General features: G+C 41.2%; 4 protein-coding genes and 2 pseudogenes across 6 annotated transcripts; 4 read left to right on the top strand and 2 right to left on the bottom strand.

The window, feature by feature from the left end:
* The first annotated feature begins 28585 nt into the window (after window positions 1–28585).
* Window positions 28586–93592, top strand: PPP3R1 (protein phosphatase 3 regulatory subunit B, alpha). Of its 2 annotated transcripts, none has more exons than XM_070429368.1 (6): window positions 28586–29029; window positions 65555–65594; window positions 83421–83597; window positions 84443–84502; window positions 86287–86471; window positions 87592–87681. In XM_070429368.1, exons 1-6 carry the CDS (start codon window positions 29027–29029, stop codon window positions 87664–87666), a joined length of 540 nt encoding a protein of 179 aa, XP_070285469.1. In that variant the 5' UTR covers window positions 28586–29026; the 3' UTR covers window positions 87667–87681. The 2 variants fall into 2 exon arrangements, with proteins under 2 accessions (XP_070285469.1, XP_070285471.1); XM_070429370.1 differs by lacking the exon at window positions 87592–87681 and adding an exon at window positions 91465–93592 and having other exon boundaries at window positions 28590–29029.
* LOC139019574 (small ribosomal subunit protein uS10-like) lies at window positions 66429–66786 on the bottom strand (annotated as a pseudogene).
* On the top strand, window positions 72197–83404 carry LOC139019961 (ninjurin-1 pseudogene; annotated as a pseudogene).
* A 1961-nt stretch (window positions 93593–95553) lies between the features above and the next one.
* On the bottom strand, window positions 95554–106726 carry PNO1 (partner of NOB1 homolog). Of its 2 annotated transcripts, XM_070429367.1 has the most exons (7): window positions 106479–106726; window positions 106110–106259; window positions 103511–103594; window positions 103270–103330; window positions 102928–103045; window positions 96822–96892; window positions 95554–96147 (listed from the first exon to the last, which is right to left on the bottom strand). In XM_070429367.1, exons 1-7 carry the CDS (start codon window positions 106683–106685, stop codon window positions 96080–96082), a joined length of 759 nt encoding a protein of 252 aa, XP_070285468.1. In that variant the 5' UTR covers window positions 106686–106726; the 3' UTR covers window positions 95554–96079. The 2 variants fall into 2 exon arrangements, with proteins under 2 accessions (XP_070285468.1, XP_070285467.1); XM_070429366.1 differs by lacking the exons at window positions 95554–96147; window positions 96822–96892 and adding an exon at window positions 97567–98651.
* LOC139019573 (STE20-related kinase adapter protein beta) lies at window positions 98737–100246 on the top strand (the record flags this gene model as incomplete). Its single annotated transcript, XM_070428565.1, has 1 exon — window positions 98737–100246. A coding segment is annotated over one exon (942 nt), but the record flags the coding sequence as incomplete, so codon positions are not given.
* A 92-nt stretch (window positions 106727–106818) lies between the features above and the next one.
* On the top strand, window positions 106819–132561 carry DNAAF10 (dynein axonemal assembly factor 10). Its single transcript, XM_070429365.1, has 8 exons — window positions 106819–107377; window positions 117026–117126; window positions 120944–121074; window positions 123453–123554; window positions 125462–125577; window positions 126480–126614; window positions 129408–129505; window positions 131998–132561. Exons 1-8 carry the CDS (start codon window positions 107195–107197, stop codon window positions 132203–132205), a joined length of 1074 nt encoding a protein of 357 aa, XP_070285466.1. The 5' UTR covers window positions 106819–107194; the 3' UTR covers window positions 132206–132561.
* Window positions 132562–144179: the final 11618 nt, after the last annotated feature.

Here is a 144179-nt window from a genome sequence, read left to right as displayed (position 1 = left end):
TGACAACTCTGTGAGGTAAGCAGCACATGTCAGATCTTCGTTTTACAGAGGGGAAAACGTCTCAGAAGTTTAAACATAAGGCTCAAGTTTAAACTGCTACTTTAATAAGAAATCACCTCATTTGATCTGCAGTTGTCTCATTTATGAAATGATGATGATGATATTATCCAATTCACAAAGTGCATTAGAATTAACTAATACACCCCACCCATCACCTTCCTCCTGACACACGTCATTGCAAATGACTTCATTCTGTGCCCATATTCCTGCAGCGTTTGTTTGTTTAACACATTAATGAAGGTAGGTTTGCCTTCATTTGCTTGCAGCCTAGTGGATCGGTTGCTTTTCCCAAGGAAACTTACTATGGATCTATTAAAAACATATATGCAACTTAAATTATTGTCAATGACTAGAAGTATTCAATTTTTAGAAACTCGGTGTTCAGTATGGAAACCCTACACAGCAAATGACTTGTAGATGACCGTTTCTTTTTGAAATAACTGCTGTTACAGCACTAGATAAGATGAATTAAATGTTTTCTTTAGTATGTTTAGGATTCCATTCCCCATTTGCTAACCAATGAAAATTGCAACAACATTTTTAGTTCTTCTGCCCTCGTGCTTTAAGAGTAATCCCGTCAGGCACTCTAGACGCTGGCCACGGAGCGAGTGTGATTCTCCTCAGACGCAGCAGCGAGCCAGAACAGTTTCCTCCCACCGCACAGCCTGTTCCCTGGGCTTGGAATGCCCGGCTCCGTTTTCTACCTGGCACATGCCTTCAAGGGCCAGCTGAAATGTCACCCCAGCTATGAAGGCTTTCCTGACTCCTCTAAAATGTCAAGTCAAGAATAATTGTGAAATATCGTGGACTCAAATATGTTATTGTTATACCCCCTTTCTGAAAAGCGTCATCAGCCTCCATCTAACTTCTGCTTTTTCTTAAGTTCTCTGGACGGCGTCCACCTATTCTTACTGATGGTGAAAATGAGCTGACTCAATAAAAAGGTGATGAGATTCTAGAAAGAGCTGGCTGGCTGGCGGGCTGGCTGGATGACTGGAAAACCAGCCATCGAGAAGTGTGGAATATATTAGCCTTGAGCGGCTGAGTGCTGTTCCCTTTAAAGGAGACCAAAAGAAGGCGAGTCCATGAGAGAGGAAAAGCTTCTGGGTTCTCCTGCTGACCTCGCCTTAAGTGGCTCTGCCTTTTCAAGTTTGTATTATTAATGATGACGGTACTGAGGTCAGTTGTTCTTTTAAGTAGTTTATTTCTGTCAGGTTAATTACTGATGTTGCCCACCCAGTGTTTCCAGCCCTGCCCTTCCTACAACGTGATAGGACTCACATCCATGGCCTGGGGTAAGGCCCTGTGAGAGCATCTCTGGCCAAGGAGTTGTGAGCAGCAGTGACGGATGTCGCTTCCAGGCCGAAATATCTGGCTGTCTGTGCAATGCCAGCAGAGCGCTCTTTCCCTTTGCCATGACAACCAGCCACTTACGAGATGATCCATCACCCTGGGTCCTAGAGAGAGAAGATATAAAGCAGGACCCTAACCCACCTCTGTTAGACCTGTAGCAGAGGTGCAAAATAAACTTTTCTCCCCAACATTTTATTGTGACAAATGTTGAAATATGTGGGAAAATTGAAAGGCCCATACAGAAAACATTCACATATTCGTCACCTGGATTTCACAATTAACATTTTGCTGGTTTGCTGTGTCACTTATCTACCCATCCATCCATCCTTCTGTGCTATAGCAATCCAGCTTTTCTCTCCCCCTCCTCCTCCTCCCCCTCCTCCTCCCCCCCCCTTTTATTTTCTTTTCCAGATTTTAAGTTCTGGGATTCTGTCCTGAGGTTTGCATATTATTCAAAACATGTTCCCATGGCAGCTCTGAGACCTCCCCAAGTCCGCAGCCCGCATCTCCCACAAGACCCCATAAGACAGTGGTTCTCAACCTTCCTAATGCCGCGACCCTTTAATACAGTTCCTCATGTTGTGGTGACTCCCAACCATAAAATTATTTTCGTTGCTACTTCATAACTGTAACTTTGCTACTGTTATGAATCATAATGTAAATATCTGATATGCAGGATGTATTTTCATTGTTACAAATTGAACATAATTAAAGCATAGTGATTAATCACAAAAACAATATGTAATTATATGTGTTTTCCGATGGTCTTAGGCGACCCCTGTGAAAGGGTCATTCGACCCCCAAAGGGGTCGTGACCCACATGTTGAGAACCGCTGGTGTATGGGATGATGCTACAACCAACTGAGCCGCATGGCCAGGGCTCACAGTTTATTCTTTAGGCTTTTATTTTGTTGTGGAGTAGATACGGGCGCATGCATTTGGTATTTATTTCCCCAAATCGAGACCATCACATATTGAGATTAAATGACTATAACCACACTGAGAGTTTATTCTCAGAAGTTTTATGGTTACAGCCTAATGATTTCAGACTCATATTAGTGAAACTCAAATGAATGGGTATCATGAATGTAAGTTTAAATCAGGGGTCCTCAAACTATGGCCCGTGGGCCACATGCAAATACAAATATTGTATTTGTTCCCATTTTGTTTTTTTACTTCAAAATAAGATATGTGCAGTGTGCATAGGAATTTGTTCATAGGTTGTTTTTTTTTGAACTATAGTCCGGCCCTCCAATGGTCTGAGGGACAGTGAACTGGCCCCCTGTTTAAAAAGTTTGAGGACCCCTGGTTTAAATCATCAGGTTCCCATTCAGGACAAGGTTGTTTTTCCTGAGCGAGGTACCTCTTGCTTGCCTGGGTAGGAGGGAATAGCTCAGCCAACTAGCCTCGGAAGACAACCTAAGGATCCATTTAGGACTTGAGAGTGTAGGAACTAGTCCTCACCCTGTAGATGTAACCCAACAAGTTCCTTTAAATATTGATCACAGACAATCTTTCTTAACTTTTCTACAGAGGCTAGCCTTTCCCTGGTGATGTCTATGAGAGTAAGGCCTGGGTTGAAGCTCGGGTACACTCAAACGGGCTCTATGAGGAAGTTTCCTGGGGCCATAGACCTGTGCTGCCTCCTGACTGTGGAGGCGGCTGCATGAATCTATATATGTATTAAAACCCATAGAACTGTATGCACCACACTCACAGAGTTATCTCTTTTTTACTATATGTTTACATTTATAAAAAACCTGAAGATACTAATGCAAAGTGGCCCATGAGGCAAGAAATCAAGTTCACAGTTGCCAATCATCTGCACAAAGCGTCAGGGAATAATTTCAGAGGGGCACACCCTGAACAGACTTCCCCAGAGGTAGCTGCCTGTGTGGTTCTCTCCTCTTTCCTTCACATATAGCCATCCTTCTGGGAAACTGACAATGGGAAAATGTTCCTCCTAAACCATCTGAGAAGAGTGCAATGTCTTCCCAGGTGATCTGCTTTGAATATAAGTGTGCTTGCTTTGGCCCTGTAGTGGTGTCTTCATTGAGTCGGGAGTCATGATGCTGGAGTGGGAATGCTAAAAGGACTGTAATTGAGAAGGAAAAAAACCTAGAAAGTATGGAGTCAGCCCAGATGGCGTGGCTCAGTGGTTAAGCATTGACCTATGAACCAGGAGGTCACAGTTCGATTTCTAGTCAGGGCACATGCTCGGGTTGCGGGCTCCATCCATAGTGTGGGGCATGCAGGAGGCAGCCGATCAATGATTCTCTCTCATCATTGTTGTTTCTATCTCTCTGTTCCGCTCCCTTCCTCTCTGAAATCAATAAAAACATGAAAAATAATAATAATAAAGAAAGTTATGGAGTCAGAGAAGTACCTAAATCGAAACTGGGTTAATTCAACTGGGTTAACCTCTTTAGATGTGAGGAAATCTGAGTGGGTAAAGCTGAGGGGGCTTCACCAGAAGGAAAACAACAGGAATAAGGAGTCAGGTCAAGTCTAGGCAGATCATGTGGCTGAGGTCGGAGCCCCTGGACCTCGGGGAGAACTGGTGCTCTGAACCTGGTGGGCATCTGCTGCCTAAGGGCTCTGCCTTCTGAACCAGAGCCTCCCTAACCCATGCTCTCCACTGTCTCTGCTAGCTCCGGGCGGCGAGCTGTATGGAGTCTTCACTTAGCGCAATGTGGTCCTTGGCCGTCCTGCCTTGTCTAGAACCTGTGCATCTTTTCAGTTTATCTCTCTTGGAAGGAAAATTGTGCAAGCAGATTTGAAGGCAGGGGTGGGAGCCACCTGCTGAAGACACCAGTGAGCATTTGGCAGGGTGGGTGGGGAAAATGAGACAGCGCAGAGGGGAGGGGGCTGGGAATTCTCCCACTCTCCCCCTCCCGCCTACATCTGGTGCCCTGGAGCTGTTCTTGAGCAATGCCTCTCTAACGAGTTGAGTTGGCGTGACCTAGTGCGTGTTCCTCCTTCAGGGAACGAGGGAAGACAGGCTTAAAGTTGCTAACACGCTTGGAGAGCATCCAACGAGAAGCTTGACACAAATGCAACATATTAATGAAAACAGCTTGGGCCTGGCTAAATAATGACTATTCTAACAAAACAAACACATGGGGGTTGACAACAATTGTTCTGAAAAAGAAACAGTTCAGCCCTTGTATGTAGAGCTTGATGCTTCTTTGGAGTCTTCATGGAATTCACTGCACTGTGGCCTTCTCTATTCCACGTGGGCTGGCATCTATTTATTCTCAGGGGTGCCAAGAACAACCAACCTCACGGATCTTTTATTGGCATAATAAGCACATTCTCCAATGTATGCCAGCGTGAGGAACAAATGTGTTCTTTGCTTTTTTTCAGATCATTTGCTTTTCATTCTAGGAGAGAATGACCTGGGATGCTTGTTAAAATGTAGGTTCCTGCACTCCACCTTTTCAGACCTGCCAAAGACTTGAACTCTGAGAGCAAATCCAAAATATCTGCATTTTAATAAGCACCTTAGATGATCCTTATCATAGTGAAGTTTGGAAATCACTGCCTTAAGGTCTGTTCACTGCAGTGCTTCTCTTTAATATTTATTTACTCATTCAGAACACATTCATGTGCCAGCTACTCTGTGGTGAGGGTACTACCATAAGTATTCAGGTTGCTTATTGCCAAATAATTACAATACAGTGTGGTAGATGCTACAAATAGAAGGGGATATAAAATACAGGAGAGGATAGAGGAGGAGGCTGCTGGAGTTGGAGCCAGCTTCATGGATGATATTTCAGCTGCATCTTGACAAATGAGTCAAATCTAATCAGGAGAACAAAAGAGAAAGCATATTCTGGGCACAGAGAAGGTGTTGCAGGGTACTGGCCTAGGAAGGCGTACTGTCCACTCTGGAAGAAGGAATTCCGTGCAGCTGGAGTGTAGGGAGTTGTGAGGGAGGAGAGAGACATAGATCAGATTGGGAGGAGCTTTGCATACCTGCTGAGCAGTTTGGGCTGTTTGCTCCATAGGAAATGGGAGCTGGAGGGATTTTGTAAGCATAATGACCTGTGTGTTATAGAGTGGTTTCTCTGTTGGCAATGTGGAGGCAGGGAGAGGAGTATAGAAGCTTCTGCATTGGTGAGCCATGAGGAAGCTAAAGCCAGAGAACGGCACGTGAGGGCAGAGAGCTCTGCAGGGAGGAGTGTGAGAAGACAGGAGAGACAGAGGTGTGGACCTAGATGGCCCGTTGTCAGCTTAGGCCACAGGGTAGAGAGGAAGAGGGCCTGTTGCTCAGGGCAGGGAACAAGGAAGGGGCCGAATAGGCAGGGGAAGTGATAATAGCTATGGATAGTCTGAGGCAAGAACCGCATCCAAGAGAAGGCATTTTCAGTGCCCGCATAGCTCTTCTAGTCATATTTTGACAGCTGACATGGCATTTGAACTTGTGAGCAGAGTGTAACATCTGGGGCCACTGGAGATCGTTTCTGCTGTGCTAGGGTATAGGTTTACTAAAAACTATCACTCCATCATATGCAGTATGTTTTTTAAAAACTAAGTGCAGGGAGAGAGAGAGCTTGAGAGAGAGACATAGGTAGAGGCAGAGACCGAAAGGCAAAGAATAAAAGAGAGAGAGAGAGAGAGAGGTTGGTCCCTTGCCCCATCCCTCCCCTCCCCTCCGCTAATGCTTTACCATTAGCCTCCTCACTCCCAAGTGTCAAGGCCCTTCCCTTTACCTTTATAACTTGTTTCCTAAGCCCATTTCTGTTAGAAATTACTTTTTCTACCTCTATGATTTACCAAATAAGTGTTCTTTGAGAGAGAGAGAGAGAGAGAGAGAGAGATTGGGATTTGAGGAAATTCACAGCAAAGGCAGGTTGCTCTAAATAAGGAAGAGGACTGGGGTTGGGAGAGGGAATTGAAAGACCCTTGACAATTTACTCTGAATCCTTGTGGATTTTAAATTGTTTTTACCAATGAATTGTATTGACATATGTTTTTGTAACTTTTCAAAACCAATTTTTTTATAAGCTGCTTACACACCCTCCTGGATGCCACTAGGTGGCACTAGTGGCAGCACAGATGGGATGGCCTTGAAGTGTCCTGTGCTCATCTATGGCACCTGCATGTGGGTCTAACTTCTGACTTTAAAGAGTGAAACACATTAATTCACCACTTATTATTAGCATGTGTTCTCCGAGCTTAGAGCTCAAAGCCCTCTGACTTCCCTCTTATTTCACTTCAGATATGAGATACCGAATTTTTATTTAATTTATATCAAAACATTTTAAGTAAAAAGAATATTCTTTCGGCATCAATCTAAATTGTACACAGTTTGGTTCACCTACATTCAGGTTCATCTTAAGAGCCCACCTTACAATTATATTCCCAAGTCTAATCTTAATCAGATGCATAAAAATAATTTGACCTTTCTCCGTGATGGTACCCTTTACCCCAGGTTCCCTGATTCCAAGACCAGGCCTTTCCTTCCATCCACTTATCCTTAATCCTCTTGGATAGGCGTGTCTTCCATCACCTCGACTGATGCAAGCAGGAGGCAGAAATGTTATCGCTTGTCCTCTTTCTACCTCCCATAATAATGCAGCATTTGTGATTTCACTAAAAAGAGGGCTTTTCCCTGTTTTAGGGGGGCTTATCTCCTCTTCTATCAAGGAGTGGCCTGAACTAGCTAATGTGTTGTCCTTTGTTCTGAAACAAAACTTCATTCCAAACCCAGGGGCCTGAGATTCCTAACCCTAGACTTAGCGAAACCTCCCAGGACTCAGTGAAAACACGTGTGTGCTCTCTTGGGGATACCAGCGAGGCCAGCCTGGTGCACATAGCTCTTCTGTTCCAAAGGGTACAAAGCCAAGAGTGTCTGCACTGGTTCTGGCTTGGCTGAGGCCTGCCCCTGGTCTCGATCCTCACGGGACCTGAGTGATTCTTCACCTTCTTACCTCCCACTCCCACGCCCTCCAGTAGGAGCAGCGTGCTCAGTAAGCCTTTGGATCAAAACCAAGAAGAAAGTGACCAATGTGATAAGAGTTGTACATGACACTCCCTGTGTGGCCAGTTGAGCCACCCATAAATACCAGGAGGAGAGTCAGAAACTTCCCATGCAAAGGGTCCTAGACATTAAAGGGGTGTTAGCAACTGCCCGTCATTACTAAGACCACTGTTTCTTTGAGCTCTTGCTATTGGCCCAAACCTGTGCTAAGCACTTATTATATGGCACCTTACTTGATTTCCTCACCCTCCTTGTAAAGTGGCAGTATTGTTTCCATTCTCTTTCTAGGCTTGTTTTCAAAGTTTGTCTTGTTAATCCCTGTCCTGTTCTGAAGACAGTGAAGGGTTCTGATTTCTCAGGGACCTGCTGGCTGAGGGCGTGGGCTTTTCCTCCTCCTTAACCCCTTCGTCCACTCTCCTTTTCAAAGGTGAGAAAAAAGGTTCAGACAAGAAAGTGAATGTAAATTGATCCATGTGCTTTGTACGGATATCTAGGCTTAGTTATACATTTTTTTAAAAGGCAAGAACATGCTTTTCGGTTACTTTTTGCCTGTTTCTCAGCACCTCCCATCAGGTTCCACCCATAATGATTTCTGAACACTGTGTTCCTTCTGTGACTGCTGGCACCTTGCCCACATTTGGGGTCAAGAAGGTTAACGATGGGATATAACTCAAAGTCTGTGAGTTTCTGCGGGTCACAGTTATTTTTACCACCTTTCCCCCTTACCGTGAATCCTTAAAATTTAAATGTAAATTGGTTTCATTATTGAAACATTTAATGTAATTTTATATGGGTTTAATTCTATTATTTTTAAGAAAAACAAATTAAGCATGGTTGATTGAAAGTAGTAAATAAGAATAAATCCACCACACCTTCTTTCCTAGGAACTTGGAGCATGAGCCTGGTTTTCATGATGTAATTAGGTAGGGACTTCTGTGACTTAATTTAAAAGCCTGAATTATAATCACTTTTTTTTTTTCAAAACGTAAACCGATGAACAAAAACAGATCTAGAGACAGAGAAGCATCGATCAGATGCTCAAACCTCAGAGGGAAGGTAGGGGAGGGTGGGGGTTAGTGGGGAAGATCAACCAAAGGACTTGTATGCGTGCATATAAGCATAAGCAATGGACACAGACAACAGGGAGTGAGGGTGAGAGCAAGACTGGGGGGATGAGGGGACAATGAGGGGAGAAAGACACATTTGTAATACCTTAATCAATAAAAAATGAAAAACAAACAAACAAACAAAAACAGTTTTCTTCTTGGCTACCCCTGGATGAACCTGGCTCTGCTTTTCTAAATTCAATGATGTCAGGTCATCAGGGAGCAAATTTGAGACTGTACAATTCCCATCAGCTGTTAGCTGGGGAGATCTCTTATCCCCAAGGTCTAAGTTCAATTCTAAAGGGCATGTTTTCTTTTCAACGTCCGTGGTTATCCCTTATTAACAGTAATGGGTGTTTTGTGTGAACATGCAGAAGACGCCATGCCCTTAAGAGTTTCCCAAGCATGAATTTTATGAGGCCAAAGTCAACACGTTTTTGGCTCTTTGCCTCTGTTATCCTCCACGTTCAGATAAATGTTGACACCTGAATAAGAAGACTGTCGGTGATGGAACGCCAACATAGCTTCTGCATATGTCATCTAAAGGAGGTGGCTTTTAAAATGGGTTCCTTTCTTCTCTGTTTAGTTCTTGGCCTGGCCAGCCTTGTAACTCAGTGAGCAATTGTTTTCCTGCCCAGATGTCAGGCAATGCGTGCCAGTGAGGGGGACACACCGAGTACCACGGTAATGTCCTATTCTGAAATCGATTTGATCAGCATCAGATACTCTGATATCATCAAGTGAAAAACAGGCATGAAAAAAAAAGAGCGACTGGAATATGAATAAACAAACTGTTCAAGATGAGACAGACAGTTCTAGAGGGCTGGCTCCACTCACCTAAGGGGTGTGTAGCAGTGCCAAGCGAGCCAAAATAAGAGGCAACCTTGTTTGCATAGAACTTAATAGGCCCCAGAGGGGAAAGGGACGGCTCAGTGAAACAGTCTTGTCTCATTTTGCTCTTAGGTTCTTTACCCTCTATTTCTTGCGACTCGTGATTTAGAAAGGTCTCTAGAATGTGACGGTCGTAAGGACACCAATCTGCCAAGGCTCTTAAACTGTACATGAATGACTTTAATTTTGTTCCCTGCCTGTGTAGTTATCAGTAGCAACAGTGGCATTTAGCATGTACTTGAACTCAGTAATTTCTGCAGAGGAAGGTCTTTACGGAGGACATTTATAAAATTCTTTGCCAGAAAAAAGAGTAGAAATAATATGATTAAGAGTAATATCAAGACCCTTTCATTCCTTCTGAACTGATGTTTAAGAACATAAACAACTCACCCCCTTCATTGCGGGTATTAACCTACAAAACACAAAAAGTCAACTTGTGGTTATCTTTTCATGACTGTTGGCCTCAATTCCTGGCTCAGGAGATGAAATAAAGCAGCTCAACTGGTTTTGTCTTGTTTGAGAGACCATAATTAAAATTTCAGGAGTTATTTATTCTAACCCAGGAACAGGAAAGAACGTGATCTATCAGAAGTCATGAAGACAGTTTTCCAAACGTGTGGACCTTTTTAACGTAGTACCAATCTTCTTTTTAAAAGATTTTATAAATGTGTGTGTGTGTTGTTTTTAAATGTCTTTCTCAACTTGCAACTGGACACTTTAGGTTTTATTCTCGTCTTTCAGCTACTGGCATGTCATAATCTACTCCAGGGAATGACTGCCTAAATTACTATACCCATAAATATTCTAGTGGAAAACATTTGCAAGGCTCATTTTCAGAAAGACACTGCAGTACCTTGAAGCTGAAACCTATCTCATAAGACCAAATTCAATCCTATTTTTCTATATTACAGGCAACAATTTCAAGGTGTTATTTTAAATAACTTTAAATATCGCAGCTCCAAAAGTCTGACAGAAAAGAGTTATCTGGGTGTTATATAAACCAATATTGCAGTTTATTATGGTGCAAAAAACTAGTGAGTGATGGTGAATCCCATTTTTCATACTATCCAATACTGATAGTCAAGCAGCCTCTAGCATTTATTCTTAGCTAAGATAAGTGATTTTCTGGAAAATAAAATTTGGACAAATGTATGGTATGCTGGCTCTTGACACATTCAATTTCTTTCTGTTTTTTAAAAATCATAAACCAGACACTAGTCATCAAATTTGAAGAAGAAATAGCGCTAGGTGTTTACCAAATTTAACTAAATCACAGCGATTTCTGGCTCATTCCTGGGATTCTTCAATCACAAATTACTTGGCTAAATGAATAAAGTGCTATATTAACTGAATGTTTGAAAGGGTAAAATTGTTTATACATGGTGGTACCCATTATACAACATTCTATACTAGTCCCTGGTCAATGTGCAGGGTATTGTGTTTTAGCTAATAAATGCCCTCTATATGCTCAATGGTTGAGATAGAGGAAGAGATTACGAAATAATCTCTGAATTACCTTACAAATTACAGTGATTGAGACAAAAATCTAAAAATAAAACCACAATAAACAAGTAAATCACTTATTTGAAAAGGGGAAGGTCTTTTCTTTTCCTTATTGCTTTCGGTCTTCATGGTTCTTCCTAAATTCCATTCTTAGTCCACTTAGAGAGGAACAATTGGAAGCTCACTGAGTAAATTTAGGTCTCAAAGACTGAAGTGTTTGCATTACCAAAAATAATTTGTGATTGCAGGTCCTGGAAACAAATGGCTAACATTTGGGGAGTCTCAGTAGGACACACCAACCTCTCCCTCCATATGCACACACTCTATCAGTCTAAAGAGAAGCAGAAATCTTTTTATCCAGGAGGAATGAGTCTCTTCTTAAATTGTAAACAATTGGGCTCGAATGCCAACCTCCTGGGCTCGGTTTTCTGGCAGCTTCTTCCACACGTCCCCTGTCCCCCGTCCCCTGAGGGGAGCTGCTTGGTCTCCTGGAATCTTCCTCTCCCTGCCTGGCAAAGGGAGGAGGGATAATAATGCTTTCACCACAGGGGTGTCGGTAAAAATTAATTAGTATTAATAATGTGCTACATTAAGGTCCACAGGTAATTCATAACTTAGAATTTACATAGATCATTGCTTAAAGTTTTTAGAACAGTCCTTGGTTTTTCAACTCAGGCAAAAAAAAAAAAAATACAAATTTTTATACTTCAAACAGTAGGATTAAGTGTAGGGACGTTTTGGCGTTCCTAGGAACAATTATTTTCCTGAGGTGAAAACATTAGCATGTGACAAAAGCTTATTTCCTCAGCTTTAGACTATGAATAGAGTCACTTTTATTTATAGTTGATGAAAGCCAAAGGAAAAGGGACTCATAAAAACCATTTTAACAGGGTATTCTACCATCTTTGGTGATGTTTTCAACTACTCACTAGTGAAGGGGAATTGCTTCATTTGTTTTATAATTATTTAATTCTAGCACTTAAAAGAAACCCCTTTAAGTCATTTGGTTGATGTCCAGATGACATTAGGTCATTTGGTGGAGGTCCCCTGTGAGCATTAATAGTATTGAGCACCAACTCTGCAAAGCAACCTTTCTCAAATTATAGATGAGAAAGCTGAGCCTCAGTGAGTTTCAGTGATAGAGCAGAGATTTAAACCCCCACCATTGGACACAGTCCATTCTCATTCCGCCACCTCAAACAATGGCCTCCAAGAAGTGCACACAGGCATTTCTTCTCCTCTCTGTGCCTATCCTTTCTTTGAACTTAAATATTACACTAAGATATTGTAATGAAACTTCAGTCTCCTCCCCAGAGAGCTGAAGACCAACCCCACATCGTCAGTTAGAAGTTATTTTGTAGGATAGGTAGTTTAAAGTCACTTTAAAAAGACACTTCAAAAAAAATGTTATTGAAGAAACAAAAGCTACATATATCCTTTTTTGAGAATTGACTTAGTTCACTCTGTCTTAGTAAATATCTTACACCCAATTAAAGTGCATGTTGCTCTCTGAGCCTTTTAAACTTTGTATTAAAGTATAATATACTTGCCAAAACCGGTTTGGCTCAGTGGATAGAGCGTCGGCCTGCGGACTGAAGGGTCCCAGGTTCGATTCCAGTCAAGGGCATGTACCTTGGTTGCGGGCATATCCCCAGTAGGAGATGTGCAGGAGGCAGCTGATCGATGTTTCTCTCTCATCGATGTTTCTAACTCTCTATCTCTCTCCCTTCTTCTCTGTAGGAAATCAATAAAAATATTTTTTTTAAAAAAAATAAATAAAAATAAATAAATAAAGTATAATATACTTATAGAAATAAAGTATACTTAATTTTTGAAATGTCTAAGACAAGATGCCATTTCACATCTCAGAGCAATGTATATAAGTAATAATGAACTCTAATAATGCCTAAATTAGTTCATATACCTAGGAGTATTTTGAAAGGTTAAGCTCATTACTTTAATTAAGGTACTATTGTTAAAGTAGTATTATAATTATGATTACAATCTTAAATGATAATATATTTTCATATGCCTTTGAACAGCAGGCAAGATGAAATAAAGTTAATAAAATATTACAGGCATCTCTGCACACTATCACAATCTTTAAATAGTGAACAATAACCCATACAATATAAGAATATGTATAAAATTTTGTTCACACAATTTACCTGCACATAAATTACATAAATCATCATCATGGTCTATTATTGGAACAATGTGGCCTTAAAATCCAGAAGCACCTATGAATTTGAATAGCAATTAAGAGAAATCAGTCTTAGGCTGATATCCATCTTTAACTTTTCATTTTGACTCATTCACTCTGTTGAATATTCACTGACAATTAGATGGATGGAGAATCCTTATCAAACATACTAGAGGCCCGGTGCATGAAGATTCGTGCACTTGTGGGGGGAGTCCCTCAGCGTGGCCTGCCCCCCTCACAGTCCAGGAGCCCTCAGGGGATGTCCTACTGACTGGCCTCCCTCGGTGGGAGGTGACCAGGCTGATCAGGGGAAGGTGCTGCCTCCATCACCTGCTGTTGCTGCCACTTCCAGCCGCGGCTACTGCGAGGCCTGAGCCCCAGGACTCACAGCTGCCAGGGCTCACGGCTGCCTGAGCCCACGGCTGCCATGAGCCTGGGGCCTCGAAGCCACTGTGGCTTTGTCCAGATGGACATCCAGAAGACATCCACCCTAATTAGCATATTACCCTTTTATTAGTATAGATATCACTGCTCTAAGGTGAGAACATACATTATTGAAACATTACCAATGAACTTAGGTCTTTCATTGTACTGTAGTTGGTTGCACTTCTCTTATCTCTAGACTGTAAATCATCTCAGCCCTACCTTAAATCAGGTAAAAGGACAGAGGCCAACAAATACCTTTCTCTATGTTAAGATTCAAACAAAAATACAATAGCCGTTCCCCATACACCTTGAAAGATAGACATGGACTTAATCCCTATTATCAGCGTCTGTTGTGGCAGACAGGGGAGCTGAGCGGCCCTGGGTACCACATCTCAGGTGTGCAGCTCCCTCGGGGTATTGGGGCTGGGGCACCATTTACAGAAAGCATCCTGAGAAGGTCCCTGAGGGCAAGAATTCAGCTTTTGTCTGCCTGGTGAAAAACATTATTCTTCTCCAACAATTCCCCTAGGATTTTCTCTACTAGTAAGAGTAACTTATAACACTAAACTGACCCAGTTTGAAGAACAAGTTAGGTACATGAGAAAGAAAACAATGTCCCTTAAACTTATCAACTGAAACCTCAGTAATTTGAGTTTAACTTGCTATATGAGATTGATTAATTATATACTCTTATAGCACTAAGCTCTGTAAGATTTTATGAAAAAAATAATATTTTTAGGGAGTATAAAATATAAAGGCAGGTATTTAAAAGATCATAAAGACTTCCAAATTTAAGAGTTTCATTGAGAGCAGCTTAAGTTATTTATGAAATATATTATCAGCCAATATAATGACCTATTTAAATCATTTGGTTTTCTAACTTTTATTTTTTAGAGTTGAAATATTTATACTGTCTCAGATCCAAAAAAACATTTGTTTACATGGACATATTTTTAAAGCTCTTCATTTTATAAACATTATATGGTCCTAGAACTTAAACAAAAAAATAAAAATAAAACAAGTAACCAATAAAAAAACACATCATGGGGTGAGGGATGGGGGAATTAGAACTGAACCATTAGGCCTATTGGTGTGGCCCAGTGGTTGAGTGTCGACCTATGAACCAGGTGGTCATGGTTCGAATCCTGATCAGGGCACATGCCTGGGTTTGGGTTTGGTCCCCAGTGTAGGGCATGCAGGAGGCAGCCAATCAATGATTATCTCTCATCATTGATGTTTCTATCTCTCTCTCCCTCTCCCTTCCTCTCTCAAATCAATAAAAAATATATTTTTTAAAAAGGAACTGAGCCAAACCGGTTTGGCTCGGTGGATGGAGCGTTGGCCTGCGGACTGAAGGGTCCCAGGTTCGATTCCGGTCAGGGGCATGTGCCTTGGTTGCGGGCAGATCCCCGGTCAGGGGTGTGCAGGAGGCAGCTGGTCGATGTTTCTCTCTCATCGATGTTTCTAACTCTCTGTCCCTCTCCCTTCCTCTCTGTAAAAAATCAATAAAAAATATTTAAAAAAAAAAAAAAGGAACTGAACAATTGGACATACAGTAAGTACATTCTCCTGCTAAGTCTGACAGGAATTCTAGGCCAGCAGATAAAAAGCTATTCCAATTTCCCTTATAAATTTGCATGCTGATACTTCAACAACTCCCATGGTGAGAAAGTGTTGTCAGGTATCTAAAATCAATGATAAAGAATGAGGGGTCATTGTCTGCATAGAAACACTGTACTTTTGGAATAATAAATTCAAAAACTAAATTTGTAAAGCAACTAAAAATAAGCAAACAGAACATCTGCATGACTCCATTTCAGAGACAAAGTCTCTTGCCTAATTCAAAAAGTATCAGTTGTCCGGTTCAAACACTCACTTGATTTCCCTCATTTTTCTAGTTATGTAACTGGTTCTGTGACTTGTAAACAAACAGCCTATTGCTTGACAATTCTGGATCTGTGGGTTTGTACTGCTGTTTCCCTGTGGAGGTTGAGAGCTGCATAATGATTTATTCTTTCCCCGCCCCTGCCTTCTTTTCCTAGTTGGCTCCTTTTTTTCTTTTTAGCAAAGTAGGTTAAAAAGAAAAAAAATATCCAAGGAAACTACATGTGCAAACAAATCCTGGTGCGATAGGATTGAGGCCGCTAATTTAAACACCTAGGCACAAGAAATGCAAAAACTTGAGGATCTCATATTCCAATGAGCTCCTCACAGGGAGACCATAACATGAATTTTTCAGCAGCTCCTGGACTCAACCATATGTTTTGTATAAAGCAGCTTTGATTCCCGATTTCCCACGCATGAAACTCTCATAGCTTCAGAGAGAGAGCTCTGCATGCAAAAGATACATGGGGGTGTAATTTGGGAGAAGAATGGGCCCAGTAGGCAGAATGTGGGTGAATTAACATTAGAGTCTGTGCTTTCGTTCCAGTGCTACCTTTCATTGGGATACCCAAGTTATAACACTGACTGCTGGCAAGTTAGAGACTTTCTGTTTTGGTGATTAGGCCTAATCAATTACCTGGAATTAAAACACACCTAACTCCACCTTAGAGGACCTGGGTTCCAGGTTGATTCTTAGGTTGTGAATTCTATTTGTTTCCGACGGTGTAGTTTAAGTGCGGTTTATACTATGGGGTGTTGTGCCAGGCACTACTGGCACTTTGTGTTATTGATGGGACCTTCAGAAAACATTTTCATTACATAATAATATAATGCAGGTCAAATAAATCTAGAATAGATTAGGAGCCAGCAGTCCAGGATTGTGAGAGGGATGTCTGACTGCCGGTTTAGACCCAATCCCCGGCCTAAACCGGCAGTTGGACATCCCCCAAGGGGTCCCGGATTGGAGAGGGTGCAGGCTGGGCTGAGGGGACACCCCCCTCCCGTGCACAAATTTCATGCACCGGGCTTCTAGTCTCTATATAAGAAATCTACTCCTCCCCCCTTTAATAATTATTTTGTCATGGGGACTTTTTTATATTAGTGTATTCCTAGCTTTACGTTAAGAATTAATTTTCATGTGTACATTGTCAACAAGAATGTCCGATGTTCTCTGACCTTGATCCGTGTAATCCAGACACAGATTGCGATCTTGAGAGGCACACGTTCTATCACGCATGTTCTCGTCTCTAACATGAGGAATTGAGAAGAGATGAAGGCTAAGCATCACCCTTCCAGATCTAAAGGTCTGTGCTTCTGTTGTTTCTAATAGACTTTCTGAAACCTGCCAGAGCAAACCCCAGCAAGCTCCAACTGCAGCTCTGAGAGAACACAAAGGCTTCTCTTAATTCTTGGGCTCAGCAACTATTTCACTTCAGAATCTCATTTATGTCTTTGTGCTTTGAGAAATAGGTGGGTCTTTTCAGGCCCAAGACCATGCAATTCTGATGCTCAAAGGGTATGTGGTTAAGAATAAGGATTTATGGGGCTGAGATCAGGAGAGGAGTCTCAGAAGACAAATCAACCAGTGGTTGAAATGCACATGCTCTTGTGTCAGTGTAAATAGGCGCTGGACAGGCAGGGGCTGCAGAGGGTGGAGACGGTGGGGGGTGGAGAGAATTGGGCACTAGAAACACAAAGTTGAAGAACTTTGAACCCCAGCAAGTGCTCCAGTTGTAATGCTGGACCAGAGGCTCAGCTCTTTCACTCTTCACTGTTCTCCCATTGCTTTCTTCAAACTCCTTTTGTTCATTGGCTAACTGGGCTTATAAAGCGACTGATGTTGACACTGAGAAAGCATACAGGGCCTGCCAATTGTAAATGCTTTGAGTAAAAGAGAGTCAGTCTTCTCTGCTCAGAAGGAGTAATTAATGATTACGGTGTTGTCTTGGAACTAAAATGGGCAGCTAATTTGGAAAAATTTGAAAAGGTAATGGAGACTTGCCTAAATAGAATCACTATTGACAAAATTTGTGACTAAACTGGAATGGGCCCTGAAACGCAATTGCTTTTGGGCAAAAGTAATCTGCTTGTATAAAAATGTTTCTCTTCCTTCAGATTTGTCACTTAGAGTGGTGAAGGAAATAATATGATTTTATGATGACCCGAAAATGCTCTTGAAAATCACAGAACATATAGAATTCACTAAAGAAAATTTATTTACCAAACATTTTATTCTTACTAAAAAATATACAACTTTTAAAATATATATTTTTTTATTGATTTCTGAGTGGAAGGGAGAGGGAGAGAGAGATAGAAACATCAATGATGAGAGAGAATCATTGATCAGCTGCTTCCTGCATGGCCCCCACTGGGGATTAAGCCTGCAACCCAGGCATGTGCTGTGACTAGTAATCAAACCATGACCTCCTGGTTCATAGGTCAATGCTTATCCCCTGAGCCATGCCAGCCAGGCGAAAAAATGTACAACTTTAAAAAAAATTGTTTATTGCTAAAAGTATTACACATGTCCCATTTTTTCCCCATTGATCTCCTCCACTCCACCACCCCCCCAATACCTTCACCACACTATTGTCTGTGTCCATGGGTTATGCATATATGCATATAAGTTCTTTGGTTAATCTCTTCCCACCCACCCCACCTTCCCTCTGAGACTCAACCAACAACTGTTTAATTGAAATATTTTCTTAGAAATACAGTCAACTTCCCAATTCTGATAAAATGTATCTACACTGCAATTTCCAGCTGTGACCTTAATTTAACACTAGTGCAATTTGTAGAACTAACAAGTTCTATTCACAGTATTAAAAATTTTGTATATTTTATACACATTTATAAGTTCTTTTTATTTTTTTATTTTTTTAATATATTTTATTGATTTTTTACAGAGAGGAAGGGAGAGAGATAGAGAGTCAGAAACATCGATGAGAGAGAAACATCGATCAGCTTCCTCCTGCACATCTCCCACTAGACATGTGCCTGCAACCCAGGTACATGCCCTTGACCGGAATCGAACCCCGGACCCTTCAGTCCGCAGGCCAACGCTCTATCCACTGAGCCAAACCGGTTTCAGCTATAAGTTCTTTTTAAAGAGAAAATTATTTTTAAAAGCATACTGATTAATTTTGGTGATACAATTTTGAATATGCAGGCATGGCTCATTTATTGAATATTCACAATTTACAACATTATATTGTATATATTTATTTCCACAAGTAAAATACTTCAAAGTATGCCTTTTTGGTTATTCTTATATTTCCCAGATGAATATGGTGAGCTTATAGACAATATGCTAGTGAATATTTATATTTGGTTCCAACAACTTTGCTTTTTTAAAAAATTTTTTTTAAATTTTGTTTTCCCATATTTATTGAAAAGTCTGTCTTCCTGAGTGCTCTGAAGAGCTGCCTTTGTTATTAATCAAATGCCCACCTGTTCATGGTCCTGCTTCTGGGTTCTGTTGTATCTTGCATCACACCCAATATCCCTCTGTCTTAATTACTAGGATTTAATAATAGGTCTTTATCATTCATTTATTTATTATTGATTTCAGAGAGGAAGAGAAGGAGAGAGAGATAGAAACATCAATGATGAGAGAAACCATCAACATGCTCCCTACTAGGGATGGAGCCTGCAACCTGGACATGTGCCCTTGACTGGAATCGAACCTGGGACCCTTCAGTCTGTATGCCAACACTCTGACCACTGAGCCAACTGGATAGGGCTAATAATAGGTCTTTATAAAATAGTAAGTGTTAGGTTAGGTGGCTCAGGAGGTGGCGTAGGAAATAAAGAGAGTCAAGTCAATCAGAAAGGAAAGAAAAGGAAAGGTTTTATTCTGCGTCCCGGGCGACCCACGAACCCCAAAGACAGGGCCCATGGATTCAAGCCAACAGGGAGGGGGGCGCTTTTTTTATACTGTGGTTGGGTGAGGGGCGGGGACATGAACTGAGGAAGTTTCCGCCGCAGGGCGTCAGCAGGGTATTCAGGAAGGAGTCAGTATCTGTGTGGGGGTCATGTGGATTCCAGGGAGGGGCCAGTATCTGTGTCTGGCACGCTGATCTGTTAGAAATTCAGGGAGGGTCCATGATCTCATCACACATCTGCATGTATCCAAACCTGGGCTCTCTCCAACCTAACAGTAAGAAGCTAGGGAAATTCCAGGACAAGTGTAACAGGGAAACTAGCTCCAACAAGTTTGCTTAAAAAAAACAAATATCTATGATAATTTAAATCATTACAAGGAAAAGTGATATAACTATTCAATCCTCTTTTATTAATCCTCACCTGAGGATATTTTTTTCCATTGATTTTTTTAGAGAGTGAAAGGGAGGGGGGGAAGAGGAAAGATATATAGATACACACACACACACACACACACACACACACACACACACGAGGCCTGGTGCATGACATTCATGCACTGGTGGGGGTGTCCCTCAGCCTGGCCTGTGCCCTCTCACAGTCCGGGACCCCTTGGGGGATGTCCAACTGCCGGCTTAACCCGGGAGTTGGCCTAAGCCAGTAGTCAGACATCCCCAGAGAGGTCCTTAGGAGGTGGGAGAATCTCCTGTCACTGCCACTGCACTTGCCAGCCATCAGCCTAGCTTACCCTGTGGGAGTGCACTGACCACTAGGGGGCAGCTCCTGCATTGAGCATCTGCACCCTGGCAGTCAGTGCATGTCAGAGCGACCGGTCGTTCTGCCGTTCGGTCGATTTGCATATTAGGGTTTTATTATATAGGATATATATGTGTTTGTGTGTGTGTGTGTGTGTGTGTGTGTGTGTGTGTGTATAGAGATATATAGAGAGAAATATCGATGTGAGAGACACATGATTTGTTGCCTTCCACATGCACCCCAACTAGGGCCAGAGATTGAACCTGCAACCCAGGCATGTGCTCTAGACTGGGAATCAAACCCAAGACCCTTTGGTGCATGGGCCAATGCTCTAACCATTGAGAAACACCAGCCAGGGCTTTTTTAAAGGCATTTCTAATTTAGAATATTGCACAAGAAATAACCCATTCCAGTAGAAAAAGAGAACGAGAATTAACTATCCAGAATGGACCTCAGGCTTGTAATCCTATCTAATAATAGACAAACATGGTAATTAACCGTACCTCAGACACGCTTCCCATTGGCTAATCAGCGCGATATGCAAATTAACTGCCAACCAAGATGGCGGCCAGCAGCCAGGCAGCTGAAGTGAACAGGAGGCTTGCTTGCTCCAGTGATGGAGGAAGCCAAGGTTCCCCGCCTGCCGCTGCCGGCCTCTGAGCTGCACTCTAAGAAACAATGTTGCAATTATAGAAGCTAAACAAGCTCCAGAAACCTGCTTTCAGCCAGCCAGGCCTCAGAGCTGGAGCTGCAACAGTGTTTCAATTATAGAAACAAAACAAACCCAGATACCTGCTTTCAGCAGCTGAGGTCTCAGAGCTGGAGCCGAGCCTCAGAGCTAAAGCCGACTCTCAGTTCCAGTGACAGCCATAGAAGGTAAATAAATCCCAGAATAAAAAAAGAAAGAAAAAAAGGAGAGGTTCGGAGCTTCAGTCACCCACCAGCCTGAAAATGGCCCTCAGCCCCTCACCCAGACTGGCCAGGCACCCCAGTGGGGACCCTCACCCTGAAGGGGGTGTGACCAGCTGCAAACAGCCATCATCCCCTCATCCAGGCTGGCCAGGCACCCAAGCGGGACCCCACCCTGATCCGGGACACCCTTCAGGGCAAACCAGCTGGCCCCCACCCGTGCACCAGGCCTCTATCCTATATAGTAAAAGGGTAATATGCAAACTGACCCTAACAGCAGAATGACTGGGAATGACTGGTCACTATGACACACACTGACCACCAGGGGGCAGACGCTCAATGCAGGAGCTGCCCTCTGGTGGTCAGTGCGCTCCCACATGGGGGAGCTCTGCCCAGCCACAAGCCAGGCTGATGGCTGCCAGTACAGCGGCGGTGGTGGGAGCCTCTCCTTCCTCCTCAGCAGCGCTAGGAATGTCCGACTGCAGCTTAGGCCTGCTCCCCGCTGGCAAATGGACATCCTCTGAGGGCTGCTGGGCTGCCAGAGGGATGTCTGATTGCCATCTTAGGCCCAATCCTCTGAGGAGCAGGCCTAAGCCAGCAGGTGGTCATCCCCCAAGGAGTCCCAGACTGCAAGAGGGCACAGGCCTGGCTGAGGGACTCCCCGCCGAGTGCACAAATTTTTGTGCACCGGGCCTCTAGTAAAACCATAATATGCAAATCGACCAAATGGCAGAATGACCTGTAGCTCTGATGCACACTGACCACTAGGGGGCAGACACTCAATGCAGGAGCTACCCCCTGGTGGTCAGTGTGGGAGCACCACGCAGCCAGAAGCCAGGCTCATGGCTGGCGAGTGCAGCAGTGGTGGCGGGAGCCTCTCTCACCTCCGCTGCAGGCGGGCAGTAAGGAGCAGCAAGCCCTCCCTACCGCTCAGCAGCCTGGGGGGGATCGGGCCTAACCTAGCAGGTGGACATCTCCTGAGGGGGCCCATACTATGAGAGGGCACAGGGATCCCCCCAGTGCATGAGGCCTCTAGTTGAATATATAAAAATTAAAAATCGTATTCTTGACGAATATTTACAGATATGGGAAATATTTCTCAAATGTTAAGTTAAAAAAGTATGTTATAAAACAGTATGAACCAATTAAATTTTTTTCTGTGTATCTAATAGAAAAAAGATTGGATATACAGTACATCCAAATATAAACAATAATTATCTCTTGCTGGTATGATTACAGATGATTTTCCTTTCTTTGTAGTTTCCTGTATGTAGAACATTTTTATAATAACCACGTTGATTCAATGGTTTCCCCAAGGGTCCTTTAGAAGTTAGCTATTCCATTTATGTCACCAAACAACTATCCAGTGTCCAGTCTCGCAAAAGAAAGAACAGGTTTGCTCAAAAGTGGAAAGTTCAGAGTAGCTCCCTCTAGTGGAAATGATGAAAGTAACGGACAAGTTACTAATGTCCAATATTTAGCCTCAGTGTTCTTCCATCTAGAAAATGCAGTCTTACGCTATGCCCCAGTTATGGTTTATAACCACAACTTAATAGCATGGTAATGGCATTGCATTGCTTCCCTGCTCCCAAGAGAAGTCAGTGGGAATTTCTGAGGTCTGCCACCCAAAGCCAATTAATATCTAGTACCTGTGGGCTACAATCAGTAAACCTTGTTCCCTTTTCTAGGGGTCAGCTTGATCCTGGTGTGTATACCTTTTCAAGTATCAGATGAATTAGGTTAAGGTCTATGCCTAATCAACCTTCTTTTGCCAGTTTACTTATCTCTGTTCCCTTGGAAGTCAAGGTCTACCTTGAAAATTCCCTGAGAAAAACCCTGACAATTGAAAGAACTGGACTCGGTATGCTGCATGTTCAGTCGCGATTCAGCACTAAGGAATGTTATTTTTAGATAGAATACAAAACTGAAACCCTGACATTCTATTTGTTATAGATCTCTTAAAAATATCTGTAGGCCCAGGCTCAGTTCCTTAGAGCATCGTCCTGGATGCATCAAGGCTGTAGGTTCCATCCCCGGTCAGGACACGTACAAAAAACCAGTGAATGCATAAATAAATGGAACAACAAATCAATAGTTGTTGTTTTTTTCCTCTCTCCCCCTTCCTTTCTCTCTCTAAAAATCAATAAAAATTGAAAAAGAATCTTTGTAAGTGGACAGGGTTAATACTTGATCATTTATATATACTCTTTGCATTTTAAAAATTCTCTAGTGTCCTGATTGCGACTTGAAATCTGTATTAATACTGCGGGTAAAATGTAGAACTCAAATTATAATTTAAAAAATCATTAGTGAAAACAAATCAACTATTAATTCTGTCTATGAAGTTGCTAAAAATATTTTTATGAATTTAAATTTTTCTTATTTGTTGTAATATATTATTTTGAAAAAGCTATATGAAACATTTTAATATAGAAGATGTGTATTTTTCTCAGTAGAAGTACTGACAATATTGTTGTTTTTCAGTCTCTCTCTAATATAAACACACACTTTTTTTGACATTAGGATATTTCATTAGCACATTTGTTTAAATATACTTTTCTGGGCTTTTTGAGTGTCCATTATATGTTTGTTTAAATACTAAAAGCACCTAAGATAGGTTCAATTAACTTATTATGTTTGAAATTTGCATACCCGATAATAAACAAACATTATATTAGCGGTTGGTGATGAGTATTTTCAGGTAAAGGACTTAGATGAGTGATGTCCAATATAATAGTCACTAAGGAATATAGTTATGAAGCACTTGAAATATATGTAGCTCAGGAGACAGAAGAATTAAATTTTAATTTTCTTCAATTTTTATTCATTTAAATGTAAATAGTCACAAGTGGCTAGTGGCTACCATATTAGACTGTACAGACTTAGATTTGAATAATTACCCAGAATTCAGAAATGGACCGGAACTAGAGATGGATTAGAACTAGCGTCTCACTCCAATCTTACACATTATCTCTTGTGGAGCACATACAGATATTTGTGAACATGTAAGTATATTAGTGAGTTAGCAAGTATGACAAACAGGTCTTCTCTAATGTCACGTCTATTTTACATATAAATCATATTTTCTGTTATGTTGAGGTAAATACTGTTTAGGTAAATGCTATAAGGTAAACACTCTTAGCAAACTAGTAAAATGGAAATACTATCAAAGTCCAAATAAACGGCATTTTTTTGGTCTCACTTTTATGTGCAAGAGACCAAAGAAATAAGTGAGACTTGTAAATCAGAAAAACTATTTCAAGACATAATCTATGACATTTCAATGAATGAATATATACAGATGTAAACCAATTGCCTGCACGTTTCCATTTGTGTTGGTCCTCTTTGACCACACTGTCTTCTTCAGCTTCCTGGCCATCCTCACAGTCTCCCATCCTTCCTTCCAGGGGTCAGCAAACCGTGGCTCGCGAGCCACATGCGACTCTTTGGCCCCTTGAGTGTGGCTCTTCCACAAAATACCACGTGCGGGCGCGCACCTACAGTGCGATTGAAACTTCGTGGCCCATGCACAGAAGTCGGTTTTCGGAAAGGAGATAGACAAAACAAGTATACGAGTGTGGATGGGAGCGTTGGAAGGGGCCAAACTCAGCGAAATCTCAATCAGATTGAGGACGTTTTTAGCAAAGGCCAGCTTAGGAGTACCCTAATTAAGTTAGTAACAATGTACCTACCTATATAGTTTAAAAAATTTGGCTCTCCAAAGAAATTTCAATCATTGTACTGTTGATATTTGGCTCTGTTGACTAATGAGTTTGCTGACCACTGGCCTACTCCATTATCTTTTCTGTCACTTCTTTCTCTGTCCACTACTTAAATGTAGATGTTACCTTTGTTTTTGCCCTTCGTCTGGCCCTATTGCTTCTATGATTTCTGTCTTCTCATTGTTTCAACTCATTATGTTGATATAATTACCCAATTGAATGTACTTAGCATATGGAAAGGTAATCAACACAGAAAGAGAATAAAGTTCATCATTTGAAATGTTAATGGCCTTTAAAAACACTGTGGGTTTTTCCTCCAACATTTGGAATTCGATGTGGATTCAAGAGGTTTAGGAAGAAATCTTAGAAAGCCTTATTTTTCCCCCCTTTTTCTTTTTGGTCCAGTATTTAGTATAAAAATAATTTACATAACTGATTTATACATAATCTTTAAAAAATTTTCCCAATTAAAAAGTATTTATAAGCTGTCTTCATTTGAAAAGTAAATAATAGATTTTATTTTGAACACATTCAATATTAATTCCCTTATGAGAACTAGAAAAGTTGCATACAATCCAGACTTTTAAAAGTAGTTGTGCTTAAAATAAAAATCCATCCAGTATGTGGTATACATTTCCCCCAAACTCATTAATTCATAAACCTATATATTTTTATTTTCTATCTTTATTTTTATTTTCTATTTTTATTTTTATTATCTATCATTGTTTTCTACCATTGTCTTTTCAATAGCAAATATACAGAGTTTCAGCTACATTATAATTTAAGTAGGCTTTTGTTGGAGGGCCATTGTTTACATAACTCTTTGTAAAATGGTTTCTATGGAGAAATGAGTTTCCAAGATGAAATTTAGAATCCTTGGCTCATACTTCTGCTGCTTAGCAAGAAAGGAAGCAGCCACTACTCTACCATCTCAGGTATCAAGGAATCTTTTCTCAACCACACCCTGGAGCAGAGGGCTGGCTGGCATTCCTGCTTTCTCCTGGGTATCAAAAAAAAAGGATTCTGGGAAGAAAATTTATTCCCCATGCAACCTCACTACGCAATGAAAAAAGAATGCTGATGTGAAACTAGATGACAAAAAGATCTTAAATCTTCGATTCCTGAACTGGTACATATATATATGTTTATGTAGGAGGAGTGGTAGTTGTTTCCTCTAAATCCACATTAACAAAAAACAGAGACATTATTTTCAAGTGGTTTTAACTGACTCTCCGTTTTAATTGGCATTTTCTTCCTATGTATCAGAGTATAAAATTAAACACGGTTTCTAGTCGACATTAGTCAATGTAATTATGAACAAGAGTGGATATTTTGAGGTAATTCTGCACTGGAATACCTTAACCTACGGGAACGATAATTTGTTTCTTCTGCCATCCTTAAGTATTATATGTGAATAGATGACAGTGGTTAATCCTTCAAGAATAAGGCAGAGTTCTTGACATCACAATAATCTTGAAGATCTACACATGGTAAAATTTCCTGTGACATTTCTAACTTAAAGATAATTGCGGAGACATTAAAGCCCGAGGCTGCCTATAGTCCAATATGACTGCACACATTTCTCTTTCATAAAAATTTCTTGCCCTTTTCTTCCTACTTAGCAGCTTTATTATCATCCCTGAATTGTTTATTTTTCCTTACACTAAATACGGGAAAATTTGAACATTTCACTTTCAATCTTTGTTTGATTCCTCTCTTTTTAATGGAAATATTTTTCTTAGAAATACAATCCTTTCTTTAGAACCTGCACTTCCAGCTTCTACTTGGGTGCTTCCACTGGGGTAGCTCATCAGTAATTCAAACATACCAGGTGGGCGAAATGTGCATTTTAGATTCACCTCTCTCAACAGAGATGCAAACTGCTACATGCCTGTATTTTATGTAGTATAACACAAAGCTGAGAGAATGTAAGTGGCAAACTCTGGGAGATTTATAGGATGAGAAGGAGCAAGTGGACTGGTCTTCTGTCTCTTGCTTTTGGTCTGTAACAGAGGCTACAATGCCTCTTGATTTTCTGATTTAATCAAAATAGACATGTGTTGAATGATTATAGTCTGAACGGGTTCAAATTATGACAAAATTATGAGTTGCTGTAAATCCACTGCATTCCATACATCTCAAATTCCTTCTTAGTATTTAATCTTTAGCCAAAACGATTTGATTTGCACTGAACATGTTGGACACACATGAACTCAGTTACAGTGACCCTCTCTGAGAACTGGAGTTGAGGGAGAGGAAATTTTTCAAGTAGTACTTTTATAAAATGAAAGCATTTTATTTTACGGTGAAAAATAAATTTTTCATTTTACGGTGCTTTCATTTTACGGTGAAAACTAATTAAAAATAACATACCTAGAAATGTCACACACTTAGCTTAGGGACTTCCCCCTGTTTTGGAACACATCCGTATCTAAACAACACCGCATTTAAGTCAAGAAACTTAACTGGTGGAAGAGACTGTCATTTCTTGGCATTTCCTGGATACATTCACAATGTGATGTATCTTGTTATCCGTCTGAGTTACTTTTCTTATTCATCCTGGCACAAAAACAAAATAGTTCTTAAAGGGAGAGAGAGCGGCAACGAAGGGGGGCGACTAGGGCACGTCACTGAGCCTCTATCAAGAAAAACGAGTCCTTATCATAAGGAAAAAGAATTAGTACAGAAAAAGATGAAAACTCATGTAAGGAGCTCGAGCAGACTGCTTTAAAAACACTATGGCTTTTTATAAAACTATTCAAAGGAAGGACCTGTCAATGAGTCTCTGACCACAAAAAAAACCAAAACATTCGTTCCCTCTCTCCCACTTACACACACCGGGGACGATCAAGATTCGAAAAGGAACCACTGGTTAAAATGGTTGCGAAGTATTTTCTTCATCATCCTTCTCACACTCCTCCTGTCAGCTCTTTTATTTTCCCCGAATAACTTCCTGTTCCCCCTTCTGCTTTCCTGGACTCCATGCCCCATTGTAGTCTGAATTCTCTGGGCACGGCCACCGGCACCAAAGCGGACACAGCCTCACGAAAGCAACCAGGGGGCGTTTTCCGAAAGCAAACACGGCGGCGCCCTGCAGAAGGCAGCCGCGGGGTGGAGGGTGGGGGGAACGGGGGCCACGCCGCGCGGGGAGAGGACGCCTGGGCGGGAGTGGCCGCAGCCGGGGCTCGCCGTCCCGGGGCTCCCACGCCTCCAGCGGCGGCTCTCCGCCCGGCCAGCCCAGCCCAGCCCAGCCCCGCTGGGCCAACCGGCTCCTGCAGGGGCGGCGGCCTGCGAGCGCCGCAGCGGCGTGGGCGCGCCGAGCAGCGGGTCCCAGTCCGCACACCGATGGAAAGATACCGTCTTCAGGAGCAAACCGAGTCCCTCCAGCCCAAGGCTTGGTCTTTTTCCCCCTTTTTGGTGCGGCGTCTGGGTGGTTCTGACACGATAAGCCCCTCATCTGCTCCGCCCCCGCCCCCCACGAGCCTCCCACTCCCGAGCGCAAGCCCCCCTCCGCCCGGGGACCGCGCACCCCGAGCATTTCCTCCCTCCCAGGGAACCCTCGCATTTCCTCCTTCCCCGCTCCGCCCTGCCTCCCCCCGCCCCCCCCTCCTCCCCGGACACCCGCCTCCAGCCACCTGACAGGAAGGGCTTCGCCACGCAACGTCACCGACGTCCGCGATCCCGCCCCTGCCCTAGCCCCGCCCCGCACGCAGGGGCGGCGGCGGAGGGGCGAACGCGTCGGCGCGCTCCGCGCTCCCCAACCAGAGCTCGCAGAGCGCCGCGGCCACCGCCGCCGCCGAGCCGCGCGGGTGCCCGGATGTGCGGCGCTCGCGGAAGCCCCGCCCCCGCCGCCGGCTCCGCGCGCCCCCGCCCTCCGCCCCTCTGCGCGCTGCTTTCCCCTCCCTCTCCCGCCCTCCCCCTTTTTCGTGCCTGGAGGTTGCGGGTCAGCGCGAGCCACTGCAGTGAGTCCGTCACGGCTCCGGCGTGAGCTTGAGCGCGAAGCTGCAGCCCGGGAGCCGCCTGGCCCTCGCCTCCATCTCCCGCGCCTCTCCGCCTCGACCCCTGCTCGCCGCCTCTCCTCCCGCTCTTTCGGTTCCTGAATCTCGACCTTAATTTTTCTTCTCCCCCGCCCGCTCCCGCGTGCCCAGTCACCCCGTCGGCGCGGGCCCCGCGGCGCCGCCTCCCCTCCCCCAGCCCGCACCCCCTCCCCCGCGGGTGTCCCGAGGGCCGCAGCCGCCCCAGCCGAGCGCAGCTGGGCCGCCACCGCCGCCGCTTCCTGCAGGAGCCCGTCTGAGCGCCGACACTCTCCTCCGTCCGAGCCAGCCGCCGACCGCCCGCCAGCAAAATGGTGAGACCTTTGCTTCCCCCGTGCACCAGCCCTCCCCCGCGCGCCGCGTCCAGGGGCGGGGGCGGAGGCGAACCCCGACGCCCCCGGCGGGCTTCCCCCGCTGGAAAATTCGAGAGACCCGGCCGGGCTGCTGCCGCGGCGGGTCCGAGAGCCCTCGGCGGCCCCGGGGGCTTCGGGCCGGTGCTCCGCGGCGCCCCTGCCCTCCCGGCCGCCGGGTTCCGCCTCTGCCTCGACCCCCACCCCTTCCGGCCGTCGGCCTGGAGCCGCCCCCGGCCGCCCCGCAGGACTCGGGCGGCCCCTCCTCCAGGTGGAGCCCCCGGCCGCCCCCAGACTCTCCCCAGTCCGGGCTCTTCCGAAATCCGGCGGAAAGAAAATGTGACAAATGGCTCTTTATATAAGACCCGCTTTCTCCCCGGGCTGCGCCTGCTCCCACTCCCACTCCATTTTCGAGCAGGAGCCTCGGCAGCAACCCTGCCGCCCGCTTCCCCCTCTGCTGTCGGTGCGGGTTCCGCCGCCGGGAGCCGCCGTGCGGGGCTGCTCCCGCGGCGGCCGGTCTCCGCCTGGCGGGCCGGGAAGGGCCGACCAAGGTGCCGATTCACGGCCGCACACCCGGACTCCGTCTTGGCTAAATGGGGATGCTGTCTTTTTTATGCTTTCTTCCTGCCCAGGGTTTTTTGTTGTTGTTGTTGTTTTTCGTTTTCTTTGTTGCCTCGTCAAGTCTCTCCTTCTCGGTGGTTGTTTTTGAATCATGGCGATTTAAATTTGTCTTTCCTTACCCTCCCAGTCATCCCGAGGTAGAACTCCCTGCTGTAGTGTTTCCAGCCGACGCTAGGGGTGTGTCTCCCCGCCTCTGTCACCGCGGCCGAGAAATCAACGACGCCCTGTTAGCCCGTTACCGGTCCTCTGGCCCCGACCCGGGGCGGCCGGTGTCGTTGCCTTTTGTCATCAGGGATTTGTGTACCGGGCGGCCGAGGCTCGCCGTGCTCCCCCGGGTGCATCCGAGAGTCGAGCCTGTGATTTGGTTGGCGAATGCTTTTTCCAAAAGTCTCTCCCCAGTTTGGCAGAAGGTTTTCAGAAGGATGTGGGGTGGTAATGTCTTGCGCCTTTTCGTGGTCATTGCGTTTCACCCTGTGTGCAGAATTTAGGTAGCGTTTCAAAATAGAGTGTTGGGTTAGTGAAGACATTCTGTGGGTTGCAACGTGTAAACTCCATTTGGCGTGATTGGGTGAGAAGAAAGTGACGTTAGAATAGTCAAGTAAGTCAGCTTTTATTTAAAATACAGGTCAAGTGATTTAAGTACTTACTAGCTACCTTAAAATCCAACCTAGGAGCGGACTTAATACATGATCAGTGATGTTGATACGCATAAGCTTTTCCCTGCCAACTTGGGAGGCGTCTTAGGCAACTTTGGTCACAAGAATAACAAAAAATGTATGTAGGCTTTTCCAGGCTGTTACAGAAAACATCTTCGTTCAGTCATTCATATACAACTTCCTTATACATGTATTTTACTCAAAGGTCAGGATCTTGAAGATCTTTGGTGGATTGCAGGGAATATTTTTACCTGTATTTATAAACTAAATTTTCAGGAACAATCATCTAGCCTTTTGTTGTTTGTACATTATATAGCAAAATGATCTAGTCTGCAAGTATTTTTCTTTTCTTGTAGTGTATTCCCCTAACAACCCCCCCCACCTTTTTTTTTTTTTTTTTTTTTGAGATTTACCATACAATATTGTTTTCTTCCAGGTCATCATTTCCCTCTTCTTTCAGGTTTTCTTTTCAGTATTTATTTTCTGATTACTTGGCTCTTTTTTCTACCATTCTTTCAATATTATCTTAGGATCTACATTACTTGTTTTGACAGTGGCTTCCCAACTTTAGTATTATTTTGGTCAGTTGAACACAGCACTGGTTTCAGAGTGGCAAGGCCAAGTATCTATAGCTCATCTCTGCCATATGGGATATTGATTAACTCGAATGAATTGGGCTTTGGAGTGATCTGGTTCATTTTCCTAGCATACAATTTTGAAAATTTTCACTCCCTTAACTCTTACCGAGTATCATGAACATAGTTACATTTACATTTTTGTCAACATTTTAATTTATGAATTAATTTTTGAGTATCAGTGATTAAGTAAGGGGAAAGTAAAAGGCTTATTAGGTTAGATTGAAACAGTCAAGAATCTTGACATGTATTAATTTTAGTTGCTGTCTTAAAAGTACTTTTTCTTCTGAAAATTAAACCTCTAATTGAGTTTCATTTTTTTATTTTTTAAATCCTTACCTGAGGATATGTTGTGGTGTTTATTTTGTTTAATTTTAGAGAGAGAGGAAGAGAGAGAGAGAGAGAGAAAGAGAGAGAGAAAGAAACATCAAATGGTTGCCCTGACTGGGAATCAAACCTGCAACCTTTTTTTTCTTTGGTGTATGGGACTACACTCCAACCAGCTGAGCCACCCAGCCAGGGCTCTAGTTGAGTTTTAAACTGCTGAGCACTTGGGGAGGAATGGTGATTATGTATCTGACTACAAAACAATGAGTACTGACCTCCTGGGAATTTCCCCCAAATCACTAAGGGTCAGTTGCCTTTGATAAAATAAATAAATAAATAGATGTTATTGAAATAAACATATATCTTCACAATTCTCTAGGTAGGCATGTATAGTTTTAGAGTACTTAAATGTTACGTGTAAAGTAATGGAAAAAGAATAAAAATAATCAAATAGAAGAATGTTTAGGTCGCTGTGATTAAAAACAGTCTCTGAGTAATTTTTAAAGGAGTAAATTTTGTAGAGGCATTTTAAGAAACCTCCTTAACTTTTCACATATCAGAAATAGTTTTTACTATGTGCTTAGTATAATTTAGAAATATGACCAGGCTTTTTGTGTCTATTCTTATTAGACTGGGTAATATGAATTTTGTTTTGGATGAATATATGAACCTAGTGCATAAGTAATTTGCTACTTTAAATTTTGTTACCTAGAGCAACCTTGCATATAATAATCTTGTGACTTTGTGTTTTTTACCTTTTTGTTAAAATTATTGCCATGATACATAAATAGAATTTAAAACACATTTATTGCTGTTTACATTAACTGTACTTAGAATTGTACATCACATAGTCTATCTAGTTCAGATTCTCTGACAAAGAAAGAATAATCATAAAAAAATCAAACAACATGTCTTATGGCCAGCAGAATTAAAATTCACATCAGTCATGAGGAAAAAATTTCTCCACTCATGTTTAATTTTCTCATCATAGTGGATGAGAAAATTAAAAAGGCTCAGAGTTCAAGGTAAAGAAGCTGACTTAAGGGTAGGTCAGTAACCATGGGGGACAGACCACTGTTGGAGGACCAGGCATCTGTCATAGATAGTAAGGCAAGCAAAAGTACAAAGCCGTATAAGGAAGTCAGCTTGGGCCAGAAGGATTAAGCAAGTTAAACAGACTATGGGCCCAGAATCTGGGCAAGCATAAGGGATTCAGTCATCCTATATAATAAAAGGCTAATATGCAAATAGACTGTACAGCAAAATGATGTATCTGTATGATGCACACTGACCACCAGGGGGCAGACTGCTCAGCCAGAAGCCCTGCTCATGGCTGGCAAGAGCCTCTCCCACCTCCGCAGCAGTGCTAAGGACCCCTCGGGGAATATCTGCCTGCGGTCTTAGGGGAGTGAGAGGGTGCGGCCCGGGCTGAGGGACCCCTCCCCCCCAATGCACGAATGTCATGCACCGTGCCTCTAGTATTAACAAATATTTGCAGATTTTGTCTGTTGTTCACTGGTTATTGTGCTTGTGTGTAGAGAGTTGTAAATTGATTAAGGCAGGTTTCCTACCTTCATTTATGTAGAGAACATAAGGCAAATGTCAGTAGATGTGAAAAAAGTTAGCATGAGCGATCATACGAATAGTATACACAAAGCCCAATAGAAATTGAGGAAAAAGCAAGATCAGTTTCATCTGGGGTTAAGGAAAGTTTTATGAAGGAGGTGACAATTGAGCTGGGTCTGAAATGATTATTGGGATTGCAGTAGGCAGAGTTGGAGGCAGCTAGGAAAAGACTCTTAAAATCCTGGAGATAGGAACAGACAACATATTTGGAACACTGATCCTCAAAATGTGGCTCCTGGACCAACAGCATCAGCAGCATCTAGGAACTTGTTAGGCTCTGCACTAGAACAACTGAATCTAAAACTTGGAATGGTGCCAAGCAGTATAGATGTTAAAGATCTTTCAGGTAATCCTGATACATGCTAAATTTTGAGAGCCACTACTTAGAGGATAGCAAGGAATGTATTTATTTAAATTTTAGTTGAGTATCTTTTATGTTTGTACTGACTATGTAAACATAAGACATAATTGTAATTTCCAGAGAACTTAAGTAAATAAACTAAACATGGGTGCTGTAAAAGCACATGTCAGGGGAGAGACTTAATGTAAACTGGGGTTGGGATGGAGCAGGGAAGTGAATGTCACTCAAAGAAAGCTTCTCTGGAAGAGATGGTGTCTGAGCTGAGTTTTAAAATGATGATTATTTAGCCAGTGGGGAACTTGGCTCTAGATGAGAGTTTGATGTTTAAAGCCATGAAGGCTTAAGATATTCAAGCCTGTTGAGCATGGCTGGAGAGTAAGGGTTTAGGGTAGAAGGGAGAGAGAGGTTGTCAGGTAAATTGAGTCAAGATCTGGGGGAGAGGTTTGCATGTCCTATGAAGAAATTTACATTTTTCCCTTAAAGGCGGTGGGAAGCTATTATTTTTAAGCAGGAGAATGACATTATCACATTACAGTAGTTTCTCCCCTTTCCCCAGGGGGATACTGTACAAGATCCCTAGTGGATTCCTGAAACCACAGAGAGTACTGAACCCTATATACCTAAGTTATGTGAATGTGGTCTCTCTCACATACAACCAAGACTGCTACTAAGTGACTAATGGACCGGTAGCGTATAAAGTGTGGACACTCTGGGCAAAGGGATGATTCACATCCTAGGAGGGAGGGAGTAAGACTGAGCAGGGTGGTGTGGCATTTATCACCCTACTCAGTATGGCACCCAACTTAAAACTTATGAACTGTTTGTTTCTGGAATTTTACATTGAATGTTTTTAGACGTTGGTTCACCACAGGTAACTGAAATCAAGGAAAGAGAAATGTGGATGAGGGGAGACTACGGTACTTTTTTCGAGAGATCAGTTAGTTGGTCGTGTGGATAATAAAATAGGATAGATGAATCTGGACATGGGGATGATCAAGAAATTATGGTAATTCATGTGAGAAATCAGGACTTGAAAGGTAGTAACAGTGCATATGGAGTGGAGGTATGAGAGACTTTTAGGAGGTAGGAGATAGGACTTGGTGACTACTGGATTATGGGGAAGCAGAGGGGTGAATCCTGTTGTGGCTTCTGGCTTGGGTGATTGGATAGATGGTAGTGCCATGCATTCAGCAAATATTTATTGAGCATTTACTTCCATGGGAAGTGCTTTCCCATCCTCAAGAAACTTCCAGTGTGCTGTGATGACTGGATTCATCTCTTGTCTTTTCTTATATTTTGGTAATTAACATTTAGAATGCTAAACATTCTAAGTTCAATGGGACAAGGTGCTGTGAAATATTAACAGTTCCTGCTGCATAGATACAATGGCCCAGGAGATAGCAGAAGGAACCTGATAGTCTAGCCATAGGAAGGGGCAACATGTTTGAGCAGTGATTCTCAAAATGTTGATCCCGAGCTGTTGATGCAGCATTAGCAGCATCTGGGACTTGTTAGACATAACACTTTGTCTGCCTAGAAGATATAGGGCAATGAAATTTGGGAGAGTGATGATTTCTATTTTGGACATGTTGAATTTAAAGTAGTCATAGGACATCTGAGTAGATATGGCCAACAGGTAACTGGCTATCTCTGAAGCTAAGAAGAGAAATCTGGGCTTGGATTAAGGATTTGAGCATTGTCTTTGTATTTATATTAGGAAGTAGTTGAAGCCATGAAACTGGATGACATCCTATAAAGAATATAAAATGAGAAGAGTGCAAACCTAGAAGAACATTGCATTAAAGAGTCGGGATGAGAAACATGTGAAGGCTGTCTGAGAATAAATAGCTAGAGGGATAGTTGGATAATTAGCAGAGTGATGTCAGATCTGAAGGAGTCAGCAGTGTCTAGATATTGCAGAGATGAGGAAAGAGGAGAACTTAAAAGTGTCTTTAGGAGGGATCAGGTAACTTTGGGAACAGTACAAAAAACCCACACCATTTTGTACTGGTAGTAAGGAAAGCCAGGATGCCGTGAGTTGAGGAATGGGTGGTGACCAGACGTTGAGTATAAACTGTTCCTTGAAGCTTTGACTACTAGGAGAGAAGATGAAAGCTACAGAATTTAGGTTTGAGTAATAATTTATTTGGAGATTAAGGGAACAAGCCAGGAAAGAAGGTGCAGTTGAAGATTCAGAGGGATAAAGATGGAATTATTGATAGTTTGAGCAAAAAGGCAGGAAGGCATATAACTCTTTTTAGACAAGATTTTTCTCATCTGTTAATATGAGGGAAGGAGATAAAAATGAAAGCTATTACAGAGGACATAATCTTTAAGACAGTAACTCAGTTAAGTTTTGGGTAATGAAAATAAGATTTCAAGGGAATTTAAACAAAATGCAGAGGCCTTGTCTTTGTCTTTTCATTGCTATATTCCAAATACTTGTTATATTATAGATGGTAAGTAGTGTTTGAAGAAGGAATTGTGAATGAATAAATAGAATAAAAGAGTAAGTTCTAATGAGACAGTGGAGGCAATGAGTATTTTTTTTGAGACATTTGTGAAGAAAGGAATAAAGAAAAAGTGTTTTATAGTTGGAGTAAGTTTTTTTTTTCTTAGGATAGGCGATATAGGTATTTAAAATTAGAAGAGAAGCCAGGAGAGGGAGCTGTAAGAAATGATGATTAATAGAATGAGCCCTAGAAGTGGTAGAAAGAGGGATAAAAGGAAAGGAGGGACTTCAAAAGAGAGGGCGGAAATCAAGGTGAGGAGAGTAGGCCATGGCAACAAATACCCTATAAAATAAAGAGGTAATATGCAAATTGACCGCCTCACCATCACAAGATGGCTGTCTACAACCAGGCCAGCAGAGGGGTTAGTGAGGGACGACCAAATGACTGAACAAGCAGGCTGCGTGGGGCAACCAGGCCGGCATGGGAGTTAGTGGGGGACGACCAAACAACTGAATGAGCAGGCTGCGTGGGGCTACCAGGCCAGCGGGAGGGCTGTGAGGGGCGACAAGGCCAGCGGGGGGGGGGGGGGGTGGTGGTCAGTTGGGGGCGACCAGGCCAGCAGGGGAGTGCAGTTGGGGGCGACCTGGCTGGCAGGGGGGCATGCAGTTAGGGGCAATCAGGCCGGCATGCAGAGGCAATGAGGGGCGATCAGGCCGGCGGGGGGGCATTTAGGGGTGACCAGGCAGGCAGGCAGGTGAGTGATTAGGAGCCAGCGGTCCAGGGATGTCCTGGATTGAAGAGGGTGCAGGCTGGGCTAAGGGGGACCACCCCCCCCCCCCCCCCCAGCACGAATTTTTTGCACTGGGCCTCTAATGTTTTAATAATGGAGTTCATACCAGGTGGCCTAAATCACCTCAGTAACTTGAGATAGTTTAAGGCAAGATTAACTGCTAAAGTTGAGATTGAGGCAAATAGGGTGAGATTTAGTATGGAAAAAGAGTATAATATCAGTTGTGGGGGATTTGGTAGACAGGTAGCAGGGTATTAAGTAAATATTACTAAACTAGAGGCCTGGTGCATGAATTTGTGCATGGGTGGTGTCCGGCCTGCCCACTCTGATGGGGGCCCATGGGGCCGGGCTGGCGGGGGGAGGGGCCACGAGTGGTTGGCCGGCCCCACCCCCAATCCGGGCCCGGATCAGGCTGGTTGGCTGCCACAGTGCATGTCATAGGCACAGGTCATTCTGGTGGTCCCACTGTTTCGGTCGCTGGGCTTTTATATATTTAGACTAGTAGCCTGGTGCACGAAATTCGTGCACTGGAGTAGGGGTGGGGGGGAAGGGGCCCCTCAGTCTGGCCTTCACCCTCTCCAATCTGAGACCCCTCAGGGAATGTCCAACTACCTGTTTGTGCCCACACTTTTAACAGATAACAGCTCCATTGTTGTTTTTTTCTTTTGCTTAAAACCATTGGAATTAGTAGGTATTCAAAGTGTGTATACATCTTGGGGGGACACCCTGTATATCTCTAGTCAGTGGTGAAATAAACCAACAGCAGATTTGGAACCCCCAGACAGGGAACCTTGCTCACTCCCCACATGTCTCCCCACTTCACTTTCCACCTACGTGGGCAGTAGGAGAATCAACGTTTTCTCTCATTAATTCGGAAAAGCACGTCCTGTCACCCGCTGCCCAGCAGGAGTAAGCTAGGCCCCAAGCAAGCGAGACTCAGGGCAGCCTTTGCTCATGGGTGCTGGCCCCAGAGTGCACATTCCTCCTCTATAGTCGCCCCGACTATCCCACTGTTTCACTGAGAGGACGGAATTCCTCTCCGCCTCTGGGTTCTTGATCTTGAACGCTGACTGAAGGCACCTCAGCGAGTGCCGTCCGTGCCCACCAGGTGTGTCTATTTGCACCTGCTCCTGCCTCAGCACCTGCATTAACCCCCCAGAGGTGATCTCGTAGCTGCACTGGCCTCCGTGGGAACAGGGCATCACCACTCCACCCTCTCACTGTCATCTCACAGGCACCCACCCTCAGCACCCAGAATACCCAGACACTCTCCAAAGGACGTGAGCGCATCAGAGGGGATGTGTGCACATCCTGTGGGGGTGTTAGGCATGCCGGGTTGATGGAAGTGCGGTGGAGAGGCGGGGGGAACTTGTGCACGCCTTGGTTTGCAACTGTTGCAGGCCTGGGAGGGTGACAGTGTGCTGGGGGATGTTCGCACGCCAGGGGGGGATGTGCACACCAGAGGCCACTGGCTTTGCAGATCCGCAAACCCCCGTGGTGCGGCCAGGAGGATGTCAGTCTGGCCCGCCACCGTGGCTGTCCCTGTGATCCTGCACCTTCTGGGCCAGGAGGTGGATCTTGCGCAGCCACTCCTGGGCACTGATGGCCTGCAGGCGCTACTTCAGCTCAGCCTGCAGGCTCCGCTTGGCGCGCTCACAGCTGTCACCACCTCCATATGGGGAGTACAGGCCGCCCTCCGCCGGCCTGCCTCCCCTGTCCAGAGGCTCTCTGCACTGCTCACCTGCCCAGAGTGACTGGGGCTGGGCGGAAGCCAGGCATCCTGCCCTGCCCAACCCCGGCGGATCCGCCCCTGTGCGAGCTGCCGCCCCGCCGGGAAGGGTCACGGATCCCGGGACCGCGGACAGCCTCAAGCACTGCCCCTGCCCCCCGTCCGCCAGGTCACGGATCCGGGTCCCAGACCGCGGACAGCCTCAAGCGCTGCCCCCCGCCCGCCAGGTCATGGATCCAGGTCCCAGACCGCCGACAGCCTCAAGCGCTGCCCACCGCCTGGCAGAGTCACAGATCCGGGTCCTGGGACAGCAGACAGCCTCCCGCGCTGCCACCCGCCCGGCAGGGTTACAGATCCGGGTCCCGGGACCGCGGACAGCCTTACCCACTGCTGCCCGCCTTCAGTATGCAAATTAGCCGCCATCTTGTTGCTTCAGGGTGGGGGTCCCCACTGGGGTGCCTGGCCAGTCTGGGTGAGGGGATGATGGCTGGTTGCAGCTGGTCACACCTCCTTCAGGGTGGGGGTCCCCACTGGGGTGCCTGGCCAGTCTGGGTGAGGGGCTGAAGGCTGTTTTCAGGCTGGCGGGCGACTGAAGCTCCCAACCTCTCCTTTTTTTCTTTTATTCTGGGATTTATTTACCTTCTATGGCTGTCACTGGAGCTGAGAGCCGTCTTCAATTCTGAGGCTTGGCTGCAGCTCTGAGACCTCGGCTGCTGAAAGCAGGTACTGGGTTTGTTAGGGTTCTATAATTGAAACACTGTTGCGGTCCTGCTGGCTGAAGCCCTGCTGGCTGAAAGCAGGTTTCTGGAGTTTGTTTAGCTTCTATACTTGCAACATTTTTTCTTAGAGTGCAAGCTCAGAGGCCGGCAGCGGCAGGCGGGGAACCTTGGCTTCCTCCATCACTGGAGCAAGCAAGCCTCCTGTTCGCTTCAGCTGCCTGGCTGCCGGCCGCCATCTTGGTTGGCAGTTAATTTGCATAAGGATATGCTGATTAGCCAATGGGAAGGGTGTCGGGGTTATGGTCAATTTGCATGTTTCTCTTTTATTAGATAGGATAATAGGTGGACCAAGATGAGGACAGCAGCGGGTCAGTGACCTAGGAAATGAGTCTGGGAAACAGAAGTTTTAACAAGAAAAGAGCTTACTGCCCAGCCAGCATTGCTCTGTAGTTGAGTGTCAACCTGTGAGCAAGGAGGTTGCAATTCAATTCCCAGTCAGGGCATATGCCTGGTTTTGGGCTTGATCCCCAGTGTGGAGCGTGTAGGAGGCAGCCAATTGATGATTCTCTCTCATCATTGATATTTCTCTCTCTCTCTCTTTCCCTTCCTCTCTGAAATCAATAAAAGCATATTTTTAAAAAGAGCTTACTGCTTTGTCTTTGCTTTAGTAGCTTCTGAGCAAATTACATGGATCTAAAAGGAACCATTTTCTGAGTTCACGGGGAAACATACAATTGTAGATTGATATTGTTAAAAAAAATTTTAAAGTTCTTTAGGCACTATTCATTTGCTTTAAAAATTAAACCACATGCCCTAACCGGTTTGGCTCAGTGGATAGAGTGTCGGCCTGCGGACTGAAAGGTCCCAGGTTCGATTCCCGCTAAGGGTATGTACCTTGGTTGTGGGCACGTCCCCAGTGGGAGGTATGCAGGAGGCAGCTGATCGATGTTTCTCTCTCATCGATGTTTCTAACTCTCTATCCCTCTCCCTTCATCTCTGTGAAAAATCAATAAAATATATTTTTAAAAAAATTAAACCACATTGAAAAGTGTAAAATGGAAAGTAAATCTTACCTGGTCACCCACTTGCCCTTGTATTGATCACTGTTGTGTTTCTTGTATATTCTTTCCAAAAGGGAGTTGTTGTTTTTTCTCTCCATTTTCTTAAAACTTATCTCTGTGTGTGGATTTATTAACCTTTTTATAATTTAGTTTTTATTTAAAAAATTACAGAAGGTCAGACTTGCAGATTTTAATGATTCCATGCTCTAGTTTTCTCATTACAGTCAGTTTATTTCAAGGTTTTTAATTGTATTTCAAATGTAAGCATTAAGTCAAAAACAATTGAGCATAATTTTTCTAATCAGGTAACAGTTTCATAATGATTGAAGTTGGTACTTTAAAAAGGGTCTGTACTCTAACAGTATCCTTATGAAAATACTCATAAGGACAATAAGATTTTACTAAAACATTGTACTTTTTTCACTTATAACCTTACTAAGCATTAACTACATGGGTAACATTTTCTGAATATAAAAAGGAAACAACCTCAGAAGTGTAGTGGATAAAGCATCTATTTTATTTCAAGTTTGCCAGATTAAAGCTTCTTCCTCACTTTTAACCTTCCAGATAATTATTTTCTTCAAAAGCCTACAGCTACTCTCTCCCTTTCTGTGTTTTCTCCTTGGACTTTCTCTTTGTGGTCATGAGTTTGACAATATAATTAAAGCTAAAGTATACATCTGGCACAGGAATAAAGTTTTGAAATGAAATGTGACTGAAATATGTTTCTGTGTTTGTCTTTGGTTTTGATAAACATTTGAAGATTTCTATAGGAAATCCTTTAAAATTTAGCACTGATAATTCAACAAGTTATAGGTTTTTATGGGTTATTTCCTCAGAGGTTTTGTTTGTTAGTTACAGCCCTTTCTCAAGAGAATCATAAAGAGGGCCATGCTAATAGTCCTATTGCTATCCCAAAAACATTTCTGTAAATGAAATACCACTTTGACTTGTTTTTCTGGTAGCATTATTAAATTCATCTGTGCTCTAGCCAGGTCTCTTGTGTTTTGTAAACAATACAGAGTATTTATTTTTATTTGCATATTAGTTTTAGGCATATATTTTAACACCTGGCCACAAGAGAATGAAGCACAGCAACCCACAAAAGGATCAAACCTTTACCATTAGCCTTATTAGACCTATTAGCATTTAAAAAATATATTGTTAAAATTGATTTTTAGAGGTAGAGGGGGAGAGAAAAGTATCGACGTGAGAGTGAGGAATGGCTCGGCTGCCTCCTGGACATTCCCTACTGGGGAGTGAACCTAAAACCTGGCATGTGCCCTGACCAAGAATCAAACCAGTAACCTTTCAGTGCATAGGACAACACCGAACTAACTGAGTTATACTTCCCAGGGAATATTAGCATTTTTATCCTTTTTTAAAAACAAATATTATTTATTGACTTTTACAGAGAAGAAGGGAGAGGGATAGAGAAGTAGAAACATTAATGAGAGAGAAACATGGATCAGCTGCCTCCTGCATGCCCCCTACTAGGGATTGAGCCCATAACCAAGGTACATGCCCTTGACTGGAATCGAACTCAGGACCCTTCAGTCTGCCTAACATGAGGGACTTGAGAGGCACTCCAATATAGCCCTTGTAATAAGTGGATTAAAAAACTGGTACATCTACACAGTGGAATACTATGCTGTAGTAAAAAAAAAAAAAAAAAAAGGAATTCTTACCATTTGCTCTCACCCTCCTGGTGTCTGTGTCCATTGGTTAGGCTTATATGCATGCATACAAGTCCTTTGGTTGATCTCTCCCCCTGACCCCCACCCTCCCCTACTTTCCCTCTGAGGTTTGACGGTCTGATTGATGCTTCTCTGTCTCTGGATCTGTTTTTGTTAATCAGTTTATGTTGTTCATTATATTCCACAAATGAGTGAGATCATGTGATATTTATCTTTCTCTGACTGGCTTATTTCACTTAGCATAATGCTCTCCAGTTGCATCCATGCTGTTGCAAATGGTAAGAATTCCTTCTTTCTTACTGCAGCATAGTATTCCATTGTGTAGATGTGCCACAGTTTTTTAATCCACTCATTGCAAGGGCTATTTTGGAGTGCCTCACAAGTTCCTCATGTTAGGCCACTGTATGTGCCTTTTTATGTCTTTGTAGCACATGATTAATCAGTTTGTAGGTGTTTGGTTGTTATCTGTCTTCCCATGATTTAATGTGAGCTTGCTGAGAGTGGGCCTTAGTTGTATTGTTCTCTACTCTTACTCTAGAATATATCTCCTGCTGCCAGCATAGGCCTCTACATATAATAGTAATTGTTTGTTTATTCTCACAGTTTCATTACATCTTATGTAATGATGATTCATATTTTGAGCCCACATCATTCTATTCTGCTTCAGTCGATGGATCACATTTTTTACTGGATTTTTATCTAAATAAGGGTATCTGTAAGAAACCAAACTCAACATAACTAAAATTACATTCATTATTGTCTTCTTACTAGTGCTTCATCATTCTCTAGTTTTTCTTAATGGAAACCCTATCTATCCATTCACTCCTATCTGGGAACCTGGCATTCCTTTTTCTCCCCTTTACTACTACCTAAATCTTTTTTTTTTTTTTTAATATATTTTTATTGATTTCAGAGAGGAAGGGAGAGGGGGAGAGAGAGAGAGAAACATCAATGATGAGAGAGAATCATTGATTGGCTGCCTTCTACACACCCCACACTGGGCATGTGCCTTGAACAGGAATTGAACCATGACCTCCTGGTTCACAGGTCGATGCTTAACCACTGAGCCATGCTGGCCAGGCACTACTACCTAAGTTGTAAGCCAGTGATGGCGAACCTTTTGAGCTCGGCGTGTCAGCATTTTGAAAAACCCTAACTTTGGTGCCGTGTCACATATAGAAATTTTTTGATATTTGCAACCATAGTAAAACAAAGATTTATATTTTTGATATTTATTTTATATATTTAAATGCCATTTAACAAAGAAAAATCAACCAAAAAAATGAGTTCGCGTGTCATCTCTGACACGCATGTCATAGGTTCGCCATCACTGTTGTAAGCAGTCATTAGTTGCAGTCTGTACTAAAAGAGTAAAACATAGAAACATGGCCTGCCTGGTGTGGCGTTGGGAGGCTCAGTCATTTACTTGAGGGACTTTTGAGACATTACAGTCTGGCTCACATACTGTTGATGAAGAGGAAAATAAATGTATTTATAACGTTCCCAGCATCTTAGTGCTTCGTGCCATGAATTAGTGGCAGCTGAATCCAAAATATATTAACACAGTTGAAAGCAGTGAACTGAAGAATGCAGTACTGTATAATATCCATATAGCCTACATTTTTTCTCGTTACTCAATTTGGCCATGTATTAGTGTTAGAAAAATTAATTTCACAATTTCCTCAGATATTTGTGCATTTTTCCTTTGTTTTTATAACTTAACTTGAAATACACCATATTCTTTTTCCTGATACTTTGATTGGTACTTTAAAAAGTTCCATACTTAACATCTTTTTCCAATTATTTAGACACTAGAATTCTATATGCCTATTGCATTAGCTTTCTAAAGTCTTCAAAAACTTGACAGGTTTACTGAGACCTTTCCCCATACACAAGTCACCCCTAATACCACCCAGAAACTGCCAACTTCATATTTTAGTGCTTATCTTTCCACAGATTTTTAATTTTTAAAATCCTCTTTCTATAAATAAAAATTGGTTCAAACTGCAAAAAAAAAAAAAAGTTCCATACCTATTTAGTACATCTTTATGTTAATATGCTTATTAGGATTTTTGTTGATTTTGTTAGTACTCTGGTTACTGAGTTGCTTAGGTTTTGAGTGTCTGCTTCCATCTCTTTTCCTTAAGCCATGTTATTTTTAATGTTAAGAACATGAAGTTTTTTCAGGAAAATAAGTATCATGTTATAGCAAACATGTCCTCTCATTTAGATGCCAACTGCCTCTTGAATCAGCTTCTGGAGAGAGATTTTGTACCTTTAGGAATGAATCTTCTTAAATCCTTGTCTTTATTAATTGCTTACAGTGTATAAGCACGTTGTAAGATATCATTCTTAACCTTTTTGGACAACTAATCTGTCTTTTAAGAGTTTTCTTAAATGTTGGAAGCCTCATTCCTGGAAAAATTGTTGGTTGGCATAAAGAAGATGGTTAATTGGCAAATGGACTATGTATAAAGTTCATATACCAATTGTTTGGAACTCAAAACATTTTTTCAAAGAAATAACAAAGAGGGATAATAAAGAGTTACAAAAGCATACTTTGGAGATAATTCAAAATATTTTTTACATATAGTATATTGTTTATATATAATGTTTTCTATATATTATGCACTGAAGAATAGTGAAAAAAAAGTGCTCTTTGCTCTTATGGAGCTTACAGTGTAGTAAGGTAATCATAATGGGAAACTGATTCTTTAAAAGCAACTCCTCTTTGCTTTTAACTTAAGTCTAGTTAAGGTAGAATCTTGTTCCATCCACAGCCACATTAGTTGTGTGACTATTCAGAAAATATTTTTTTCTGACAGAGACCCAGAATAATTTGGTCCATCTTTGTGTGTTCATAAAATAAGGAAGTACTTACAACTGTGTGTTATAGTAAATCGGCAGCTGATTTTTAAAAATGCCATCCCTTAAAGTCATTTTAAAGATAGTTTTGTAGGGCTAGTGTTGGTAATTACTCTTACATTAGCAATATGCATAAGTTAGAGTTATTATTGATCAAATTAAAGTTATACTTTGCTTTTAATATTATTTAATAAAAAGAATAATTATTTTGTTCCTTTTGTGACTCTTAACTCCTTCCTACTTAAATTTTTTCTTACATGATTTCTAAAACTGTATAAGAATATGAACCATAATTGAACCAAAGTAATATGTTTCGTTATAGTATAAGAAAACTAAAAGAATAATATAGATTATGATAAATTCATAATAGAAGATTAAACTATTAGACTAGAACCATAGTCTACTGATTCTCTTCCAGTATTTAGTCATTCCTTTTTATTTGGTGAATTTCTCTTGTATTAGTTTTCTATTTTAATTTCATTTTCCATTTTTTATGAATTCTTCTTTGAGTGCTGATCATTTCCAAAGTCATTTTCTAACATGATCTTTTCTTTTTATTTATTTACTAGTGCTCCGGTGCACAGATTCGTGCAAATTGAAATGAAATTAATTAGAGGGTGGCCGGCGGGGTGGGACTGGGTGAGATGGGCCGGGCACACCTTGGAGCCAACCTCCCATGGTCCCTCCCCAGCCAGCTGGCTGCACCTGGGATGGCGCTGAGGCTCGAAGGGCATCTGCAGAGAGAGCGGGGTCCCTCTGGCAGGTGAGGTCCCTCAGCCTGGCCTGTGGGGATCGGGCTGAAACCAGCTCTCCGACATCCGCTGAGGGGTCCTGGATTGCAAGAGGGCAGTTCTCGGGTGACGCACCCTGGAATCAAGCTCCCTCCTCTCTGGTTCCGGGGTGTGCGTCACCCAAGAACTGCCACTGCTAAGTCACCACAGCTCTTGCTTTGAGCATCTGTCCCCTGGTGGTCATTGCGCATCATAGGTACTGGTTGGACGGTCACTTAGCCTTTTATATATATCAGTGATGGCGAACCTTTTGAGCTCGGCGTGTCAGCATTTTGAAAAACCCAAACTTAACTCTGGTGCCGTGTCACATACAGAAATTTTTTGATATTTGCAACCATAGTAAAACAAAGACTTATATTTTTGATATTTATTTTATATATTTAAATGCCAATTAACAAAGAAAAATCAACCAAAAAAATGAGTTCGCATGTCACCTCTGACACATGTGTCATAGGTTCGCCATCACTGATATATATACTAGAAGCTTGTTGCATGAAGATTCGCACAATAGGCCTTTCTTCCCCTGGCTGCTGGCACCGGTTTTCCTCCAGCACCCAGGACCCAGGCCTTTGGTCCACTGTGACCGCAGTGAGGCTTGGCTTCTCCGCTGCGGCTGCAGCGGAGAAGCCCAAGCCTCTTCAGTCTTCAGTCTTCAGTCTTCACTCCGTTCGGAGCCTTCAGTCTTCGCTCTGTGCCTGCGTATGCAAATTAACCGGCATCTTTGTAGGGTTAATTTGCATAGTCACTCTGATTGGCTGGTGGGCGTAGTGGAGTGACACCAGTTTGCATGTTTCTCTTTTATTAGTGTAGATAGATTTTTAAAAATAATTCTTTATTGTTTTTTTTTTCTCTTTTTTTTTAATTAAATCTTTATTGTTCAGATTATTACATTTGTTCCTCTTTTTTCCCCCCATAACTCCCCTCCTTCCAGCTCCCACCCCACCCTCCACCCTCACTCCCCACCCACTGTGTTCATCCATAGGTGCATGATTTTTGTCCAGTCACTTCCCGCATCTCCCACACCCCTTTTCCCCCCAAGAATAGTCAGTCTATTCCCTTTCTATGTCCCTGATTCTATTATAATCACCAGTTCATTCTGTACATCAGGTTATTTATTCACTTGATTCTTAGATTCATTTGTTGATAGATGCATGTTTGTTGTTCATAATTTGTATCTTTACCTTTTTCTTCTTCTTCCTCTTCTTAAAGGATACCTTTCAGCATTTCATATAATACTGGTTTGGCGGTGATGAACTCCTTTAGCTTTTCCTTATCTGTGAAGCTCTTTATCTGACCTTCAATTCTGAATGATAGCTTTGCTGGATAAAGTAATCTTGGTTGTAGGTTCTTGGTATTCAGCACTTTGAATATTTCTTGCCATTCCCTTCTGGCCTGCAAAGTTTCTGTTGAGAAATCAGCTGACAGTCGTATGGGTATTCCCTTGTAGGTAATTGAGCCTCTTTCTCTTGCTGCTTTTAAGATTTTCTCTTTGTCTTTTGCTCTTGGCATTTTAATGATGATGTGTCTTGGTGTGGTCCTCTTTGGATTCCTTTTGTTTGGGGTTCTCTGCGCTTCTTGGACCTGTAAGTCCATTTCTTTCTCCAGGTGGGGGAAGTTTTCTGCCATTATTTCTTGAAATAGGTTTTCAATATCTTGCTGTCTCTCATCTTCTGGCACTCCAATAATTCTGATATTAGTCCGCTTAAAGCTGTCCCAGAGGCTCCTTACACTATCTTCACACTTTCGGATTCTTTTTTCATTTGCTTTTCCAATTGGGTGTTTTTTGTCGAATCTTTGGTTTGATTATTGTACTCCTCTGGTCTGCTATTGGGTATAATATTCTTTATTTCAGTCCGTGTATGCTTACTTTCTAATTTCTTTATCGTAGCATCGAGGGTCTCATTAGTTTTCGTGAGGCTCTGCACAAATTTATGGCAAGCCCTCAAAATTGCGATTCTTAGCTCCATATCCTCCATTTCTGTCATGTTTTTTTGTCTCCGCATCTTTTATGCTTTCTTGGTGCACCCCCTTGTGGTCTCTGTGCGCAGTCTTGTTCTAGCCAAGCCTTAATTGTTGTAGTTAACACTAGAGGGATTTGACCCCCAGGCCGACTGGCTATAGGAATCAGCTGTATGGAGAATGTCTGCCTTCTGGGGAGGCGCTAATCCAGCCTTTGCCTGAGGCGATCGGCAAATGGCTGTGCGCAGGGTTTGGGCGGGGCGGGATCAACAGGGCGGGCGGAGGGAGCAGTTATGGCCACGCTCAGTCCCGTTCCCAGAGGCTCTGCTTCTCAGAACCCCGGCAGCCGCTGCAAACCTCGGAGAGAAAGCTGCCCTCAGGTTCCAACTGATGCCGGATAATCCCGCTTCTCCCGTTTGAGTCTGGGTCCCTAGAGACTCGCCCGGATCTGGAGCCCAGAGTCTGAGACTCACTCCTGACAGAAAACGACAACCTCGCCCTCAGCCACCAGCCCGCTTTGTGCGCGCACCTCGGTACCTTTGTATTTTCCACACTGCGCCGCCTCTGAGCCTCGATTTGCTGTTCTCTTTCCTTCTAGTTGTAGAGTCTCTCTTCAGCCAGCCTTCCTGTGGTTCTGGGTGATGTCCGTTCAGTCTTTTAGTTGTATTTTTGAAATGGTTGTTTGCGGCAGCGGTCTCCGGTGTTTACCTACGCCGCCATCTTGGTCTCCGAGTTGTAATATACTTTAAAAGGGAGTTATAGGAGTTGTGAAGTTTAAGCACAGGCTCTCGCTTCCGACAACAGTACGAGGCTGGGGGAAATGCGCTGCCAGTCGAGTCCGGGGGCGGAGGGTCGGGGTCACGGCGGGTGCCGCCGCCGCTGGATGCAGCTAATTCTTTATTGTTAACAGTATTACATATGTCCCCTTTTCCCCCCAATGACCTCTTCTGGCCCTCCCCCTCCCTACCCCAGGACTTCACCACACTATTGTCTGTGTCCATAGATAATGCATATATGTATATGAGGTCTTTGGTTGATTACCTTCCACCCACCCTCCCCTGCCTTCCCTCTGAGATTCTGTTCTCTGTTCCATGCTTCCATGTCTCTGGATTCACTCTGTTCATCAGTTTATTTTGTTACTTAGATTCCACATATGAGTGAGATCATGTGATACTTGTCTTTCTCTGACTGACTTATCTCACTTAGTATGATACTCTTCAGGGCCTCTGTGCTGTCTCAAAGGGTAAGAGAGTCTTCTTTGTTACTACTGTGTGGTATTCCATTGTATAAATTACCACACCTTTGTTATCCACTCATCTACTGATGGGCACTATGACCACCTGGATGCCCATGGCCCTCTACAGTTTCAAAACTATATGTTTGAGGAACCAGAGAATATGCAGTATTTATTACTTGTTTATGCATAGCATATTACAGTGCACACGGATGGGCATTTCCCCCTCTCCTTCTCACTAATGGTTCTGTAAAAGGGTATAAATAGTAGGTTCTTGCCCTCTTTACATGTAGAAAAAAACGTTTCAGAATATTAATAAGCAATATAAAGATACAAATTCATATAGTAAAAATTAACTCAGACAGCTCAGTAAAAATAAGCAGGTGTGCATGGAATTAGTCATAGTTTAAAATAAGAGATGATGAATTACATTAAAATTAAGAACTTTTCTTCATCAAGTGATACCACTAGCCCAGGGGTGGGCAACCCCTGGCACGCGTGCCTAACATAGCACGCCAGTAACTTTTGCTGGCACACGAAACCCTCTCTTATAATCTTCCATTTACAGTTTTTTCTTTTTAATATCAACTTTTTTATTTTTCAGATAAATTCAGTTTAGGTGCATCTTAGATAAATAAATAATTTTACATAACAAGTTATCTTAAAGACCATAGACATGGATTGACGAGAGAGGGGAAGAGCAATTTCTATGCCTCTGCCTTAACTCTCCCTGCCTTCCTAGATCCGACCAGTGTTTTGGTTTCATCCACATATGTTTGTGAATCTTTGTTTTCAGTGATGAATTTTGTTAAGTCTTGTAATAGGAGTAGCCTGACAGATGAAAGTAGTAGCTCGTGCATATCTCTGAAGGTCACGAAATATAAACCTGATGTAAAATCTCTGTCATCCGTGATGCAGCAGCAAAAGTCCCACTGATAATATCAAACGGAGTCATAAAGTTTTCTGTCGGATATCAGTGTATTTTTCATCATCATATACTGTGTTTTTGTCTCTCGAATGAATTTTATTATTTCTTCAAGGTTCTTCACATACGTACACCTTACGAGATATCAAGTAGGCGTAACATGTTCTCACAAAATTGGGGTTGGCACGCAGAAGAATTTTGAGTCAGATTTTGCTGGGTTTGGCATGCACTCACAAAAAGGTTGCCCACCCCTGCACTAGCCATTCTCAACTAAAAGGACCTAGGGCTCCTTGGAGAAATAGCTAATTTCAGGACTGGGGCAGAGAAAGCATAATGTCTGCTTGGAACATCTTGTGCCAGGACTAATGAGGGCCCAGAGAATGATGGGGACATGTTAAAAGGACACAGGAACCAGACTGAAGGGAAGGACTCACACTGGCCAAATGTGGGACAATGTATGCATCAAATTTGATGATAATAAAAGATTATAACCATTAAAATAAAGTCCATAAATCCACACTGTAATATATACAGAAATGAAGGAGAAAAGAAAGCCTTTCCCTACAGTAGAAAGCCAAATAATAAATGTTGAAGAAATGAAAGAATTAGAAATCTACCATATGGCAATTGTATGAGTTAATCTGTTGCTCCATAACAAATTACCCCAAAGTGTAGTGGCTTAGAATTACACACATTGGGGTGTGTATGAAGGTTTGGGGAAGGATCCACTTCCTCACTCATTGATTGTTGGCGGCATTCAGTTTCTTGTGGGCTGTTGACTGCAGGCCGCCCTCAGTTTCTTGCTGTGTTAGCTTTATTAAAACATGTAAGCTAGCAAAGCAACTCTTGGCAAAATAGAAGTCAGTCTTTTGAAACCCAATCACAGAAGTGATAATATTGTCATATTCAGTTGGTTAAAAGCAAGTTACACAAGGGAAGGGGATTGATTATACAAGGCTGTGAGTACCAGGAGATGGGGATCATGTTAGAGGCTGGTTATACCAGCAGTCATCATAATGTAATTAACTGAGACAAGAATCATCAATAGATGTTAAAATGAATGGGCAAAAGTTTTAGGAGTAACTTGGATATTTACATAGTCTAAAACTAACTTCTCATAGTATGCTTATTAAAAACAAAGGGGAAAATTAACTTTACAGTGGAGAAACCTGGCAGACCTTAATTAAGTAAAGTTAACATTACCAGTAATGTGAAAAATCAACATTATCTCCTTCCTGATATCAGGAAAGACCATACTACCACCTCTATGATATTTTACCTGAAGGGTATAATCTGAATCTAATCAGGAGGAAGTATTAGGCAAATCTATTGAGGGACAGTCTACAAAATAACTAGGCAATACTTTCTAAAAAAATCAAAGTCATGAAAGACATAAAACAGGCTGAGGAGTTAATTGTTCCAATTTACTATTTGGAATTAATGCCAAATAGAGACATGACAATTGACTACAATACATAATCTAGGGTTTTTATTTTTTTGCTATAAAGAATGCTATGGGGCATATTTATGTATTACAGAGTAATATAGAGTATTATTATGAAACCATAATAGAATATTATCACTATTAGAATAGATCCATAGTGTACTGGTTCTGTTGCTATATTGAATTGTTTTCTTTTTTTATTGGTGAACTTCTCTTCAAATTCTTTAAATGTCAATATTCCCTATTGGCAAAATTTAAATCAAGATCTTTAAATTGGATCAGCTGTTTTTCTCAGTAACACTAAAACATCATTTGTTTTGCTCACTGTGTTTACATTTGCACTGATGGTGCAAAACCAGTGGCTGGTAATACCAATGGTTGGCAACATGCTGAATTAGTAGTTCTTGAGTTCTTCACTGCCATGCAATTGCAGTTTTAAAAAACTCCAGCTTCATGTAAGAATATCCTTGGTAAAGCAGTAAAAAGTATGTTATTACATCTAATCATTGTGTATATATATCTTACTATTCCGAATGATAACATGATTTCTTTACAAAGCACCACTTCTGCATACTGAACTTAAGAGGATTATTTTGAGAAAAAACAAGTATGTGATTTTCAAGGTGAACTAGCTGCCTTTTTCATAGACCACCAAAACTTACTTGAGAACATCTGACAAAATCTGGTTATTCACATTTGAATATTGGCAGACATTATGAGCAGTGAGCCTGTCACTTCAATGAAAACAGTTGATAGACATGAAACATGAAAAAAATAGAAAATTTTAGCAAATAAATAGAAGATATAAAGAACTGAAAAATATAATAACTGATAGAGTGGCTCAGTGAATGGCAGAATAGAGCATCAAGAACAAAAGGAAATACCTAATCTGGACAACAGAAAGAAAATAGATTGCAAAGAATTATCCACAGAACTTCAGAGAACTGTAGGATTATAAAAAAGATTTAACGCTTGTGTCATTGGGTTCCCAGGAGAGAAAGAAAAAGGACAAGGTTGAAAAAGTACTTAAGGAAATAGTGGCTGAAGATTTCCCAGATTTGGCAAAAGATGTAAATCTGCAATTTAAGAAGCTGGTGAACATTAAACAAAATAAACCCATTGAAATTTAAACCACGATACTGCAAAGTTAGACTTCTGAAAACTAAAGACAAGTTAATGTTGAAATCAGCACAAGAGAAATGAGATTTTATATAGATAGGAGAAACAGTTCAGAATACAGATTTCTTATCAGAAACCAAAGGAGTCAGAAGGAAATGACACATTTCTCAAGTGCTAAAAGAAAAGAACCAGGACCTTTAGCCCCAAACCCTATATCTAGAGAAAACATTCTTCTGGAATGAAAGGGAAATCAAGACATTCTCAGATGAAAGAATTAAGGGGATATGTCTCTACCCTACTTAGCCTAAAAAATTGCTAAAAGAAGTTTTTAAAAAAAATGAAAGAAATGATAAATGGATCTTGGAGAGAATAATTCAAAGTGTAAAAGTTTGGCTGAGTACAATAGATTTTCTTTTGCGTTTTCTAAATTATGTTTGACAGTTAAGCAAAAATTATAACACTTATGATGTGGTTCTAATAGTATGTAGAGGAAATATTTAGGATAGCTATAAGTGGGGAGGGTAAAATGATGACAGTAGTATTCTGTGAAAAGTTTATATAATGTAATACATTGAGCAACCATTAAGAAAACTACATAAGGATATATACTTAAAAACACTAGGTAAGTCAGAAAGGGATTTCCAGAAATATTCAAGTAACCCACAGGAAAGCAGGATAAAGAAAACAAAGAACAAAAAGGAAACAAATGGCATATTAGCCCTAACATACTCATAACATTAAAAATAAATGGTCTAAATATACCAATTAAAATACAGATATTGCCCAAGTAGATTAAAAACATGATCCACCCCTGTGATGTCTACAAGAAACTTCAAACATAACGATATAAGCATATTTAAAGTACAAGGAAGGAAGAAGGTGTATCATGCAAACATTAATCCTAAGAAAGCAGGAATGACTATATTGATATCAGATAAAGTAGTCCTCAGAGCAAAGAAAATTACCCAAAACAGTAAATGGCCATTATATAATGACAAAAAGATAAATCCATCAAGAAGACATAGCAATCTTAAATGTGCTTGCATCAAACAATAAAGCTGCAAAATACCAGTATATGATGCAAAAACTGATAAAACTGATTGGAGAAAAAGAGACATGTCCAGAATTATAGTTGGAGACTTCAACACCTGTTTCTCAACGAATGATAGAACAATTAAGCAGAAAATCATCAAGAATATAGAAGTATTCAACAACAATCAACCATTAGTATATAATTGACACATATAGGACACTCCACCAAATTATGCTGTATACCACCTTTTCAAATGCCTACAGAACTATACCAATAAGCTATATACTGGGCCATAAAAACAAACCTCAACAAATATAAAAATTGAAATCATTCTGAATGTGTTCTCTGACCACAGCAGAATCAAATCAGTAATAGAAACATAACTGGAAAAATCTCTGAACAGAACAACTAAATAATCCATGGTTCAGAGGAAGTCTCAAGGGTAATAAAAATATTTTGAACTGAATGAAAATAAGAATGCATCCAATTGAAGTTTGTGGGACATGGCTAAAGCCATGGTAAGAGGGAAATTTATAGCACTAAATGCACATTTGAGAAAGAAAAATACTTGATTATCTAAGCTCCTACCTCAAGAACCTTAAAGCAAAAAGCAGCCTTGGCCAGCTAGCTCAGTTGTTCAGAGAGTCATCTCGATACGCAAAGGTTGCAGTTTCGTTCTCCGGTCAGGGCACATACAAGAATCAACTAATGAATGCAGATTGATGTCGGGCGCTCTCTCTCTTTCTCTTCCCCCTTCCCCTCTCACTTTCATATCAACAAATTAAAAAAAAAAAAAAACAAAGAAAAAAACAAAAAACAAAATTTACCCAAAGCAAAGAGGAGGAAGGAAATAAATGAAAGCAGAAATCAGTAACATTGAAAACAGAAAAAACAATGGAGAAAAATCAATGAAAAAAAGAGCCAGTTCTTCAAAAAGATCGAATTGACAAACCTCTAGCAAGATGGAGAGGAATAAAAGAAGTAAATTACCAGTATCAGGCAGGAGTGAAATGGAGGATATCACCATAGACCTTGCAGACATGAACACCAATAATAAGGAAATACTAAAAATAACTTTGTACAAATAAATTTAACAACTTTGATGTAGTGAACCAGTTCCTTGAAAAATACAAACTTCAAATGTACTACATCTCACCCAGTGTGAAATAGATCATTTGAATAGCCCCTATTGCTTTGATGGAAAGAAAAAAAAAAAAAAAAAAAAAGCATCTCCCCCCCCCCCCCCCCCCCCCCCCCCCCCCGTAGATTCGTATTCCCATATCATTACAGATGGGTAAATCCTTAACAAAACATAAGCAGATAGAACTAACCAATATGTAATTTTGCAGGGATGCAGGGCTGGTTCACTATTTTGAAATGCAATATAAATAATCTGCCATATTAGCATGCTAAAGAAGAAAAATCACATGATTGCATCAGTTGATGGAGAAAAAGAATCTGATAAAATTCAGTACCCATTAATGATTTTTAAAAAAACAAACATTAAAAAACATATATATACAAAAAGAAATAACTCACTTGGATAAGGAACATTTATAAATACCTACAGCTAATGTATACTTAATGGCAAAGACTGAATGCAGTAACAAGGCAAAAATAATATGCTCTCTCAAAGATAATATCACTCTTTAAACATAGTGCTAAAAGTCCTAAGCAGTTCAGTAAGGCACAAAAAGAATACAAAAGGTATATAGGTTGGAAAATAAGAAAAAATGTTCCTATTTGCAAATGACATGATTGCCCATATAAAAAATCCTGAGAAATCTACCCAAAAAAGCCCCCAGAATCCCACACACCTTAGAATAATGAGTTCAATAATATTTCAGCATACAAGATAAACATTCAAAAATCATAATATTGAGTAGTAGAGAAAAATAGGATTGGTTAGGTTATTGGTTATTTAATAGGTACGTTTTAAACTAAAGTTGAATAATAGGTATGATTATTTCAGGGCCCATTATGCAATAAGATCTTTAAAATAGTTAACATATATACCTTCAAACATCCGCTAGATGAGTTCAAGCAAGGGTGTAATTTCGGCAGCATTTATTAAGCTAGAAATTTTTAGTTTTTTCCCCCTTCTTAAAATCATGTGAAAAGTACAGTTTTTTACTTTTGTTTTATTGGAAAACTAGTCACCATTTTTAAAGTAATATACTGTTTTAATATTCCTGCCATACGACGAGCATCATAACTAATTCTTATAGAGTGTCCACAAAAAAACTACCTTTTGCCAGATTTGTTGCTCTAAGGTCATATTTGATTTATATTGCCGACAACTTGTGCTTCTGAGGTTTATTGTCTTTTCCTTTTTCACACTGATGTTTGTACTGCCTGTGAAAGAAAATAAAAAATAAAGTATACTCTACAGTATTTGGGAAACTTTTTGTCTCTTGGACCAACAGGGTCCTTTAAGGAGTTTCAGTGTTCTATCTTCCTCTGTCTTACTTTTCTTTCCATATTTAAATATGACTAGCATCTTCTTTAATAGTAAAACAGCTTAATACAGCTAGAAGGACCCCTTGTACTCATCTAGTCTAAGTTTCTTATTTCCTTCATGGAGAAGTCAGCGCCTAAAGAAATGGGTACTTGTGGACTCAAAGCTTGATAGAGAGACAGACTTGTCCACAGAATGCTATTGATATCAGCCATTTCTATTTTTTGTTTCTGCCCTTTGATCTTTTCACTTTCCCCCAATTTCACCTATCCAGTTTCATACTTTGTTTTCTAAGAACAAGGGATATCTGTTCTAGAACAGTTATTAAGGTGGTCATTGATTTTTACCATAGGAAAAAAATTGATTGATTTCATTATTATAATTCAATTAATTGGGAAGTTGGCAAGCTTTATCTTTCAGCAGATAAAGACATTTGGATATATTTAACTTTTTCTTCAAGTCAATATTCAGTATTTTAAAAATTTTATTAGGTTTGGTACACACTAAGTCAGTAAGAATAGAAAAGTATTTTCTAAAGAAAATTTCTGGCAAAGAAATGAAAATATTTTATCTTATTTTGTTTAGAGTTACTTTGATCTTAGAGTGTCAAGATATGAGAATAAAAATAAAATTTATAAGTGCATACTGTAAAGTTTAGAATATTTTCTAAGTCACGCTGTCAGAATATTTAGATATTTATCTTTATCGAGTAGACTTAAGAGATGACAACATTGTCTTATTTGGTTATAGGCTCTCCTTGTGAACTATAAATATTACTTCACTGTTAAGAGTACTGCTTATTTAAAGTGTATGTAGAACCAATGCTCAATAGATGCTCATTATGAAAAGTGAGCATCAAGGAAAGTGAAAATCTAAAGTTCTTTAGTAACTTGACTTTTAAGAATTTCTTGAATCTGGCAATAATGCCCTTAATTTAACCACGTTCTTTAACACATTGGTGCTTAAAATGCTAATTAAACCAAGTTCCTTAAGGTTATCTAGAGCAGTGACAGCGAACCTATGACATGTGTGTCAGAGGTGGTGACACGCGAACTCATTTTTTTAGTTGATTTTTTTTTTGTTAAATGGCATTTAAATATATAAAATAAATATCAAAACTATAAGTCTTTGTTTACTATGGTTGCAAATATCAAAAAGTTTCTGTATGTGACACGGCACCAGAGTTAAGTTAGGGTTTTTCAGAATGCTGACACGCCAAGCTCAAAAGGTTCGCCATCACTGATCTAGAGTTTTACATGCACCTACAAAATTCTTCCTTGAATAAATTTTAGGACATTGTTAAATCTGGCAGGGGATATCAAAAGATAAGACAACTGTTGTCTTCATAGAATTTAAAATCTGAGGAGGGGACTAACTAAAGGATGAAAGAATCATAGTGGTAAAGATTACTATTACTAAGTTTCTGGCTTCTCGTGGCGTGGTTCTGCAAGAGTAATCTGAAAAATATATATTTGCTGCCTTGAAATGTATAGGTATCTTATAAAAAACTATATTATTATTTTAAAGAAAATGATATTTTTATCGTTCTTAACTGAAGACTTTAAGTGTTATGAAACAATTCCATTATACTTGGACTCCTTGTTGAGTCTTTAAAAAATCAGCTTTATTGAGATATAGCTTACATATAATATATTTTAAGTGTACAGTTAACGTGTCTTAACATATGTATATCATTTTGTAAGCACCACCACAATTAAGATGTAGATAATTTCTTTTACCCTAAAATATTAACCCAGTACACCTTTGCATTGAACACACTCCCCTCCCACCTGTCACACACACAACCCCTGATATTTCAATAACTGTAGCTTGCCTTTTCTAGTATTTGTAAATGCAGTCATGTAGTATGTAACCTTTGTATCTGACTTTTTTCACTTAGCATATTGCTTTTGAGATTTATTTATGTCATTGTGTATATCAGTAGTCTTTTCTGTTCATTACTGAGTAGTACTCCATGTCTTAAGACACCACAGCTTGTTTGTCCATTTGACAGTTAATGGATATTTAGATTGTTTCTTGTTTGGGCTAGCCTTTGTAATAAAGAGGGAGTATGCTAATTGACCCTCACGCCATCGCAAAGATAGCGGCACCCACAGCCAATAAGTAAAGAATATGCTAATTGACTGCCCCACACCCAAAGATGGCGGCACCCACAGCCAATAAAGAGGGAATATGCTAATTAACTGTCCCGCACCCAAAGATGGTGGTGCCCAGTATCCTCAGCCCCGCCAGGGCGGCAGGCTTGTGGCAAGGCCAGGCCCATAGGCCCGGCCGCTCCACGTGCCTGCCTTCGGAGACCCCCAGGCCCCTCAGCTCCCCAGCTGCCCAGGGCCGGCCTGAAGTGCAGGCAAGCCTTGATGGTGGCTGCCCAGCCACCCAGGGCCACCCCAGGCTCAGGTAACCAGGGCTGGCCGATGCTTGCGCTGCTGGCAGTGGCAGCAGCAGAGGTGTGATATAGCGTCGCCTTCCTCTGATTGTCGGGTCACCTCCTTCCCCTGAGGGCTCCCGGACTGTGAGAGGGGGCAGGCCGGGCTGAGGGGCCCCCCTCCAGTGCATGAATTTTCATGCACTGGGCCTCTAGTTAACAATAAAGCTTCTATGAAAATGTGTGCATAAATCTTTGTTGAATGTTATGTTAAACTTAAGATCCACCAAACTTTTTTCAAAATGGCTGTACCATTTTGAGTTCCCACCAGCAATGTATAAAAATTTCACCAACACTTGGTATGTCAACATTTTTATTTTTAGCCACAAATACTATATGTCTGGGTGTTAATTTTCTGTTGCTGGGTAACACATTTTCATAAACTTATTTGCTTAAAACAATACCTATTATTTCATAGTTCTGTAGGTCCGAGTTCAGCACAGATTCTCTTCAGGGTATCACAAGGCCGAAATCCAGATGTCAGACTGAGTTCTCATCTAGAGGTTCTGGATAAAGTTCTGTTTCCAACCTCTTTTAGGTTATTGGCAGAATTCAGTTTCTTGCTCTTTTTGGATTATGTCTGTTTCCTTGTTCATTGTCAGCCGGAGACCACTCTCAGCAGCTCCTAGAGACCTTCCGCATTCAATGGCACATAGCCTACTTCATCTCCCTTATGTCGAATTTTCATATTTTGCATCTCTAATTTCGCTCTGTTTTTAAGACTCTTATGATTTCAACAGACCCACCTGAATAATCTTACCATAAGGTCACCTGATTTGGAACCTTAAGTACATATACAAAATTCCTTTGCAACAGTACCTAGGTTATTGTTTGAATAACTGGGAGAAGGTGTATACCAGGTGCTAGGAATTTCAGAAGGCCATCTTAGAATTCTGCCCAACACAAAACCATTTATTTGTTGTACGTTTTCAGCAATACTTCACATGTTGGCATTTTTTAGCCATATACATACTAGCTGCACATATCATGGTAGTTTTAATTTGGATTTCTCTCATGTTTAATGATGTTGAACATCTTTTCACGTTCTTATTTGCTGTGTATATATCTGTTGTTGTTAAATGTCCAGGTTTTTTGTCTCTTCTTTTTTTTTAAATATCCATTTGTTTTAGCATCATTTGTTGCAAAGATTGAATGTGGGTATGTGGATATGTGACTGTGTGTGGATAATTCTTTAAGTCAGATAGTGTAAGTTCTTCAACATAGTTGATTTTAAAAAATTTTGGCTTCTTAGTCCCTTGCATTTCCATATACAATTTCAAAATTGATTTACTGGCGTCTTTAAAATATTTTACTGGAATTTTGATTGGGATTATGTGTGTTTTTTTTTGTGTGTTTTTTTTTTAAATCAGTATGTGGAGAGCTGTCATCTTAACAGCTAGTCTTCTGATCTATGAACATGATATAGCTCTAAGTTTTTTAAGGTAATCTTTAATGTCTGTCAGCTGTGTTCAATAACCTTTATTGTACAATCATTACATATATTTTATTAACTTTATCACTAAATACTTTGTATTTTTGATGATTTTCTGAATGGAAGTGTTTTCTTAATTTCCTTTTCCTGTGCCAGAATTTCTTGCATCTTGTCTTATTGTACTGGTGCAAATATCTTTATGTATCTTGTTTCTGCTCTTAGATAGAAGACATTTAGTGTTTACCATATTAAGTATGATGTTAGCTGTAGGCTTTTTGTAGATAGCCTTTATAGATTGAGGAAGATCCTTAGTTTGCTGAGTTCTTATTTTACCATGAATGGGTGTTGGTATTTGGTAGATGCTCTTATTGTATCTGTTAAAATGACTATTAGTGGTTTTTTTAAATTTTGTAGTGAATTCCATTAATTTTGAATATTAAACCAACCTTGCATTGCTAAGTAATTCTGAGTTGGTCATGATGTTTTCTTTTAATATGTTTTTCTGGATTTAATTTGCTCAAATATTTTTAAGGATTTTTATATTCATGGTCATGAAGAAATATTGGAATATAGTTTATTGGGTTTTCTATGTTTGGAGTGTCATCTGATTTTGGTATCAGGATAATGATGTTCATAAAATGAGTTAAGAATTAGTCCTTTCTCTTTTACCTTCTGAAGGAATTAATGTAGGGTTGGTATGTTTTGGAAATACAAGTATATGATAGAATTGACCAGTGAAGCCATATGGGTGTAGTTTTTTTGAGGGAAGGTTTTTTAACTCAAATTCAGTTTAACAGCTATAGAGGTGTACAGTTTTTCTCTTTTTCCTTGACTTAGTTTCAAGAAACTCATCTATTTTAAGTTACAAAATTGATTTTTATATATTTAGAATATATTTAGAATATATTTTATATATTTAGAAAAACTTATATAAGTTTTTGGTTTTACTAATTTACCTTTCTGTTTGTTTACTTTCTATTTCATTAATTTATTTTTTCCCCTCTCTCTCCCCTTGTTTTGGGTTTAATTAATTAATTTTTACTATTATTTTAGTTTTCTAATGTGGGAACAGATCATTGTATTTTAGAATTTCTTTGTAAAATAGTATTTTCTTCAAAACACTGCTTATCCTGTATTCAAAATATTTTCTGATTTCTCATAATTAATTGCCTTTGTGACTTATAGCTTATTAGAATTTTGTTTTATTTCCAAATACTTCCATAATTCCAAATATCTTTCTACTTTAATTCCATTGTAATGAGAGAATATATTCTGTATACAGTGGGGCCTTGACTTACGAGTTTAATTCGTTCTGAGACCGAGCGTGTTAAGGAGCTCGTTAAAAAGCTCGTTAACTCAAATTACTCTATCAACTCAATGCAAAATATCAGCCGAGAGACAGCTGGTATCTCAAAAACTCGTTAGTTGGGACACTCGGTAAGTCAAGGCCCCACTGTATTTTAAACCTTTTAAGTTTATTGAGAGTTTTTTTGAGGCTCAGAATAATGTCGTCTTTGCCAGTGTTCCATGTGAACCGGAAAATAATATTCTTCTGTTTTAGGACCTGTTGATTGACAGTGTGCTCAGATCTTCTGTACCTTTACTGACTTTTTGGGGGGAGGGGGGGAGTGTCTACTTTTATCTGTCAGTTACTGTGAGAGAAATGTAAAAATCTAATGTGATTGTCTATTTTCCTTTCAGTTCTGTTTGCTTTTATTTATTTGAAGCCTTATTAAGCATATATATAAAAGGCTCTTGGGACCCAATTACTGTGTGTGTGTGTGTGTGTGTGTGTGTGTGTGTGTGTGGTTTTTTTCTCGCATATCACACAATTATGAGACATTAATTGGGTGCACTACAGTTTAACTCAATTCTGACACTCTACCTGGAAATCGCACCAAATTCCACAAGTTAAGGGGTCAGTCCTACAATACTACCCCCTTTTCGCCTCTTCAGATGCCAATTGCAAGTCCAGGTTGTTACCTGGGGTTCTAGATGTTCAACTGGCTATGGATTGGAGGTTTCAAGGACCTCTTCTTTGGGTTTAATTAATTTATTAAAGCAACTCACACAACTCAGAGAAACATTTTACTTACTAAATCACTGATTTATTTTAAAGGAGCTAACTCAGGAACAACTAAATGGAAGAGACACACAGAGCAAGGTACAAGGGAAGGGGTGAGGAACTTCCATGTTCTCTCTAGGTGTTCCACTCCCCCTACAGCTCCATGTGTTCACTAACTTGGAAGCTCTCAGAAAGCTGCCCTTTTGGGTTTTCATGGAGGCTTTATTACCTAGGTGTGATTGATTGGATCATTGGCCATTGGTGATTGACTCAAAATCCAGCCCTCATGCTCTACTTTTAAATAATGTTTTTCTCATAGTGTAAGATATTGACAATATATATCACATTTGTGCTGCCATTGTCAAAGAATTTACTTCTACACATTATATACCACATAATGCATTGTTAACATAAACACTATGTTTGTGTTAAATAGCTATGTTTTAAAAACCTTTAAAAATGAGGAAAATGTCTTTTATATTTACCTGGATAAAGCATTTTACCTTAATATTTGAAAGATATTTTTGCTTGGTATAAAATTAGACAGGTTGAGGTTGAAATAACCTTTTGGATATATGGATTTGAAGCCTAGGAGAGAGATGAAGCATTCAGTGATGGTAGAGACGTTCTGAGGAGTCCTGCTATTCCCTGGTCAGGCTATTCCTTGGCTCTTAGTGGATGCTGGCTAGCAGCGAGTGATATAAGATAGATGATACAATTTATAAAGAATTGATAACACTGTAAAGGTCAGGGGGCTAGAGAAATAAGGACCTGGTTTCGAAGTCTTCCCTGAAATTCATATAAGCCTTTTGTCATCACATATAAAACAATTATAGCATTAATTATTTTTTTAAAACTCCCAATGGTAATCCAAAGTATTATATTCTTCTTGGAGCCTTGAAAGAAACATAATTTTAGGTTGTGTGTAATAAGATTTTTTTAAAGGTGTATTTAAATATTTTAAGCACGGAAGAGTATGGTAAGAATTTCTTCCATCTTTAGTATATATTTTATATTTAAGGTGACCTAAAATTAAATTAATAGGTTCTGGAAAATTACAGTTACCCACTATAATTTTCAGTTATTGGCAAAATGATACAAATTGAAGATACTGATTTGCTGATATACTCTCATAGACCTTAAATTATGTAGAATAAGAGATACTTTTCAGAGTGCACAGGCTAGCCAGACAGATTAAATTGTTTTTTTCAGAAAGTATTCAATAACTTAGGGTATATAAGTATATACAGGGGTGGGCACAAGTAGGTTAATAATAATAAGTACAATAATTACTAAATAAATAATAAAAGAATAAACTCGTAACTGTAAACCTACTTGTGCCCACCCCTGTATTTATTTATTTTTATTTTTATTTTTTTTAAATTAAATCTTTATTGTTCAGATTATTACATTTGTTCCTCTTTTTTCCCCCCATAACTCCCCTCCTTCCAGCTCCCACCCCACCCTCCACCCTCACTCCCCACCCACTGTGTTCATCCATAGGTGCATGATTTTTGTCCAGTCACTTCCCGCATCTCCCACACCCCTTTTTCCCCCAAGAATAGTCAGTCTATTCCCTTTCTATGTCCCTGATTCTATTATAATCACCAGTTCATTCTGTACATCAGGTTATTTATTCACTTGATTCTTAGATTCATTTGTTGATAGATGCATGTTTGTTGTTCATAATTTGTATCTTTACCTTTTTCTTCTTCTTCCTCTTCTTAAAGGATACCTTTCAGCATTTCATATAATACTGGTTTGGCGGTGATGAACTCCTTTAGCTTTTCCTTATCTGTGAAGCTCTTTATCTGACCTTCAATTCTGAATGATAGCTTTGCTGGATAAAGTAATCTTGGTTGTAGGTTCTTGGTATTCAGCACTTTGAATATTTCTTGCCATTCCCTTCTGGCCTGCAAAGTTTCTGTTGAGAAATCAGCTGACAGTCGTATGGGTATTCCCTTGTAGGTAATTGAGCCTCTTTCTCTTGCTGCTTTTAAGATTTTCTCTTTGTCTTTTGCTCTTGGCATTTTAATGATGATGTGTCTTGGTGTGGTCCTCTTTGGATTCCTTTTGTTTGGGGTTCTCTGCGCTTCTTGGACCTGTAAGTCCATTTCTTTCTCCAGGTGGGGGAAGTTTTCTGCCATTATTTCTTGAAATAGGTTTTCAATATCTTGCTGTCTCTCATCTTCTGGCACTCCAATGACTCTGATATTAGACCGCTTAAAGCTGTCCCAGAGGCTCCTTACACTATCTTCACACTTTCGGATTCTTTTTTCATTTTGCTTTTCCAATTGGGTGTTTTTTGTCGAATCTTTGGTTTGATTATTGTACTCCTCTGGTCTGCTATTGGGTATAATATTCTTTATTTCAGTCCGTGTATGCTTACTTTCTAATTTCTTTATCGTAGCATCGAGGGTCTCATTAGTTTTCGTGAGGCTCTGCACAAATTTATGGCAAGCCCTCAAAATTGCGATTCTTAGCTCCATATCCTCCATTTCTGTCATGTTTTTTTGTCTCCGCATCTTTTATGCTTTCTTGGTGCACCCCCTTGTGGTCTCTGTGCGCAGTCTTGTTCTAGCCAAGCCTTAATTGTTGTAGTTTACACTAGAGGGATTTGACCCCCAGGCCGACTGGCTATAGGAATCAGCTGTATGGAAAACGTCTGCCTTCTGGGGAGGCGCTAATCCAACCTTTGCCTGAGGCGATCGGCAAATGGCTGTGCGCAGGGTTTGGGCGGGGCGGGATCAACAGGGCGGGCGGAGGGAGCAGTTATGGCCACGCTCAGTCCCGTTCCCAGAGGCTCTGCTTCTCAGAACCCCGGCAGCCGCTGCAAACCTCGGAGAGAAAGCTGCCCTCAGGTTCCAACTGATGCCGGATAATCCCGCTTCTCCCGTTTGAGTCTGGGTCCCTAGAGACTCGCCCGGATCTGGAGCCCAGAGTCTGAGACTCACTCCTGACAGAAAACGACAACCGCGCCCTCAGCCACCAGCCTGCTTTGCGTGCGCACCTCGGTACCTTTGTATTTTCCACACTGCGCCGCCTCTGAGCCTCGATTTGCTGTTCTCTTTCCTTCTAGTTGTAGAGTCTCTCTTCAGCCAGCCTTCCTGTGGTTCTGGGTGATGTCCGTTCAGTCTTTTAGTTGTATTTTTGAAATGGTTGTTTGCGGCAGCGGTCTCCGGTGTTTACCTACGCCGCCATCTTGGTCTCCCACCCCTGTATTTAAATGTTGATTCTATTGTACACTTAATGTCAGTATTAGATTGATGGAATATAGGATGCATGGTACACAGTTTTATCTCTGAACTTTAAAAACTTAATTTACATTACTTTAAATTCTGTGGTCTTTTTAAAAAAGATCTTAATGGCTTTAATTTTGTTTTTCCTCACCAAAGGATATGTTTTTGTAATGATTTTAGAGATATGGGAAGAGAGAGGGATATATAGAGAGAGGATGTATATAGATAGGTTGCTTCCCATAAATAAGCACCCTGGTCTGGGATCAAACCTGTAACCTGGATAATGTGTCCTGACTCAGAATTGAATCAGCAACCTTTTGGTGTGCGGGATGACGCTCTAATCAACAGCTACACTGACCAGAGTGATCTTAATGGTTTTTGCTTCATGTGAATGAATATATGATAGTTGGAATTTTGACCATTTCAGATTTAGAACTACTATTGGTTCCATTACTAATCAAATGGTTTAGTTATCAAGATATTTTCCAATGTAAGCATTGGCTCAGGTCTGTAGTTTTTCTAGAGCATTTTTTTTCCTAAATAAATTTCATATAGAATCCTAGTATAAAAAACAGATACTAGTGGTTTTATATTTCTTTATAAGTTAGGGATTCAGATAAATTGTATTAACTTAGACCCTAACCATTAGATAAGATGTCCCATAAAAAGAAAAATTGGAATTGGCTGTCTGACATTGGATCCACTTCCCTCCTAATATAGAAAATTATATTTCAATGTAAATATAAACTTTTTAAAGAAATTTACTAATGTTGTGTAACTAATAATTTTTTTTTTTTCCTTCAGGGAAATGAGGCAAGTTATCCTTTGGAAATGTGCTCACACTGTAAGTCAAATGTTCTTGTTAATTTGTTTTATACTTACATTTCTCTTTATATTTATATATCACATACTTCTATATGTTTGTGTAGCAATATTAGCACATGATTATTTAAAATGGGTAGTGAATTTGACTTATAGTCTTAATCAGAATAGAGAATTTTTTTTTTTACAGACTTTTTTATTATTGGGATCTGCAGTATGCTATAGTTACAAACCAAACCTCAAATATCAGTGGCTTAATTGAACAATTAACTTACTTATTTTGTGTTTACAAAGGCAAAACTTTGGTAGTCCAAGTAGCTATTGCAAAAAATCTTTTTGGGGGAGAATGAGGAATTTAAGCAGTGTGGGTGGGCTTGTTATTTCTGACTGTATTGGAGAATGTAAAAGCAGAACATGACACTGTTAGATGTCGATTCAAGGATCAGTCAAAAAAACCAAAAGGTTTTTTTGTGTGGAAGGCCATTGATAGGGGAAAGGAAGATCCTGAGAATTGGAATGGAGACATTTGGTAAATTTGGATGTCATGAGGAGGTCACAGAACGCCAAATCATTCTAAACCTTCCTTGCCCTTTTCATCCCTGTTTGATGGAGCTGCTCCTGCCTTGTTTGGAGACCTCTTACCTTGCAATGAGGTACCTCATCCTTTTTTCTTTCATTAAAACCATTTTTCTTGTTGTTCATTATGTTTCATTAGTTTGCTTTCTTTTCCCCAAACACTTGTCAATTTCTTTCATTCTCATCAACAACTTTGCTTGCTTCTGAGCTCTGGGTAGAATGCTCTTGTGTCAAGTTTTTGTTTTGTTTTAACAATTGATAATTTATTAAAAAGGTTGATTTAAGTATCTGCAATGGTGTCTTAAGCCTTGACTCCTGTATCAATATTATTGGAAATAATATATTTAACAAGCTCTAACAATCTCAGAAGGGCTATACAAGTTAATGAGTCGCTTGTGGATCCTCATCTGAAATGGATCCCAAGTCTTAGAACATTTCCCACAGGTAGTTTTTCTTGTAGTGATCCTTAGAGTCTTGGTGGACATCCAAACTGGTCTTTTCACTTTTCCTTTGCTCCTCTGATCAAGTCAGCACACACCTTCTCCAAAGACTACATTGCAGCTAGTTAGAGTAATTCTAATTCAGTGAATCGCCACCTCTGGTTCCATGGATATCTTTCCTGTATCTTTAAAAGCCATGGCTGTGGCATGGTTTCCTGATGGATTTATTCCTCCGTAAGAGCAAACAGTGGTGAGTCAGGAGCAGAAGCCAGTGGAACAGAGCTCTGCTGCAGCTTCAACCTTGTCTTCTTCAAAGAGTTATATCAAGTTCCTTACTTACTTGACTTCATTGTCTTTTAACTCTTAGGTAAATGTTATCTTTCCTCTCCTAAGAATCTATCATGGGTAGTAAGTACCCTGCTTATTTCCTTGTAGCAAAGAAATTACTTGTTTTTATTCATCCATTTTTATCTTCCATTTTGTAAGTTATATAATTTATTTTTAAATGAGTGATACTCTATGACCAATTACCCAGAATTCTGCCATTTGAACTACATACATTTTATTGTTTTTCTTCTCAGGCTTTCCTTTATAAATTTCTTACATAATTATGTTCACTTTCAAATGTATATTTTTATTTTAATACTAGAGGCCCAGTGCATGAATTCATGCACCCGTGGGGTCCCTTCAGCCTGGCCTGCACCCTCTTGCAATCCAGGACCCCTCGGGGAATGTCGGAGAGCTGGTTTCACCCTGATCCCCACAGGTTTCTGTGCACCAGGCCTCTAGTATGCATATAAGATCTTTGGTTAATCTCTTCCCACCCTCTCCTCTCCCCTCCCCTCTTCCCTCTGAGATTCATCAGTCTGTTCCATGTTTCCTTCCATGCCTGTGGTTTCCACTCCTGCATTGAGCGTCTGTCCCCTGGTGGTCAGTGCGCATCATAGCTACCAACCGGTCGCTTAGGCTTTTATATATATAGATAAAGATAAAATGTTGCACCTAGCATTTTGTAAAAATTGACCTAAACGAAACCTGATTGTGACTATACTACTGCCTATCGGCAGTTTTGTTAATAAAGTTTTATTGGAACACAGTCAAGCCCATTTGTTTACATATGGCTGTTTTTATGCTACAGTGGTAGAGTTGAGTAGTTGCAATGGAAACTATATGGTCCATAAAGCCTAAAATATTTACTATCTGGCCTCTTACAGAACAAGTTTGTTGGAACCCTATTATAGGGTTCCCAATTTGAGAAGTGTCACCTCTATCACTGCCTAACCTATCTGAACTATGATCAAACTAGAGTTTTTACAAGCTAATGCTTTAGGTGTTAGCTAGATTTAGAATTCTTATTTCTGGCAAAGTTAGTATGTCGGTATTATAGTTTCTTTAGAATCAAAAGGGTGTGCTCAAAATTGTACCTTGCTACTTTGAGTGTGTGACAGTTATTCTTGCTAAATGGGCAAGAAGGAGTTTTGGAAGTCTAATTAACTAGGCTTCATACTGCAAATGGAGTTTAGATTGAGTTTTGGAAGTATTGTACAACTCTGATTGGAATGAGGCACTAGGAAATTAGTTTTTGTTTCTTGGTCAAGGAACAGAGGTCCTAAGTATTTCCCAGGTTCTTCTCTTCGCTTCTTTTACCTGGTTGCAAAGAAAAATATATTAGGGCAAAAGGCAAGATGGATGGCCTTCCGCACATCCAGATGGCAAAATCCAAGTTGTTTTTTTTTTTAATGTGTGGTATATGAAATAAATGTCATACACTGTTAAAGCTCTTTTGGTTTTATCCTTAGAACTTAGTCTTCTTTCTTAAGACTTCATCTATGCTTAGTGAAACTGTTGAACCTTGTCAGGAAAGGTTTATACTTGTCAGCGAATATTCAACCAGCAATAAATCTATATGACTTATTCTGTTAGCCAGTATATAGTTTTTTTTCCCTCTCTGCTCCCTCCTTGGTTCATCAGAATACAGTGTACTTTTGTATATTTTATACATGATTTGGATTAATTTCTCCAAAATGAACTTGTTCACATTAAAACCAACACTTTTTCCTGCCATCCATACATTGTAAATTTTTTTTTCTTATTTACAAACCTCTTCATTATTGGAAGAGCTTAATGTTATCTATATATAAGATAAGAATGTTAAAACCAGTCTTTGAGGCACTTCAATATTTATACTTCCCTGTTTGGGTTAAACCCTGTCATGCCTTCTCATTCCTTTAAGACCCAGTTTGATTCTTTGTTCTCAGTGAGGCCTTATAATTGTCCCAGTTTTCATTGGTCCTTCCTGTTCTTCAAGTACTTATTGTCTGTTTTGTTCTTTTAGTATTTAATTGTGCTACTTTTTAAAAGGTAAGGTACTGTCTTCGGCCCATGACACAGATAAACACCCACAAGGTGCTATGGTCTAGCTACTGGGGAAAAGAGGAATGCATATATTATTATAGTGGAACTAAATCTTTATGAAAAACAAAAACAGGGGTCCCAGGGAGTGGAAATTATCCTTGGTTAAGGAAATTAAGAAAAGCTTCACAGAAGGACTGACTTTTGAAATTGTTTTTGAAAGCTGTATTAGTATTCAATACTGATTAATTCTTCACTTGTCTGGTCATTTGTCCCTTTCATTCTCCTTAAATTGCATCTAGATTTTCATCATTCTATCCAGACACCCTGCATAGTCATTCCCAATATCCTACTTTTACTCAATGATTTCTCTCCTAATTCTTAAGAAAATTGAGAACATTTTAAGTGTTAACCTCATATCTCCTTATCTCCAACTCCCCCTACTTTCCACTCCTCCCCACTGCACACAAACTTTCCCAATCACATGCTCATACCCCCTTATTCTAGGTAAGCCTCCTTGCTTGTGCTTTGGATCTCATCCACTCTCATCTACAGGACTGTGTTTTGTAAGGTTCTCCCTGTTTTTCAGCTGCTCCATCTCTCTTCAATTTATAGACAGGATTAACTTCCTTGATCCTGACCCTTCATGTACCTCCCAGTTTTTCTCCATTTTTTCTCATATTTGAGCTTCCTAGAAGAGCATATTCAGTTATCTCCATTTCAGTATTTCTGCTAATTTCATGGCCTGTAAACTGACTTTTATTCCCTACTATCTACTGAAACTTTAAGGTCACCTTCATTTTATTGCATAATTGCTAAATCTGATGGATTAAAAACCATGTACATAAAGCAGATGCTGAGTAAGTATCTCTTGACTGAATAAGCTAGTAAGAGCTCACAGCTGAACTAGCTGTGTTGCATAGACAACTAGTTGGGTAATTTTAAAGGCTGTACCTTTAGGAAAATTCCGTAGTTACCAATCATCACACTTATTATTTGTTTCATGAATAATAAAACAAATGTGCCAGGCACTATTCTAAGCATTTCACATACATCAATGTTTTTAATCTTCATGATAGTCTCATGAGAGGTATTATTACTTAATCCTTTGTACAGAAGAGAAAACAGGCAGAAAGATCTCAATCACACAGCCGCAGGTAAAGGAACAAAGCTATGATTTGATCTCAGGCAGTCATGCTCCAGAGTCATATGCTTAATCCCAATCCTATACAGCCTCCCTTATAATAAATGTTATAAGATTATGTTGTGTTTGTCTACACATGAATTACTTTAGGCAAACTGGACTTGTCTAAGACATAGAGGTATTCTCTGAACCCCCCACTTCTCAGTTCAGTGTTCACTTTTCATTGAGTTAAATTATTCTAGGCCATTGTGACTTTGTTTCTGTCTGTTAGCTAACCTGTCTGGACTATAGTGGAAATGTATACTCTGTTGGGGTAATTTGCTCAAAGTTGAGACCTTACTTGTAACTTGGCATGATGACTTGGAAAAGTGACTGTGTAAGATACTACTTTAGATAGTTTAAACAGAGAACTAGATTGGGGCACAGTTGAAAGTGTAAATTGAAAATCAGATTCAACTATTTATTACTGTTGATAAAACCAGTGTAATTCTGAATGGTTTTGATAAAATGAAGTACAGGGCCTATTTTGTAGACTAAATGTAGATGATGGACTGATAATAGTTTTTTATCTAAAAAGATTTCTCAATTTTCTTTGATTAGAAGGTGACCCAAGAAGAGCTGGCAGATTCTTAAGCAATGTTTTCTTTTGCATAATGAAGTATCTGTAGAAACCTTGAATACATCTTTAGCCATTAGGATAACTGCTCTAATTTTAAGTAAACAACCTCATATTCAAGCAATTTTTTTTTCTGATGTGAATATTTACAAGTGACTTGAAAATGTAGAGATAATTGACTTTGTGCTGTTAATTTCTGCTCTCAATCAGATTAGACTAGGGTTTTTCTTTGTTGTGAAAATAAAGCTTTTTCAGAGAAAAACTTAATCTGAACTTAATTTTATTTTTTCCTTCATATCTGCATTCCTTTGTTTCCTTTCTTAAATGGGACTAGAGTAACTCCAATTTTTAAGTAATGTGTGTTCTAATGACTAATATCAATAAAAATTCAGTTTGAATGTGAACAGATACAAATGTTCTTACACATTTTAAGCTAAAATGCCATTTGTTATTTACAAATTTTTGTCATTAACTTTGAAATTGATATGTGCTTTTGTCACTTTAGATTAAAAACCTTCATAAATGTGTCACACAGTTCATGCTTAAGCAATCTACTAACCTTGATTTATCATTTACTTAGTAATTTGATGATCCTAAATTCTAATTTCACTTAGTTCACTGAGAATTACTACTATTCTGCTTTCTTTCAGTAAAGCTTTAGAGCTGGAAAGAAGAGAGGGATGAATGGTTTTCTAAAGTTTAGTGCTTGAACTTGAACATCTAAGCTTTGAGTTGTTACCTTATTTTGCTCTTATAGGGCCTTTTATTAAATACCTGGTTTGTCTACTGTATTCTAAATATTTCAGATTTTTTGGTCCATACTGTCAAATTTTGATATTATGGCAGCACTTAACAATTTGTAGATTCAGCAGTGAGGTCTATGACATAGTATTTTGGTAGTCTGCTACAAATTTGAATAATTTTATATTTGTGATGTAGAAGTCAGTTTTTTTAGCTGGTAAAAGCCTAGCTAACCATTTAGCAAATGTATAAATTCTTGGCTCTCCTTCAGAATGTTAGAGCAAATAATATGGAAAAAAAATATAAGAAAGGAAGGACTTGGGACAAATAGAAAGAGTAATAGCATCTGTCTAAAAGAAATTTAAGGAAATATATTAGCTAAGATGAAAGCACAAATAATCAATGAAATAGTGGGTGAAAATTTCCTTCTCCTGAAAGTCAAATCTGATTGAAAGAGCATTCTGATAGTCAAGAAGGTTAGATGAAAAAGACCTACATTTAGTCTCAGCCTATTTTAAAATTCCAAGAGTAAGCCCTGGCTGGTGTGTTCAGTCCATGCTCCAAAAGGTCGAAAGTTTGATTCCTGGTCAAGGGCATGTACCTGGGCTGCAGGTTTGATCCCTGGCCCCGGTTGGGGTGTATATGGGAGGCAACCAATCAATGTCTCTTCCTCTCCTTCTCTCTTCTTCTTTCTCCCTCCCTCCTTTCCTCCCTCCCTCCCTCTCTTCCACTCTCTAAAAATCAATGGAAAAATATCCTCTGGTGAGGATTAATAAAAAACATAATAAGATAAAATAAAATTCCAAGAGTAAAAAGAGAACCCTAACCAAGGGGGGGAAATAAGCTGCCTGAAAAGAATAGGCGTCCACTGGCATTGGATTTCTTAGCAGCAGCAGTAGATAATAGAAAACATGTGCCTGACTGGGAATCAAACCGGGGACATCTGGGTTCATGAGTCCATCCTTAACCACTGAGCCCACTGTCCAGAGCAGAATTTATTCTTGTATTGTCTATAAATTATTGTATTATTTTCCACATAAGCAACTATAAACCTGCTTTTGCCCTATCCTGAATATAGATGATAGAAGAGATTCTTTATTTTACTACTTTGTATAATATAATTTAAATTGAATACAGAGGTATTTTCAACTATTAAAAAAGATAGTTCTCCCAAAGGTATCCTTACAAAAAGGAGACTAATAATATGTGTTTCAACTTGACAAAACTTATGAAAATGAGTATCTATCTGAGTCACAAGATGAGTCAAGAGGGTAGGGTTTGTTTTTATTCCCCTTGCCCATCTGTTTTAAAGGGAGGGAGTATGATACCAAGCAGTAGGAAAAATCTTTGATGAAATTTGATGACAGAAGTTGGCATTTGTTCTTTAATATTTAACTTGTACTAAGTGCAGATCTGAAACATTTAATGGTGCTGCCAAGATGGGTTTGATCTGTTTTAGAGATCTGTGCCTAATTTTTAGGAGATTGGTAAATGCTGATATTTCAAGACTTGAGACCTGCTTCATACTTTAGGATGTGTTTAGTTCTTTAATACATCTAGTCTGCAGTGCTGACAGGTGGGAGTGCTGATTGACTGCTTCTCTGGCAACAGTAACAGCCAAATAAGTCAGTCTGTTCCTTCCATTCCTAAAAGAGGTATTTTTACCATTTGTTTTTGAAAGCTAGCTTTCTTAGTCTTGGCTTTTAAAAATATTCATGGCGTTGCCTTCTAAACTAGCCACTTAAGAATATTTTAATTGTTTAGGTATAGATTCCTTCATTACTCAGCTAGTTCCAACTAGATAATAAGTACTGAGTAATGTAGGGTGTCTTACTTCATCATTGTAATCCAAGCAGGAAGGGATGGACAGAAAGGAGGGAATAAACGGGTGCCTTCTTAAAGCTCAAGGTGAATCTGGGCTGCGTGAGGTATGTGAGAATGATTAGATAGAGCTTGTTCCCTTCAAGTCATACTTCAGGGTCTTTTTAAAAAGCCAGTTATCGGGGCGGGTGCAGACACCCGCGGCAGCTGCTGAGTGGGCGGCCTCGGGCTCCGAACGAGGCGGTGGCGGTGGCAGCGGCGGCAATGGCGGTGGCCGGGGGCGCCATGGACTCGGACCCCAATGGGTACGAGCTCAACGGCAACCTGCGGCAGGACTCGGCTGCAGCGGCGTCAATGGCGGTGGCCGTGATCGCCGTGGACTCGGACCCCAAGGGGTACGAGCTCAACGAGCTCAACGGTAACCTGCAGCGGGACTCACCCAGCGCCCACACGGGCGCCCGGCCGAAAAGGCCCCTCAACTTGAACAGTTACGCTAACAAGAAGAGCGCAGCAGAGAGCATGCTGGACATGGCCCTGCTGATGGCCAACGCCTCGCAGCTGAAGGCCATCATCAGCGAGGGCCCCGATTTCCACTCCTATGTCCCCCTGGTGGTCCTTATCTCCATCTCCCTCGTGCTGCAGATCTGCGTGGGCGTGCTGCTCATCTTCCTTGTCAAGGCCGACCTCAACAACCCAGCCAAGCACGCCAAGATGAACTTCCTCAACAACCTGTCCACTAGCCTTGTCTTCATCATCGTCGTGGTTAACATCTTCATCACTGCCTTTGGCTTCTAGCACCTGTAGTGGACCTGGCGCCCCGGCAGTAGGGCTTAGATGCCCTGGATTGTGCCTGGTCACAGCCACACAGACCCCAGAAACTGCCTCAGCCTTGGGGCCCACCTGCCTCTGTGCTGCACTTCCTGAAAATGCCAGCGTCAAGACTAGACTGGAGAACAGTCAGACCAGTGTGAGTCCTGCTCCATCCTTGGCTCCTCCTCCCCCTGAAGCAGGGGCAGCAAGGCCCAGAGGCAGAGCTAGAGATCCCCAAGCAGGGCCATGGCCAACATAAGACATGCAGCAGGCCTGAGGAGGGGCAGTTAAGGACCAGGGCCAGCCTTAGTCTTGGGATATTTCTAGAAGGACAGGAGATGCCCCTCCTCAGCCAACACACCCGCTGGGGGACCCCTGGCCCCTGCCTTTCCTGACCTGGTATAATGAACCACCAGCTCCTGTGGCACCGCTGTGGCCGTGGACCATGCACACACCTTCCACCAGCCCCGCTTTTCTAAGCACAAATGACCAATAAAACGAATGCATCTCCCGTGTAGCTTCCAGCACTAGTCTCCTTCCTGAGCCTGGGCCCTGCACCTGCCCCAGGCCAGGCCTGTGTAGTGGTCTCTCCTCTGCTCAGGGCAGTCAGGGGGACATGGTTGACACCTCAGGTGCCTTCTCCAGGTTGGCATCTCCAGTCAGGTTTCCAGGTGGAGACCAGGGTCTTGGGTCTGCATTGCCCCAGTGTCTTTATTTTTACAGAATGATTTAAAGAGCTCCTGTAACCCTCGCTGGTTTGGCTCAGTGAATAGAGCCTGAGGACCAAAGGGTCCTGGGTTCGATTCCAGTCAAGGATACGTACCTTGGTTGCAGGTTCCTCCCCAGCCCGGGCCCTGGTTGGGGCTCCTGCAGGAGGCAACCAATTGATGTTTTTCTCTCACATCAATATTTCTCTCTGTCTTTCCCTCTCTCTTCCACTGTTTCTAAAAATCAATGGAAAAATATCCTTGGGTGAGGATTAAAAATATAAGTATGTATAAATAAATAATAATAAAAATAATAAGTAAATAAATAATAAAAGGAAATAAAGAGTTCCCATAGCCCCGGTCATCATTTGCTCTATTGGGAGCCTTCCCACAGGTGTTTCCCCCCCATCCAGTTGGGGCTTCAGTGAGTGATACGCACATACTGTGCTGTCAACAACTTTAGCTGTAGCCTGGACTGCAGCTCAGTTGGTAGGAGCGTAGTCCCGATATGCCAGAGTTGCAGATTGAATTTCCAGTCAGGGCACATACCCAGGTTGTAGATTCAATCTCCAGTGGGGCGAGTATGGGAGGCAACTGATTGATGTTTCTCTCTCTCCCTTCCTCTCTCTAAAAATCAATAAACACATATCCTCTGGTAAGGATTGAAAAAGTAAAAGAAACTTCAGTTGAGAAAAGAAGAAAAGTCAGTTGTTGCCCCACATGTGGCTCAGTGATTCAGCATCTACCTTTCAGGAGGTCATGGTTCAATTCCCAGTCAGGGCACATACATGCCAGGGTTTCAGTCCCCAGTAGGGGGCATGCATAAGGCAGCCAATCAGTGATTCTCATCATTGATGTTTCTCCCTCCCTCTCCTTTCCTCTCTGAAATCAATAAAAATATATATTAAAAAATAAAATAGCCCTAACTGGTTTCGCTCAGTGGATAGAGCGTCGGCCTGTAGACTGAAGGGTCCCGGGTTCGATTCCGGTCAAGAGCATGTACCTTGGTTGCGGGCACATCCCAGTAGGGGGCATGCAGGAGGTGGCTGATCGATGTTTCTCTCTCATCTATGTTTCTAACTCTATCCCTGCCCCTTCTTCTCTGTAAAAAAAAATCAATAAAATATATTTAAAAATAATAATAAAATAGTCAAATGGTTAAAAAAAAAAAAAGCCAGTTATTGTCAAGTTAAAGGATCGTCACTGTTATGTTGCTTTGCCTTTGAGAAAGGTTTAAACTACTCATCCAGAACAGGTATCAACAGTTTATAATGTTTCATAAGATAGTTAAAGCTGAAGAAAGTGGATAGATTTTAAATGTTTCTTTTTAAGGACTTTTGCCAGAGTGTGTGTTAATGATACTCATAACAACAGGATATACAATTAATAACCCCCCCCCCTTTTAATTAGAAAAATTGATAGTGGTTTCATAAATGGAGAATTCAAGGAAGGACATCCCATCAGAGGATTTATAAGGAAATGGAGGCATAAAATTTATCCTGTTGAATTGTGCCAAGAGCATTGTAGCTAAAGTAAAAGTAATGGGGTAGAGAAAGATGGAAATTTAAATTGAGGCTAACTATTGTCAAGGACTTAAGACTTTTTTACCCTGTTTGTATTAGGAAGCCACTAGAAATTTTTAAGCACTGGCAATTGGGCTGAATATAACCTTTAGAACGAGTGCTATTGACAGTGTAAAAAGGATGGATTGAGCCAATACATTTATTTGATGGTGTATGATTAATTTTTATTATCTTGTTATTCATAATATTCCTTATTCATTCATTAAGACTGTGGAATACTGTCTTCTGGATTACTGGTGTTCTACAGGTAATCTACACTAATAAAAGACAAAGATGCTAATTGACCATACCTTCGCTACACCCACCAGCCAATCAGAGCAACTATATGCAAATTAGCCCAACCAAGATGGTTAATTTGCATATACCAGCTGGGAGCGACGACTGAAGACAACGTAGAAGGAAGCCAAACAGCAGAAGGGAGCAAAGTAGAGGCGGCGGAGACAGGAACAGAGCCAAGGCGGCAGAGGCAGGAGGCAGGAGGCGGGTGGCGGCTGGGAGACAGAATAGGCCCTTGACGTCAGGGAGGGCGGGACCTGAGCACTTGGCACAGAGGGATAGGACAGGCTTCATGGGAGGGAACAGACCCGAGCTGCACTCACACTCAGCCTCGGACTTCAGTTTCCTGGTGTGTCAGGTGGCCCTCCCCGCCTTCACCGGATTGCAAGGTTCAGCTCAAAAGACTGAGAGCCTCCAGGGTGGTTGGGAAGGCAGTTGAGGTGAGGCTGGTGGCAAGCGGATTGGCTGGAGGTGGGGCAGCAGGGCTCCCAGATTGGCTGGATTCAACAGGGCGGGGCTAACCTTTGAGAGGTGCGAGGGGGAGTGTAAGGGAGTGTGTACTTGCGTGTGCCACCGGCCTGCGGGCTTTACTCTTGCACGGCGACTGTGATGGCGGTGGCGGTTACTACCTGAGCCCAGATGGAGCAGAGGCCAGTGGAGCAGAATGACATCCCGGCATCCCGATACCAGATGGCGTGGCCCGCGGGTCATGGCCAAAGGGGAGGGCGCCAAGAGTGGCTCCACAATGGGGCTGCTGCCTACAGGCATCCTCCAAGTGGGTGAACGCCAGGCCTAGGGAAGGTGAGAACCTGGCATCCGGTGGAGGGCAAGTGGTGGCAGCGTCCACGGAGCATGTGAGGTGTCGGGTGGTGGACATGGCCCTGATGGCAGGCTAGGCCTAGGGGACCCTACACGCGCATGATTTAATCGTGCGCTGGGCCTCTAGTCTATATATATAAAAGCCTAATGCAAATTGTCCCCACAGGACTTAGACCAGGAGACTGATCACTTGCTATGACATGCACTGACCACCAGGGGGGCAGCACAGAATGAAGGGAGGCCCCAGCTAGCAGCCAGAAGGCCCTGATCGGCCTTGATCACCGGCCAGGCCTAGGGACCCTGCCTGTGCATGAATTTCATGCACCGGGCCTCTTGTTAAAACATAATCCTTCAAGCACTTCATTTTCAGTTTTTTAAATGTAACTTTCCAAATTGTTATTTATGTTCCTATCTCAGTAAATGGAATTTCACAGATAGTTTCCATAAATATATGGCACTGTATTTCTACCTTTCCTCTTTTCCATTAATGATATATTCTAGAGCTATTGTTAAATGAAAATGACCCCTGATTCATCTGTGTACTGTTTGTGGAAACACTGTCATCTGTCTTTCCTTTTCTACTTGTAACCTACTTTAGTCATTCATTAATGTTCAGTTTTCTCATCGCCTTTTGTGGTTTGTGGTTGTAAACTAAAGCAAACTAAAGATTGCTAGAAGAAGATAGTTAACTAATCCTTAGTATATACATAAAATTAAGGCAAGCATGGAGAGGTAGCTTTCAGCAACATGTATGAACTTTGAAAAAATTCTGAAAGGCTTGCTGATTGGTGTCTGGTTAGATAAATGGTTTTACTTCAAATACTGATGGCATTTTGATCAATAAGCTTAAAATATGAAACATAGAATTAATACTCATGTAAGCATTTATTGAGCACCTGTTATATGTAATGTACAGAATGCCATTGAAAAAGTCATGGACTCTGACCTGAGTGGTGGGCGATGCATGTAAATAAGTAAGTCAAAAGCATTTGTGCGACTTTATTATGTTCCCTACATGGTTATCTAATTTCATCATGGAAAATTGGAAAGTAAGGTTTAGTTGAACAGTTCTGCTTTTATCATCTATTCCATTAAAGAAGGAATATTGTTTCATAAGGGGATAAAATGCTCTATGAAGTTAATGTGCTTGTGAGGTTTTGATTGAATTACTATATGTGTATTTTGCTCTTTGAAGCAGGGTTTAGATGAATCATTAAAATAATGAATGTAAAGGCATTTCTACTATAATAAAACATGTGCAATCCTGAATAACCTCATATGCTGGGTAAACATGGCTAAGGAGACCACTCCTTTAGTAGCTTTGTAACCAAGTGCTAACAATAAAATACTAACACACACTTTCTCCCTCCCTCCATCCCTCCCTCCCTCCCCAATAAAAAATCTACACTAATAAAAGAGAAACATGGTAATTAGCGTACGACCGCTACCCTTTTCATTGGCTAATCAGTGAGTATATGCAAATTAACTGACAACCAAGATGGCGGCCGGCAGCCATGCACTGAAGCGAACAGGGAGGCTTGCTTGCTCCAGTGACTGGCGGACTCCAACGTTCCCCGCCTGCCGCTGCCGGCCTCTGACCTGGCAGTTTGAAACATTGTAACAAATATAGAAGCTAAACAAAACCCCAGAAACCAGCTTTCCGCCGCCTGGATCTCAGAGCTGGAGTTACACATTGTTTCGATTATAGAACGCAAACAAACCAGATACCTGCTTTCAGCAGCGGAAGCCTCAGAGCTAGAGCCAGAGCTAAAGCTGGCCCAGAATTAAAAAAAGAAAAAGAAAAAAAGGAGCGGTTGGGAGCTTCAGTCAATCGCCAGCCTGAAAGCAGCCCTCAGCCCCTCACCCAGACTGGCCAGGCACCCCAGTGGGGACCCCCACCCTGAAGGGTGTGTGACCAGCTGCAAACAGCCATCATCCCCTCATCCAGGCTGGCCAGGCACCCCAGTGGGGACCCCCACCCTGATCCAGGACACCCTTCAGGGCAAACCAGCCGGCCCCCAGGCCTCTATCCTATATAGTAAAAGGGTAATATGCCTCCCAGCACCGGGATCAGTGGAGCCGCGAGGCCTCCTGGCACCGGATCAGCGTGACGGGTCAGCGCCCAAACCCCCTGATCACCCTGCGACTCTCTGTGTGACAGGGTGTGGCGTCCCAACCCCTGATCGGCCCTGCTTTGTGGGTGATAGAGGGCAGCGCCCCAACTCCCCCCCCTCCCCCCCCACGGGCCCTGCTCTGTGTGTGATGGGGTAGAGCCATAACCTCCCCATTGGCCCTGCCCTGAGTGTGACAGTGGCGGCACCCCAACCCCCTGATCGGCCCTGCTCTGTGCGTGACACGGGGGAGCTCCCCAACCCCCTGATGGGCCCTGCTCTGTGCGTGACAGGGGGCAGCGCCCCAACCCCCTGATTGGCCCTGCTCTGTGCGTGACCGGGTGGCGCCGCAACCTCCCCATCGACCCTGCCTTGAGTGTGACAGGGGGCGGTGCCCCAACCCCCCAATCGGCCCTACCCTGAGCTTGACTGAGGGTGGCATCGCAACCTCCCAATACGCCCTGCTCTGTGCATGACGGGGTGGCGCCCCAACTCCCCAATCAGCTCTGCTCTGAGCCCGACCAGGGGCTGCACTTATGGATTGGGCCTGCCCTCTGCCACCTCTAGTCCTATATAATAAAAGCCTAATATGCTAAGTATCTGGTCATCCATTCAACCAATCAAAGCATAATATGCTAATGATATGCTAAGGCTGCTCAACCACTCACTATGATGTGCACTGACCACCAGGGGGGCAGAAGCTCTAACCGGTAGGTTAGCTTGCTGCTGGGGTTCAGCTGATCGGGACTGAGCGAGAATGGCCGGGCACACCCTGGAGCCCTCCTGCAGTCCCTCCCCAGCTGGCCAACCTCCTGCATCTCTCCCCGGCCCCAATTGTGCACTGGTGGCGTCCCTCAGCCTGGCCTGTGCCCTCTCGCAATCCAGAACTCCTCGGGGGATGTTGAAGACCCAGTTTTTGCCCAATCCCGCAGGCCAGGCCGAGGGACCCCACTGATGGCATGAATTCGTTTCGTGCACTGGGCCTCTAGTAAAATACTAACACGCATTACCTCTGGCATTTGTACCATAGTTGTTCACTTACTAGCCTTAAACTTCAGCTGTGCTTTCTATTTTGAGATACAGGTTCTTGAGGGCATCTGCTTCAGCAGAAACTAATTTTATAAAAAGTAATGAACCAGGGTATAGTCACCATTGTTAATTGCTATTTTTCGGGGAGAGGTGGTAGATAAGAGAAATTGTCTTTGCAGCTTGTTCATTTGCACCTTGTTTCCACCAGATAACAATGTTGAAAAGCCTCGGAGTTCTTGAAGCCACTAAAGATGCTGTTACTTTCTCTTAAGAGAGATATTTGTTGTTTTCACCTTTTTTCTTAGAGTTTTCATATTTTACTTAGACTTTCTCTTTAATCTTGGAGAACTTGTTCCTGGTCCCTTTGTAATATGTCAGAAAAAAATCCCTATGAACCAGTGACAATTCTGTGCTCTACTGACATCACTCCTTTACCGACTGCATATGAACTAATTTATATTGGAGCAGCATCTTGTTATACAGTGTATACCTTAGTAGTACATATAATTATAGTTCTTATTCCACTTTAACATATCTTTAGATTTTAAAAATACATGCTTTACCTTTGAAGATGCCATATATATTTGAACTTTCAAAACAGTTTGGAATTTCAGTATCTAATATTGTGGACCATAATACATGTATACATAATACATAATACATGACTGAGAAGAGGGGCCTTACCTGATCCTGTTAGGATCCTGATCTTGGACTTTCAGCCTCCAGAACTGTGAGAGATAAGATTCTGTTGTTTATAATCACCCACCTTTCCCCTAATACATTATACGTGACCATAATACTCTTGGGCAGCATAACATTTAACTTGTTAATTTTTTTTACTGGTGATTGTATTTAAATTTTTGTATAATTGTTTTTGTTTCTATTAAGCCAAGATCAAAATTATTTATATGAATTAGTTTTTTAAAGGAATGAAAATAATAATGTTATTTAGAAGACAGTGAAAACACCTTTTTTAAGAATGCATATAAGAGATCTGATACTGAGTTTTGATAGAGTAATTATAAACTGATGCAAACATTTTTAAGTTGTTTAGTTTTTATTTTCTCCTTTGAGCATTGAAAGGTGAATTTTGTTAGCTGCGGCTTGTGGGTCTGTTTTTTCTTACTATTTTTTGTTAAAAAAAAAAAAAAAAAGCAAAGCTGTATTTTATTTGCTTGTACTTACAAAGAAAATCTCTGGAAGAATATTCAGGAAACTGGCAACATTGCCTCCAAGATGGGGAATTGGATATCTAAAGGGTAGGATGGAAGGGGAGCTTTGAATTTTGAACCATGAACTATCTATACCAGTGGTTCTCAACCTTCCTAATGCTGCGACCCTTTAATACAGTTCCTCATGTTGTGGTGACCCCCAATTTCATTGTTACAAACTGAACATAATTAAAGCATAGTGATTAATCACAAAAACAATATGTAATTATATGTGTTTTCCGATGGTCTTAAGCAACCCCTGTGAAAGGGTCGTTCGACCCCCAATGGGGTCGCCACCCACAGGTTGAGAACCGCTGATCTACACTAATAATAGAGGAATATGCAAATTGTCCAGGACACTGTCACAATAATGACTGAACATCAGGCTGTGTGGGGCGATCAGGCCAGTGGGGGCACATTTAGGGGCGATTAGGCAGGCAGGCAGGTGAGCAGTTAGGAGCCAGCAGTCTCAGATTGTGAGAGGGATATCCTGGATTGGAGAGGGTGCAGGCTGGGCTGAGGGGGAAACCCCCTGCCCCCTGTGCACGAATTTCATGCACCGGGTCTCTAGTCCTATATAATAAAAGTCTAATATGCTAAATGTCCAGTTGTCCTGTCGGCCATTCAGCCAATCAAAGTGTAATATGCTAATGATATGCTAAGGCCGCTCAACCACTTGAGAACGTGCACTGCCCACCAGGGGGCAGACAGTCAACCGGTTGACCAGTCACTATGATGTGCACTGACCACCAGGGGATAGACACTTCGACCGGTAGGTTGGTTTCCTGCTGGGGTCTGGCCGAATTAGGACTGAGCAAGATGGGCCGGACACACCCTGGAGTCCTTCCGCGGTCCCTCCCCAGCTGGCCAACCTCTGCATTCCTTCCTGGTCCTGATCATGCACTGGTGGGGTCCCTCGGCCTGGCACAATCCTGGACCCCTCCCCTGAGTGCATGAATTTTATGCACCGGTCCTCTAGTTAGAAACACAGTAGGTCCTCAGGTTATGTCAGAGATCCGTTTCTATAGTGCGACATAATGCAATTTTTGCCGTAAGTCGGAACCCACCTACATAAGCACCTATGTCACTCACATGGAGCACATACACAACAGTAATGAAGTGAAACAGTAAAAAATTTTAAAAGAAAGATAATTCCTGACTATTATTTGTGGTAAATAAATAATAAAAAACATACGTTGAAATGACAGAACTTTTTTTTAATATATAAATAAATAGGAGATGGCGACATAAACATGAAACAACGTATGTCAAGTCCAACGTAACCCGAGGACTGTCTGTAAAGTGAATCTGCCTACATGTAGGAACCACCTGACTGCCATGATCAGCTTAGCATTGTCAATCCTATTTAATGTCTTGGTGTACTCAGCATGTAGTTGGCTATCTGTTATGGCAGGTGCAGAGAAGCAGAAGGGTAACCAAATAAAAATATTTATGATGTACTTTCTCTGTTAGAAGGAGCTAGTCAATAGTGTATGTAGTTCTTTTAATTAAATTGGAAATTAAACTATTGGTTAACTGCTGAATCTCCCTCCCCCCATAATTATCATAAAATCATTTTATGAATCATGCTATTATTTTTGTTTACTTTTAGTTGATGCTGATGAAATTAAAAGGCTAGGAAAGAGATTTAAGAAGCTTGATTTGGACAATTCTGGTTCTTTGAGTGTGGAAGAGTTCATGTCTCTGCCGGAGTTACAACAGAATCCTTTAGTACAGCGAGTAATAGATATATTCGACACAGATGGGAATGGAGAAGTAGACTTTAAAGGTAAGAAAATAGTTTTTAACACCACAACTTATAGTCTTAAAAGCTCTATGTACAAAAATGTTTGAAAACTTTTAGCTTTTCTTAAATGCCTTTATGTTACTGGTACTTTTATAATAATACAGTATGTTAAAATCTCAAAATCTGTGGTATATTAACCTTAATGAACTAAAAATCATTTACATTTTGGTTCTAAAGGATCAAATTGTTTTCATAAGATAATTTAATGAGATTTAGTATTTTCTTTGTTTTTAGAAAATTAGTCTCACATGAGGGAAACTTACCACATTAGAAGCTGCATTTTTTTAAACCTTTTTTACAGAATGAGACTTATACCAAGTCAGCAGTAAAAAATAAACTGTAGTAATAAGCATATGGATATTATCATAAAATGATTAATTTAGTTAATCTAGATTTCACAAAGACATTTGGCAGTGCTTTTGCTGATATTAATATGATGCATAATTTTATACTTGATTCTATACTTTAAAGTAAATAAACATTTCATTTCACTGTATATAATCTTTTTTAAAAAGCCCTTTTAAATAGTCATGTTAAAAGAAGAAAGAGTTAAATAGTTTGTGAATAAGTTTTTGAATGTTATGCTCTGTGGTACTCAGAGAAACTTCAGGTTCAAATTTTTCAAAAATTAGAAATTATTTGTTGAAGTTTCAAGTTTGGCATTTGCCATCTTAACCGTTGCTAAGTAATATTTTCTTTTGCTAAGTAATATTTTCTTTTGCAGCAAGAATATATCCTTTTGTGGATATGTAAGTTTTTTGAATATGTATTGTTCTATATAAAAAGTTTAAACTTCAGATTTGTAAATGTTTTCTATTCTTATTCAGAATTCATTGAGGGAGTCTCTCAGTTCAGTGTCAAAGGCGATAAGGAGCAGAAGTTGAGGTGTAAGTATTTTTCTTCGCTAAGGTATTCTCTCTCTTATACCAGTACTACCCTATACTGCATTATAAACTCCTTTTGAAATAGTCTAAAAAATATCTTTTATTCTCAATCCTTAGTAGATATAATAGAAATTTTACATTCTGGAGAAAATCCTTTAGGACAGTGGTTCTCAACCTTCTGGCCCTTTAAATACATTTCCTCATGTTGTGACCCAACCATAAAATTACTTTCGTTGCTACTTCATAACTGTAATGTTGCTACTGTTATGAATCGTAATGTAAATATCTGATATGCAGGATGGTCTTAGGCGACTCCTGTGAAAAGGTCGTTTGACCGCCGAAGGGGTCGCGACCCTCAGGTTGAGAACCGCTGCTTTAGGACATTTACAACTAGTACTTTTTAACAGTGTGTCGTCACTTTTTAATTGGATAGAAGGAAAATAGAATTCCCTTCTATTGAAAATAACCATATAAATGACATATCTTGAACAAGAGATTTTTTTAAATGAAAGTGTGTGTGAGTAGGTTAATTTAGTTTACACATACTGTTTTTAGCAATATTTAGCCAGAAATCCACTATTTTGGTTTATGTAGTCAGCCTCTATTATAGTGAACTTCTGATACCTTTTTAAATTATTCAACTCTTAACTAGGGAGATGGTTTATTCAATAACAATTCTCTGAAGCACAGGACATATGCAGGCATCCTTTGCAAATGAACTCTTGATTCATTTTTACAGAATGAGACTTACAGTAAGAGCAAGTGCTATCTTTTGTTGAGCTTTTACTATGTATCAGACACTTCTAAGCAGTTTACATGTGTTATTTCATTCAGTACTCTGAAGAACCTAGGAAGTAGGAACTGTTTTTAGCCTCAATTTTATATGTACAGAAACTAAATGCTTATTGGTAAGGTTAAATAAGTTACCCTAGACCAGTGGTCGGCAAACCGTGGCTCGCAAGCCACATGTGGCTCTTTGGCCCCTTGAGTGTGGCTCTTCCACAAAATACCACGTGCGGGCGCGCACGTACATTGCAATTGAAACTTCGTGGCCCATGCACAGAAGTCGGTTTTCGGCCTGGGCGAGTCTATTTTGAAGAAGTGGCGTTAGAAGAAGTGGGGGTGTCAGTCGGGAGACGCGGCGCAGGCGGGCCTCGGGATACGCAGTGCGGGGAAGGCACGCCCGATTCATGCACGAGTTGAGTGAGCCAGTCAGTCAGCAGTCTCATTGTGCAGTGGTTAGTGCTAGTCTCGTCCACAAATCACATGTGGGTGACAAAAGTACCTACTCGAAGCATAAAGTTAGTTACCTGTATTTTTCCAACCAGCTGCAAATCCTACAGGTATTTTTGTCATCAATTTAAGAATTGTAATTATTTTGTGTTGGTGGCTTTATTATTATAAAATGAACCATTTTTTTAGGTGCCCTGTTTGACATGGCTACAAAGAAGAAGCAAACTACCTATATAGTTTAAGTTTAAAAAATTTAGCTCTCAAAAGAAATTTCAATCATTGTACTGTTGATATTTGGCTCTGTTGACTAATGAGATTGCTGACCACTGCCCTAGACTATACTAATTGGCCCAAGCACCCTTGATTCCATTGCCAACACTCTTAACCAGTTTGTTAAACTGCACTGAAGGGCAACATCTGTGTGTAGAAAGGAGCTGTCCTCATAGTTACAATTCTAGATGTTTGGCAACTTAACAGTTTTTTTTTTCATTGAAAATATTCCCTTATGATTGCCTTATACTTGTCATTGATTTTTTTCCTCACTCTTTTTTTAGTTGCTTTCCGTATCTATGACATGGATAAAGATGGCTATATTTCCAATGGGGAACTCTTCCAGGTGCTGAAGATGATGGTGGGGAACAATCTGAAAGATACGCAGTTACAGCAAATTGTAGACAAAACCATAATAAATGCAGATAAGGATGGAGATGGAAGAATATCCTTTGAAGAATTCTGTGCTGTAAGTACACAAGATCTGATTCTTCTTTAGTTTTAAAAACATTTAAAAAACCACTTAATAGAGAATTCCTTGTAGTTATTTTGCCTAATTGCCCCCATTCAAAGTTTTGAAGTGTTTTTTTGTTGTAGTTGTTAGTGAATAACAATGTATTCTCAAGAATTAATACGGGGATGGGTAAAAGTAGGTTTACAGTTGTATGGAAAATAATTAACAAATAATGATACAAGAATAAACTCTGTGTTTTATGTAGTCACAACTATAAACTTACTTTTGGCCACCCCAGTATTCTCGGTGATTGATAACATGCCATGAGACAGGTACTAGTAACTTTTTCTAATTGTTGGTAGCTCCTCAAATTACAATTTATGTTTTTTTGAGGTTCATTTAAAAATAAACGTGCTTCAAAATCCATTTTTTGGGAAATACCTGTTCGTAACTTTCAGCTAGAATCCAGAAGCTTGATTTCATGAGGGCTGCAGAGATGGAGTCCCTGTCCATCTTAAACTCACCAATTAGGCAATGTAAAAGGTGATTCCTTGCCCCTTCCATTTCCACACTATTTAATGGGTAGTTCTTATGTTTAGGGGCAAGGGCTGTACAGAGGTGAGGACTACAGTTAGGGGAGCCCTAGAAAACTAAGTCTAGGTTGAGATGGGCAACAGTTCAGCTTCCAACTTACTGCTTTTCTTCAGTAGATCCTGGGATTTGCCACCACTCATTGCTTCTAAGTAGGCTTCTCTTCTCTACTTCTAATGCAAAGATGTTAGCTTTTTTGTTATAACTGCAAGCTAGAGATAATAGTGAATCCAGAAGAATGACAAAGGTAAAAAAGTTTTGAAATTTTTCAGAGAGACTGGATGCTTTTATAGGAAGGTAGTTCTCCCTTTCTTTCCATTTTTTATTTAGACCACACAAGGAAAAATAAATAACTTTGGTTGTATGTTATATAAGGACTGAAGTAGCTACTTTGTCTTTAAGTAGAGGTTCACACTATCCTTTGCCATCTCAAGAGAATACTATCTTTGCATTTCGTTTCAAAAAGTAGGGTAGTGCTCTAATTAAAGAACAGGCTGGGTCTTTTTGGAAGAGTGTTAGACTTGAGATTTTGAACTCTTGCCAGGTGGTACTGCTACAGGTGTTTGCTATCCCTTCACCATTGCCAAAGATCACCGTGGATTGGCCTCTGATTGAGTAGAACATGAAATCAGGTTGGTAGTGGCATCATCAAGAGCAGCCTGACCTATGACCTAAGAGGTCCCCGATTCCATTCCGTCAGAGTACATGCCCAGGTGTGGGCTCGATCCCCCAGTAACGGGTGTGCAGAAGGCTGCCAATCAATGTTTTCTCTTTATTGATGTTTCTCTCTTTCCCTTCCTCTCACTCTAAAATCAATAAAAACCTTTTTTAAAAATGTAACTTAAAATTACATATAAGTTACCTGTGGTGGAAGGAAATTACAGTTTTAGTTACAGAAATACTATTTACACTGAAGACATAGCTAAGCTTTGAGTTCATTTTCCAGTATTTTTGATAAATTGCTTTTATTTGTGTTTTTGAGGGGTATAGGTCAGGAATGGAGAAAAGTGTTTATTTTGTGTTTTAAAACAACCTTTCTGAACATTGATCAAACCCATAATTTTGGCTTCATTGAGTAATCTTTGTATTCTGATTTCTCAAGCAATGACAGTAAAAGATGTGAGAAAAGCTATTTTAAAAGACGAAATACACTGTATGTATCTACTTTAAAATTTTCAGAATACTTAATATATACAAATAAAATTTGTAAATAATTAGTGACAAGATTAAAGTTGGTGGATTTAACATCTGCTTTCAATGTTGCTTCCTCTCAAAACTCCAATGAAATTAAATGAATTAAAAAGAAAAGGTTATGAATTCCCAGGAACAAAGTGAACAGCAGAGAGGATAGCAACTAGATTTGGCAACTTATAAGTGAGTAAACTGATTTATCAGACAGGAGAAATTATGAATTCTAAGCTGTCAGCTTGGAAAGCTGAGAAGCAACCTGGTATATAATGCAGACAAGGCCAGAAATTGGTGTTACAAGATGACTGTAAGTAGGGGTAAAGGTGAGGTTCAAAACAGGAAAACTGCTTAAAGTTTAAGAAGAAATTAGAACACTAGATCTGCTTCCCTATTCTGTTCAGACTCTCGTGCCCTTTAAGTGGGAGATTGGAGAGGGTGAAATAAAGTCTGTAGGCAGGGAAACACAAGACACAGATGAGGGTTTTTTTCTGGGTTTGTGTGTTGAGGTGTTAGGTGAAGATAAGCATATTTGCATTTTGACAACTCCAGCCTTCTTCCTGACCAGGCTCCCTGCCAACTAGACATATTCTCCAGTCAAGAGAGGAAAAATTCTCTTTGAGAAATCTGATCTTCCCAAAGCAGATCACTCAGTGTACCCATAATCAACACCCCACCATGTACATGAGGTTCCAGTGTCCTTTCTACAGAAGCAGAGAGCCAAGGGTCACCAGACATGAGAGGAAAACTTGTAATACAAAATATAAAGATGAAGCCAAGCCCCAAAATGAAGCTTGGAAAAACTTCTTTTATGAAAATCTGTCATTATCCTCAGGGACATGATATATTGAATCATTGAAACAAAAACTGCATAATATTTACAAGAGCTCTTGGAAATTTAAATTTAGAGATTCATTTAAAAAAAATTTAACACCTAATTGCCAGGTGTTCCAGAAAGAAAATGGAGGGAAGGAACTCATAAAAAATGAATCAAAGATAATGAATCAAAAGTAATGAGTTTCCTGACTGAAAGGACTCACTAAAAAGTACATAGCATAGTATACAAAAATAATCTTGACCTAGGCACATTGTCATGAATTTTTAAAACAATGGAAACAGAGAAGTGGTTCTACAAATTTCCAAAGAGCTGGGGTGCTGGGGTGGGGGAGGAGCTTTGTACAAAGACTTAAGAATCATAGTGCCAATTTCTCAGTAGCAAATTAGAAACTAGAAGACAATGGAGCATTGCCTTCACAATTCTGGGGAATAGTTATTTCCAAACTATAATTATATACAAACTCAAACTACATGGAAGAATAAAGGCATTTTCAGGTGTGGAAGGCCTCTCTTTTTGGCAAACTACCGGAGAATCTGCTCCCAGTGAAGGAAAGTTGTAAATCAAAAAAGAAATAATGTGGGGTCCAGGAAACATAGGGTCCAACATGAGAAAGAAGGAAATCTCTAGGATGGTGAAGGGAGATTCAGAGATGGCGGGCCTGGATTGCAGCAGATTGGAAAGTTCTGGGAGTGACTTAATGACAATAAAATTGATAGAATTACATAATATAGTTGAATGTATTTAGAACAAAAAGTTTGAGATTGAATTAATGATAAATGCATAGAAAACCCAACAAAGGAAAAGAGCAGATAATTACTAACTGTAGCAAAACAAATGTTGGGGAGGATTACAGTATGCCCTTCTGTTGTAAATAGTATTACATAGTGATAATTAAAATGAGTTTCTGTCTAATCAAAATAAGGTATAAAAAAAATAAGAAAAAAAGGAGGTGGGAAGTATTATATGGGGTAGGAGATAGACGGGAGTGGTTTGTGAGAAAGAGCTAAATCTTCTGTGCTAGGAAGTCAATGAATAATGCTTATAACTTCAAATACAATAAAAGACAATGTAGGAATGTTTCCATAGCAGAAGTTGTAGAACTAATTGATTTTAACATTTATTATTCAGGTAAACATTTTTTAATCAGTAAGTTTAAGTTAAAAATTAATACAGATGTCACTATAAATGGCAACATGAATTAATCTCACAAACATAATGTTGAGTGAAACAAGCTAGACAAGAAAGAGATTTGATTTGTAAAAGTATAAATACTTCTTATAAATAGTATACTTTTTTAAAAGCAATGTATAAAAGACCCAACTAAAACATGGTGGTAAAGGCATGAGAGTGGCTAGCTACCTCTCTGGTGGGGCAGGAGGAGGGAGATGGCTGGTGCAGGACGGGGGTTGATTCTCAGCGTAGTGATCTGGATGCTGATTACTTAGGTGTTTACTCTGGGAAAAGTCATCAAACTATGAACATTTATGACAACGCACTTTCTTTATGTAGGGTATACTTAATGAAGTTTATTCCCCAAATAATCAGATAATTACATGATTAAATTTCCGTGTTAGTATTAACTGAGATGTCTATAAGAATTTCATATATATTTGATTCCATGATAAAACAATGTGCAGAAAATCTTACTTGGTACTTTTTAATTTTTCTAAAATAGACTGAGAGTGAAGCCCATATTTGGTTTTCGAGCACAACTTTTATGGTAACATTTGGTGATCATTTACTCTTAAACTACTAAGGGTAGATAGGGGTCAGCAAACTACAGAGTGGACCAAATCCTGCCTATGACCTACTGTGTGCATCTTTGAGCTAAAAATGTTTTTGTTTTGTTTTGTTTTGTTTTGGGGTTTTTCTTTTGCACTTTTTTTTATATATATATATTTTATTGATTTTTTACAGAGAGGAAGGGAGAGGGATAGAGAGTCAGAAACATCGATGAGAGAGAAACATCGATCAGCCGCCTCCTGCACACCTCCTACTGGGGATGTGCCCGCAACCAACGTACATGCCCTTGACCGGAATCGCACCTGGGACCTTGCAGTCCGCAGGCCGACGCTCTATCCACTGAGCCAAACCGGTTACGGCTTCTTTTGCACTTTTAAGGGAAAAAAAGGAAATGCAAGAGAAACTATATATGGTCTACAAAGCCTAAAATATTTACTATCTGGTCCTTTACGGAGTAAGTTTGCCCACACTCCTAAAAGAAAGAAGCCATGAAAATTCTAACTAGAGGCGATGTAACTTCAACAAAAGAAAAAACACAGCTTCTGAAAATGGTTAAAATAGTATGTTTTTATATTATAGTTTTAATAAAGTGCTTAGACTAGTAAAAAGGAATTTCTCCAACATGGCTAAGCTTGATTTGTTCCATTGCAGGTTGTAGGTGGCCTAGATATCCACAAAAAGATGGTGGTAGATGTGTGACTCTTTTTTAAAGAGTACCACCCAACACTTTTGCTTTCTTCTCCATCTCTGAAGATCTGCTCAAGACGTCCAGCAATGCTCTCTGTGTATTTAAATGGAAGTATTTTTCTCTGTGAAGCCACATTTTCCAACATGAGCCTCATGAAGCCAACTAAGTGTTATTGAACTCTTATTCTCTCAATAACTCCGTGTAGCACTTTAAAGTCTGAAGGACAGCAACATGAAAAGAGCATATCAATGTGGTGAAGAAAGGGAAGGGGTTGGCTTTTTAATTTATTTTTCTTCATCTTTTATAACAAAGTATCTATATATACATATGTAAATATTTATATATAGATATATGTAGCTTTCTATATGTGTAGTAGGTTGGCTTTAATTTAATATACTTGATTCAGAAACAAAATGATAGAGTACAAAAGTGCCAAGCAGAACATAAAACATCCTTACTTTTATTTCACACAGTTTTTTATATAGGTAGAAGATTGTACAATTTGAGCCGGGTGTTAGGCCAGCTACTTTCTTTCCTGTGCTTTCTCCTTTGAGAGATTGACAAAGCATTTGTTAACGTCCTATTATTTACCGTAAGTACATTTTTGTAACAAAGGAGTTTGTAACTTTATTTATACCTATGAATATATTTCCAGGGACTATGTCTCATTGCTGAGCAGCTTTTATTACATCTTTGCTTGAGGAGAAAGTATAGTCAGTGCTACTGCCAAGAGCTCATTCTTGTGTTCATATAGTGCCTGCACAAAGCTTGTGGCTGCTTCATTCTGTTACTTCATAACTGGGAGCCATTACATTTATTAAATGTCCCTGAGTACATGTAAGTTTCAGTTGTGATTTCATACATAAAGGCCAGAAGCTATGTGAGGCAATCATAATTTATCTTTGACATTACTTAATGAAGAGTACCTGAAGTAATCACGTAACTGCATATCCATTTGTTTTATTACGTGGGTAAATAACTTGTAATTAAACCTAAGTTTGAACTGCAAACTTCCCCTCTGTGTTTCAAAAGACTTGCAGCTAATTTGAAACTTGGGTGATATTTAAATTGCATGTATGTATCTAAACACCCAACATATATTTGTGACTTAAATGGGAGAAATCTTACTCATGTGTATGCCACAGAAGAGAAAGTTTTTATCCAAATTTATACCTCTTAAATTTCTTTACCATAAGGCATAAAGAGTGCATGAAAATTTTCTTCCTTGATTTGCTCATATTTGTAATGGGTAACTTAATAAATTTGTGTGATATAAAAGTAGTATATCATGTTCCACCACTTGTTATTGTCCCTTCCCTTTTCTACAAAGGTACTGTTGGCTGGAAGAAAACCTTACGGCTAGCTTTCTAGGACAGTAGTCTTTCCCTATATAGTTTTTCAGTAAAACTGGTTTTATAGTCATGAGTGGGAAAGGGCAGGTTGAGTCAAGGTGAATGAATCTTAAATTGGGCGTACCTGCCTGCTATTGCTGTTCCTTCAACTGAGTGCTGCACATCATGGGCTCTGTCTGTGAGAGAAAAATCTCGGTGCTTGGTGTCCTTGCATGACATGGAGTTTTGCATGTAGATCGATTTAAAATGTACCTCTTGTTTACATAATTTGCATAATTTTAAAAGATAATGTTGCCAAACTTTGGAAATGTTAATGTTCAAACTGAAAATCTCCACTACATGTAACTTTCTTCCTCTGGATCAGTACGTGGTTTATAATCCCAGCCAGTGGTTTGATCTGTTCCAGTGTCAACTGCCATGTGCTCTGCTTCAAGGGGGAACTAGTCTTTTGTGAATTTTTTGTACATAAGTATTTGTTACAGATATTTTAGCAAATGCTTTCTATTTCTCTTGCTTGTGCATATCTTGGCTGGCGTTACAGAAAAATAGTGCAAACATTATTTCCTTACTGGGGAATGAGGGTCTTTTTTCTTTTCTTTTTTTTTTAAGTGTGTGTGGGTGGGGGGAGGGTGGTTTATGTTGAATGTTTAGTTTTTCTTCTGCATGAAACATCATGTTGTGGGATCTTGAGACAACTTCATACTGTATGAATAAAAAAAATAAAATATTTGGAACCTGAGTGTATTCACAGTGGTCTTTGGTGGGCTTCCACAGCCATTAGTCTTTTTTTTCATTCTTCTGGATTTTTTAAAAAACTGGTAAATTGATGTAATCCATAGGTAAAAACAAATCTGCTTTATCACTTCTAGGTGTACACACCCTGAAGTTAAAAAGCAGGGACTGTAACGGGTGTGCCACAGTCTTTCCACAGCAAGGGTTTGCTAAGTACTGTTCTTTAGCCTCCAGTACGGGTGTTTATTTGTATATCCACAAATATGTTCATAGCAGCAGCATTTACAGTAGCCAAAAGGTAGAAGCAACCCAAATGTACCCGACAGATGGTATACATATAATGGAATATTCAGCTTTAAAAGGAAGGAAATTGATACATGCTACAACAGGGTGAACCTTGAAGACATTATATAAAACTAGAAGCCCGGCCCGATGCATGAAATTTGTGCAAGGGGCTTAGCCCTCGCAGCCCCAGCTTCATCCAGAAGGTCGTTCTGCTGTTTGGTCTAATTAGCATATTAGCTCTTTATTATATAGGATAAGCAGTTACAAAAGAACAAATACTGTGTGATCCTACTTATATGAGTTCCCGGATTTCTCAAATTCAGAGAAAGTAAAATGGTGGTTGCCAAGGGCCAGGAGGAGGTATTGGGGAATGAGTGTTTCATGGGTACAGTTTCAGTTAGGGAAGGTAAACTTCTGGAGATGGATGATTGTAATGATTGCACAATAGTGTATACTTAAAAATTGTTAAAATGGTAAACTTTGTGTTTACCACAATTTAAAAGTGAAAAAGCGTCTCAATCTTTCTGGATAGTTTCCAGGACTTAAATATTGTTCAAACTCATGTGTGTTGAAACATTATTCCTTAGTCTTCAAAAATTCCCACAAACTCAAAAATCTCATTGCATTACATAATGTTTAAAGTCCTTTGCCACTTCAACCTTTCACTTCCCCTGGGCATTATAAATCTATCAGCTAACCAGATCAAATGAGCAATTCCTTGTTCTCAAACCTACAGATTTACTTGGTGTATTTGACCAAATAAGTAATTAACATTTCCCCATGAGCATTTTACAAGTTGTAGGATGGCTATGTACATTGTCACTGTATACTTTGAGTAATCTAACATTAAGCATGCTGGCCCAGTCTTAACATGGCTGAGATCAGGAAAGTTAGGTCCTTTTCCCAGATTCTTGAACATGAGCTTTCTTCTCTATCATCCTAATTCTAGGTAGCATGAGTATTGGAACCCTAATCTTCTGGAATGACTAGGAGGAAACACCTAAGCCTCCTCCCTTACCAGCCACTAAGAAAAGACCACTCATGTCCATTCTCCAGCTAATAAGTAAACTGTTAGTCAGAAATTGTGCAGGATAGTAGGATGAGAGGTAGACACTATAATTACAGTATAGCATGACAAATGGCATAGAAACATAGACACCATGGCTAAGGTTTGAGGTGTTAGATTTAGTGATTTGATCCAGGTTCTTAAGATCAACTATCACTGTGATAATCAGATTTATCTCTTGATTCCTTCTTCATTATTCCCATTACAAGAACTGAGTTTCCTCTAACATTTTGTCTCCCTTTCAAACCCCAAGTACTACTGCTCCCCTAGGGAGGTACCCAGAACTCAAGGTGCTAAATCAAAGTTCAGTGTCCCAAATTTATTAATATAAAGAGATTTGCTACCATCTTACATACTCTTCATGCTGCTGTGTCGGCAAAGGATACAAAATTATTTGGGGTGGGAAATTTTTCCAGCAATTCCTCAATGGATTCCTACTAAAATATGTAAGTATATCCAATCCCATAAGCTGAATCATAATATTTATTTAGGTAGACACTAGTTAAAACAACTATTACACTTGTAGAACATACTTTCTTAGGAGTAAAAACATCATTTTACTACTTAGAAGAAATAAACCCAACTTATATACTTATGTGGAAAATAACACATCAACCTTGTATTGTGATAAAAATTTTTAATTTTACAAGTGGCAAAACAGGTAGATTAGCCTTTTGGTTCACACAATGTAGCCAAACTGCTGCTTATAACCTGATTCTAAAATAGTCACATCACCACTATTGAGGGACATGATTCAGAGAGGTTTTCTGGGAATAGTTCTTTAATTACAACTCATAGGGAGAATTGTTTATAAATCTATAATTTAAAAACAAATTCAAATAGAAAAATAATATTTCCTCCAAATAAGAGAACTAGAAATTATGCATGTAACTTAAAATAAGAGAAATTGTAATTAATGTTTAAGTATAATAATGGTATGAAATTTTGATACTTAAATTATCCTCAAAGCTGTTGAATGAATACTATCAAATTTTCCCTTTTGGGTTTATGCTTCTGGCTAAGAACTGACAAACGGAGACTGAGGTTTAAAGTGACCGAAAATTCTTCACATGGTTTCTTGGGACCATTTGTAAGCTCTTTTTCTCTACAGTTCAAAGACAAGAAAAAGTTTCTGATTTGAAATCAGAATCGATCTGCTGCTCTGCTAGCCACAGCTCGAATATTGCCATAAACCTTTGATGGAGGATTTCCTGTAGAGGAAACAAAACAAGCTTATTTATCTGTAGAAATATACTCACATATATAGAAACTACATGGAAAATGGTCTACAAAACTCTAAAAGAACAGGAACATTTTCCATTGGATCTATCTTTAATCAACAAAAGGCCTAAAAAGGAAACCATATCCAAATATTCTCCAAAAAAACCCATTTTAAATCATGAGAGCCAACATATTTAGGAAGGAAGCTAGTCAGTCAGACCTGGGCACCAAGGGAGACTCTCCAGTGTTTTCTAAGTAAATTGCTACACTCCCTGTAACTCCTGACCGAGTTACTGACTCAGATGCCCTGTGGGAAATGGGACCAAGTGGATTAAGTTGACTGGTGCTGATCAGCAGCAGCTCCCTTTTCACTGAACCTAAAATACGGTGTCATTGCCTGATGCTCTGGAATGGCTTTTCTGTGCACGGCCTTCATCAGGGAAAGGCAGTGAAGATTTAAGCAATATAAGCCAATAAATCCTTTCGCTTGAGCAGACATGGAATCCAAGCAAAAAGATTCCTACTTCTCTCAGGTTCTCATTTGCCAGCCCCCAGGAGTCTCTATTTGCTATCTTTAACATTTCTCTAAACTGACTTGCAAATCTGGTTTACTCTAGATCCTCTATTCTTTGTAGAGAAAATACAAAAAAAAATAAACTATTACCCAGGATGAGGTTGCAAATGGCAGTTCTTGCCATCTTGATGTTTTGGAAAGAGCCAAGGATATGAACTTTCCTGCAAGAAAAAGTGAGACAAGTTACCAACAAAATACATTTCCTTTACTAAGTCTTGTAATCCAGAAACTGAAAAATCATAAATACAGATTTCTAAGTAAAGGCTGTGATGATGGCTGCAAACTCTGCAAATATGCTAAGAACTCACTTTGAAAGGGGGAATTTTATGGCATGTGAATTATGTCCCAATATAAAAATATTAGAAAATACATAAACATAAAAACAAAACTAAGATATCAGATTTTGAGTAATAATGACCAAAATAATGTGTTAGGGCTTCATACACTTGTTCTCCTTTAATCCTCACAGGAGAAGCATTAGGTAGATGCTATTACCGTTTTACAGATGATGAAAATGTTTACAAGAAACCTATTCAAGATTATACACTGGCAGAGCTGGGATTATTGATTACCCAGAAATGCAAGAAATACTGTACTTAATTAAAACATCTTTGGATTTCTACTATATAGCTTTCTAAGATTATCTAAATCTCTTCAGTACTCACACCCAGACCATTTTAATGGGAGTTCCTTGCTGAATGACTTAAAGATCTAAAGAGAGCATTCTGCCTTTTCAACTTATCTTCCAAAATTTCAGTAAACCATCCGAAATCGGCATTGGGAACATCAAACAGAACCCTCTCCCCGCCCCCCCCCCCCCCCCCATAGGCTCAGGTATTTCTGCAAATGGGGTTAAGAGTGAAGCTACTAACAAGAAAATCAGTTAAAGTCTATTCAGATGATCCCGTTTTCTTCCCCATTCTGTGCAAACAGGCAACCACCCCTCTGTAACTCTGACGAAATTATTGGGGGGAGAGGGGAGTTGTTTGTTGGAGAAGGTAAAAAACATGGGCACCAGACTCAGCTGAAGAAGAATCATGTTATAAACGGGCAATGTCAAGCAAACATTTGCACAATGTCTTCCATAACTGGGCTCCAAAGCCTGGCAGGAGGTAATACTGAACACTGGTCTAACAAAACCCATAATGTACGGACAGGATGGTTCGGAAGAAGAGTAAACTGGATCGTGAGAAAGGTTGAGTGTGTGGAGTGGAGGGGAGGGGTGAAAGAAAGCTAAATCCTTATCATTTATAGTAGTCAACAATGAATCTGAAAAAATTAAGAAGCTGGCATATAAATAAGATATTTGGAAATATGGAGATAAATAATTTTTAAAAATTCGCTGAGTTGAGAGTTCCCCGCGGACCGCCCCGGTCCGGGTCGCGCCGGCCTCCTACTCCCCGCGGCCCGCGCTGGGAGCGGGCCTCGCGCGCTCGCCTTGCCACGGGGCGGACCGGGCTCCCACGCCGCCCAGGCCCCGCATCGCTGGCCGCCTGAGAAAGAGTCCTGGCCGTGATCGCCTGCGGTAGGATATTTCTGCATCTGAAGATAAAGCAATAATCTTCTCTGCAGTAGATGGATTTTTGTCACTTTCTGTGAAATAAAGCGATTCAATGTCTTTTCTGGATTGTTTCTGTACTTCACGAACACAAGTTGAATCACTCAGACCTGAAAAACAGTCTGAAACCAGTATCCATCAAAACTTGGTTGATAAGCCAACCCTTCCCTGGTTGTCTCCATCTGCTAGACTCAGTGAAGCGGTCTGTTCCACCAATGCTTCTCACTATGAACTCCAAGTGGAAATAGGAAGAGGCTTTGACAACCTGACTTCTGTCCATCTTGCACGGCATACTCCCACAGGAACCCTGGTGACGATCAAAATCACAAATCTGGAAAACTGCACTGAAGAACGCCTGAAAGCTTTACAGAGAGAGAAGAGAGAGGGAGAAACCTCGATCAGTTGCCTCCCATACCCACCCCCACTGGGATTGAATCTGCAACCTAGAAAGCTGTGATTCTATCTCACTTTTTCCAGCACCCCAATATTACAACTTACTGGACTGTTTTCACTGTTGGCAGCTGGCTTTGGGTTATTTCTCCATTTATGGCCTATGGTTCAGCAAGTCAGCTCTTGAGGACTTACTTTCCTGAAGGAATGAGTGAAACTTTAATAAGAAACATTCTCTTTGGAGCAGTGAGAGGGTTGAACTATCTGCACCAAAATGGCTGTATTCACAGGAGTTTTAAAGCCAGCCATATCCTCATTTCTGGTGATGGCCTAGTGACCCTCTCTGGCCTGTCCCACCTGCATAGTTTGGTTAAGCACGGACAGAGGCATAGGGCTGTGTTTGATTTCCCACAGTTCAGCACATCAGTGCAGCCGTGGCTGAGTCCAGAACTACTGAGACAGGATTTACATGGATACAACGTGAAGTCAGATATCTACAGTGTTGGCATTACAGCGTGTGAATTGGCCAGTGGGCAGGTACCTTTCCAGGACATGCACAGGACTCAGATGCTGTTACAGAAATTGAAAGGTCCTCCTTATAGCCCATTGGATATCAGCATTTTCCCTCAGTCAGAATCCAGAATGAAGAATTCCCGGTCAGGTGTAGACTCTGGGATTGGAGAAAGTGTACTTGTCTCCAGTGGAACTCGCACAGTAAATAGTGACAGATTGCAAACACCATCCTCAAAAACTTTCTCCCCTGCCTTCTTTAGCTTGGTACAGCTCTGTTTGCAACAAGATCCAGAGAAAAGGCCATCAGCAAGCAGTTTATTGTCCCATGTTTTCTTCAAACAGATGAAAGAAGAGAGCCAGGACGCAATCCTTTCCCTGTTGCCTCCAGCTTATCAAAAGCCATCAGTAGCACTGCCTCCAGCACCGCCTTGGACTGAGCCAGACGGTGACTTTCCTGATGAAAAGGATGCAAACTGGGAATTCTAGGGCTGCCAAATCCTTTACATCCTACATACTTGACACTTTCTCCCTGCTGCTTTTCTTCTGTATTTCTAGGTACAAATACTAGAATTATACTTGAAAATACAGTTGGTGCACTGGAGAATCTACCACTTAAAACCACTCTATTCAAAGGAGCATGAGTTCGTAGCCCCTTTGGTTAGCTCAGTGCTACTACACCTCCAGGGACACTTCAGAAGGATTCACCTAGCTACACTTAGTGTCATCTATTCTCAAGTTTTGTTTCTTCCAAAGCTGTGACTAATTCTTCTTGATCTCACTATCATTTTTGAGCCATTTAATTCTTTCAGCATTTCCTGCCCTCAGGGAATGTGCCCTCAAAGGACAGTGCTTCCAAATACATTTTTTACTTCCAGATTTTCGAGCCTTTTTGATCAGCTATTGTTAGACCAACAGGCTAGTTGATTCTGGCATCAAACCCTTGTTTGGTAACAGGGAAACAGGTATACTTTCCCATTTTCTTGTGTTAATACTTATGGCAATATCAAACTGAGCCTCACTCACATTAAATGATTCACTTGAAATATATAGAGAAGTTGTGATTTCCTTTTTTTTTTTAAGGGGCTAAAGTAACACTTTTCTACTTATGTAAATTATAGGTCCTAAATTCATGCATCCCGTGGGAGCTCAATAAAGATTTATTGAATTGAAAAAACAAAAAAAAAAAAAAAAAAAAAAAAAATTCGCTGAGTTGCCGAAACCGGTTTGGCTCAGTGGATAGAGCGTCGGCCTGCGGACTGAGGGGTCCCGGGTTCAATTCCGGTCAAGGGCATGTACGTTGGTTGCGGGCACATCCCCAGTGGGAGATGTGCAGGAGGCAGCTGGTCGATGTTTCTCTCTCATCGATGTTTCTAACTCTCTATCCCTCTCCTCTCCCTTCCTCTCTGTAAAAAGTCAATAAAATATATTTAAAAAAAAAAATTCGCTGAGTTGAAATTGACTCCTCTAAAGAGGAGGAAATGGAGGTAGGCAGTAGAAATTTTTGGCTTTTTAAAATATGTGTATGTCTAACTAACAAAAATAGAATTCTTTAAAGCATGAAAGATGAGAACACAGAGACAGCAAGAATATATAAAGCGTCAGTAGTTTTCCTACTAAAACAAAGTAATGGGGCAGTAGTTGGAATGGCATGGAGGTCTCTGGACAAATAGGCAACATGACTTCCTATCTGACTTATCTGCATATATATGGAGCAAGTAGTTTTTAGTTTTGTATCTTGCTCACATTATATTGTACTTTACCAGATTAGCAACTCATCCAAAATAACATTGAGAGGTGTATAACAGTCCACTTTATGGCTAGATCATAATTAATCTAAATTGTTCAACTTGTGGATTTCCAATTAGCCTATTTGTAGCAAAAACTATCAGATAGTACATTTCTTTAACTTTGAGTAATTCAATTTACAAAAACACACACAAAAGATTTAAGAAGCAATTTAATAGCAACATTATTCATAATAGCATCAAATTGAAAATCCCAGTGTCCATCATCTGTGGATGGATAAACAAAATGCAATATATCCATACATTGGACTGGTACTTGGCAATAAAAAGGGATTACTGATACATCCAACAAAATGGAGAGAGTCAAAACAACTAAATGAAGCCATATCCCAAAGACTACAGACTGTGACTTTCTAGAAAAGGCAAAACCGCAGTGACACAAAGTAGATCAATAAATGCCTGGGTATGGGTGCTGCAAAGGTACACGAGGAACTTTTGGGGTGAAGGAACTGTGTGAGTGAAGTGGGATTACAGGACTAGTACCTCTGCCCAAACTCACTGAACTGTGTACTTAGAACAGGTGAATGTTATTGTATGTAAATCATTCCACAATAAAGCTGTTAAATTATTTTAACGAGTACATTTTTTAAGGTAATGCTTATAAATACTTATAAGTTTAAGATGTACTACCCATAATATGATTAACAAACCAGTTCATTTTTAGATTTCTAAATTAACAAGTTTTTAGGGCTATCCTATATAATAAAAGGCTAATATGTGCCCTAACCGGTTTGGCTCAATGGATAGAGTGTCAGCCTGCGGACTCAAGGGTCCCAGGTTCGATTCCAGTCAAGGGCATATACCTTGGTTGTGGGCACATACCCAGTAGGGAGTGTGCAGGAGGAAGCTGATCAATGTTTCTCTCTCATCAATGTTTCTGACTCTCTATCCCTCTCCCTTCCTCTCAGTAGAAAAACCAATAAAATATATTAAAAAAAAAAAAAAAGAGGCTAATATGCAAATTGTCTCTTCAGGAGTTCAACTGCTGGCTATGATGTGCGCTGACCACCAGGGGGCAGCGTGGAACGAAGGAAGGCCCTGATTGGCCCTGATCATAGGCCAGGCCTAGGGACCCTACCCGTGCACGAATTTCATGTACCAGGCCTCTAGTATTTTAATATGTGGTATACACTTCACAATTTCTGAAGTTTCTAGTTCAAAAAAACTTTTCCCCTGGCTCCCTACTCCCAACTCTAGACTCAATTCATAAAATATCAAAATTATAATACACCTGTCCTCAGGTACAGAGGTCCACCAAAGTAGTACTATAGTTATTCTTTAAGTACAGAAATAGTTGAGCCTCTCAGTTTAGAGCAAAGATGAGACAATTTCAAATAAAATTATTTTTGGATTCGGTAGCAGGCAACGGCTTCGTCTCCCAACTTTGTGCATTATATAATCTCTGAGCCATCTGCTAGTTATCCCAACCTGGCAACAGAGCAGCTTCAACCTCATGGAGAGGTAATTAGACTTCCTGCACCCTTACATTAAGCCCGTCTCATCTTATTTATGTCCCCATATGTTCTTTAGTTTCTGCCCAAAGTGACTACCCACCTTCCTTTTAGTAAGGGCCTTTAAATACATATTTTAAAAGGAAATCTCACAACAGCATTTGCTCTCCCCTACTGACTTAATAGATTCCCCTGAGAAACTATTTACATTTTCACCTGTCCTATAATTCCTTTTAATACTGGTTCCAAACATTCCCTTCATGCAAACCGAGGAAAAAATTTCTAAGATTTTCCTAACTTAATCTGCTTTCAAAGTAAGTAACTATTCATCCAGAACCATATGCTGACAAAGATTTAGTGGCAACCCTATGCATAAAATACAACTTTTATGACCTTTTGAAAGGTCATTTTATCTTTATGACCAAGCAAAAGATCAAATGTAAATTACAACAATAATTTTCTTAAGATCACATACTTACACATCAGCTAGAACTATCCGCGTCCGTGTCACATTCTCTATGGTGAATTTGGTTTTTCCTCCTTTGCCAGCGATTCTCCCTATTGCCCTTGACAGGTGGTCTCCCTTTAGAGGCTTCACTAAATGAGAAAAGCAAGACCTCAAGAGGTGAGCCATTCCAGTACACCACCCACTTCCACATAAAGTGTAATCTTTAACGCAATTTCCCTCCTAACAGACATGAAATATGCATTTTTTAAAAAAAAGCTGCTAATAATCCAGCTCAACTGAAGCTTTAGGAAAGTTGAGAAACACACAATACAAAAGGACAGTATTTCATTACAGAAGACTGCCATACACTCACCATCTGTAATTTCAAAGGACTCTAAGAAGAGGTCATCCAACCTAATGAGAGCAAGTGCATCCTACAATATAAAAATAAATACTGTGAAGCCCTTCCATTTAAATCCCTGAGAATGAGTATTAAGCTAAAATACACAAATTATGGAATTAGAAAATTCATATTTAAAAAAGTCCCAATTCATTGAAACACTCATTTTGAGTATTTTTCAAGCCCCTATTTCAGATGTCATGAAATCACTCACCTCCACCTGAAACCCGAGAATAAAGGCTTTCACAAAATCGGCGGCTTTTGTCAGAGCGCTAACATCCTTGGTTTCTTTACAAGTCTGTTTTAAAAGAGGCACACATTATAGGTGGTGATGAAAAAGATAATATTCTAACAGAATACTAGGAATGACCTTTCCCTTTATTGTAATTTCCTTCACCACCACCCTTTCCCCAGTGCATTCTCCATGACCCAGTTTTTGCTGAGGTAAGTACTGTTTAACTTGCACAATAAAATTTTCCCAACTCCAGAGGTAGACAGTTCCACCAAAATGCTGTCAAATGACTGTACTCCATCCAGATCTGACTTGGGCTTAACAGCAAGATCCCTCTGGCACAGCCGGAATGCACGCACGCTGAAGGACGTCCTCAGACCAGCCCCTCAATGCGTCAAGGCCCAAGCCAGTTGTCTTATCCTTCAATACAGTCTTCCCTGCAAGTTGTGATCTAATCTCCCAACTTCAATCATGTATGTACTGATGTTTCCCACAGCAACAACTCCAGTACCAACTACTGAGAGTGGTTTAAGCAGGGATCCTGTCCTCAAAGAGTTCATTGGATAATCACAGAAACAGCTATTCATAACATGCCTACCACTGTACATGACATGCATTATAAAGGTGCTTTCTGTACTACAGCTCTAAGCTTCATGACAACCCTAAATATTAAGTGATATAAAGACTGATGTTCGAGGCAACTAAAGTACTAAAAGGTGAAAAAGGTAAGATTTGAACATAGGTCTGATTCCAAAACTGTTATTTCCACTCTCCCACATAAGGTCACAATCTAATTGAGGAGACCACATCCTTGACAAATTTGAAACCATACAGGGTTGTATAAAACTAGACCCTGTATGAGTCTGGTTTTAAAACTGGATCCTATCCCAATCCTCTACATGACCTTGAACAAGTCCCATAAATATTCTAGGTCTTAAGTTTTCTCATCGTAAAATAAGGGCGCCAGGGTAGGAGATCCCATGAGGTCCCTACTAGTATCAAAATTCACTTATCAGCTTGATGACTTTGGCCAAGATACTCCTTTGACCCTCAGTTTCCCCACATCCATACGATGGGGATATGTCATCTCCCTAACAGGGCTGTCCTAAAGGCCAAAATGGTGTAGCATGTGCTAAAGCACCACTATGTGCCTGGCATATAACAGCATCAACAACTGTTAGTGGGACCCAGACTGAGGGTGCTGCAATCCATATGACAGCGAAACACAATACAGTTTTGGCACTGAAGGCATGACTGAAAAATGGACCGATCATAAAGGAGAAAGGACCTGAGCTAGACCCTAAAAGATGAAGGGGACTGAGACAGGACGACAAAGGGGGTAGGGAGGAGAGGGTCTTCGTCACAGAGGAAAGCCACCCATATGTATGGATATAAAAATGTCCAGAGAGATGGCGGGACAAACTTGGGACTGGGACTCCTACTTGAAAGGCAAGTTCAGTCCAAAACTTAACTCTTGTGTTTCAGAGACACTAAAGATGCCAGGTCATCATAATAAAAGCAGTGTGGTCTGGGAAAATTAATCTGGCTCCTCAGCACAGAGGACGGAGTGGTGAAAGATGATGTAAAGCAACGAAGCAAGGGGAATCTATAAGGAAACAGGAAGTTTTGGCATGAAGCCATGAAAACCTGAATGAAAGTGGCAAGGAAGTCTGCTATCAAGTTCTCTCTTTTAAACGTTACCAACTATTTACACATGGTTTGCGGGTAGTTTTTATCGTGTGCTAGCAGGTGGTGCGGGCCATTTTTGCTAATTTTTTGTGCAAATGGCAACGTTCAGTAAAATTACGATAACTTTAGTTTACGTATTTATACGTTACCCGCATTCTACCGCTAGTCTATAAAAAAAACGTATTAGTACGTGTCCCTCTGCTCTACTGCACTGGTAGAACGTACAAATACGTAAAACATATAAATACGTTTCCCACATACAATGTGTTTAGAGTGCCTCTCGGCCTTATTCCATTGTTCTAGTCTCTCAGTGGAGATGAGTCTATAGCAGTCCTGATGACAGCACAACAATCCTCAAAAAGACAGATTATAACTGATTTAGGTCTTTGATTCTGATACAAAGTTGGCACTCAGAAAAAGAAGCTCTAAGTCAATTAATTTTGATTGTTGAACCACTGGGCTGACACCATGGGAAAAAATATATACACGTGTGTAGTACTGTATATATGTGTATACAACATATATGTGTGCATATATATAATTTGTACTTATTTCTAAGATACATTTTCCCCAAATACCAATAAAATAGACAGTGCAGCAAGTACTTCAGCTCATTATTTACAAACTTCTGTTTATGACGACCTCTCTTTAGCTGGCCTTTTCTCAGTTCAACACAGAACATTATAAAAAAAATACGCAGAGCATAACCACAATTTTGGTATGATCTCAGGCTCAACTTATGAACTCAACTAATATATGTGTTAAATGCAAACTCACTAAGTTAGAAAACTGGGAGAAAGTCATTTAACAAAACGAGTCCCACGGAGGAAAGTCTATTCCTGCATGTTCATCCCTGTAAACCGTATTTGGAAATGGTTGGCGTTCTCCATACCCTGATCTCTACATTCCTCGACTTCAAGTTAAAGCGAATCTGAAGTCCCAAATGTTCTACGATAGGAGTAAATATCTTCATCCAGTTCTCTTTCAATGGTGTGTATCTGTTAGCTGGGACTGGAATTTTCCTTGTTTCTTCCTTCCCATCCTGCAAGGAAAGAACGCACAACTGAGATGCCTGAAGGAAGGGGGGTGGAGCTGGAACTTGACAACTGATCCGCACAAACAAGCTCCCTTTCTCTGAACGAATTAAACGTCAGCGGAGTCACGTCTGCAGCTTCAGAAGAGCCCACGCAGCCTCACCATCACCACCGACTTGGCCTCCCCCAGGTCCCTACCCAATTCCCGTCCCGGGTCCCGCCAGTACCAGGAACCCGTCCCCGGAGAGGGGCGGGAACACGGGCCTCTTCGCCGGCCGGGCCTCCTCGGTGTCCATGCGGCTCGCGTCCCCGCCCTCCCCCGCCGCGGACAGCTCCTCCGCCTGCCTTTTCTTCGCCCTCCGGCCACCCTTGCGGGTGACCTGGGTGAAACCGTCCTCGGCCACAGCGCTCTGTGCCTCCATAGCGGCGGCCATCCTCAGGAATCTCCAGCCTCCGCAGGCGTATCCGGGTGGAACACGTGCGCCGCTGCACTGCGCAGGCGCACCACATGCTCGCCAACCAGCCGCAGAGCTCCGCCCCCTTTCCTAAGAGGTCCCCACGCCGGGGACCTGAAGCAGGATTTTTGTGTGAGTTTGCTGGGGAGGGGAGGAGGCTGTCCTAAAATATGCCGTATTCTTATGGTCGCCTCTGGCCCCGCCACTCTACGCCAAAGCATCTTGTGGCCTGGAATCTGTGTATGTGCTAAAGGCAGTTGCAAAGGCGTTACCTAAGTTTGTGCCACCGGTGAAGGAAAAGCTCGTGGGATTTCAGTAACGCATCTGGTATTATCTGAGACAACTAAGTCCAACTGGCTAGGGCGTCAGGGGGCGAGTACGGCGGGCGGAAGGGACAAACCGTCCCAACTGTTTGGGGTCTGGTTTCCAGGTTAGGGTTTGGGCAGGGGCTGAAAGTACCCGTTGGCGGAGGACAGGCCGGCTGGACCATGTCGGCCTTCGAGAAGCCCCAGATCATTGTCCACATCCAGAAGGGCCTCAACTACACGGTGTTTGACTGTAAGTGGATGCCCTGCAGCGCCAAGTTTGTGACCATGGGCAACTTCGCCCGGGGCACCGGCGTCATCCAGCTGTACGAGATCCAGCACGGGGACCTCAAGCTGCTCCGGGAGGTGGGTGCCGGGCGACACTGCCCTCGTCCAGGATCCGGGAGTACCATTGGGGGGTGAGTGCGCATTCGGAGTGCGAGGTCTGCGTTACGCCGACGCCTCCGTCCAGGGTCCCGCAAAAGCACCGCTCGAGCGGAGCGGAGTTGATCGCAGATGGAGCCGTGCTGCCGACGTACATGCTGTTGCCCGAGCCCAGAGTTCTCCTCCGCGGCGAGTCCATCCGCGCCCGCCCGGCCCTTCCTCCAGCGGCCCCTGCGGTGCAGCGCGAGGCCTCTGGAAGCGACGGGACGCATCCGGGTCTGAATGCGAGGCCCTTAGGGGCAGCGCGCAGTTCGTGGAGCTTCTGTGAATGGGGGGCCTTGTTCGTAAAATGCTTTTTCATGCAAACAGAGCCAGAGCTGGCGCCGGTTTGCCTGCCGTGTAATTGCAGGAGACAGATCCCCTAAGTTCACATTTATTCTTTCCACAAGTGTCAATTGACTGCCTGGTATTCCCGGGCGTGTGAATGACAGTGTCCCCAATCTCAAGGGGTTTTCCTGTGGGAGAGAGAATCGGTCAGATAATCACACCAACAATGCGTCCGTGCAAACCAAGATGAATTCTCAAACCTGAAAGAACACGGTGCAGTGAGAGTAAGAACAACCCCCTCTCTTCCTCGCTGAAATCAGTCGTAGAAACTAACCAGGCCGCACTAAGAGTCAAGGACGAGGTTTCCCTGGGAAACGGCCGATGCGGAAGCTCAGCGATGGGAGAAAGTCTCTTCTTAAGAAACAGGAGTGGTAAGCAGGGACCGAACGTTGCAACACCTATACATACATCATTGAAAGTTTATGCCTGTCTCTCCCTGAGAATAACGGCATCATTGAAGGGCTTTAAGCAGTGTGTGGCATGATCACGTTTACACGTTTTGAAAAGATCAACAGTGAACGAATTTAAGAATCACGTTAACTAACATTTTTTATACCTGTTTACCGTTTTAAAAAGTGCCTTGATTTGGGTTACCTGGACAAAATGATCATACTCAGGCGTGTAGGGTTGTCATAGACGATGCAGCGGTTCTCAACCTGTGGGTCGCGCGACCCCTTTGGGGGTCGAACGACCCTTTCACAGGGGTTGCCTAAGACCATCCTGCATATCAGATATTTACATTACGATTCATAACAGAAGCAACATTACAGTGATGAAGTAGCAACGAAAATAATTTTATGGTTGGGTCACAACTTGAGGAACTGCATTTAAAGGGCCAGAAGGTTGAGAACTACTGGACTACAGGGAAGGTTGACAGCTCCGGGATCAAAAGCTATAGAGAGAATCTACTTGGAGGAGTCGGAGATTAAACTGGCAAGTGAAGGATGAATGTAGTTTCGATAGGAAGCTTAGATTAGAAGGTAGGTTGGGCCCCATCCCACTTTAGATGTCTGTGAGTGTCAGTTTTCTTGTTCAGTTTGTCTTCTCTAGTCAGGGACTCAGTAAATGTGGCTTGTTCTTGTCTCTGTTTCCTTAAGTTGCTCACCACTTGCCCCCAGTCACCTGTTGCTGTTCTAAGGTCCAGTTCAGATGATTTGATTTCTGGAGTCCCTTCCTGATCCCCACACAAAGCAACCTTTCTTACATTGCATTCCTGTGGTATTTACTCTCTGTGCCTGAAATACATCATTCTGTTCCATTTATCTCTAGATTGTAAGCTCCTGGAGAGTAAGGATGGTGTCTTTTTTTTTTTTAATACTTTTTTTTTATTGACGTTTTAGAGAGAGGGAGAGGGCCAGAGAAGAGACTGAGAGAAACTTCAGTGTGAGAGCTGAACATCACTGGGTTGCCTCCTGCACGCCCCCTACTGGGGATTGAGCCTGAAACCCTGGCATATGCCCTGATCTGAAATCAAAACCAGTGCAAGGGTTGACACCTAGTCAACTGAGCCACACTGGCCAGGGCAGTGTCTTTCTTTAATATGGTATGTAAGGAGCAGTAACTCAATAAATTACTTGTTAAAAGAATGAGTAAATGTATGTCTGTAAAGGATATAACTTGGGTAATTTATTTTTTCCCTTTAAATTTTGTTTCTTATTGGTTTCAGGTGTACAGCTTAGTGGTTAGATAATTATACACTTTACTTAGTGTAACTTGGGTAATTTAAATATTGGTTTATTGATTATACGATTGGGATCAAGGGTCTAAACAAATGGGAAACATTAGAATAGCAGAAAGAAATTTAAAGGTGAAGTATTAGAAACAAATACCAACCAAAGCTCAGCCAGAGAGCATCTCCAGACTTGTGACTTCTTCTTTTTTTTAAAATATATTTCTTTATTGATTTCAGAGAGGAAGGGAGAGGAGAGAGAGAGATAGAAACATCAACGATGAGAGAATCATTGATTGGCTGCCTCCTACACACGGGATCGAGCCCGAAACCCAGGCATGTGCCCTTGGCCGGGATTGAACCTGGGGCCGTTCAGTCCGCAGGCTGATGCTCTATCCACTGAGTCAAGCTGGCTAGGGCTTGTGACTTCTTTTCTTTAAGACTATGATTTGTATACATTGCAGGAATACACTTGTTCCAAAAGTGAAATAGTGCTCTTTGGTCTTTTCTAGACTTTCTAGAGGATTCTAACAAGTTTTTCTTTTTTTTTCTTTTTTAAATTAAATCTTTATTGTTTATATTACATTTGTTCCTCTTTTTTTCCCCCCATAACTCCCCTCCTTCCAATTCCCACCCCACCCTCCGCTCTCACTCCCCACCCACTGTCCTCATCCATAGGTGCACGATTTTTGTCCAGTCTCTTCCCGCATCTCCCACTCCCCTTTCCCCCCCAAGAATAGTCAATCCATTCCCTTTCTATGTCCCTGATTCATTATAATCACCGGTTCATTCTGTACATCAGATTATTTATTCACTTGATTCTTAGATTCACTTGTTGATAGATGCATGTTTGTTGTTCACAATTTGTATCTTTACCTTTTTCTTCTTCCTCTTCTTAAAGGATACTTTTCAGCATTTCGTATAATACTGGTTTAGTGGTGATGAACTCCTTTAGCTTTTCCTTATCTGTGAAGCTCTTTATCTGACCTTCAATTCTGAATGATAGCTTTGCTGGATAAAGTAATCTTGGTTGTAGGTTCTTGGTATTCATCACTTTGAATATTTCTTGCCATTCCCTTCTGGCCTGCAAAATTTCTGTTGAGAAATCAGCTGACAGTCTTATGAGTATTCCCTTGTAGGTAATTGAGTCTCTTTCTCTTGCTGCTTTTAAGATTCTCTCTTTATCTTTTGCTCTTGGCATTTTAATTATGTGTCTTGGTGTGGTCCTCTTTGGATTCCTTTTGTTTGGGGTTCTCTGCGCTTCTTGGACCTGTAAGTCCATTTCTTTCACCAGGTGGAGGAAGTTTTCTGTCATTATTTCTTCAAATAGGTTTTCAATATCTTGCTGTCTCTTATCTTCTGGTGCACCTATAATTCTGATGTTGGTGCGTTTGAAACTGTCCCAGAGGCTCCTTACACTATCTTCGTATTTTTGGATTCTTCTTTCATTTTGCATTTCCAGTTGGGTGTTTTTTGCTTCTTCGCATTTCAAATCTTTGACTTGATTCTTGCGCTCCTCTGGTCTGCTGTTGGGTGTCTGTATAATAATCTTTATTTCAGTCAGTGTATGCTTAATTTCTAGTTGGTTCTTTATCACAACATCGAGGGTCTCATTAGATTTCTTGAGGCTCTCATCAAGTTTATCGGCAGTTTCTAGCAAATTATTGAAAGCCCTCAAAAGTGCGTTTTTTAGCTCTACATCCTCCATTTCTGTCATGTTTTTTTGTCTCCGCATTTTTTATGCTTTCTTGGTGCACCCCCTTGTGGTCTTTGTGCGCAGTCTTGTAGTTAAGCCTTGATTGTTGTAGTTAATACTAGAGGGATTTGACCACCAGACCTACTGGCTGTGAGAATCAGCTGTGTCTGCAGTGGGAAAACTTCTGTCCTCTGGAGAGGTGCTAATCTAGCCTTTGCCTGAGGCTATCGGGCAAATGGCTCTGTGCATGGCTTGGGTGGGTCGGGTTGCAGGGGATCAACAGGGCAGGTGGAGGGAGCAGTTATGGCTGCTCTCAGTCCCGTTCCCAGAGGCTCTGCTTCTCAGAACCCCAGCAACTGCTGCAAACCTTGGAGAGAAAGCTGCCCTCACATTCCGACTGATGCCAGACAATCCCGCTTCTCCCGTTTGAGTCTGAGTCCCTAGAGACTCGCCTGGATCTGGAGCTCGGAGTCTGAGACTCCCTCCTGATTAAAAACGACCACCGCACCCTCAGCCACCAGCCGGCTCCATGCGCACCTCCGTACCTTTGTATTTTCCACACTGCGCCTCCTCTGAGCCTCGGTATGCTGTTCTCTTTCCTTCTAGTTGAAGAATCTCTCCTCAGCCAGCCTTCCTGTGGTTCTGGGTGATGTCCATTCCGTCTTTTAGTTGTATTTTTGAAGTGGTTGTTTGCAGCAGCAATCTCCGGTGTTTACCTATGCCGCCATCTTGGTTTCGCCCTGTGTACTAACGAGTTTTTCAAATAAATTTGCTTTTTAGCAAAAGTAATGTGTTAATGATAGAACATTTCAGAAATATACAGGGTGACCTCAAAAATGTATACACACTTTGAATAATTATAAAGGCAGTGTTTATTAAAATACATTTCATTTTCAAGATGTAATAGAATCAGCTGTTAAAGTGTCTATACGGTTTTTTTGGGGGGGGGGCACTCTGTAGATAGGAAAAAAGGAAAATTAATATCACCCATGATCTCATATTTCACCTGTATCTAAGGACTATTCTGAAGAAGGACCAGAACTATTTAATTGATGAGTTCTTTCTCCTAAAGAGCCTGTTGTCTAAAGAGGATAAAACAAATGGGAAAACATTTAAGAATTTAGCTTGTATTTGGATGTGATGATGCACTGGGAAAGAATATAGATTAAGTACATGTTCAGTGATTCTCAACTCTTAATGTGTATTGTTGCTGTTTGTGTGTGTGTTTTAAGATATTCATGCCTTGGTCCCACCCTTAGAAGTTCTGGTGCACTGGGACTCTTGCATTTAGACTAGGGTGAGGTCTGGACATCAGTATTTTTTCAGCTTCCACCAGATGATTCTAATGAGTACCAGGATTGACTTCAATGGGGCTAGAGGAATTATTTTATTACAATATTAGGTTACAGACTTGATTCTATCATTGTGGGACCACCTCAAGTCAAAGCCTGTGCATCCAAGACAAAAAGGAAGGAAGACAATGAATCTTTGTTGGTGCCTTCCTTAGCTTGTTACTGCAGATTAATGGGAATGACAGCAAGACCTCCATATACAGTTGAGCAGTTAGTTGCATCACCCATGGATGTCTGGCCAAGAGTACGAGCGCTGAAATCTACCTCTTTCATCAAGCCTTACCCGTGAGACTTCATCAGCCTGTAAAAGGCACCTTTTTTCTAATTGGCACAAAGGACTGGGGATAGTCCTGAAAAATGGCAATATAGTTGGGGATGTTTACACTTTAAAATTTAGTAATGAGCTAATACAGCTCTGCTTTTTAGCCCCTGTGGCACTGAATTCACTGCTTGTTAGCATTTGGTGGCTAAACCTTTTAATGTTAATTAAGTAGTGCCAGGATGTGGAGGAGGAAATACTGACAAGCTGTACTAGACCCACCCACAGACAGAACAAAAATATCTCTCACTAGAATTATCTATCATGGGCTTCTTTAATCATGTTAACTTATTGTAGCAAAGAGAACCAACATCTGGGTTAAATACGACCATCATGGATGGTTACTTCCACTACCATATAGCAAAAGTTAATATATACTAACTAGAGGCCAGGTACATGAAATTCGTGCATGGGTAGGGTCCCTAGGCCTGACTGGCGATCAGGGCAGATCAAATTCCTTGCCTCCCCGCCTCCTTCCCTTGCTCCCTCAGCGCCCCGCCACCACCACTGGTTGACTACCATGGTCCACCCCGTCCCCTGGTGGTCAGCACACATCATAGCAAGCGATCGAACTCCCGAGGGGACACTTTGCATATTAGTCTTTTATAGGTAGTAGGTAGGTAGATAGATAGATAGATAGATAGGAGGCAGCTCCCCATGGCCTCCTAACCCTCTGAGTTCCTGGCACCATATTCTTGCCCATTAGGGCCCACCTACTTCTTAATGAGAGAGCTGTCTTCACCCTCTGCCTCAGACTGTGGGAGCCATTACCCATGACTTAGAGCTGGGGAGACCCAAGCCCACTGTGAAATAAGTGGGAGGAGGGAGTGTGGAGCTGTTTCATCAGTTGGCATAAGCTGGAGCTGTGGATTAGTTTAACCATAGAAATTGTGTCCTCACATTGATTAGGTGTTGTATCACTATCACTATACTAGAGGCCCAGTGCACGAATTCGTGCACCAGTCAGGTCCCTCGGCCTGGCCTGCGGGATCAGACCAAAACCGGCTCTCCAACATCCCCTAAGGGGTCCTGGATTGTGAAAGGGCGCAGGCCAGGCTGAGGAACCCCACCAGTGTGTAATCAGGGCCGGGGAGGGAAGCAGGAGGTTGGTCAGCCAGGGAGGGACCGTGGGAGGGCTCCAGGGCATGTCCAGCCCATCTCAGTCCCAATTAGCCAGACCCCAGCAGCAAGCTAACCTACCAGTTGGAGCATCTGCCCCCTGGTGGTCAGTGCACGTCATAGCAAGCAGTTGAGCGGCCTTAGCATATCATTAGCATATTACGCTTTGATTGGTTGAATGGCCAACTGGACACAGCCTATTAGGCTTTTATTATATAGATATAGGATTGTTTCAGGTACTTTTATTTGAAGGAAGGAGCAGGTGGGGAGGACACACGTGATTTGAAAACTGACTCCTTTGTTTATTTTTTTATTTTTTTATTTTTTAAAATATATTTTATTGATTTTTTACAGAGAGGTGAGAGAGGGATAGAGAGTTAGAAACATCGATGAGAGAGAAACATCGATCAGCTGCCTCCTGCACATCTACTGGAGATGTGCCCGCAACCCAGGTACATGCCCTTGACCGGAATCGAACCTGGGACCTTTCAGTCCGCAAGCTGACGCTCTATCCACTGAGCCAAACCGGTTTCGGCACGATGTCTTTTTAATCATGAAAGAAAAGTTTATAGTTTGTGTGAAGTGAATTTTCTTTTCTTCTTGTTTGTAAGTTGCTATGTAAACCCTATATGGAAATTTGCCCAGCCAAACGTTGAAAGTGGCAGGGAAATTATTTTTTAAATTGTGTGAAGCAGGCCCACTTTAATGGGGGGGATGAAGATTGGCACAGGAACTGAAGGTTTCCAAGGGGAGGTGCCCTAGCAACTGGAGAATTCTGTGTAGGGAAAACAGTTTATCTGGATATATTGTTAAGTGAAAAAAAACAAGTCAAAGGCCAATACATGATGATCCTCTTTATACTAAAACAAACTTATGTGTGTTTGTAAATGTACAGGAAAAGGTTTCGAAGGATGGGGATTACTTCCAGGGAGTGTCAAAGGGAGACTGACTTTTTGCCCTTTTGTCTTGTTTTGTTTGAATTTTTAGAGAGAACTATATTATATAAACATTAAGAATAAAAAATATAAAAGGTGTAGAAACCAAATATGAGTAATAGTTTTGCCCTATTGAGGCTGACAGTAAATGGAAGGTGATATTATAAGGCCAGAGTATAGTGTGGGACAGGCATCAACTAGTGGCCTCATCTAATTACAGATTGTCCAGAGTTTCCAGTGGCCGAACGAGAAGGAAAAGCAGACTGCAGGAGGGCTGTCAGTGACCTGGGAGGTGAAGTTGGGGTCAGTGGGGACCTTGGAGAAATTAGAAACATCAGGAAGTAAACGAGTAATGAAAGTTCCACAGAGGTGTGGGAGTAGGTGAGAGTAGCATAATGCATGTGTATATGTAGGAGGAGTCAGGTAGGAACTGATCCTATAGTTGTCCCCCTCCCCGCCCCCCATTCGCAGTTTTGTTTTCCACAGTTTTATTACCCATGGTCTGAAAATATTAAATGGAAAATGCAATAAATAAACGTAAGTTTTAGATTGCATGCCAATCTGAGTAGGGTGTTGGAATCTCATGCCATCCTCCTCTGTCCCACACTGTATCCATGGTGTATGTGCTCCCTGCCTGTGAGTCACTTAGTAGCTGCCATGGTTATCATATTGATGGTTTCAGCACCACAGTACTTGTATAAAAACAACCCAGAGCCATTCACATAACTCTTATTACAGTATATTGTTATAATTGTTCTATTTTATTATTAGTTATTGTTAATCTCTCATTGTGCCTGATTTATAAATTAAACCTAATCATAGGTATGTATAGGAAAAAACATAGTGTATATAGGGTTCAGTACTATCTTCTGTTTCAAGCATTTACTGGGGGTCTTGGAACATATATCCCCCATGGATAATGGGGGACTACTGTATCTGGGCTGTAAACTCCTTGAGGGAATGGTCCGTCTTACTCATCTTTATGTCTTCCTCTGCCTAGTTCATTGACTTCCATATAGTAGGGACTCGTTACTAGTAAATGTTGAATGCTTGAGTTGGGCAAATCTATAAAGCTCTAGAATTGGATATCTTTATCTATGACGGGGGTGGGAGGGAGGTAGTATTAGATCATTTCAAGGATCCTTTCTGTGATATGTTCTTCTTCACATGACTTCCATAAGCCACATGCTTTAAGTAGTGCATTGGTATATAGTTATTTTACTAATGTAATTATATATAATACTCAGAGAAGTAGCCTTTTAAATGAAAGGAACCTGAGAAGATTGGCTAATCCATACTAATAGCAGTGCCTTGGGTACACACAGGTATACAAATCTATGATTGAAAGGATCCCACAGAGAATAGGACATAAACATTCTCAGTTTAGAGGGTTCTGCAGGGAAAACTATGAGATACTCATAACAATTTTTGTTCCTGTAGCCATCTGGAAAGAGCAATATCTTCATTACATTCTCATTTCTACAGAGAATCTTAAAGAAGAATACCACATTAAATGCCGAGATGTTCATATTTGCAAACCAATGGAGATGGTAGAGTTATCAGCATTTGAACGTCTCATTAGTGAGATGAAAGGAAAGGCAAAATTAAAACTCATTCTTTTTGACAGTTATATACTTTTAAACTATAGAAGAACTAGAGGCCCCTTGCACGAAATTGGTGTACTCGGGGGTTGGGGGTAGGGAGTCCCTCAGCCCGTCCTGTGCTCTCTTGCAGTCTGGGAGCCCTCAGGGGATGTTCGCAGCATTCAGGCATTCTTAGCACTGCCACGGAGGCGGGAGAGGCTCCCACCACTGCTGCTGTACTTGCCAGCCATGAGCCCGGCTTCTGGCTGAGTTGCGCTCCCTCTGTGGGAGCACACTGACCACCAGGGGGCAGCTCCTGCGTGCATCTGCTCCCTGGTGGTCAGTATGCATCATAGCGACCGGTCGGTCTGCTGTTTGGTTGATTTGCATATTAGTCTTTTATTATATAAGATTATATAAGATGACTAAAGGAAAAGCATGATCATTTTTATCATAAGTTTTAATTGCTTTTTATATTACCACTTTATTTAAACCCTTTAATAAGGCTGTAAATATGATTATAAATAGCTGACATAAATAATGTATCTTCTCTTCCTCCCTTTTATCAAGATTGAAAAGGCCAAACCCATTAAATGTGGAACATTTGGTGCAACATCCTTACAGCAGAGATATTTAGCTACTGGAGATTTTGCTGGAAACCTTCATATATGGTAAGATTACTTAATTAGTAATAACACCTGAGATAACAGTTTCTTTGATAGTCTTATTACTCTTCCTCTGAAAGAGAATTCTAATTTTTCTTTAGGTATTTAAAATAATGTTATCAGTATTTCTACATATGCTTTTTGATACTACTATTTAATAACTTGTATTTATAAATAAAGGGTTATTCCCCTCCACCTTGAAGGATACAATCTATAAAAATACACATGTATAACATGGGGGAAAATTAGATACTGTGTGCATTTCAGCAGTACATTTGACATTACAGAATGATACACAGAGTTTTTGTTTGTTTTAATTTTTTTTTTAAGTATATTTTATTCATTTTTTACAGAGAGGAAGGGAGAGGGATAGAGAGTTAGAAACATCGATGAGAGAGAAACATCGATCAGCTGCCTCCTGCACACTCCCACTGGAGATGTGCCCCCAACCCAGGTACATGCCCTTGACCGGAATCAAACCTGGGACCTTTCAGTCCGCAGGCCGACGCTCTATCCACTGAGCCAAACCGGTTTCGGCTGTTTGTTTTAATTTTTTAATGTAGAGCTCCCAATTCATTTAAAGTTTTTTTAATGTGTTAGCTAACATCTAAGCACAACTTTTAGGAACCCATCTGTTGAGCAAATCAAGATAAACCTGTTGCCCTAACCAGTTTGGCTTAGTGGATAGAGTGCCAGCCTACAGACTGAAGGGTCCCAGATTCGATTCCGGTCAAGGGCATATACCTTGATTGCGGGCACGTCCCCAGTTGGGGGCGTGCAGGAGGCAGCTGAATCGATGTTACTCTCTCATTGATGTTTCTAACTCTCTATCCCTCTCCCTTCCTCTCTGTAAAAAATCAATAAAATGTATTTTTTTTTAAAAAGATAAACCTGTTTTGCATGAGCAAAATCATAATTATGCCAAATGCTTTTAATTTTCATGTTTTACCAAGAGTTATCTAATCTAATAAAAGAGAAATATGCAAATTGACCGTACCTTTGCTACGCCACCAAGCCACGCCCACCAGCCAATCAGAGTGACTATATGCAAATTAACCCAAACAAGATGGCGGCTGGCAGCCACGGAGCTGGAGCAAGCAGGAGGCTTGGTTGCCCAGGTGATGGAGGAAGCCAAGCTTCCTGCCTGCCCTGGCCAGCAATAGCCACTGCTCAAGGCAACAAAGTTTCAATTATAGAAGATAAATAAATCCCAGATACCTGCTTCCAGCCAGCCTCCACTGGGAGCTTGGATGGCTGGGGGTTGTGGCCAGCCTGCAAATAGCCATCAGCCCCTCACCCAGACTGGCCAGGCACCCCAGCAGGACCCCCCACCCTGAAGGGGCTGTGGCCAGCCTGCAAACAGCCCTCAGCCCCTCACCCAGGCCAGCCAGGAACCCCAGTGGGGTCCTCCAACCTGAAGGGCCTGTGGCCTGCCTGCAAATAGCGATTAGCCCCTCACCCAGGCTGGCCAGGAACCCCAGCAGGGACCCCCACACTGAAGGGGCTGTGGCCAGCCTGCAAACAGCCCTCAGCCCCTCACCCAGGCTGGCCAGGCACCCCAGTGGGACCCCCACCTGATCCAGGACACCCTTCAGGCCAAACCAGCCAGCCCCCACCTGTGCACCAGGCCTCTATCCTATATAATAAAAGGGTAATATGCAAATTTACCCTAACAGCAGAACGACTGGGAATGACTGGACACTATGACACACACTGACCACCAGGGGGCAGGCGCACAATGCAGGAGCTGCCCCCTTGTGGTCCCTGCACTCCCACAGGGAGAGCTCTGCTCAGCCACAAGCCAGGCTGATGGCTGCCAGTACAGCGGTGGTGGTGGGAGCCTCTCCTGCCTCCTCAGCTGCGCTAAGGATGTCCGACTGCAGCTTAGGCCTGCTTCCCGCTGGCAAGTGGACATCCCCCGAGGGCTCCCGGGCTGCCAGAGGGATGTCTGACTGCCAGCTTAGGCCCAATCCCCCAGGGAGCGGGCCTAAGCCAGCAGGTGGTCATCCCCCAAGGGGTCCCAGACAGTGAGAGGGCACAGGCTGGGCTGAGGGACCCCCCCAAGTGCACAAATTTTTGTGCACCAGGCCTCTAGTTTTCTTATATTTAAATTAGAGTTGAGTAAATTCAAATTTCTCTAATTACTTTTTAGAAATAGCTCTTAATCATCTGAAGTATGCATTAATGTTCTAGAGAGAAACCGTCTTCCCTACCTGTTTTCTAATGTGACCTTTTTTGACTTCTCACTTAGAATCTGCTACTTTGTAATTAAATTACTTTGACCTATTCATCTGTCTTAGGCTCCTAATATAAAACATAATAAAGCTATTTTAATTTACCCTTGCTTTAACTGCTTAATAATTAAGTTAGCATTTATTACAATGCATTAGTCCTCACATGCTATGTCATATACTTTCAAAGAAATGGGAGAGAGACTAGTCTGAATGTTATTTTTTAAAATAAATATATTTCAGCTCAAGAATATAGAACAAATGTAACTATTGACTTTCTTCCTAATAGAGTAGAACAGGTACTACTGACTTGTTTTCATTGATAAGTCTTTATTTATGTTTTAAAAAATAATGTTTTCTAAAAATCTGTAAAAATAGTCTTTTAAGTAGAACCTCAATCCTGTTTAGTCTCCTATTTCTTTCACAGTAATGCTATAAAGATAAATATCATATCTCAAGTAGGTTGAACTATCTCAAATTTGCTAAGTGAAATTTTACAAATTTTGGCTCGTAAGTTGGGATTACATCATGAAAAGCTACATTCATTTTGTTTAAGTGTAGGTTATTGAAACCTGACTTGTTAATGAGAAATGTGGATAGAAGCTCCAATAGAAAAGCAAAAGAAGGGGAGCAAGCGAGAAAAGGGATGTATCGCTATAACCTACTTGAGCCATTAATTATGCATCCATCTCGTATAGGCTCAAGCACACATAGTAGTAGTTACTTTCCTGCATTCCTTTCTCTTAAATAACCTAGAATTAGACAAACTTCAGCCAGTTTGACTCTCATATTTGTGACCAGCATGATGATAAACTGAAAAATACATAACTAGATGAAAAATCAATATGGAACTCAGTGAGAAAATAATACATGATAAAGTGGAAAATGTGTACCTAGTACACACTATTCATATAATAAAATAACCTTCAGAAGATCTCTAGATGAAACTACCAAGGCCAACTTTGGAAACATTCTAAATCCTTCTACTTTACTCTATATTTAAAGCAGTAATTATCAGACTTCAATCAGCAAAGGGTCCACAGGTTTGGGACCCCATTCCAGAGATCATTCACAGGGGAGGAGCCTGTGAATCTGCACTTATTAATAAGCAGACCTGGTAATTCATCTTTGAAGAACACTAAGTAAAGTGGACATGGGTTTGAATTCCAAGTTGAATAATGACCATTCTCATTGAGGGCTTAAAAGATCCTAAAGTGGCCCTAACCGGTTTGGCTCAGTGGATAGAGCGTCGGCCTGCGGACTGAAGGGTCCCAGGTTCGATTCCGGTCAAGGGCATGTACCTGGGTTGCGGGCACATCCCCAGTAGGAGGTGTGCAAGAGGCAGCTGATCGATGTTTCTAACTCTCTATCCCTCTCCCTTCCTCTCTATAAAAAATCAATAAAATATATTTAAAAAAAAAAAAAAAAAAAGATCCTAAAGTGGAGGGAAGAAATTGGGAGTATTTGTATAAATTCATAGTCAAATCCTTATTTTTCAAGAAAAATCTAAATATGGTATGCATTCTTACATTTTAGTAGTGAGCTAAATGTTTGGGATATGTGCTGTAAGTAAGAAAATGTCTTCTGTTTAGGAATTTGGAAGCTCCAGAGTACCCAGTGTATTCTGTAAAGGGCCATAAGGAAATTATAAATACTATAGATGGTGTAGGTGGACTAGGAATTGGGGAAGGAGCACCTGAAATTGTGACTGGCAGCCGAGATGGTAAGTCAAAGTATTTTATGTACAGTGTTTTAATTTTTTTAAGATAAATCTCTGTACAACAGTATATCCTCTCTGTGTGGAAATCCTCAGTAACCCTGACCCACTAAATCTAACAGTCTGCGTTTTTAATAGGCAGGTTTGATGGCATATCCCTAAATTGTTTCATTCTTGAGTATTTTGAGATAGAGAAAAAGCACTTCACTATTTTAGTTTTGAGCAAGTTCAACTACTAACAGCCATAGTTTTATATGAACCTTGAAGGATTTCAGATTTCTTTATCGGTTTTTGAGGCAGCTGACTATAATGTGGGTGGCAGCTTTTCCTTTTTTAAAAAGCAGAATCAGTACTTGTGAAAATTGTCACGTTGACAGCTGTTGAACCCTGAAGTTCTGTGATCCTTCCGCTGAGTATAGTAGAAAGCTCCAAGGGCACCACGCGCTTTTCTGCCTGCGGTGACCAAAAATGGACAGGTCTTAAAAGAAAAGAGAGGTGAATTTTCTGATGGTTACTCAAGAGCGGCTCTGTTTTTGAAATGAAATATTCTTTCCCACCCTAGGAACAATACAGAATATAGAAGGAAAAACAGCATTCAGTCCACCATACCAGCATAACTGTTAGGTGTGCTTTTCTTTCCAGTCTTATATACAACAAAGAATAGCTATCAGTGTGTGTATGGTTTTGTATCTTACTTTTCCCATTTAATGTTTTGTCATATGTAAATGTTGCTGTTTTCATACTTACATGTTAATGACTACGTCACATTCCATCCTATGGAGGTGTCACAATGTTCTAACCTGTTAATAAGCATTCAATTTTTTGTTTACCTCAAATTTTTTGTTTATTGTTTTGGAAGAGTGACTTAAAAATAATAAATAAGTATCATTATGTATATAACTCTTGGAATAAGTGTGTGTTGCGGCTTTTAAAATTTACTGTCAATTTTTCCAAATTATCTTTTTACCTTATCAGCTACAATGGAAGAGATAGATTTCCAGTCTACCCTACCAGCATTGATTTTCCTAGTTTTTTAGATAAAAATGGTACACCATTCCAACTTTGTTAATTTCTTTCTATATTTGTTTACCAGTTAATTTTGCTTTGTGAATTGTCTGTTTATATTCTTTGCTCATTTAATTATTACAAACTTAATATAAATTTTATCAGTTTGTGTGAAGCCAGTGGAGTGATACCTCTTGTCATATTTGCAGGAATTTTTTTCTCCTTAAGGCATCTTCTTAATAACCTATTTTATTTTATTCTTGGAGATAAATCAAGTGGAATAGTGCCCCCTTTTCTACATTTATTATCCCTTTTAAGGATTTTTTTTAATGCTTTTCCTATGTTCTCTCAGGTACTTGCCTTTTGTCCATTTTATTACATGCATTTGTATTTCTCATAAGCAATGACATCATTTACTTAGCAGTCCTATAATTTGCATTAAAATGAGGAAGTTGAAATTAAATTGAGAAGAATTATTTGTTAATTTTTTAAAATAATTCTTGCCCTAACCGGTTTGGCTCAGTGGATAGAGCGTCGGCCTGCGGACTCAAGGGTCCCGGGTTCGATTCCGGTCAAGGGCATGTACCTTGGTTGCGGACACATCCCCAGTAGGGGGTGTGCAGGAGGCAGCTGATCGATGTTTCGCTCTCATCAGTGTTTCTAACTCTTTATCCCTCTCCCTTCCTCTCTGTAAAAAATCAATAAAATATATTTTAAAAAAATAATAATTCTTTATTGTTGGAAGTATTACATATGTCTCCCTTTTCCCCCCATTGACCTCCTCCAGCCCGCCCCTGCCCTGTTAATTTTATTTAATATTTCCCTGTTCTCTATTGCTGCAGGGAAATTAAACTTAATTATGTATGAAATAGTATTCTAAAACTCAATGTAAGAAATTGTAGTTGTAAAAATTAGTTTATTGCTCTGTATAAAGAATAATGCCAATGATTATATGAGTAGTAAGGAAATAATTTAAATGGCACTAGTATTATCTAAATAACTAATACATTAGTTTTAGGCTGCACTGGTAATATCTAAGTAACTAATAGATTAGTTTTAGGCTTAAGCAAAGAAAATGAAGTGTGGTTTGAACTGCATAACATCTGTGTTTGCCTTGTCAGTCATACCTTGTTGATAACTTAGGAACAGTTGTTGGCTTTTCTGTATATCTGTTTGGAAATTTAAGTCAGACATATGGGTTATATCTCTGATATTAAGTACAACTTACCCACTTCAAAGTTAGAAAAATGTGAATACTTTTTCAGATGTTAGAACATCTGTAATATTACCATGAATACAGGAAGCCATAGGGAGAGAATGCAGAAAGAAATGTCATTATTTGCTGTTGAATTTTGCCGGTGCACTTTTATGTATGGCAGGAACTGTGAAGGTGTGGGACCCAAGGCAGAAAGACGATCCTGTTGCTAATATGGAACCTGTGCAAGGAGAAAACAAGAGAGACTGTTGGACTGTGGCGTTTGGTGAGTTATTGAAGAACTCTTGGATTTGAAGTATCCAATGGAAAAGCTTCAAGAAAGTCCTCCTGATGGTCTATTTATAGTCTGTGGATTATTCTGGCAGTTTATTGAGGCAAATAGACGTGGTTGATGTCACCCTCTGAGGCTTGGGTTTGAAGTCTCACGGTCTACTTATTGACTGTGTGACTTATTGGCAAGTTATGAAGCATCTCTGTTTCTTGGTTGCTTCATTTGTAAATGGAAGTAATAATAGAATTTACTTAATAGTGTTGTTATGAGGATTCAAAAAGTTAATACATGTATAGTGCTTCGAATTGTGCTTAGATTATTAAGTGCTCAAAAATAATTTGCTGTTACTATGTACTTGTGTTTAACTAGATGATATTGACCCAGTTAGAACCAAATGCCAGTAATGGAGCTAAGTAGAGCCTCAAGGGCAAATGGTAGCTTTACAGATCTTACATTATACTCTCTATAGAGTATGTTTATTTTCTAGGAAGTAGTTATACCATTACAAAATTATTTCTTACAAACCTGACAACTGTGTTTCTCTACTAATATATTTAAAATGAATGCTGGTTTTGTAGGACTAATTGATGTTTACCCTTGTATCTCTTGCTGAGCATCAAAATTAAAATAATTTTTGCTAATAAGAGGTATAGACCATATTTAGTTTTAAATCTCTATTTTCTTTCCCCTTTTTCTTAGTATAATCCTGTGTAGATAATAGACATTAAAAGTAGGATTTAACAATATATGTGATTTGTTCAACTTTTTATGTTATTTTAAAATTGCACTGTTATTTAATTAGAGGAAAGTTTTAGACTTCCACTATAAAAAAATTAATTATTGTATGGGAATTACTATGTGTGTATATTTTATGAGCAATTATATAAACTTAAGACATATGCTTGGGGAGAAATTTCAGGGTTAGTATTTGGAATCATCATCTAAAACTTGGTATAATAATTAAAAAGTAATTACCTTTGGGTTCATTAAAGCCTTTCATCATTGATCTAAGGAACATAAGTACAATTTTAAATATAGGTGCTTAAGTTTAAAAAGAAAATCCATTGATTTGACAAATTTTTATGAATGCCAAGTAGGTGCAAAGCGGTGGGCATATAAAGGTTAAACAGATGTGTTACCTGCATCAAGATGCTTATAGTTTAGTAAAGAGGATGATATCTACATTAATTATAGTGCAGCCCTAGCTGGTTTGGCTCAGTGGATAGAGCATTGGTCTGAGGACTGAAGGGTCCCAGATTCGATTCTGGTCAAGTGCACATGCCTGGATTGTGGGCTTGATCCTCAGTAGGGGATGTGCAGGAGGCAGCTGATCAATGATTCTCTCATTGATGTGTCTATCTCTCTCTCTCCTCTCCCTTTCTCTCTGAAATCAATAAAAATATATTTTTAAAAATTATAGTACAAGGTAGGAGTGATAAAAGGTCATGAAAGACATGGACAAATGCAGAAGGAGTCCCCAGGGAAAGATGACCAGGGTGAGAGGGCATTTTTGACCAAAAGGATATATAGAATTTGAACCCCTGAAATTGGAAGGAAATTTCAAGTATAAGGAATAGCTTGGAAAGTGTCCAAGTATGTAGAGGAAATACTGTAGAGGTAGAAATTGCTTTAAAGATGGCTCAGGCCCACAGCCAGAGGTGTTTAGAAGCCAATAATAGTCTCGCATATCCGTTCAGTAGAAAATGAGCTTTAAAATAACTATATCAAATACCAAATTAATAATCTGATGTCCTGCCAGGATCGGTAACATGAGATTCTACCCAATGTGATTTTGTAAAATTTGATTCAGTACAAATTGTATGCATCGGTTCATAAAATTATTTTACCAGCCTTCAGATTAGCATTTATAAAGATCAGAAATGTTGTGTCTTGATCTGTAGGTAATGCTTATAATCAAGAGGAGCGTGTTGTTTGTGCTGGCTATGACAACGGGGATATCAAACTGTTTGATCTCAGAAGTATGTCATTGCGGTGGGAGACAAACATTAAAAATGGGGTAATGTACATTTGGATTCTTTTAATTTTATGTATGTATGTATGTATGTATGTTAATCCTCACCTGAGGATATTTTTTCATTGATTTTTAGAGAGAGTGGAAGGGAGAGGGAGAGACAGAGAGAAATACTGATGTGAGAGAGAGACATTGATTGCCTCCTGCATGTACCCTGACCAGGGCCAGGGAACCTGCAACCAAGGTATGAGCACTTGACCAGAATTGAACCTAGGACCCTTCACTTCGCAGGCCGATGCTCCATCCACTCAGCCAAACCAACTAGCGCCATCTGGATTATTTTTAAGTTCTCTGAGCATGTTTTCACCTACCTCTGAACTACTACAAAAGGAAGGTGATTCTAATAACTCATCTCAGTACAACCACTCTACTAGTGGTTCTTAACCTTTTGGGGCTCTGAGCCCTTTGGGAATCTGATGAAAATCATGGACCCTCTCTTGGAAAGTGGACACACACCCAGACGTGGTATAGCAGAGCTGGTGAGTCACCAGCCCCTGTGGTGGACTGTGGACACCTGTGCGCTGCGCATTGTCATATCAAAATGAGCACTCAAGAGGCCTTTTTCTGCTAATAGGAAGCCTGAAAATAGTAATAGCCTTTCAGATTTTAGGTTCCTGAGTTGTATGCCTCTCAGGAGGAATGGGGCTCCTTCCTGTTTCCTAACGTCAGCCTTGACTTAACTGTGTACAATAATTGGGGAACTCAAGGTGGTTTGATCTTATTAACCAAGAAGAATTTTTTTTTATGGTTTAAAAGTTTTTAATGTATTGATTCAGTTTAAATGCTTTCACATGAGCTAATTATTTTAAAGTTGTTTTCCTTAGCTTAAAAGAATCTACTGAATAATATTCATTAGACCATCAATAATAAATATTCTGTATTTTCAGGTATGTAGCCTGGAGTTTGACAGAAAAGATATAAGTATGAATAAGTTAGTAGCTACGTCTCTGGAAGGGAAGTTTCATGTTTTTGACATGAGAACACAGCATCCAACCAAAGGTTTTGCTTCTGTTTCAGAAAAGGTAAATCTGAGGGGAATGCCTTTCTATGAAGAGGAATGTTCTTAGCTTGTTTTAGACTAATAAATAGACTTAGTCACTAAGGTGCCTTCCAGGTCTTTATGGGAAGGGAGCTATTTTTAATATATTCTTGTGGGATCTTGACAAGGTTTCTCAGCAAAGAGTACTTTCAGGAAGCTTACCAGTTTTAGACTTCTTGATTATAATAAAGGCCTCAGTTGTCTAGGAATCTTATTTTGTAATTAAGGAGCAATCATAGAAAAAGTAGCTGATGACAAGTATGTGATAAACAAAACCTAGCCTTGCATTTCCTAATAAATATATAATATTTGTATTTATACCTAATTATATACTCTTAGGTGTATACCAATATACACCTTAGTATAATACTAATTATATACTTTTCAAAATATATCAACATATATGTATTGTCATTTAACCACATTTTATTTTACATTCCGGTTGTTATATTAAATAAAATTATTTAAAGTGTTTATCACTCTGATTGATACATAGTAGGTGCTCAAAAATGTATTTATTCTTTTATTCGCACTTATATACATACATACTTTGCCTTGTTTTGAATAGTAATTGACGAAGCTTAAAAGGAAATGTGGTATTACAATGTTAGAAAAATAGATGAAGAAAGCAGGGCAAAGGGAAAATACTTGTTAAAATGGTGTCAGAAGTAAGGGGATTGCATAAAATTCATGCTGAAACGTCCTCTCATTTGCAAGAGAGGGGTGAGAAATGTGAGTCTGAGCTTCCTCCGTTTTAAAAATAAAGGTCGGTTACAGATTTATAGTTTCCATGAGATTAAAATATGTAATTTGTTCAGGAAATAAAAATTCACTCCTTTTCTCACTCTACCGTGGATTCAGTAGTACTTCCCAAATGTTCCTATTTTGTCTTATTATTACATGCAATTAATATTGCATGTAAATTACTGCCACTGCCTGATGAACTAAATTCTTAACAAGATAAATATATTTTGTAATATTGTTTTTACTGTTGTTTCAGAGTATATTAAGTATCTATCAACATAAAGCACTTTACTAAGTTTATATACAACTGCAACGTGTTTCTTATTATCTATAAATGATAGTGTTAGCTTCAAATTTTTTTTCTTTTTTTTAACATATTTTTATTGATTTCAGAGAGGAAGGGAGAGGGAGAGAGAGATAGAAACATCAGTGATGAAAGAGAATCATTGATCGGCTGCCTCCTGCACGCCCGCACTGGGGATCGAGCCCGCAACCTGGGCATGTGCCCTTGACTGGAATCGAACCCGGAACCCCTGAGTCCCCAGGTCAATGCTCTATCCACTGAGCCAAACCAGCTAGGACTCAAAAGTTTTTTCTTACATTTAGTTGATCTAGTAATTGCTTAATCTGACAAATAAATAACTGTTGTATTTGAAGAGGTCATATCTCCTCTTGGTTTGGGGGTTTTTATCATCTTCCAGCTTAATTATTTTTAAACTACAAATAAATTAAAGTAAGTTTTAAGAGCTTGAACCTAATCACTTGAGGACTCACACACTTAAAGTGTATATTTTGAGATGTGTTTTTTTTGCAGTTTTTTTTTAAAGTATTACATGTCTCCTTTTTCCCCCACCCCCAGCCACTCCCACCCCCGAGGGCAAGCTCCCACCGCCCCAGTGTCTGTCCATTGGTTATGCTAATATGCATGCATACGAGTCCTTTGATTGATCTCTAACCCCCTCCTCCCCTGCCTCCTCTCTGAGGTTGGACAGTCTGTTCAGTGCTACCTTGTCTCTGGATCTATTTTTGTTCATCAGTTTATGTTGATCATTATATCTCACATATGAGTGAGATCATGTGATACTTATCTTTCTCTGACTGGCTTATTTCACTTAGCATAATGCTCTCCAGTTCCACCCATGCTGTTGCAAATGGTAAAAGTACCTTCTTTTTTATAGCAGCGTAGTATTCCATTGTGTAGATGTAGATGTGTATTATGACCATAAACACTGTACATAAGTCCTTATGGCCCTTATTTTGAAGACCAAACAAGTCTAATGGTGTAGATTGAAAATAAAGCTCTGGGAGCTTTCAGTTAAATTTCATTCTGTCTGGGAACTCTCAGTACTATCCACTCAGTTTTGCTGTGAACCTAAAAAACACTAAAAAATGAAGTTTATTATATTTTAAATATATTTTTATTGATTTCAGAGAGAAAGGGAGAGGGAGAGAGAGATAGAAACATCAATGATGAGAGAGAATCATTGACCGGCTGCCCCCTGCACGCCCCCTACTGGGGAGCGAGCCTGCAACCTGGGCATGTGTCCTTGGCCGGAATTGAACCTGGGACCCTTCAGTCCGCAGGCTGACACTCTATCCACGGAGCAACCGGCTAGGGCAATAAAGTTTATTTTTTAAAAGTTCAATCTATATTTTTCCCTTAGGAAGAAGTATGTGGTTTGTATTTTTTTTGCTCTTCAGAGTGAGCTAGAGACATAAATGTATGAAATCTATTTGCATAGTTTATATGGTACTATAAACTTAGACTTTTAATCTGATAACATATTTTTTTTAAAAAAATCCAGTACAACTTTGTTTCATAAAGCAATAAAAAAAAATTATGTTTTTCCTGATTTCTGATGGTTTCTTCTAAATCTTTGGAGCCATTATAAAGAGAAGGACCAGAAAATAATTACTTTTATAGCAGTTGAAAAGATAGAAGGAAAATTTCCTTATTTGCAGGGTTTCTCTTCTAGGGCAGTCTTTGTCATACAAACTTATAAACAGGTTGTGTGTTTCTCCTGCTGTTTAGGCTCATAAATCTACCGTGTGGCAGGTCCGACACCTGCCCCAGAACCGAGAGCTGTTCCTGACAGCGGGAGGCGCCGGCGGCCTCCACCTCTGGAAGTAGTAAGTCTCTGCTGTGCACCCGGCTCCTTTGTGGGTCCTGGTGGGCATGAACTAGGAATAGAGTGAACTTTTCCCCCTTATTTTCCTCCTCTGACTTAGTTCATTTTGCTATGATTTTAAATTTTATTGTAGTATGTAAGTATTATTTTCTAAGCATTTTTAAAACAAATTTACTTCTTTTACACATACTAAATAGTAACCTTTTGACTCATTTAATATGTTTGTTATTTAGTTGTCTTCCATATATTGTAGTGTGGTCAGGGCCAGGAACAATTCTTTTCATAGATTTGGAATCAGGGATTTTTGCTGTTTTTGTTGTTGTTGTTTGTTTGTTTGTTTTTAAGGAAAACTTTCACCAAAGGCTCTTGTGAAATATTATAATCAGGTTGTTAGAACACTACCTCTAGAAGATAGGAAAAGGGTTGAAATTGTTAGTTTTAGATCCTAGTAATTCAGTTGCCCAAGGTCAGATAACATCCTTGTGATAGAAGCAGAACGGAGCCCGAGGGCCCTGATTGGTCTCCAGGAAAAGCCTTGTCGTTGAGTTTGCTTTCTGCATGCCACAGGCAGGGTGAGTGACGGAGAGCTTACCATGCGCTGCGCTCTGAATCCCAAAGGCCTGAAGAGGGCACTTACTAGTAGCTGCTCATTTAAAAGGCCTGATAAAAACTGCATGAATGGTTATCTCTTTCTGTAAACATCACCCAAGGGGGAAAAAAGAGAAAGAAACACAAGCTATAAATGAAAGATAGTGTTTGAAAAAAAGAAATAAAAGAAAACTATCATCTTTAATGCTTCTGGGACTTTCACATTTACAAAATACTTTTTTTTTAAATATGTTTTTATTGATTTTAGAGAGAGAGGAAGGGAGAAGGATGGAGAGATAGAAACCGATGAGAGAGACATTGATCGGCCGCCTCCCGCATGCCCTTCGCTGGGGAGTGAGCCCACAGATGGGGCATGTGCCCCTATTGGGAATCAAACTGGGGACATCTTGGTTCATGGGTCAACGCTCAACCTCTGAGCTACACTGGCCAGGCTACAAAATAGTTTTCTATGTACTAGCTCCTTGTAGACGTTAGAAGGGGTTCTAAAAAATAGGGCTACAAAAGCATTTAGGAATATAGCTGACCAAAAACCGGGAGTGAATGCTTTAAATCAAAACAATATAATTTCTGTGAATAAAAAGCAGAGGGAAAGTGTTGAGAGATCTAGGAGAATGCCTGGTAGATAGGTCATTTGGTAATTTCCCTTTTCTCAGCACCTTTGTCCATTATTCCTCCCTGATTGTTCCAACCCCGTCTTTCCTCTGGGATGAACTCTGCAGATCCCTGTAAGCCATGCAGTGGCACCTCACTGTTCTACCTGAGGACCAAACTCTTTAGGCTGCTAACTTGAAGCACTGAGTCCAAGTTTTCTTTGCAATCCACACGTGATATGGAACCATGTTTATAGCTGAAATTTTGGACTCTTGTGGATTTAATTAATATCAGTGAAGTTGGGTCTGTATGCATTAGAAATTTGTAGCTTATCTCAAAATAAACTTTAACCTTTACCATAACAGATATCTAGTCTAATCTTCAAATTGGTTTGGAGCTTTGCTCTCAGGTATTATACCAGCAAAGGAGATCTGGTTTTTGCCAGTCTCCCTTGGTAGTAATTCCATTAAATTCTAAGTATTTCTTAAGCACCTAACCAAGAATTCCTAAGGTAACTCATCTAGTTGTTTAGAAATTGTTTTATGAATGAATGGCCCCCAACATGCTGATTTTTTTGTTATTTTATATTTTGAAAATCTCAAAACTTTAAAAGACAGTCTGGTGGGTTTAAAAAGTCTTTGTTATTTTTTAAATACTAAATTGCTGCAGCTTTTGCCAAGAGATATGAAAAAAAATCTGTTGACTATTTATTAAAAGGAATTGTAGAGTCTGAGAGGAAGAAAGAACAGTAGGTTATCTACCTATCACTTCTTGTATTTCTGCTCTGCTTCTCAGTTGCTTTGTATCCTGAAACTCTTGGCCTTTCTTAGCATTTATAGAATACAGATAGTATCATAGTTGATACTTCACAGGCTTTAAAAGGCCTTTTAAGGAGGAGCAAAACCCCAGTATTTCACTAGGAACACATCTCCATGCTGGGAGGGATGTTTCTTTTCCCCTTCTTTCAAATTTAGCCCAAATAGTATTTATAACTTGTTCACCTTCAACTCTTCTTTTTTATAAATTTATCTTTTCAGCTGAAAGAAAATCACAGGGTTCAGAATGGCTTTTTTTTTGCATTTTGAAGCAATGGTGTTTAGGTCTAAAATCTCCTCCCAGCAGTGCCTGCCCATAGAGTGGTACACAGAGGTCCTAGGATCTGGCCTGGAGCTCGGGGGATGGATGGATCAAGTGTCTGCCATCCATTCTGGAAGTGTTGGACAGGTTCTGCAAATGGTAGTTGCAGTTTTTGCCTTTGCACATGCTGTATACCTTCTTTGTTCTTGCTTTCAGCGAATACCCTGTTCAGCGGTCAAAGAAAGATTCCGAAGGAGTCGAGATGGGAGTTGCGGGTTCCGTCAGCCTTTTGCAGAACGTTACATTGTCTACCCAGCCCATTTCCAGTTTGGACTGGAGTCCAGATAAAAGGGGCCTCTGCATCTGTAGTTCATTTGATCAAATGGTGAGAGTACTGATTATTACAAAACTCAATAAAATTTGATCTGAAGATTTTGGACTTTGAAACCCTCCAGCGGAACACTCATAGAATTTAGAGTGTGCTCTGCATCCTCCGACTCTGCTTGGACAAGGCTGGATTTGACTGATAAAAAAGGCCCAGATGCAAACCTCAGGCTCGCCTCTCGGTGTGGAATGCCCAGCGGTGAGCTCCAGCCACCTGGCTGGTCACTGGTTTGCTGCTGCACAGGGGGCACCAAGGTCTCCAGAGCCAGCTCCGTTCCTCTCTCTCCATTTGTGATAAAAGTTGGTACTTGTCTATATTTCACCATATTTAAATTTGTTCTGCATCCCCAAAGTCCATATTTCATAATAAACACCTGTGTTGCATTTCAGTGTTCACATGGTCGTGGTAGGGATCACTTAGTTTGGTGTAGGATGGTTTGCCTTGGTGAAACTACTGTGAATTAACCTTCATAAATACACTTTGAGAGCTTTCACAGTCACTAAGTTCCAGTACAAAACATTACTTCACAAAATTACCATAGCGTGCAGTCAAAATAGATTTGGGTAACTGTGTGTAGCATTGTAACTCATAAAATGAAACACTGTGATTTACAGAGACCTCTTTTTTACCTAGAAACAGAGTTAAATTAGTGAGACTTTCCATTGTTGACTATGGTAAGTGATGTTGAGATGTTCAAGTTTTGGGGGTTTTGTAACCTTTTTGTCAAACTTTTTAATATATTTTATGAATAAATATTTGTTTTTGAAATCTATGGTAGATCTGATTCGTTGAGCTTAGTAGTAATAAAATAAACACCGTCACTTCTTTAGCTTTATAAATGCTTCATAAGTACCTCTTACTCACTTTGTTTCTTCACTGTTCATATCTTTGGCTAAGCTCAGGTATTAATTGTATCACAGTTTCATTTAGCCTGCCCTCCCTCCTGCATTCCAGAGACAGAGCACCTAAAACATTTGTAATATATGAAATTCATGTGATTTCAGGGGTTCTTGGAAAGTCACTTGTTTGGAATATTAAATTCAGAAAATTAACTTTTAAAAAAAGCCCAAAATCTTGGATAAAACAATACTATGGACATAATTATGAAAGTAAAATTAAATTGAACTTTAAAAATACCTATCCCTGCTTTTTGTTTGGTTGGTTTTTGTTTGTTTTTGATCCTCACATGAGGATTTTTTCCCATTGATTTTTAGAGAGAGTGGAAGGGAGGTAGGAAGGGGGAGAAAGAGAGAAATATCAATGGGAGAAAGACACATGGATTGCCAGACAAGGGCCTGGCAAAAACCTGGAGTTTTCAATTATGCTGAGGCTCTACTGTCGCATCTGCCTGGCCACTTTCGGTGAATTGTCTTCCCCTGGAAGGAGGCACTCACCTAAGGTAAAGACCCTGTGCTGCCCTGACCTCTTGTGGAGAAATGTGGCATTGCAAAGCTTTCATCACAGAAGAAAATGATTTTTGTCTTTCAAATGCAGCTGGCAAAATGTTTCCTGTTCAGTTTACTGTAGGCACTCATGTCAAATTTGGCCTCAAAAAAGACATTATCTTAGAGAGGGTTCTTCCCCAAATGGGAGTGTTTATGAAAAGTCACATTCTGTATGTGATAACACTTCAGAAGTCTTATGATTAGCTTTATTCTAGATTTAATCTTATTTTTCGTGCACCATGAGAGCTGACTTCCAGAAGGAAACATTGGGCTTTTTATAAAGTGAGGACTTACCTTGTACACTAAAATAGTATATATGCCTCCACCTCCCACCACTAATTGATTCTATAAGTTCTCAGTATAATATGAAGTAGTATTTCTCAAAGTAAGGACTTCTTTATACCACCACCTAACTTCCTGCAAACATTCTAGAATCCCCTCCCCCACCACCTTCCTTGCTCTGAATTTGCATGGGATATGGTCATTGTTTTTTCAAGCTGTTTCTGCACGAACAAGCCAATGAGCAGGCGTCCCATCTAACCTCCTTTTGGCTCAGTGGACCACACAGCTAAAATAAGCAACACAAAATAAACAGTGTGGTCAGAGACTCACAACTCTCCCTCACCCAGGAGGCTGAAGGCACGCACACTTTCTGCTCATTTTAAATCTTCAACTTTCCTTATGCTGAAGAATGCTCACACTGGGTCTTTCGTAGCAGATTGGAATGTCAGCTCTGAGAGAGCCCTTGCAGTCCAATGAGCCCAGAATCCCTTAGAGACAGACTCAAGTGAGAGAGACTCGGGGGCGGCATCTCCTGACCCCCTAGTCCAGCACTCTTCTCCCTGTGCCACCTAAAGAGTCCACTCCACACTCCATTCCGTGCCGCCGCCGCCCCGCCCCCCCCTTCCCCGCCCCGAGGAGCAGGGCACCTCTCAGTCTGACCAAGCCAGAAACAGATCAGGTGCGCAAACAACACCACAGGTCAGAGGCGATAAGAGTAAGCAAATAAAAGACCAGGAAGGAACAGAAGCAGCGGTTTGGCTTTCAGCACCCTGCAGATAAACAAGTGTTTGATCTGGGCTGGGCACAGCCCCTTATCTGGTGAGAGATAACATTCACACTCAGAGGGCGCCTGGAACAGGTTTGGAAACCTTTGAGTGCTGGCCTGGCCCTCACACTGACTGAGCCAGGGCTCCCACAGTGGACCAGGGGAAATGGTTACCTCCCACCCAGGGTCCCTGAACTCCTGGGAGATCACGGAACCTGAGGAAGACAGACCCAGGAATCTGAGAAGAGTCTATTCACCACTAAGGGCCAATGGGGCTGCAGATTTCCCAAAGGCATTAGCAGAGCTCGGTGAACAGAAGAGACCTCAGAGGCCTCACTCAGTTCTACTCTGCAGGTGATTGAAGAGCGTGGTGAGGAGTGAGACCAGAGGGAAAGCCGTTGGCATGTCTCTGGAGAGGCTTGGCTGAGAGAACGTACATAAAGATATTGACAATAGCAGCTAATATTTCCTGAGCACTCACTCTGTGCCAGGCACTATGTTAAGTGTTTCTGCTGCATTATATTCTTTGATCGTCACCATGAAACTCTGAGGTCAGTACTATCGCAGACCTTTGCAATTGAGAGACAACCCCGGAGAGGCTAAGCTGCGTGCCAGAAGCCCCACCACCGCTGACAGGAGTAGAAACATGGCTTGTGCATCTCTAGTACTCAGACTCTTAACCCATATATTTTTAATATATAGGTAGCAGCTGTTTGATGCATTTTCCCCAATCAGTTTCACTATTTTGAGGTCATAAATCCTATTGATTTGGAAGGGATTCTGATGAAATCAGGAGAGAGCAAGGAAGCACTGAAAAGGGAGGGGTGGAGAGACCTTGGGTGGGTGGCCTGGCAGGGGCTGGCACTGGTTCCCATCGCACCCTCTCCACAGCCCCAGTATTGTCTCCCACTGTGCTCCCCCACGGCCACTCTCCTTCCTCAGAGCCCCATTTCCGCACACAGTAAAGATGACATTTGCCAGCCTCCCTCTCAGCTCTGTGTGGCCACCACAGACCGTGAAGATGAGCCTGTGCTGCAGGGGTGGCAGAACCCAGGAGGTGAGGAGCCTGGTGCCTGACGATTTGGGGGCCACCAGGCCTGCCCGAGCCCGTTCACCTGCACTGCCTCTCCACAACCAGCAAATGAGCTTGTTTCTTGTTGAAGCTAGTGATAGCTTGTGTGTATGGGTACCTAGACCTGATTGCTCCCCCCCCCCCCCACTTCTTTTTTTTTTTAAATATATTTTATTGATTTTTTACAGAGAGGAAGGGAGAGGGAGAGAGAGTTAGAGACATCGATGAGAGAGAAACATCGATCAGCTGCCTCCTGCACACCTCCTACTGGGGATGTGCCCGCAACCAAGGCACATGCCCTTGACCGGAATCGAACCTGGGACCTTTCAGTCCGCAGGCCGACTCTATCCACTGAGCCAAACCGGTTAGGCTTCCCCCTTCTTTTTACAGAGGAGGACATATGCTCAAAAAGAGTAGGTAACTTGATCCAAAACCATGCAAGCATTTTCTGGCGGAATTCAGACTTGCATTTGTCTATTTGACCCCTGAGTTCTTTGTCTTTCCTGGACTGTCTATATTAATAAAAGTAACAGGAACACGCGCGTATGTTGTGCTTTGTAACTTGAAGATGTTTTCTTATGTATTATGCACTGTGTACGGTTGGGATTTGGGAGCCGCAAGCATCAGAAATAGACTCTAGATAAACATACTAGAGAGGACTCTATCGGGAGGTTGTGCCGGGAGCCGGTCCATCCTCGCTGCTTGACACAGTCGCTGCAGGAAAGAAACATCTGCACAGCATATGTTTCAATGGACCTGGCATATATGGCATACTGTTCTTAATATGTTTGCTCCCTTTAAGCGCCATGTGTTTTAACCAAGGTCACCTCTCCGAGAAAGGTTGTTTCCCCAGGTGGGGATCTTTCCCTGAGGTTAGGGAGGGGATACAACCCCTTAATTAAGTGCCAGGTGGGTAGTTAAGCTACATAATCTTTACTCCCTGGAATGGAGATAAGAAACACCCTAACCTTTGTAATAGAAATTGACAGGATTAAAATCGGCTGGTATAAATACGGATGTAACAAGACAATAAACATCAGATCCTGATCAGTTCCTAACCAGAACTCCGACCAGAACTTTGGCTGGAGATCCTGGCTATAGGTCCTGACTAGGCTGCTGATCAACTGAAGGCTGTCTACTCCGTCCACACCTTTGGGGACCCCTGGACCCACTGGGATTGGACCCCAGCAAGGTTGTGCATGATGTAGCAATCGAAGAAGCCAGGTCACTAGGGATTTGATTTTAGAAAATCGTGGGAGCTGAAGCAGCTCTGTAAGGCTGCCGTCCACAGGTTCGATGCTGGGGTGTGGAGTCCACAGGGAAGACAGCTGGGAAGGAAGGCGAGTACTAAGTGGGGCAAAGCCAGAACCAGCTGGGACCAATACATGCCAGTGGGAACCACAGAATGGGTCGAACCCCGGGGCCTCTGACCTTGGCAGCATAAATCAGGACCCTGCAACATGGTGCTCAGCACACGTGCCTGGCCCAGATGTTGCAGATGCTGAATTAGGGGCCTGGGAAAGGCAGGGTCGTGGCAGGCAGGCCGGCCGCTGCCTCATGCTAGCCAGGTGAGCCAGCAGATGAACGACGACAGGTGCTTGACAGAGCGAGAGAAGTCTTGACCTGGGCTTGAAGGGGGTCGGACAGATCAGGGGAGGTTGCCTGGAGTGAGGATGCTGATGACGGGATGTGTGTGCAGGCCGGGGAGAAAGAGAGATGGCTCAGGAGAACAGAAGGACACTGAGCCTTTTTGGGTTCAAGACACAAGAAGTTAACTCACACTGGGCTAATTCATTAAAAAGGGGAGTGTGTGACAGTGAATTCCCAGGGTAAGTGATCTCCTGGGGTGGCTGAAGCAAGAGGCAAAGCTCACAGGCTGTGTCCCTGAGCCTGCGCTCTCACTCCTCTGCTTGGCTGCATCCACAGGCAGCTCCCCACCACCTCAACCCCCCCTGTGGTGGCCACAGTGCCAGGTGTATGCCATCCCAGGTGAGATACCCCAATGGGCATGTTCCCTCAGCAGTCCCCACCTGGCTGGACCCATGCCCTGCCTCCCTGAGCTAATTGTGATGGCCGGGGAGAAGGAGTATTCTCCTTTCCAGGCCTATGGATATGCCCACAAATTCCAAGCAGCATGGAGGGGGTTGGGGTGGCTCCCACAGCACAGTCAGGCTCACGTTGTCACAAGGAGCCAGGCGCCGGCGGGTGGTGGCCAGAATAGCAGATTCTTTCAGGAGACTCAGTCCTCCCCGCCCCCCCCGCCCCCCCCCCCCCCGGTCCCCCCCCGCCCCCTCGGCCTGCTCCACAGGGGCTCTGGGTCTAGCTCCAGGTCGGCACCTGTAACCTATAAAATGGACCCATCACATGGGATAGGACATGCATAGACCTTCTAGAAACTGAGGCAGCCCCCCTCAAACCTAAAGGGCTATTGAGAGGAAACCAGCCAGGCCAGACAAGCAAGAAGATATCTAGAGGGAGAACACGGGAAACTGACACTGGGGTAGGTGTGGGCAGAGCCCTGAAGAGGACATAGACACAAAGATGGCAACTCCCAGGGGGTGAGGGTTCTTGCGGGGGTGGGGGGGGGAATGCCCCCGTGGTGCCACATGTGGGTGTTGAGGAGTTGTTTGATGTTGGCCACAGGGCATATACCCCCAAAGGATAGACAGCTGGCAGAAGAGTCTACAATGGCCGCAGCTGCAGGCCTTAGCCCACAGAGACTCATTAGCCACGGCCCGGAGGCCGGGCTGCTGTTCTGCGCTGGGGCCTCCTCTCCTCGCAGTGCTGTTAGCCAACCTGGGAAAGCCCCGGGAAGGGGGGCCTGCTCAGTGTGGCTCATGTCTAACTGCCTGCTGGCCACGGGGAGGCGGTCCCCTGGGAGAGGCTGGTCCCTCGGCTGGGCTGTTACCCACCAGGCCCCCGAGGCCTGAGTCAGGTGCACTCAGGGGAAGCTGGCGCTGGTCCCCGGGAAGAGCCATCCCTGAAGCCAAGATGGAAGGCAGGGGAAATCCAGTGAGCCAGGCACTCGGCAGCTGCCAAGACACCTGCACGGCACACGGCAGGCAAAGGCCTCCAAGAGAAGCCATTGAAATCTGTGTGCCAGTGCTGCCCCACATGGAGGGACCACCTGTCCTGGGGGCCGCTGGACTTTTAACGTGAGAACCAGAGGAGTCCCAGGTAGACTGGGATGTGTTGGTCACCCTACCCCCGCCCCCCACCTCTTTAGGCCGGATTGTCCTCTGACCCCTGGGGAGCGCACCAGGGTGGGCCACAGTGTGTGTGAGGGAAGTAGGACCCACGGGGCCAATTCAGATCCTGCCTGCTCATGCTTTGGTGCCCTTAAAACAAGGAGAAAGCCAAGTTGTCTGCCTTCTTGTGGCTTGTCATGATCTTCAATGCCGGTGACACCATCTTGGCCATCGAATATAGAAGACCAGCAAGCTCACAGGGGTGTCCCACCGCCAGTTCAGAGGGGAAGCAAAACCCCTGCCCACCAGTCATTCACGGGCCAAAAAGCAGGGACTTCCATCACAAAAAGAGGAACAGCAATAATAAAATGGAAGGACGGGAGGAAAGGGGGCTGGGAAATAAAGACAGCAACTATGGATCGTTAGGCCCAACCTTCCTTGGGGCACGAGGCTCGTCCTGTCAATGTGCTCAATAGATTCAGAGCCACTAACTTTTCTGAATATCTGCTGTGTGCCAGAGGAATTACCATACACCTTCTTTTTAAAAATACATATATTTTTATTAATTTCAGAGAGGAAGGGAGAGGGAAGAGAGTTAGAAACATCAATGGTGAGAGATAATCATTGATTGGCTGCCTCCTGCATGCCCCTACCCGGACACTGGGGATCAATCCAGAAACCCGGGCATGTGCCCTTGACCAGAATCGAACCTGGGACCCTTCAGTCCGCAGGCCCACACTCACCACTGAGCCAAGCCAGCTAGGAGGGCACCATACACCTTCTTATGCAATTATTCCAACTCTAGATATATCATCCCCATTATACCGATGAGCAGCCAGGATGTCCCCATGTTCTGGAGCAGTCCCAATGCCGCAGGTAGCAATGACACATTACTCAGACATCCCCTGGGTTCCCCTGAGGTGACTGGACTTTGGCCCCAGTTGATTGCCATTTGACAAGTTCTACAGAACCTCATGCAGATTAAAAAGGGATTTTACTTGCTGTCCCTATTTGCCAAGAAAAGTGGGATTTGGTTTGGGGTCAGAACTCTTTTGTTGGCACTGCCGGTGACACCTGCCATCAGCAGGGTGGGGTTCCTGACATGGGGTAGGTGAGGACCTGGTGAGGGAGGTGATGGCTGCTACAAGGGTCAGGAAGGGTCCTGTGGGGAAAGGTGATCACTCCCCACCAGGGACAGGGACAGGCCTGTTCATCTTTGGACGGCCACAGCATGCACATTTACTCAATAGCAAGTATGGATTGTTAGGCCAAACCAACCATAACTCAGAGCAGCAGTCTCTAAAGTGTGCTGGTGGTATTTATCACTGTAATAAAATTGTCTAATTGAAAAAGGCCATATTGACAAACCAAGAGGAAATATATTGATTTAACAGCAGTTTTGAATGATTGATTCTGCAGTTTTCTTATTCCATAGAGATGCTACATTTTTTCATTGGATGGGTCTCTTATTTTATTTTATTTATTTATTTTTTAAATATATTTTTATTGATTTCAGAGAGGAAGGGAGAGAGAAATAGAAACATCAATGATGAGATAGAATCATCGATTGGCCGCCTCCAGAACGCCCCCTACTGGGGATCGAGCCAACAACCCAGGCATGTGCCCTTGAAGGGAATCGAAACTTCCCCAGCTGCTGCCATTGTATTAGGTAATCAGTGGATTTGTGTCCCCCCAAAAAAGATATGTTGAAGTCTGTATTAGTTAGGGAAACAGAGAAACAGAACCAATATATAGAGATAGACAGAAAGACATGACTCATGAGGGACAGACTCACATGATGACGGAGGCTGAGAAGTCCCACAGTCTGCAGTCGGCAAGCTGGAGGCCCAGGAAAGCCCGTGGTGTAGTTCCAGTCCCAAACCAAAGGCCTAAGAACCAGAGGAGCCAATGGTGTAAGTCCCTGACGGAGTCTGAAGGCCCAAGACCAGGAGCAACCGTACCTGAGGGCAGGAGAAGAGGCTGTCCCAGCTCCAGCGGAGATCAAGTTTTCTCTTCTTCCACCTCTTTGTCCTAGTCAGGCCCTCAGCAGACTGGATGATGCCCACTGCATAGGTGAGGGTTATCTTCACTCTTCTCTCTACCCATAGAAATGCGAATCTCTTCCGGAAACACCCTCCCAGACATTCCTAGAAGTGATGTTTTGTCAACTATCTGGGCATCCTGTGGCACAGTCAAGTTGACACGTGGAATTAACCATCACACACCCTTCCAACCTTACAAGTTAGGTGCAATCACGAGCCCGATTCTGTAGGTGAGGAAACAAGGGCTGAGGGTTAAGCAGGTAGCTGGTGGTCCCCCAGCTATAGAGTGGGAGGGCCAAGACTCAAGCCAGCAAGTCTGACTGCAGGGCTGTGCTCTTGGCCCACTCTGCTGGGAGGCCCATCACAGGTGCTGGGCTGTGGTAGGCCCTTGGAATCTGTCTCAGCTGACAGCTGGGCAGTAGCCTGGGCAGCCCCTCTGAGCAAGAATCACCTGGGGGCGTGGGACAGCTACTGGTGCAAATTTCTACCCACCCAGAAAGTCTGGAGTGCGGCTAGGAGTCTACATGTTTTTTTTTTTTTCGCTTAAAGTATTACAAAGGGTATTACATAAGTGTCCTTTTTTCCCCCCCGCCCTTGACAAACCCCTACCCTCCCTTACCCCCCAGTGTCTTATGTCCATTAGTTATGCTTATATGCATGCATACAAGTCCTTCGGTTGATCTCTTACTCCCCTCCCTCCTGCCCCCCAACTCTCTCTGGCCTTCCCACTGCAGTTTGACAATCAGTTTGAGGCAGCTCTGCCTCTGTATCTATTATTGTTCAAAAGTTTGTAATGGTCTTTAATATCCATGAATGAGTGAGATCATGTGGTATTTTTGCTTCATTGACTGGCTTGTTTCACTTAGCATAATGCTCTCCAGTTCCATCCATGATGTTGCAAATGGTAGGAGTTCCTTCTTTTTAACAGCAGCATAGTATTCCATCGTGTAGATGTACCACTGTTTTCTAATCCATTCATCTACTGATGGGCACTTAGGCTGTTTCCAGATCTTAGCTATGGTGAATTGTGCTGCTATGAACATCTGGGTGCATATATCCTTTCTGATTGGTGTTTCTGGTTTCTTGGGATATATTCCTAGAAGTGGGATCACAGGGTCAAATGGGAGTTCCATTTCCAATTTTTTGAGGAACCTCCATACTGCCTTCCATAGTGGCTGCACCAGTCTGCATTCCCACCAGCAGTGCACAAGTGTTCCTTTTTCTCCACATCCTCTCCAGCACTTGTCGTTTGTTGATTTGTTGATGATGGCCATTCTGACAGGTGTGAGATGGTACCTCATTGTTGTTTTGATTTGCATCTCTCGGATGATTAGTGACTTTGAGCATGTTTTCATATGTCTCTTGGCTTTCTGAATGTCCTCTTTTGAAAGGTGTCTATTTAGATCCTTTGCCCATTTTTTGATTGGATTGTTTATCTTCTTTTTGTTAAGTTGTATGAGTTCCCTATAAATTTTGGAGATTAAGCCCTTATCAGATATGACGTTGGCAAATATGTTTTCCCACGAGGTGGGTTTTCTTGTTGTTTTGTTGATGGTTTCTTTTGCTGTGCAGAAGCTTTTTATTTTGATGTAGTCCCATTTGTTCATTTTCTCTTTAGTTTCAACTGCCCTAGGAGCTGTATCAGTGAAGAAATTGTTTTGGCATATGTCTGAGATTTTGTTGCCTTTGTATTCCTCTAGAATTTTTATGGTTTCCTGTCGTACATTTAAGTCCTTTATCCATTTTGAGTTTATTCTTGTGTATGGTGTAAGTTGGTGGTCTAGTTTCATTTTCTTGCATATGTCTGTCCAATTTTCCCAACACCATTTATTGAAGAGACTATCTTGGCTCCATTGTATGTTCATGCCTCCTTTGTCAAAAATTAATTGAGCATATTGGTTCGGGCTAATTTCTGGACTCTCTATTCTATTCCACTGATCTATATGTCTGTTCTTGTGCCAGTACCAGGCAGTTTTGAGAACAGTGGCTTTGTAATACAGCTTGATATCTGGCATTGAGATCCCACCTACTTTGTTCTTTCTCAGGATCGTTGCAGCTATTCGGGGTCTTTTTTTATTCCAGATGAATTTTTGGAGAGTTCGTTCTAGATCTTTGAAGAAGGCCATTGGTATTTTAATGGGAAGTGCGTTGAATGTATAGATTGCTTTGGGTAGTATGGACATTTTAATGATGTTGATTCTACCAATCCAAGAACATGGTATATTCTTCCATCTGTTTATGTCTTCCTCTATCTCTTTTTTCAACGTCCTGTAGTTTTCTGAGTAGAGGTCTTTAACCTCTTTAGTTAAGTTTATTCCTAGGTATCTTAATTTTTTTGGTGCGATGGTAAATGGGATTGTTTTTCTGATCTCCCTTTCTGAAAGTTCACTATTGGTGTATAGAAATGCCTCAGATTTCTTGGGGTTAATTTTGTATCCTGCTACATTGCCAAATTCATGTATTAAGTCTAGTAGCTTTTTGATGGAGTCTCTAGGGTTTTGTATGTATAATATCATGTCATCTGCAAATAAGGACAGTTTTACTTCCTCTTTTCCAATTTGGATGCCTTTTATTTCTTCTTCTTGCCTAATTGCAATGGCTAATACTTCCAGTACTATGTTGAACAGGAGTGGTGAGAGTGGGCATCCCTGTCTTGTTCCTGTTCTTAAGGGAAATGGTGTTAGTTTTTGTCCATTGAGTATGATGTTGGCTGTGGGCCTGTCATATATGGCTTTTATTATGTTGAGGTATGATCCTTCTATTCCCACCTTTCTGAGAGTTTTTATCAAAAATGGGTGTTGGATTTTGTCGAATGCTTTTTCTGCATCAATTGATATGACCATGTGGTTTTTTTCTTTCAATTTGTTTATGTGATGTATCACATTGATTGATTTACGGATGTTGTACCATCCTTGCATCTCTGGGATAAATCCTACTTGGTCATGGTGTATGATCCTTCTGATGTACTGCTGGATCCGATTTGCTAAGATTTTGTTGAGGATTTTGGCATCTATGTTCATGAGGGATATTGGCCTGTAATTCTCTTTCATTGTGATGTCTTTACCTGGTTTTGGTATTAGGGTGATGCTGGCTTCATAGAATGAGTTTGGAAGCGTTCCTTCCTCTTGAATTTTTTGTAGTAGTCTGAGGAGGGTAGGTTTTAGTTCTTCCTTGAATGTTTGGTAGAACTCCCCTGTGAAGCCGTCTGGCCCTGGGCT

Source organism: Myotis yumanensis, unplaced genomic scaffold (assembly GCF_028538775.1).
Source record: "Myotis yumanensis isolate MYYU_CA2020_CCGP unplaced genomic scaffold, mMyoYum1.0.hap1 SCAF_11, whole genome shotgun sequence".
NCBI classification, from domain to species: Eukaryota; Metazoa; Chordata; class Mammalia; order Chiroptera; family Vespertilionidae; genus Myotis; species Myotis yumanensis.
This window is presented reverse-complemented; position numbering and strand designations above follow the sequence as displayed.

What these genes read in the sequence shown, in the direction of transcription:
- PPP3R1 (XM_070429368.1), top strand. An exon ending in TTTGGAAATGTGCTCACACT is followed by an intron (nt 65,595 to 83,420) that starts GTAAGTCAAATG and finishes GTTTACTTTTAG; the next exon opens with TTGATGCTGATGAAATTAAA. An exon ending in TAAGGAGCAGAAGTTGAGGT is followed by an intron (nt 84,503 to 86,286) that starts GTAAGTATTTTT and finishes CTCTTTTTTTAG; the next exon opens with TTGCTTTCCGTATCTATGAC.
- PNO1 (XM_070429366.1), bottom strand. Translation starts at nt 106,685, where the DNA reads ATGGCCGCCGCTATGGAGGCACAGAGCGCTGTGGCCGAGGACGGTTTC. An exon ending in GTCCTTTGAAATTACAGATG is followed by an intron (nt 103,046 to 103,269) that starts GTGAGTGTATGG and finishes TTTCTCATTTAG; the next exon opens with TGAAGCCTCTAAAGGGAGAC. An exon ending in CGGATAGTTCTAGCTGATGT is followed by an intron (nt 98,652 to 102,927) that starts GTAAGTATGTGA and finishes CTCTCTGTAAAG; the next exon opens with CTTTCAGGCGTTCTTCAGTG.
- DNAAF10 (XM_070429365.1), top strand. Translation starts at nt 107,195, where the DNA reads ATGTCGGCCTTCGAGAAGCCCCAGATCATTGTCCACATCCAGAAGGGC. An exon ending in TGTGACTGGCAGCCGAGATG is followed by an intron (nt 121,075 to 123,452) that starts GTAAGTCAAAGT and finishes TATGTATGGCAG; the next exon opens with GAACTGTGAAGGTGTGGGAC. An exon ending in GGCCTCCACCTCTGGAAGTA is followed by an intron (nt 129,506 to 131,997) that starts GTAAGTCTCTGC and finishes TCTTGCTTTCAG; the next exon opens with CGAATACCCTGTTCAGCGGT.